The sequence below is a fragment of the Camellia sinensis genome, chromosome 2 (genome assembly GCF_055761805.1).
Source record: "Camellia sinensis isolate YWXY chromosome 2, ASM5576180v1, whole genome shotgun sequence".
NCBI lineage: Eukaryota > Viridiplantae > Streptophyta > Magnoliopsida > Ericales > Theaceae > Camellia > Camellia sinensis.
In genome coordinates this window covers 27,743,513-27,860,383 of record NC_138962.1, presented here as the reverse complement: position 1 = coordinate 27,860,383, position 116,871 = coordinate 27,743,513, and the positions used below count along the sequence as shown (strand labels likewise).

The following is a 116,871-nucleotide window of genomic DNA, read 5'->3' as shown; positions in this document are numbered from 1 at the left end:
AATTTATATCTTTCTAGCTAGACAAATTGGGAAAATAAAATTTTGACACCATTTTAAAAAAAAAAAATGAAGACAAAAAAAAAAATTTAAAAATGTTATTTTTGTAATTAGATGTCAAACCAAGCATCCAATATTTTGTCATGTCACTATAAGCAAAGTTACAGATTGTAAATGTCTAAAATTCTTATGAAAAAATGGTAGACACCCTAAAACACTTTTTAAATTTTCTCACAATAACGTGGTTAGAGGTTAGATTTTAATTGATTGATTTTTAAGCAAATTACTAACCAAACAATTTGTTATTAAGGATAAATTTAAAAGTCATGTTTTAAGATGCTATGTATTTTTCATATATTAAAAAAGAATGTTATAGAGATTAATAAAAGAAAAAAAATATATTTGATTTTTTAACCTTCTTTTACTTGCACTAACTAATCATAAAACTAAACATAACTCTTTCACATAATAAATATAGACTTACCTTATGTGAAAAAATTATATTCAATTTTGTGATCTGCTTTTATGTTCCTTGACTTTTTATTTTTTATTTATAGAAGTTCTTTTAATTTTAATTATATTATTTTAGTAAGTTCTTTTTAAAATTTTAAATTTATTTCTATATGCTATATTTACTAATAAAGAAATTATAAAATTTGTTAGTTTACATAGTATTATTCAATGAGAAAACGTTGGAAATGATAATAGTCCCGTCCCATGAAATTGGCTATCTTTATCTAGTATTATTTTGTTATAATTAAACATAAATTATCTCACTCAATTATTATTGCATTTTGATTATTCTAAAACATTTGACTCCGGGTCACCATTTTCTCATTATTGAAACTATAGTGAATAATTTTAAGTCATTTGGTGTGCTTGAAATGGTGTGCAAATTAGGACCATGAAGGCCTTAATTATCATTATTAAGTCAAAGTCTATTATTATTTAAGATAAAGTATAAAAAACTGTCTCATACCAGACAACAAACTTATCCAAGTTCGGGTAAGAGTATACATTTCATTATCATATACCTCAAAAGTCTTTCTTTGTCAAAATACACAGAGAAACCAACGACCACCTACCTAAAAACATTGCTTCTTTTTTATCTTGGTTCCATTTATAGCAAGGGTTCTCTGTCATAACAACTTTATGTAATAAATAACATAATTTAATAGTCTAAAATTTAAAACTGAAACAAATAATAACAATTCTTCAATTTTAAATCTGGATCGTTAAATTACTATAACAAGATTATGGTAAAGAAAATATGGTAGAAGTTCTTGATTCTCCAAATTATAGATTATTGAACCCTGTTAAATTTGGCAAGTTATAATGTTGCTAAACCTAATGTTAAATTTGGCATAAGGTTTGACAATTGTCAAAAATTATCAAGAGCTAAAACTACCCCTCTCATGAAGGAGCTCACAAATCATTTTTATTTATGATTGTGTAACAAAAAAAAAAAAAAAAAACACATTTTTTCGTATCCAAAATTTTTGAAAACAAAAATGATAGAAACACACATTAATGTGTACTAATTTGGCGTTATTTTTTTTAATTCCATTTTTTGAAAACAAAAACAACACAACAAACAAGTTTTCCTTTCAAGTTTAAAAAGAAAAACACCCAAAAATTACACCATCTAGGCTTCTCCTGCTTGAGGAGGGCATATTACCCACAAAACAGAAGGAAAATACAAGGACAATGCTTAAATGATAAAAACATTTCACACTATTCTCATCCCATCAAATCAAAATCATACTAATATAGTTCACACTTTCAATATTGTATATCAGCAAAACTATAAACAGAAAAAATAAAGTAATAAATACAAAAACACTCCAATTATAATTGTATGCCTCCTATGAATCTAAAGTATACCCTCATTTTCTTTAATCATTCCGCTATCATTCATAGAGGAAGTCTTTGAGGAAATATGAATTTATAGCTCATAGGAATCGATGGGCAGTCATCATTCTCTATAATTTTCTTGGGGATGGCATTGGAGAAGTTGGAGGCTTTAAATCTTCATACCTGTTCATCGAAATAAAAAGAAAGACAAGAAGACGGTAAGCTCATATCGATTTATGTTTCCTTGGTGAAACGCGTCATTGGAATAACGCAATCATTATTAACCCTTCTACACGAAATGAAGAATAGAGGAAAAAGAAATGCAAGCCAAGAACTACAAATGACTTACATGGAAAAAGGTGAAAGCGGCCTTGGTTTTGGTCCAGCAGGATGTTGTTCATTTGGGAGGGCTTGAGCTGTGTTGTTCACCAACACCGTGGCCATTTGAGACCCACCATTCGAGGAAGATGGTGGCAAGAGTGACCCGGTTGGTGCATTAGGAGACGGTGATGTAGGAGGCCTTAAGTTATCATATCTGAGAACAAAAAAAGTGTGCAAAGGCTTAGGGAAGCAATGAATTGAAAAGGGAAGTATCGAACTGACAGTATGCTGCTGTATTCTGCAAACTAGTTAAGTGAATGCTAGACAAAAAACCAAGCATAACCACTTAAAACTTAAAAGATAAAACATTCAGAATAAAGGCAAAGAAATTGAAAAGGTATTAGCAAAAAACATAAAGGTATATTATGAATATGAACCGATGAAGAAACATGATAAAGAAAATAATGCAATATAAGATATCACAAGGAGAAGATTAGAAGTGCCACATCTATGCCCCGACACAGAGAAGCCTCTAAATAATATTAAGTAGCAATACTAGCAGTATTACAATGTGCACAGGGGACTTCTAAATTTTAATGTTAGATTTTACATATGAAGTTTTACTCCCAAGAACTAAGGTGAAAAAATCCAATCTACTGATTGTAATCTTATCGATGATATGTATAGTGCCATTTAGGCAGAAGACATACTTGTCAAAAATTAAGATGAACCATTTTCGCCAGTTTTGCTTAGCAGAAAAGCATGTTCACAATGCAGAGTAGCATACAAAGTCACAAGGCTTTAAACTTGCCAAGATTTAGAAAAATACAGAAACTGGTTTCAATTCATTACTAGATTTTTTAAACATGAGAATTTATCATATGATAGTAGTAATTGCCGCAGATGTAGCACAGCAATAAATAGTCCGGCTAGCAAGAAGTGTCCTACGGTGATGATCAACAGAAAAATTAAAGTGCCGACCAACCCATCATAATAAACTTACGCATGGTAGGGTGATTGATGAGAATTGAATTCTTGGGGAGGATCTGTTGAATATAGAAATTAGAGTATATAGAATCTTTTTATTTTTAGTATTATGTATATAATCTGTGATTGTGTCAATCACTGATTTAGTATTGTTTCCTTATTTATATCATTTCCTAAATTGTATGATGAATCTATTATATATGCATGGCTTCTACCTCATTCATGGAAAAAGTCAAATAATTCTTTTCATTCTTTTTGGTATTAGAGTCAGGTCAAGTACCTGGTAATTTTGCTTCACCAGTGGGCGACAGCCTTGCCTTGGCCGCCCGCCAAACCTCAACCCATTCCACTGCCATATTTTCTTTCAGTATCATTTCATGATGGTCTCTTCCTCTATCCACTAGTTTATTCATATTCCAAATATCTCTATCATATTTTTTTTTTAACTTGCAATCTATTTTTTTGTGTGTTTCTGTTCCACTTTGTCTTTCCCTCTATTTTAACCTCAAATAGGTTTCTATCTTCAAACCTATTTGAGTTTGAGGGGGGTATTATACCTATATCATGGTAAGCATAGTGATATACCACGTAAACCACCTAAGCCGCCCCCTTTGCGCACAACCCAAGTCGCCCCCTTGGCACACTCTCTAATAAGCCGTCCCTTGGCGCACTCAGTCATCTGTTGCCATCATCGCTCAGCACCACGTCATAAGTTATGTGTGTGCCACGCTTGTTGGTTCAACATCCAGTCTCTACAACAGTTCGACATGACCCCTTAAACTGTTTCAACAATGATTCCGGTCAGTTCCTACAACTGTCCGACATGACCCCTTAAACTGTCCCGACATTGATTCCGATCAGTTCCTACAACGGTTCGGCATGACTCCGTAAACTGTTCCGATATTGATTCCAGTCAATTCCTACAATGGTCCGGCATGACCTCGTAAACTGTTCTGACATTGATTTCGGTCAATTCCTACAACAGTTTGTGTTAAAATCCACCTACTCTCCACCTACTTCACCCACTTAAACCTACTCCACTAAACCTAACCCACTACACCACTACCACCTCACCTACTCCACTAAACCTAACCCACTACACCACTACCACCTCACCTACTCCACTAAACCTAACCCACTACACCACTACCACCTCCACTTCACCTACTCCTTACCTACTACACACTCACCCTCTTCTATATATAGGAATCATGAATCATTGTAATAGATATCAATATAAATCAATCAATAATACAATTCTCTATTTCTCTTTATACATTAAATTTCTACATGGTATCAGAGCAAGGTTAAGCACTTAGTATTTTTCGTTTCACCGGCGGGCGGCAACCTCGCCTTGGCCGCCCGCCGGACCTCAACCTATTCCGCTTATTTTCTATACATACCTTCCCATCACTGCCTAAATCCTCTCTCTTGAGGCCAATGTGAATTCCTCTTCTTCATAATCTGCACTAACTGTGGCATCTTTTCCTGGGGCAAACTCTGCAACCCAACACTCAATCTATGCTTCTCCTCCATGCTCATTTGCCTCTTGTTAGGATCCTTCGCCTTCGGCTGTGGTTTGGGCTTCGCCACAGCCTTGAGCTTCACTGCAGCTTTCAGCTTCACGGCAGCCTTCGGTTTCACAGCAGCTTTTGGCTTCGCAGCTGGCTTGGCCTTTGCCGCTGGCTTGGGCTTCACAGCGGCTTTAGCTTTTGGCGCAGCAGCTTTTGTCTTAGCCGGAGCCTTCTTTTCCTTTTTCGCTTTTACAGCCTTCGGCTTTGCAGCAGCCTTCGGCTTTGCTTCCCTCTGGTGGCTCCCCAGGTTCCACCTGAGCTGCATGATTCATTTATAGCTGCAATTGATAAGGGAAGTATTAGAACAATGCCCAATAGAAGTATGCCAGCTGCTCCTTACCCTACTCCTGGAGCACTATTAATAGGTGATGCTTTCAACATGCGTCATCCTTTAACTGGTGGAGGAATGACTGGAGCCCTGTATAAGGTGTTTTGTGCATCTCCTGATCAAGCAAGGAAGGAAATGCGTGAAGCATGTTTTGATTATTTGAGCCTTGGAGGTGTGTGTTCAACAGGACCAGTGGCTTTACTCTCTGGTCTAAATCCTAGCCCATTGAGCTTGATACTCCATTTCTTTGCTATAGCCATATATGGTGTTGGCCGTCTCTTGCTACTATTTCCTTCCCCTAAGCGCCTGTGGATAGCAGCTAGATTATTTTTGGGTGCATCGGCTATCATTTTTCCCCTCTTTCTCTCACATGGGCTTGTCCCCTCTCTCTCCTCCGTTTGATTTCAAAATCCATTATTTTTATTTATTTTCTCCAAACCACTTTCCTTATTTCCCCCATCTTTCATTTTGATTTCAAATATATTTTTATTATTTCTTTCTTTATTTTTCTTTCACATTATTTTTTAATCTTTTTCAAATTTCATTCATACCATATAGCTTTGCACACCAAACCATCTTTTATTTATCTCAGGGATCAACCCCGATCACAATTTTAACAAAAAAAAAAAAAAAAAAAAAAACCACAACAACACAAACCACAACACCACAAGATTTGTTTTCTTTTCTGCAGACGGCCACCCACCGACCTCACTTTTTCGCCTATTCCGCCGGTCTTTTCTTCTTGCCTCCGTCCTGGGCGGCCCTTGACGGTGTTGCCTCCGTGTTTCCCACTCCACTGGGCACAATCACTCCACCCTGCTCCTCCACTACAGCATATGGCGGACCTCCAAATCGGAACATAACGGTGGCCTTCCGCTTCAGCTCCTTGTTTTCTGCCTTTAGCACACTTATCTCTGCTCGCGCATCCTTATACATGCGTTGGAGCAGAGCCAGCTGGGAGTTTAACTGTTGCACCTCATTTGTCCTGCTCTGCAGCCGGTGCGACAAGTTTGTGACCGCAGTCATGGTTTCCACACATGACTTCAGAGTATACTGATTGGCCTCAATATCAGTTTGCACCGCCATTTTTTGCTCCACCGACCGCATCGGAAAGTTCAACGGAGCAAACACAGAGGTGTTTGGTTGAGGTTCACTGGCCACCGCACCAGTTCCCTCTCTTGTTGACTCATTGAGGTCAGGAAAGAGAGTGAGTAGACCACGGGATGAAGAGGCCATATTCTGGGTAGCTGAACGGGAAGAAGAGGCCATGTTTTTTAGGTTGCTGAGTGTTTCCGAGAAGGGTTGGATACAGAGTATTTACAGATTGTTTCAGAATAACAAGTTCAGAGGTTTCAGTCTGGTTTGGTTTCCTCCGCCTCCGCATTGGTTTATATTGACACAGACGACGCGGCCGACACGCCGCTCTGTCGCTCACGTGCCTCGCCGCGTCTCCGGCTCACCTTTTGATGGCTCGACGCTTTCTGTCGGGCACGACTTTTGATGAAGTGGGCGCGCCTTTTGAGGGCGCAACTTTTGATGGCACGCCTTTTTATGGATTGGGCACGCCTTTTGATGGCACGCCTTTTTATGGATTGGGCACGCCTTTTGATGGCACGCCTTTTGAAAGATTGGGCACACCTTTTGAGGGTGCGACTTTTTAAGGGTCCGACAAGACTCTGTAAACTGTCCCGACATTGATTCCGGTTAGCTTTATGGGTCCGACAAGACTCTGTAAACTGTCCCGACATTAATTTCGGTTAGTTCCTTTATGGGTCCGACAAGACTCTGTAAACTGTCCCGACATTGATTCCGGTTAGTTTCTACAAGGGTCCAGCAAGACTCTGTAAACTGTCACAACAACTGTCACCACATTGTCTGCTACAACGGTCCGACATGACCCCATAAACTGTCTTCTACATCGGTCTGACACCGCCATCCAGTGTCCTCTACACCGTTATGACACCACCATACAGTGTCCTCTACAACGTTATGACACCCCCATACAGTGTCCTCTACAACGTTATGACACCCCCATACAGTGTCTCCTATCCTCTTTTATTTTTATATATTTTCTTGTTTTGTTACTCTCTCCAAACTCAAGTTGGTTAGTTCCTATCCCCCTTGAGTTTGCGGGGGCTGTTAAAATCCACCTACTCTCCACCTACTTCACCCACTTAAACCTACTCCACTAAACCTAACCCACTACACCACTACCACCTCACCTACTCCACTAAACCTAACCCACTACACCACTACCACCTCACCTACTCCACTAAACCTAACCCACTACACCACTACCACCTCCACTTCACCTACTCCTTACCTACTACACACTCACCCTCTTCTATATATAGGAATCATGAATCATTGTAATAGATATCAATATAAATCAATCAATAATACAATTCTCTATTTCTCTTTATACATTAAATTTCTACAGTTTGGCATGACCCCTTTACACTGTCCCGACATTGATTCCGGTCAGTTTCTTCTAGGGCAGTTCAGTCTCTGTTTTTTTCCCTTTTTAGGGTGTGGTGCTGATGTATTAAGCACTTTTTTGGCCTTTTTTATCTAGTGGACTACCAGATTTGTTCAGTAACATTTATTTGGACTAGCCGTTAGGTTTTTTTCAATTTTTTCCAGTCATCCATTGGCAAGCTGCAACTATTAGATATCTTCACAATAGCTTGAGGGGGAGTGTTGAATATAGAAATTAAAGTACATAGAATCTTTTTATTTTTAGTATTATATATATAATCTGTGATTGTGTCAATCACTGATTTAGTATTGTTTTCTTATTTATATTATTTCCTTATTTATATCGTTTCCTAAATTATATGATAAATCTATTATATATACATGACTTCTACCTCATTCATGAGAAAAGCCAAATAATTCTTTTCATTCTTTTGAATCCCCCTCAGCGGCACTGCTTTTTGGGATCTTTGCAACATCATTGCCACTAGTAACCTGTGATACAACTTTAGCTGGTGTTGAAGCACTTAAAGTTATATCTTTAGGACCACTTGGGGTTGGACTTGGAGAGGTAGGTGGCTTCCAATCCTCGTAACTGTCGATATCATGAAATCAGTAGTTAACAAGCTGCTCTCCTTTTATAAGTTTGAAAGGCGGAAAGAATTATCATACACTGGGTGAGGAGAAAGAAATTGTTGTCTGTAGTTCTACTGCAGCTGATTTCAACTCAATGACATTGGCTGTCATTGCTAGCTTTAGCTCTAATGATGGACATAACAATGCATCAATGTAATTAACATTTCTCCAACCATTAGATGGGTTAGGGGTTGGGGATGCAAGTGGTTTTAAATCCTTGTAAATATAATAATGATGGCGATTATGATAATGACAACACAGGAGAGTTGATGATCCCCAGAGACCGAATTATCTTTGACTTTTACATGAATTTGAGTGCATTGTGTATTGGATAGTTCTTGCAGTATTTATATAAGTTTGTGTAAAACACTTGATCAAGCTAATGCATCAGAATATTCATAAACATGTCAAATTTCTACTTTTATCAGGTGACCAATGATCTGTTTGCAGCAGACTACTGAATTGTAGAATATCTATCATACAATGGAATGATTTTATACTGTGGGTGTTAAAACCCCAGTGTTGAAAACAGAAAACAAATAAATAACCAATAAAGTGATTAAGGTTAATGAAGGTAACACAAGGAAAATTAACATACTTTGCATAAGGTGACAGAGGAGTTTTTTTCTTCACTTCTGTCTGGACATTTTCCTTTTCAGTTACAGTGCTTGGGGATTCTGAAATGTTAATTTGTGTAGATGAAGGGGCAATCTTCAATGCTGATGAAATTCCCTCTACATGGCTTGCTTGAGTAGCACCGGCAGAAGTGCTGGGGGTTGGAGTAGGAGATGTAGGTGGTTTCAAATCCTCATAGCTTTGGAAAGGGAGGGAACAAGAAAAAGAACAAAAGAATAAAAGCACGAGTTAATTTTGTCACCATATGTATATATTTTTAATTACAGACTTCTTTTTTTTTTTTTTTGATATTCAATATTTTTAATTACAGACATAACAGACAAAGATGGCTCACACAATATAAGGAGAAAGAGGACTTGCTGCCACTGCTTTTTCTATGGCAGGTTCTTTCTCAACAGGAGCGCTCAGCGGAGGCTCAGATACAACACTCTTAGGAGATTGAGGCCCACCTGCAGTATCTGATTCCTGATAGTACCCCAAAAGAAATTGTAAGTTCTCTGGAAATTAGTTTCATCAAATCATAGTCTGAATGTGAGCTGTATAGCAAAGTGAAAGGAGAATTTAAAGAAGCCTTTACAATTCTCCAAAATCAAAAACTACAGCTCTTAATGCCTCAAAAGCTTAATGCAATTCTTGTGTCCTAAAAACCATGTTTTCACACAACTGTTGAATTGGGACTGGAGACTTTGTTTAGATGAATTGAGCTACATATTTTTTCAAAGTTCTAAATTACTGATAATCGATTGCATTTTCAAATTTGTTGTGATACCATGTAAGATTCTGAATAAACTTTTTGTATTCAATTGTATAGTAATTCTAGGCCTAATCCTAAATAGGAAACCAGAATAAGCCTAAAAATAAAATATTCACACAATCTAAAACAATTTAAAATATTCACACAAATATATATATATATATACTAATATTCTCACAATGTGATAGCTTAATACCATATCAAGACAGGCAAACACACTATTAGCTAGAGATGAACCTTGGTTAGGTAAGACAGTACTTCCTCTCATCAAAGGAAGACACAAATAAAGAAGATAGCAGTACTACTTCCAAATTATATGGCCTTTCTATTATAAAGGTAGTGATTTCCTTTTAGGTTTCAGATTTTCACTTAAAACAGTACAAAACTGGATAGTGGCCCATTGACTAGAAAGTTGAATTAGTATGCACTTTCAAAGGAACGATACATGCCGAGAGCAGAATTAGGATTAACCTTTGTATGAAGTATGCTATATTTTTTCTCATGTATACATAAACTAGAATGATTACATGTAGAAAATCAATATGCAATTTTAAAGGAATAATAGATGTTGAATTAGGATTTGCCCTATATAGCATATACTATTTTTTCCATAAACAAACTTGGATGAGTACTTCGGCAGTTCAGCCTCTCAACTTCTCAGACTCAATTTTGTAAAAAATAATTACTTGGACGGTTGGCTTTATGTCTTTTTGGCAGGAAATGAAAGAAAATTACCTTCAGTGGCTTAATCTCAACACGTTGAGATGGAATCTTCACAAGGAGCTCTCCCACAGGAGTCAATGGTGCAGTTGTTTCTGCAATAACTTCGACCACCTTACAATATGAAATGCTACGCTTTTTTGCCATAAATGCCATGAGTTCTGCCACCTGTCAGTTATCAACAAAAAGTCACTTTTGTTGCTGACTGGCCCAAGTCTATTCAACATGTAAGATAGAAAAGTTTGGTTTGATTTTCAATAATAATGATTAACTATATTGCAGATATCGAATTGAATATATATACCTTCTGAGTTACTCATCAAATAAATTGTAACCCATTCTGATTATGTTCAAATCTAATTGGATACTAAATCTTGTTGGTTGGACATACCAGATAAGTACATGTATAACCACTCATAATTTCGTTGCTTTCAATTCTACCCGCTTATAGATTGTTAGAATTTACCTACACCTACCACCACCTACTACCACACCTACTACACCTACCACCAATTTACCCTCACCTACTCCTCACCTACTACCCAAACTCTCTCCTATATAATGAGCCACTCTGATTTGTAATAGAACATATCAATACATCAATCAGATATCAATCAATAATACATATATTTTTCATGGTATCAGAGCAAGGTTAAAGATCTTGGTGTTCCTCGCCTTCCGGCGGGCGGCAACCTTGCCTTGACCGCCCGCCGGATCTCAACCAATTCAAACCTCTCTCTTCCTCTGTGTCTCTGGCAGATCAGTTGAATTCTTTAAAATCACCACCTTCTGAGTTCAACAAATATTCCATTAATGGCTGCTTCCGAACCTATTATGAGGCTTCTCTTCATCTTCTCTATCCTCTTCATCCTCCTCACACCTTCTCATTCAATTCCTCTGCACAATCTGTATCTTAAAAGGCAAGCTCCAATCTCTTGTCTGAATACCTGGAAGCCCTTGCTACTTCAACACCGGAGTGATGGCACAGGTTCAAGTTCAGCCTCAAGCTGTGAATGCTGCTGGAAACCAGTTCGTGACGACTCGCCCCGGAATCATGAGACACCGGCCTCAACCATGGTGAACCCATGACTGAGGATTAGTGGAGAGGGACGCCGGTGATGGAGTCCTGTCAGACTGCCGGTCGTCTACGGCGTCAGTTTTCTTGTGCCTCGCTGGGCTTTTCAGTCGACGCCACTGGTGGTGCAGAAAACCAAGTGGGTGATTTTGGACTTCGGCTGGCCCCACTCTTTGATGGCCTTGGTTGCAGCCACTTTGCCTAGTTTTGGTACTTCAACAACCACCATGTCTTGGCTAGCATCTAGTGAAGTTGGGCAGAGTCCCCGTCCCGATCGGCATCACCATCACGGGTCCCTCGGCCCTCTGTGCCCTCCTCACTTCCTCCACTGTCACCATCTTCGCCGGAGAAAGAAATTCACAGGGGGCGAAGAGACACCGTGTGCGGTGGTGGTGGTGGTTATGAGGTGGTGGGTCAGAGACCACAAAGCTACAGAGGAGGCAGAGTAGAAGATAAGTATTGTCTGAGAGAGCTTGTTGAGTTGGTAATCAGCTGCAAATTTGTCTTCTATCACGTGGGGTGACGATGAGATTTGTGAATTAATTGAAGTGGTTTGAGCTGGAATGCATATCTTCAGAAAAGGAATGTGTCGGCAAACTCCACCATCCACAATATATTATCATCACCATTTCCTAACCCACATGGATTTGTTCCTATCTTTTCTTACAACCCATCATTCATCTCACTAGAGTATATAGAATATATATATATATAGATATATATTAAAAAAAAACAAAAAAAAAAAAAAAAAAAAAACCAAACCGATCTTTCTCAAATCACTCTTCCAAAAATATTGTCTTTTATCTATTTTATTTTATTTTATTTTATTTTTCTTTTTCTTATTCTACAACACAACACCACCAATATCACACCACAAACATTCCACTTTCCTTATTTCTCTCATTTTTTGTTTTGATTTCAACTTTATTCTTATTATTTCTTTCTTTATTTTTCTTTCACATTATTTTTACTTTTTTTCACATTCCATTCCTACCATATAACTTTGCACACCAAACCATATTTTATTCATCTCAGGGATCAACCCCGATCACATTTTTATAAAAAAAATAAAAAAAAATAAAAAAAAATAAAAAAAAAAAAAACAAAAACAAAAACAAAAAAAAAAACAAAATACAAACAAACAACCACATTCACAGGTGGGATTTTTCTTCTCTACTCTGCCGCCGGTCTCTTCTTCTTGCCTCCGTCCTGGGTGGTCCTTGACGGTGTTGCCTCCGTGCTTCCTAGACTACCAAGCAAGTTGCCTCCCCCCTGCTCCTCCACTGCAGCATATGGCGGACCTCCAAATCGCTACATCACGGTGGCCTTCCGCTTTAGCTCCTTATTTTCTGCTTTCAGCACACTTATCTCTGCTCGCGCATCCTTATACATGCGTTGGAGCAGAGCCAGCTGGGAGGTTAACTGCTGCACCTCATTTGTCCTACTCTGCAGCCGGTTCGACAAGTTTGTGACCGCCGTCATGCTTTCCACGCATGCCTTCAAAGTATACTGGTTGGCCTCCACATCTGACTGCACTGCCATTCTTTGCTCCACCGACCGCATCGGAAAGTTCAACGGAGCAAACTCCGGGGCGCTTGGTTGAGTTTCCAGTGCCACCGCACCAGTTCTCTCTCTCGTTGACTCGTTGAGGTCGGGAAAGAGGGTGAGCAGCCCGCGGGAAGACGATGAAGCCATTTTCTAGGCACCAGAGTGTTACACAGTATCTCTCTCAGAATTCTCTCTCAGAAAACAGAGTGTTACAGAATCTCTCTCAGAAATCTCTCTCAGAATATCTCTTGCAGGTTTTTTGCCTCAGCCTCAGCCTCAGCCTCTGTCTTATAGCCGAGGCAGCCACGCGCATCGCGCGCCTCTTACCACCAGCCGACAAACGGGCACGCAAGCCAAGGCGCCCACGTGCCTCGCCATCATGTCCGGCACACCTTTTGATGAATTGGGCACGCCTTTTGATGGCACGCCTTTTGACAAAATTGGGTACACCTTTTGAGGGTGCCACTTTTACAAGGGTCCGACAAGACTCTGTAAACTGTCCCGACATAGATTCCGGTTAGTTTCTACAAGGGTCCGACAAGACTCTGTAAACTGTCCCGACATTGATTCCGGTTAGTTTCTACAAGGGTCCGACAAGACTCTGTAAACTGTCCCGACATTGATTCCGGTTAGTTTCTACAAGGGTCCAGCAAGACTCCGTAAACTGTCACAACAACTGTCACCACATTGTCTGCTACAACGGTCCGACATGACCCCATAAACTGTCTTCTACAACGGTCCGACATGACCCCATAAACTGTCTTCTACAGCGGTCTGACACCGCCATCCAGTGTCCTCTACACCATTATGACACCACCATACAGTGTCCTCTACAACGTTATGACACCACCATCCAGTGTCTTCACCAATGGTCTGACACGACCATACAGTGTCACCTATCCTCTTTTATTTTTATGTATTTTCTTGTTTTGTTACTTTCTCCAAACTCAAGTTGGTTAGTTTCTATCCTCCTTGAGTTTGCGGGGGGCTGTTAGAATTTACCTACACCTACCACCACCTACTACCACACCTACTACACCTACCACCAATTTACCCTCACCTACTCCTCACCTACTACCCAAACTCTCTCCTATATAATGAGCCACTCTGATTTGTAATAGAACATATCAATACATCAATCAGATATCAATCAATAATACATATATTTTTCATAGATCAAGGTGAATCCATGTGAAATTTCCTCAGGTATGATCAATGCTTGAGTAGCGTTTACAGTTCAGCTCAACCAACTATTCATATGATCTAGGTTGGTGTTGCTTCCTTTTATTGCCAACCCCCAAGAAAACAGTTCTTTTGTATTTTCAAGCATTCCTTCTTTCTTTCTTTTTCTTTTACTATTGTAAGGCCCCTAAGCAGACCGTGGTGACAGTATGAATAGAGAAACAAATAAGGCATCAAGTGCCCTTGCTACATAGAAAAGGGGGCATAAAGAACCACCCCTATGTTACCAGAAAACGCTAATATTCTAGCGAATTACGTATTGGTACGCACGTTCCAAAACATGGTACACTTTCGTTCCAAAATAGTAAATTTAGTGATCTGCAATGATCCCCAATTTTTTCCCAATATATTTCCTTAAATGTTATCTTAAGAGGAAAAAAATCAAATATATGAACTAAAATCTATGGTGAGTTAAGTTTTGACAAGACAAAAAATCAAAAATGGGTCATAATTTTCATAGAAATGATTTGTTACATGAAAGAAGAAGAAAAAAAATTATTAGATACTTAATTGTCAAAAGAAAATTACTCTAGACGTACCTTAAATTTTTAAGTGTAATATATAAAAGTCTACTCCTATCATGCCACATTTTATAACATGTGGCGTACCACATTCCCATTCCCATTCTGTGTACCGGAATGATCCACATTCTAGGTAACATAAAACCACCCAAGCCAAATTACAAGAGTAACAGTAAGGTCTTGACATATTCTACAAACAGAAGTTTACTGGAAGAAAACCTGAAGATTTGATACTTGACCACCAAACAAGGTATCTTCCTCTGAAACGGTGACATTATGAGTTTCTTTGTAAGCATCAGTAGGTCGCTCCATGCCTCCAGGTCTCACTATCTGCAACATAACATGATAAAAATAAGTGACAGCCTTTAAGTTCACATATATCCAAAAACAATCATGTTTGTTACTTCTCTGCAGCAAAATCTACGAGAACTCACAGTGTAAGGGAGACCACTAGCTAGCAGTGCTTCTTCTGCCTTCCTTTTCCAAATCAGAACTCCCCAAAACAAACTTCAGCAGCAGAAGCAAAGGATAAGCATCTCATTTTGTTAGAAGATAACTGATTTGTATAGTCAAACATAAAATTGCGTAGCAAATCAAAACTTCTTGACTCACTTCAAAATCGCTGCAGGAAATCCAACCTTGTTTGTCCCCAAAGATGTAAGCAAAATGAAGTGGTTAACTTTTGCTACAGTTGCTGCACATTTAAAAATAATCACTCGAGTTCTAGCATGTTGTGCCTAAAGAGAACAAACTTGCTTGATTCAAAATTGAGAAAATTCCATGTCTTCAGATAAAATCATTCAACAATTTATGCCCTGTCCCATCTCCATCAATTAAAAACTACTAAAAAAATGAATATAGCCAGAATTGAGGAAGGTAGTGAAGATGATAATGATGATTATAAGGATAGATCAAGCCTGATGAATTCAGCATTTCAGAATTGCTACAAGCATGAACCAAGCCCTAGCAAGAGCTAAGATCATGAGCTGGTGCTCCTGACAGTCTAGCTACAATCTCGTATTTAGATAAAATTGCCAAGAAAACAAACTTTCAACTTCTTCACTTTGTATCGTGCAGAAGCTCCTTAACTTCTTGGGACAATGGATCAGGGAAAAAAATCGATAATTGTTGAAATAGTTTTTTTTTTTTTTTTCAGTTTCCCTCAAGGAAACATGAAGTCATGGTGTGTCGTCAATTATCATGGCCAATAAAGTCAGCTGATGCTAAACTGAAAATGATTTAGCAAATATCTCAAATTAAAAGCCTTCTTTACCTGCATCAATAAGATTTTTTGTAGCCTGATAGTCAATTCGATATGGTCCAGTGATATCGAAAACCTCCTTCTCACTGGCTCCAATGCAACATATAACAACTGATGCATTGCCTAATGCTGGCCCAATCTGATCCCGTTTCTCCAAGTCACACTTTACAATTGCAAGCTTCTCTATAGCTGGGCTAAACACCAAAGAAATCCTGTTATTTGCTACAGGAGTAAAACATAAAATATAATTTGTTTATCCAAATAGTTCATTTTTATACTGGATATAAAGATTCACAATAACATAAAACCTAGGAAGAAAGATGCTTTGAAAGCTTTTCTTTCTTACGTTTAGTTCCTTCACTTGCAACTTCATCACCAAGCTTCATCTGCTGAACACTCTGTAGATAAACATGGTGTTTAGTTCATCAAGAATTTCATTAAAAAATAAAAGAAAAGAAAAAAAAATAAATTGGTGTGACCACAAACCAAACTCCATACTTGCAAAAGAGATTCTGCCCTTTGAGCACTTCGGACACCTGCTCTAACTTTGAATCCCAATTTCAAAAGCTCCCTGAAAAACCAACTTCTCAGCAAATTTTTAGGGAAAACTACAAGACCTGTTAATAATTTGACTTGGTAAAACTAGAAATAGAATGTAACCTTACAGTCCGTGACCCAACTTTACCAGTAGCACCAGCAACAAATACAAGATTGTCATCTTTTGAATTGGCATCCTTTGTAATTGCTTCAACTGCCTCTGAGCTAAACATTGTGGAGCCTTACAGATATCACAGATATGAATTACATACAAGAACAGAAAATATAGCATGATTGTCATTTCTTAGCTACAATGAGAGAGAGACAGAGACAGAGAGGGGGGAGGAATAAGGGATTCCTCTTTCATTCTTAGCTTACTAAGCTTAGGCTTCCCTCACAACTCGTGGTCTGGCGGCCCTACACCTTGAAACTTTTGGACTCTCCAACTCACACACGTCCACAAGAAGTAGAAACAGAATTAAAAGTTAACTCACACACGTCCACAACCAGTAGAAACATAATTAGAAGTTAGCTAATAAACCTGGTTATATAAGACCAACACTGTATAGTAATGACATACGCCTTAACTGCTGATTCATTGAATGGTCCATTTCAAATATGTTTTGGAAACAATTTTTTCACAAGTTATAAAAAAAAAAATTCTCCAAGTGTCAACCAAAGTTTCTGAGACATGTACCTTCAAAATTTGTTCTAGTTTTTGAGAAAATAATAAGTTTAACATGCAAGTAATGGTACCCAGTTTCTTAACTTTCTTCCCAATTATGGAATGCAATGCACTTTATATTTCTTCTACCTATCTTGATCAAAATCATCAGTGAAATACGAATAGAGTCGCGAAAGCCAAGAATCTATCAAGGTATACTTTTGCTCTACGTTCGTTTCTCTTCAAATTCATTTCCATAGCTCTCCCAAATTCATAAATTGTAAAAAAAAAAAAAAGAGGTATTATAACTCCAAAAGATACAAAGATTTCACAACAATGATGCTGACCCTTGAACAGCCCTGACTTGAACTTGGATATGTGCTAAATCAAAAAGCTTTGCGCTTTGGCAAAATTGCTAAAACAACAGTCTACTAGTTTAATTCCTGGGAAATTTTGAGGGGAAAAAACGATGTATTGTCCTTGTGATGTCGCTTTGGTCCACAAAAGTTAAAATAAGTACTAATTAGACCAAGTTGATTTTAGTTTTATTGGATTCTAAACAACAAAAAATAAAATCACTTCATGTTCCAACGCTTTCTCATCAACCAAACAGGAAGAAATTTCAAGAGATTTCACACATTACATTGGAAAATAGACAGCATTGTAGATTACCTGAAGCTTGAACTCTGAATCCAACAAGTTTGAGATTCGAGGCATCTCCGAACCTCTTGTAATTGGGAAACTTGATCGCTTGACCACTCGCAAACGGTTTGTCTCTCAAACCAGTTAGGGTTAGAGAGGAGGGTATGCCTGTGATGCTGGGTGATTGTAGAGAGCGAAGCACCATTGCCGTGGAGTTTGGAGAGAGAGAGAGAGAGAGAGAGAAAGGGAGAGAGAGAGAGAGTTCAATCTTGTGGTAGTTTACAGTTTAGCGCGCCTCCACTCCGTGTAGATATGATGGACCCCGCAAAACAAAGGTTCCATGGTGAGACTGGCTACACATTTTATTTATTTATTTAGGTGTCGTTTCTAATGTTGGCTAATTTGATTTTTTGGCTAGGTGTTATTGATTTAAAAGTTAAAAAATTATTAAAAAATTAAAATATTAATAATTTATACTAAAAAGTTAAATATTTATTTTTTATATTTTTTTATAAAAAATTAAAAAATCATTCTAAATATGTTAATTTTTTTACATTATATTTTAGTTTAAAAATCAAAAAATTAATAAAATATCATATTTTCAAACGAGCCCTTAATCACAAAATGACAAAATAAGTTAAAAAAATAATAAAACAAAATGTCACGTATAAATCATAATCATTTTATTTTTTTTCAAAAAATTAAAAAAGTCATAAAAACTAATCCAAACAAATTTTTTGCGGAAGCTAAAATAGTTTAAAAAACTAAAAAACTAACCTAACTTCCCAATCGAAGCGTACCATACATGGTCTTTAATAAATACATAAAAATTAATTTAAAATAAATAGTACAAATATTAAATATATTATAATAATTTTGAATCAAATAATTTTATCATTTTTATCAAGAATACAATTCTGGTTTTAATTATTACTATTATTATTGTTTGCATTATTGGTGTTATAGATTGGCCATATTCAACTTCTCTTATCTGGTCAAATTTTCATTCAATTTAGCTATCTTCACATTTGTTATCCTAAATACCTTTTTATAAAAACATTATATTTGATTATAAATCTTGTTCTTAATATTAAAATCAACACATTTAAGCCTTATTTGGAAATGATGTATGTAGACACCCCATTTTTGACCGACCTTAAGACTCAGACGTCACCGATTGAGCGCTTGGTGATGTTGCATATTGTGCTTGTTCAGAAATTTCAGAGTTGCGGCCGTGAGCCCTGCCTCCGGACTTCCGAACCCTCTTCTGTACCTTGCCTCGGTTTGCGAACCAGACTCGGTTTTCTTTGTTTCTTTTCCTGAGGGGAGGGAGAGGTCCCGTAGACCATCTCTCAATGTTTGTAGGCTACATTTGGTGGCCGTAGGCCATTTTGCCCATTTCGGAGTACGGTTCTCGGTTTTCGGGACCGCAGGCCGTGTGCCTCGGTTCGGGACCGCTTAACCATCTCCTATTGCTCTGATTTTTGGTATACATCTTATTTAATCCCTTTTGAGGGACACTGGGGCCTGAGAAACCCACTTCGTGGCCGAACACCACTTTCGGTGTTTAACAGCCCATTTTCGGGACCCCGAACTGCGTGTTTTGGTCCCCGAGCATTCGTTTTGCAACGGTTTTCGTTCATTTTTGGCAGGTACCTCTGTTTTATCACTGGAGAGGTCACTGAAGGGTGGGAGGCCAGCAATTGTTGCAGCAACCAGTTATCTCTCCTCCGGAGCCTCCCGGCGCCCGTTTTTCCAACTTCCGGGCTAATGTTGAACACCCTAGGGTTAGTGTTGCCAACTTTGAACCACATATCTGTGATCTACACACATGGGAGGCCCCTAAAAGTTGGTGGCCGGCCATTAAGGTTACCTGACCCTTTTGACCCCTTTCTTCCAGGCTAATGTTGAACCCATTGGACCCTTTTTCTTGAACTTTGAACCACATATCTGTGATCTACACACATGGGAGGCCCCTAAAAGTTCATGGCCGGCCAGTAATTCAACTTGACCCTTTTGAACCCCTCTTTCCGAGCCAATGTTGAACCCCTTGGACCCACTTTCTTGGAATTTTAACCACATGGTTGTGTTGTACACACATAGGAGTACCTCCCCAGTTGCTGGCCGGCCAGAAAATATGATTGAACCTTTTGACCCCTAGCCGGCCGGCTAGGGGGTGTGGCCGGCCGGCCACCTGCAACAAAAGTGATAGGCCGGCCGTGTTCCTTGCACTGTGCACTTTACAGCTGTGGGGCAATATCCCCCAGACAAGATATTTATCCGGGGGATATTTTGTGGGGGAATTTTGCTCTCATTTTCCCCCACCTTTACACCCCCTTTTGAACCCTTATAACCAGCTGGTGGCCTCCTTTGTTGGGGTTGGAAAAACTCTTCTTCAAGCTCCCATATAGAACTCCATCTCCATAGCTCTCATTTCTTGAAAAACCCTAAGTCCCCTAACCATCATTCCTTCTACACCACCAAGCTCTACCACCACCACCTCATTTCCAGCAACAAGGGAGGTTTCTCAAAGGCAAAAGAAGCTGCAAATCCATCCAAGAAGCAACAAAAGCTTGAGTCTTCAAGGGTAAGTAATACTTTTACCCTTTTGACCCTTTTTCTTGATCTATTTCTAAGCCCCACTTGCTTTTTGTTTCAAGCTCCGGCCCTAACTTAAAAGGGCCCTATTTTGAGCTCATCTTCACTTTTCATTAAGGGCTCAACCCTGTTTGAGCCCTCCATAATACACTTGCTTCATTGATCCTCTTATGTGTCATGATTTTGCATGCTATTTTTGGCCCATGAGAAATTTATTTTCGAGCATGTTGTAAACTGACATTAGGCTTATTTTGAGCCCCTCTTCAACATTGGAGAAGGGCTCAACATTGTTTGGTACCTCCATGTGTCACTTGTAGTTATATCCCTTATTTGGCCCCATTTTTGCATAAATTGGCAGCCCCCTTTGCTTCTGTTTTTGGACCTTGGTCCGAACTGAAAGTGGCCTTATTTTTGCCTATAATTCATGTTTCATTAACACTTTTTTTCTGTTTGGTGATTATTTTGTATACTTCATGTTATAGCACCTTTTGAGCCTTGTTTTGCATCACATTTTTAGCATATTTGTATACTGATTTTGAGGCTGCCATATACTGTAAATATTCATATTTTTGGTCCCTCTTCAGTGTTGTAGAAGGAAATTTTTCAGTTTGGGTTTTTCTTGTATCACTTGCTTCATTACCCTTCTTTTGGCCCCTATTCTTGCATGCTATTTTTGCCATACCTATGCTTGCTGTTTGGCCATGTTTATAACTGTGAAAGTGCATCTTTTGGGACTGTCTAGCTTCTGTATTTGCATTGCATGTCCATATTGTGCATGTTTAGCATAGCTATAGGCCATTTCGGGTGCCTAAATTCGCATTTCGGGACATTTCCTTGCATTTCATGTCATTTCGCTTCATTTCGGGACTGTTTTCCCCCATATTTTAATGCTGAAATTCCACTAGTATGCTTGCATATCATTTTTGCCATGTTGCATCATATTTTGTCATCGCCTCGGTTTGCGTGCCCGTGTGCACGCATTTCGAGGCACTTCATTTTTATCCGTCGGCATCCTATGTGAGTGTGGCTGAGGCTCACTCATGTTGGTATAAGCCCATTTGTCATTTCCATGTCATTTCATCATATTTTGTCATCGCCTCAGTTTGCGTGCCCGTGTGCACGCATTTCGAGGCACTTCATTTTTATCCGCCGGCATCCTATGTGAGTGTGGCTGAGGCTCACTCATGTTGGTATAAGCCCATTTGTCATTTCCATGTCATTTCATCATATTTTATCATTGCCTCGGTTTGCGTGCCCGTGTGCACGCATTTCGAGGCACTTCATTTTTATCCGCCGGCATCCTATGTGAGTGTGGCTGAGGCTCACTCATGTTGGTATAAGCCCATTTGTCATTTCCATGTCATTTCATCATATTTTATCATTGCCTCGGTTTGCGTGCCCGTGTGCACGCATTTCGAGGCACTTCATTTTCATCCGCCGGCATCCTATGTGAGTGTGGCTGAGGCTCACTCATGTTGGTATAAGCCCATTTGTCATTTTCATGTCATTTCATCATATTTTATCATTGCCTCGGTTTGCGTGGCCGTGTGCACGTATTTCGAGGCACTTCATTTTCATCCGCCGGCATCCTATGTGAGTGTGGCTGAGGCTCACTCATGTTGGTATAAGCCCATTTGTCATTTCCATGTCATTTCATCATATTTTGTCATCGCCTCGGTTTGCGTGCTCGTGTGCACGCATTTCGAGGCACTTCATTTTCATCCGCCGGCATCCTATGTGAGTGTGGCTGAGGCTCACTCATGTTGGTATAAGCCCATTTGTCATTTCCATGTCATTTCATCATATTTTATCATTGCCTCGGTTTGCGTGCCCGTGTGCAAGCATTTCGAGGCACTTCATTTTTATCCGCCGACATCCTATGTGAGTGTGGCTGAGGCTCACTCATGTTGGTATAAGCCCATTTGTCATTTCCATGTCATTTCATCATATTTTATCATTGCCTCAGTTTGCGTGCCCGTGTGCACGCATTTCGAGGCACTTCATTTTTATCCGCCGGCATCCTATGTGAGTGTAGCTGAGGCTCACTCATGTTGGTATAAGCCCATTTGTCATTTCCATGTCATTTCATCATATCATATCATCGCCTCGGTTTGCGTGCCCGCGTGCACGTATCGGTTTGCGTGCCTGTGTGCACGTATTTCGAGACACATATCATCGCCTCGATTTACGTGCCCGTGTGCACGCATTTCGAGACACATGTCATCGCCTCGGTTTGTGTGCCTGCGTGCACGCATTTGGAGACATGTCATTTTCTCGGTTTGCGTGCCTGTGTGCACGCATTTCGAGACACCTCATTTTCATAGCATTTCGCCATTGTCTCGGTTTGCGTGCCTGTGTGCACGCATTTCGAGGCACCTCATTTTCATAGCATTGTGTATGTTAGGATCGCATATTAGTTGCATTTCATGCATATCATGCATATTGCATCGTGTCCGGAATAGGAGTTAGCCCGGGCACGGGAAACGAGGTACATTTCGTACTCCGAGTGACGGAATGTGTCTCAATTCCCCAGTCACCGACACTCCGGATTATCCATGATGGAGTTAGGTTTTAGTTGTAGTTTCATGTGCATTCATCCTATATTGAGTTGTGCATTTCGACTCCTCGGCCATCATGCCTCGGTATGCGTGATTGGTGGCACGAGGATCGAGACATGCATATATCTGTGCAAATACATTGCTATGCCCCTTTCCTGCTCTCTGTTGCAGCAAAACGAAGAATCGGCAACCTTTTGGGGCTTGGCACGCATTTCAAGAACAGGTGTAAACAGAGGCTAATTGGGGCATTCCGGTGGATTTCCGCGCAAGACAATCCGGACATGCATCATCCATCAGAAGCAAGGCAGTCCCTGGCTTGCACGCCAGCTTTATTTGCTTTCTTAGTTAATTCATTAATTAATTAGAAATTTGTACATTATTTGGACTGTAATATTCTTTTATTCGGGATTGTAATATTTGGACTGTATTATTTATTCAGACCCTCTCTGCGAGGGCATAATTGTAATAAGTGTGCGTGAGTGTGATGTATGTCTTCCAACCCCACGTCTTTCTTCCCTTTTATTTACCTGCTTATGATGGTTAGATTAGGGCATATTTCAATTAGCATACAGTATGACAGCATGTTTGCATCATTCATCTGTTTTGCATGCACCGGGCTCGGCGCATCATGCTAACTGCATTGTATTTTCAAATTCCAAATTGAATACATGTTAGTTGTAGCATTCCATATGCCATCTTAGGATAGCCGAGCCTGCTATAGTTGCATTTTGCATGTGTTGCATTAGGCATTTCTGTATAATTAGGATCATGCATGATTTCTAATGAGGTTTCTATTTTGGCTCGGAGTACTCGGTAAGCTTTATGCTTTAGCATCCTTGCATGAGTGTGAGTGACTGCTATGAATAGCATGCTTACCATGAGGCTATGTGCTTATGTGCTTATGTGATATAACTGCCTGAATGCCTGTGGGTGAAGGTTGGGTTATCTGAATTGGAATAAATCATCAAATGTTTCAAGCCTACCTGCGGGTAGCAAACCATTTTCAAAAACAAGCATGAAATGTTTTGTTCCAATTTGGGCGACCCGGTCTATACTTATATGCTGTGAGCATCACATAGTAACCTAGGCTAATAACCGGAATAAGAACTCACAATGTTTTCAAAAATTGATATCATGGTTAGTAGAGGCCGGTCTATGACCGGGCGAGCGGGGGTGCTCACGAAGTGACCTTCCCCAATCGTACCCAAGTTCCCGAGCCGAGGCAACTTTGGTGATGACGGACACGTGGCCTTTTGGCACCGAGTCAGGGTTTCCTAAATTTCCCAAAATAAAATATTTAGGTGGCGACTCTGTATCTGGCAAAGCAGTCCATGTTTGGCACTACTTTTTCAAAAATCAGTTTCTCAAAACGATTTGCCGGATTTGGACTCTTTGGTTCAGATTAGGAACCGTGACATTCAAGAGTCCGAGCTGTAGTGACCCCAAAATGAACAGAACGGGAGCTTAACCCTCCCGGGGCGTTCGGGGGACGTCTACAATGTATTTAATTAAAAAGTCAAAGAGTCACTATAAAAAGTCAATCACTTTGCTTGGTTTGAGTTTTTTGAAAACAATTTTTAGAAAATTTTACTTTTTTTATTTTTCGTATTTTTCTGTTTTCACTAATATTTGTGAAAAAATATTTAAAAAATTTATTAAATACCAAAAATACAAAATATATATATATATAAAAATTCAGTACATTTTTTGCGTTTTTATGTATTTATTAATTTTTTAAAATATTTTTTCGTAAATATTTTACTATTTAAATACATCTAAGTAAGGTGCATCCAAAAAAAATTAAAATTTTAAAAATATTCACTAAAAACAAAAAAAAAATATGAAAAACAAAAATTCAATTTCCAAAAAACTAAACTCAAAAAACTAAAACCAAACACACTTAATATTATTATTTTTTTTACATATTTTTTCATAATAAAACTAAAAAGTCACTAAAAAAAATGGAAAATTGGTCTAGGGTCCCTCTCCCACTTTTCGTAAGGGAAGAGATCCACAAAATTATTTTTTGATGTCTAAGGTCCTCCCATCTATCACAGAGAAATTCAGCCCCCTTCCTTTTGTCTACTCTCACTCGTCACCACGATCAAACACGCACAGAGAGAGAGAGAGCCATGTCGCCAGAAGATGTGTCGGTGGAGAGGCTTAGGGAGGTTCTCGCGGAGCTTGATCGACGGAGAGAAGCTCCACGGCACAATCACAGTCACCGACGGACAAAGTTCTCAATCCATCTACAACCGAGATTGGGAAAATTTGCAAGGAATTGAATGTTCAGCTACACACAGATGCTACGCAGGTTTTGGGGAAGATTGCAATCTCTCTCTCTCTCTTTCTATATATATATATATCTTCATCCTCAATCTCCATCTTCCTCTATTAACTGGTTCATTCCATATCTTGTATAGTTCTTCATCAAGCTCAATTACTATATTTCCCATTTTGAAGAACTTTACCAGCAAATGCTTGCAAAGGCTTTATATTCATGATGTTTATCTGAAATATATATTTATGAATTAAAAAGGTTGACTGAAATATATATTCATGATTAGGAAATTTCAGATAAAAAGCAACGAAAAGTGCAGTGTATTGAATCAACTCCTACATCTACTCAATCTATTACATAGAACTTGGCCTGAACAATCTCTCATTAAATCATGAGAGAGAGAGAGAGAGAGCCAACCCATTTTCTTTGTAGAGAATTTCTGTCCAGAGAAATTCTCTGAGATTTTGGCCACTGTGTAAATTTTCTCTGAGAAATTCTCTAGGAGGTTTCTCTGGACAGAAAATTCTCTGGTCATATTTGCCACTTACCAAAGTTCTCTGGTGGTATGAAGCTTTTAAAAAATTACATAATTTAAAACACTTTTTGTCTATTGAATTGGTGGCTTGCTGTTGTTTTTTCTGGTTTTCTATGTACTAATGTCATGTATATTTGCTATAGGCAAGGGTGAGTGCTAGTGTTGTGGTCTATGCTCAACTTTCAAAGCTTGATGGGGTTCTGGGAAGGTTCCATGCCTTACATTGCTTGGAAATGTTTAGGGTGGCAAAATGGTTTTTCCACTGGTGTGTATTAATGTGTTTCATGAAATTTCATATTGAATGTTCTGAGCTATGATATTGTTGCAGAAGATGTGTCGGTGGAAGCATATGGAAGGGAGAGAAATTTGAAATTTCTCTGGAGAGTCCATGAAAGGCCAAGGAGGCCAGAGAAATTTTAAATTTCTCTGGAGAGGTAATTTTGTGGGAAGGCCAGTGAAGTCAGAGAAATTTTCAAATTTCTCTGGAGTGTTGAGTCCAGGAGGGCAGAGAAATTTACAGTGGGAGGTTTAGGGAAGGTCAGCTGAGGCTTGAAAACGTTTCTGGAAAGTACTTGGCAGACTGCAACGAAGCTTCAACATCCAAATTGGGATCCAACTGTACCGAAGCTGCAAGGTTGTGGTCTGTCTTGGAGCTCATGCCCCAAGAATTGCTCAAATTTCTCTGGATTCAACCCAGAGAAATTTGAATTTTCTTTGGATTCAACCCAGAGAAAATTCAAATTTCTCTGGGTTCATTTTGACCGGTTTCTTTTGAGGCGAGCAAGGGGGTCCAACTCTAAATTGCCTCTTGTTGATCCAACTCTACCGAAGCTGCAAGGTTGTTGTCTATTATACATATAAAAATTAGGCTAGAGTGGCAATTTTTCTGATTACTCTCTCTCTTATGCTGTTGCTTGGTTTATCTAACATGAAATTTTTGGTTTTTCAGGTGATGTTGAAGCTTCTTTGAGTTGGTGTCCCAGTGTTTTTTGAATTCATTGATCTTCTTTTCAATTGTTTGGGCTTGATTTTCTTGGCTGGTTTTGTTTTTTAATTTCTTCTTCATTCATCCGTGAATTAATAGTTGTAAATGCTACCGACACCGCCAATCTATAAATATAACTATCCTTTCTTGTTGCAGTACACAAAACATAAAGGTCAGAACGTTGAGTTCACAGGTTTCATTGAGTTTTCACAGGTTTGATGGTGTCTAAGATGAAAATATTGCACTGAAGAGAGGAAGAGAATTTCTCTGGATTGAATTTTCTCTGGTTGAATTTTCTCTGGATTGAATTTTCTCTGGTTGAATTTTCTCTGGATCGAAATTTCTCTATATTGATGTTGAGGGACCTTAGACATCATGAAAATAGTTGATGTCCTTTATACTATAAAATCATAATATCAAGGATCTTAAAAAAAATACCCCTAAAAAAAATTAATTCCCAAACCAACTCTATTTCTTTCTTTCCATATTTTCTCATTTGCTATATAAGAAAAGATATTAAAAATCAAGAATACATATGTGATTTTGACTTTGTTGGATATTAAAATCCAAGTTACACTAAAGTCAATCTTGTGATTTAACCATAATATTTCTATTTAAACGTGCTATGATTTAAAAATAAAAAATGAATCTATTTATATATATATATATATATATATATTTGAATTGGGCATATCATTAAACCCGCAATTAGAATTTAATAATGAAATGTATTTATTTTTAACAAGTTATGCATAATTTTATAAATTAAATTTTTAATAATTTTTAAGATGACCACATTTAATATCATATTTAAGTATTATATGATGTGACTTTTATATAACACTAATTACGTAGTTGATGGGTTTCATATGGTAGATATGTGTCACAGCAACCACGATAGTATTATTAAAATTTTATCTGCGACTATTTTTCTTTTTAAATATGTATAATTAAAATTTCGTTTTAAATATTTTATTTAAAATTTTTCAAATTCAGATGTGATTTGACTGTCTTATTCAAAAAAATATATATATGGTTTGACTGAAATATGACTAAGATTTTATTTTAAACTTTTTATGGCAAAGTTTTAAAAATTTTAACAAAGCTGCTACAGGACTCGAAATTTTTCAGCTCGAATTTGTCCCGAATCTAAAACGACGTCGTTTTGGATTATCTTACCGGTAAGAGAATTTTAATATATCTTACCGGTAAGAAAATTTTATTACATGTTACTGGTAAGAGAACCCAAAACGACGTCGTTTTGGGTTTCGAGCCAATTTCGAGCCCAGTGATTTTGAGCCCTCAAACAATTTTAAAATTTTAAATTAGATAGGGTTATATATACCAATAGTTTTGTAACGAAAAAATTGGCCTAAGGTCCCTCCTCTACTTTTGATAGGAGGAGAGGACCAAAATAATATGTTTTGATGGCTAAAATCCTTCAAATTTATTTTAGGTTGTAAAGTACCTAAATTACCCTTATTTTATAACATAAATTTGTTTGAATATTATATTGTTGACATCACGGTGAGATTTTGAAAATCGAATTCGCAGTGGAGATTTTGTCGGAGATTGCAATGGAGTTGACGAAAAATTTGTTTGAATATTATATTGTTGACTTCACGGTGGAGATTTCGTTGGAGATTTCAGTGGAGTTGACGAGAAAGATTGCTACGATCGTGTAGATTTCGTCGGAGATTTAGTGGTGTTACAATGTGTTGATCGCGTAGATTTTCAGTGGAGTTGAATCAGGTTTGTTTTCGATGGAGATTCCACATGCATTTTGATTTTTGTTTTGAATTTTTGTTTAGAGAGAGGCCAGCTTGATAGAGTTGATTTTTATTTTTGGAATTAATTTTTTATTCTCTATTTTTTTTTATCAATTTCAATGAGTGTTGACAATGTGTTGATCGCGTAGGTTTTTGAGTGGAGTTTAATCAGGTTTGTTTTCGATTTAGATTCTACATGGATGTTGATTTTTGTTTTGAATTTTTGTTTAGAGAGAGGGCAGCTTGATAGAGTTGATTTTTATTTTTGGAAATAATTTTTCATTCTTTGTTTTTTGATCAATTTCAAAGAGTATTGACAGTGTACTTGATTTTGATGTTTAGAGTTCATTTTTCGTGCTCTGTTTTTTATCAACATGCTGATCAATGATATGTTTTGTTCTATGTTTTTTCAAACCAGAGAAATTTCATTTTCTGCACTTTTGTTGGTATAGTCCAGAGAAAATTGTAAGTTTGTTATTATAATCCAACGAAAATCACAGAGAAAATTATAAGTGCATATGGACATATTATGAGAAATTTCTAATGCAGATAGAATCTGAGAAAGTAAATGTAAGTTCATAAATTTCTCTGGACTTTTATTTGTAGTTCAGAGAAAATTATAAGTTTGTTACTCACTGTGAGTTTGTAGTTCAGAGAAAATTATATGTTTGTAGAAGATGAATAGAAGTTTTTGTTTTTCTAAGGAAAAGTTATTTTTTGTGTTTTTTCTTTCAGTTTAGATGGATAATGCAGTGTTTTTTGTTATCTTGAAGGTGTATATAAGTTTGTAAATTTCTCTGGATTTTTCGATGAGTGCAATATTGCAGAATGACGCATAGAAAATTGTTAGCTTGTAGTGAGGTGAAAATCACATAGAAGCCTATAATTTCATAACAGATATTCTGTGTGATTTTTTTCTATGATTTTGTTTAATAGTTAGTAGTGAATTTCTCTGTGATTCTCTCTGGATTCATTAAATTTCTGTGATTTTGTTTTTTGTCATATTAAAGGTGAATATAAGTTTGTAGATGTCTTTGGACTTTTATTTTAAGTCCAGAGAAAATTATAATTTTTAGAAATTTCTCTGGACTTTTATGTTGTTCTTGTGAAGTGTTTTTATGTTAAACAAATTATTTTTTTTATTTTTTCTTTCAGTTTCAATGGACAGTGCAGTGTTGTTGCTATGCAAATATAGAAATGATACTATTGTCATTAATGTTTCATGCGAATTGAATTTTGAGGAATTGGTTGGCATTTTGTGTAAAACATGGGAGAATTTGAAACCTGAGACTATGTGTATTTCATATTCTATTGTTGGCCATCCGAATTGTATGGTTCAAAATAATATTGATTTTTTGAATATGTTGAGGGTTGTTTGTGTACACAGTGTTGATATAGTTGATGTTTCAGTTACTAGATGTAGTACTTTTGATAAAGATGATGAAGTGGGGTCTAATTGGGTAGATGTTGTGGATGGTGAGTGTGATAGGCTGGTGGATATTGAAAGGAATTCACTCTTTAAGTTTTGTTCTCACCAAGAAAATGTATTATTGTCAACTGGTTGGCGGAATAATATTACGAGTGTTGGACAAAAATTTGAGGGTGGTCTGGTTGAGTTCCGTACTTTTTTTATGCAAGTATGCTATTGAGGTTGGTTTTCAGTTTACGTATGTTAAAAATGACAAGCTGAGGGTTACGGCAGAATGTGTATATAAGGAATCAAGGGGATGTATGTGGCGTGTACATGCTTCAGCTGAAAAAACAAATGGGTTCTTCTACATAAGGACTTTAAACAATGAACATACGTGTGGTGTGGCGGTTCGTACGAGTAAACATGCTAGGATGACTTCCAGCTTAGTTTCTAGGCTGATACTTGAAGAGGTAAATGCAAAACCTTTAACTCGTCTAGTGGATGTTGTCAAAGAAATGAAAGACAAGTATGGGGTCTCAATCAGTTATAACTGTGGTTGGTTGGGTGTTGAAAAAGCAAAATGTAGTACATATGGGGATTTTTGTTTGTCATTTGATCAATTACGGTGGTATTTTGATGAGGCATTGAAGAACAATCCAGGTAGTCGTTTTGAGTTAGATTTTGAAGATAACAAGCGTTTCAAAAGAGTGTTTGTGGCTTTTCATGCATGCATTGCTGGTTTCAAATATTGTCGGTCATTGCTTTTTCTTGATGGAGCATTTTTGAAAAGACGATACAAAGGAGTTATGCTTGCTGCAACGGGAAAATATGGGAATAAAGGTAATTGTAAATATATCTAATTTTATCTAAGTATGTGAATTTTCTATACATGTAGGAATTGAGTGAATGTGATTTTTCTCTAACACTTTGAATTTTCTCTGGTTTTGGTTACTGTGTGGATTTTCTATGGTTGTGGCCACTGTTAGAATTTTCACTAGATTTTGGTCAGTGTGTGAATTTTTTCTGGATGTTGTCATTTTGTGAATTGTATCTGTAGGTGGTCACTGGGTGAATTTTCTCTGAATATTATGATTGTGTGAATTTTCTCTGTAGTTGGTCACTAAGTCAATTTTCTCTACATGTTGCCAATGTGTGAATTTTCTCTAGAGTTAGGCACTAAGTGAATTTTCTCTGGATGTTGGCAGTGTCAAACTTCTATGGTTGTTTATTGTTCTATTTTTCTCTGCATGTGTATATCTAATATGCTTGTTCCTATTTGTTTTGTAGGTTTTTTTCCTGTAGCTTTTGCTGTTGTTGATGCTAAGAATAAAGACAATTGGTGTTGATTTCTTGAACATTTATGTGGAGTATTGGGATCAGAAAGGGTGATAAGTTTCATATCAGATCGACATTGTGGTATTATGGAGGAAATTGCTAGGCTTTTTCCTAACTGCTTTCATGGATTTTGTCTTAAACATCTAAAGAGAAATTTAAGGGATAAGTTGTCATGTGGAAACACAAATTTGGTTAAGAAGACGATTGTGTCCAAGTTTTCAGAATGTGCATATGCTCCAACAAAGGCATCATTTCATTTCAAGTTAAATGAATTAAAAAGTGAGGGAGGAGACATTGTGAGTGTTTTTTTGAGAAGTTTACCATATGAAAATTGGAGTGATGCATATTTTGTGGGGAAACGTTATAGTGAGATGTATTCAACTGTTGCTGAGTCATTCAATTCATGGATACGAGAAGCTCGGCACTTGCCAATAACAAATTTGGTGGACATGATACGGTTACAAATCATGATTATGAGGTCTGATAGGAGGCTGCTCTCTAGTAAATAGAATAAAGTTCTGTGTCCTCGTATGGATAGTGTGTTGGAGAAGTCTTTTTTGGATGGGAGGACATGGAATGTGAGTTTATCATCTAATAATGTCTTTGAAGTGCATTGTTTTCCTTCGGTTATGGTTGATCTTTGGTTGAGAACTTGTTCATTTCGAAAATGGGAAATAAATGGGTATCCATGTCAACATGCTGTTGCTGTAATTTTTAGGAGTGGAAAGAATTTGAATTCATTTGTTGAACCATTTTTTCATGCTAATATGTATCGTCAAGCATACTCGTTTTCGATTGGCCTAGTTTCCAACTGTTGAAAAACCTGTGTGTAGCATTGAAGATGCTATGATTTTACCTCCATTGAGCAAGAGACCAGCTAGGAGGCCAAAGAAGAACAAAATTGCCTCTACTGGAGAGTTTAAAAGGGTGATTAAGTGTAGTCGTTGTGAGAGTATTGGTCACCATAATAAGATAACATGCAAGGAACCTTTGTTAAATAGTTGAGGATTATACATTTTATTGATTGAATAATACATTTGATGATTACTTTGTGTATTTTGTTTTATGAAATGTATTTTTTAGACAGTGTATATAATAATATCAATCAAATTCATCCACAAAAATTTTCCAATGTCAGTTAAAGTGTGCATTGTGTTTGTTGATATATACTATAGGCAGTGGGTTTGTAATACTTGTCAAATTCATCCAGAGAAATTTTCTTATGGCAGAGAAAATTATGTGTATTATGTTTTGAAACTTCAAATTCATCCACATAAATTTGACAATGGCAGAGAAAAGTACTGTGTGGATTGTGTTTTTTGAATTTGATAATTGTTTTGTACTAACATAGTGCATTAGAGATTGAATGATCATCTAGGCACCTTCTTTGGCGAGATATGAGTTAAATTTCTCTGTGAATTTCTGGTAACTTCATATCAGTCATTTCAAGAAATGTGCACACCAGACAGAGCATACAAAAAATTATTGTACAACCAAGAAACAAAATTAAGCACTTTTGAAATTTCTCTGAGTTGAGAATTTCTCTGGACCAGGGAAGAATTTCTCTGGACTCACTTCAACTCAGAAATTTTTGTCAAAGCCAGAGAAATTTTCCTCACCAACTCGGAGAAATTCCTCCTCTCCAAATCACTCGACCTAGAGAAATTCATAACTCAGAAATTATAACGACCCAGAACCGTATACGATGATTACCAGTAATTAATTATGTGTTAGTATGATTTAATTGAAGATTATCTGTTGAACTTAGAAAATACCTGTTGAGATTACGACTTCGGGACTGAAATTGATGACTGTAATGGGTTCAGAAAACGAAATTGAGCACGCCTATGTGATACCGGGAATTTTTAGAGCCATTTGGGAAAATAAATTGAGAACTGAATTTCGTCTGATTCGTTAGGCCATGTTTGGCTCAAAGTTTGGCACAATTGTTTATAAATGATATGTAGATAAGTATAAGGGCCTTTATTGACTCTTTGACTCAAAAACAAAAGAGAAGAAAAAAATCTGGAAAGGAGAGAGGGAGAGAATTCGTGAGAAAGGGGAAGAAGAGGAGGAAAGAGAGAGTCAAGCTAAATCTTCTACAATTAAGTGATTAAGGTAAGGATTCCTCTCTAATTTCCTGAAATAAGGTTGATACATCAATGATCTCGTGTTAAATAAGAGGATTGAAAGGGGAAATATGTTTAATTTGAGCATGCATGGCATGAATAGATGATTTATGGTTATATTTGTCATATTTTGAGGAAGAACCTCCATGGATTTAAGAATGAAGCTTTTATGCTCAAGTTTACGATTCTCTATTTTACTCCAAGATTTGATCTTCTATTGTTCCATATGGGTTTTGATTTGAAGTTTTGATGTTGATTTAAAATGGGTTTTAAATGTTTTGGGTCTTAGATTTCATAAATGTGGAAAATGATTTTGTAAAGAGAAGAATGAAGCTTGGAAGAAGAACCAGAAATTCGGATTTTGCTCTGTACGCTCGAGCGGAGGGAAGCCCGCTCGAGCGGTGAAAACAGCCTCCCAGCAGTTTTGGGACTTTTTACAGTACACTCGAGCGGCCAAAGTGGCGCTCGAGCGGGAAGGCCTTTTTCAAGAAAATTTTGGGGAAGTTGCAGACTTGATTTTAGCATGTTAATTGCATCATTTATCATCTTATGAACATGAAATGAGTATGAATCAAAGTAAAGAAAGATTAGAATGAACATGAAATGAAGTAAAGGAAAGAATGAAGTGCATGAATTACAGGATTTAATGATAATGTGTATTGAGAAATGTGTGATATGTTGATATTTGCAGGTCAAGATTTGAAAACCGTGCATTCGGTTTCGGAAACCCTCTGTGAGTAACATTTCTGTAAAGATATGTTATTATGAACTATGTTATTATGAACTATGTTTTAAATGTATTACGTTATGCTATGCTTTGATATGAGAATGTTTTCCGTGAATGAATGTCCTGATTTGCGAATCTAGTATGGCATCCATAGATAGTTGGGTCATGGGGGCGGGAACATGCAGGCCCATGCGTCATGAGTCATGGGGAACGGCATGGAAGGACAAGCCCATGACTAGTTACGAGATCTCGTAGACTGTTGACTGATAGACTGTTATGAAGGTTTTGTGGAGTATGCCATTACGTATGTTCTTATGATGACTGATGACTGATATATGTTTATGATTGATTTATTGTGGATTTATGAAAATGTCGGACTTCGTTCACTAACCTCTTTACTGTTATGTTACTTGCTGAGCTCTAGCTCATTGTTTGTAATTATGTATTATAGGTGAGCATTCTGGAAGTCAAGCCTAGGCGGGTTCTCGAGCCGAGCCGCTGTTTTGAAGCCTAACAAGTGTTTTGTGTGCTCCGAGCCGGGGCTAGGCTTGGAAGGCCGTTTTGTGAGCTTTGTCTTGTTGTATCTGTGGCTTTTGCCTATGTGTTGTATATGATCTTTTATTGTATGTGATGTAATGTAGTGGGTAAATTAACATTTTTGGCATGTAATGTGTGTTCATATAAATGCACAGCTCTTTGGACTATTAGTGGTTATTGTTTTCGCTTCCGCGAGCCCTTTTATTTATGTTTTGTATAGCAAGGCTTGTGGTAATCTAGGATTACTGGTCGGTCTCGTTGCCAAACTTCTAGGGGCGAGTTTGGGGCGTGACAGAAATTTCATTTTCTGTCACCATTCGAATCCGTCAATTTCATCCAGAGAAATTTCCACTATCAGAGAAAACTATCTGGGCATTGTGTTTTGAAATTTGAAATTCATCCAGTGAAATTTTTTAATGGCAGATAAAATTACTGTGCACTTTGTGTTTTGTTGAGTTTGATGATTGTTTTGTACCAACACAAAATATTACAGATTACATGATCATATAGGCATCCCCTTGGGACGATACAAGTTAAATTTCTCTGTGAATTTCTGGTAGTTCATACTAGAGAAATTTCTGCAGACAATTTTCTCTGTGTGGATTGTGTTGACAATCACAATAAAAATATATATATATATTTAACCATCGATAGGTATGAAATTTACATTGGTCGAAATAAAAAAAAATGAATTTTGCATTAGTCAATAAAGGATATATACATATATGTCAAGGATCATCATTCCTTCAATGTATCAACAAAAAACTAAATGGTTAATACTGTATGGATATATACATATATGTCAGACAATTTTCTCTGTGTGGATATGTACATTGTCTTCCTTTCACTAGTTTCACTATTACATTTGTGGTTCTTCTGGAGGTATTTTAATTGGTTCAGTCCATGACCGGCCAACTTCGGTCACAAATCTCTCCGTAAGTTCTGCCCTTATCAACCTTATCTCTTGTATGGACAATTTGGAGCTGATAGGTTCATGCTTGCTATATTGTTTCATTATATAGCAGACAAAGAGGCCACAATCTAGATTGCATACAAATTATAGGTATGGTTAGTTTTAAGAAACATGCAAATCAGATTATCTTATTTATAGATGTATGAAACTTACGAATCACTTTCTTGTTGTGGAGCATTGTTGACATACTCAAAGTCGTAACTTGTGTTTTGTGAGTTTATTAATTTGAAAGAGGGTTGTGATTGAGCGTCTCTTTCAAGGCAAACTTTCAAAAAATTCTCCACGTAATCTTGCTGTAAAAAAAAAAATTAAATAACAAAGAAATTTATGGACAAATCAATGGGATTCTATGAAAATTATCATCACATAAAGATTATGATGGATCAGAGAAATTTGCACTCGTTACCAATTGTTTTGCATCTTTGACATTTTGTCTTCTGCATCATCTCTTCTTGGCCTCAGTGAGTTGTAGAACCTCTATAAATTGTCTTGTTTGTCCAGGACAAGCAAGGCCCAGTGATTTCCATGTGTGGACTTCTCATTACCTCCAGTATTTATTGGGAAATGGAGGAACTACAAGTTCCTCCATACTGTTTCAATATGCTTGTCAAATAAGGACATTCGAAAAGATTGATTTTCTGTCATCTTGATGAAATTATGTGTTCAGAGAAAATCAGAAAATGGTTTTGTTATGACTAGTGACACAACTGGCTTCAAGAAGTATCTTAAGAAGAGAAAGTAGTAAGTAAATTCCAGAGAAAATCAAATAAAATAGTAGTAACATACTAAGCTCAAGGATGTGAAAAAAAATGAGATTGGTCGTTGTCTTTTTCTCATTTGGTCAGCCAAAAGGATCTCTCTATAGCCATCAATGACCTGAAAAATATGATTTATAATTGTAATATTGGTTTATAAAGGCTAATGGAACATTGCAGAGAAATTTTGATGAAAAGGAAAGACTTACATTGTTGGCAATTTCTTTTTGCTTTATTAGGTTTCCAATGTCTTCAAAGGTAATGAGATTCAACTCACTTGTCCAAATTAAAGCCCTACAAGATGACAAAGAAGGGATTTAATTGTTGTTAATGCAATATAGGTTTGTAATTTGTTGTTTGTTATCTTCTGTTTTGTTTGTTGTACTTACTCAAGTCCAGACACATTTTATATGTGCTGCAAGATGTCTTTTACATGATCTTTTATCAATCTTAAAATCGGAAGAGTTTGTGGAAAGACCCAAGATTTTCTGATGTTTATAGGTTGAGGCAAGACGTATGCATCAGCATCAAGCACTTCTTTGTCCGTCGGGCTTTGCTCAGCTTGCTTTGCAGCTTGTATTGAAGTTCTAGTCATTTTCGCAACTATGGGATATTGGAATTCTGGATCGTGCTGCTTTTTCTTCCTTTCTTTTGCCTTTAAATTTTTTATCATTGACGTCGGATCTTTTTTCACTGTAGGCGGTGAAAATATTTGTAAAAGTGAAATTTTTCTGAAGTAACAGATGATATTTCAATATGTAAATTTATTTGATTCAATATTTTCCAGTTACCATAGACTTTTGTCTTTTGTTTTAGTTGTTCTTTGTGTGCCATTTGTTCTTGTTGGGTTGTTGGTTGTTGTTCCACTTGCATTCCAGCTATACACAGTGAAAATCAAACAAGCCCCAAAAATGGAATAAGAAAATATACAGAGAAAATGAAATGAGCAGTAGAAATATAACTAATGTGTTTAGAGAAATATAACTTCCAGAGAAAATTACCAATGACAGAGAAAATTATAATAAATAGAAATTTCTCTGAGTTATGTTGACACAAGGACATAACTTTTTGTGGCTCAAGATTTTTACTGACGTTGTGGTTGAAGTTGTGTTGGTGTTCGGTATGGTTGTGTTGCTAGTTGGGCGGATAGTTCTTGAACTTGTTCATGCAATTTAGCATTTTCAGTTTCAAGCTCCGAATTTGAACACCTCAACTGTTGAATTGTTTTTGTATCGTCTGCTTTTTCAACCTCCAACATCCTTAGTTTCATTTGGATTATGCTTTCTTTTTCTTGAAGTTCTGAGTTAAGTGAAGTCAGGATTCTTATTGCAATATCCTTTTCAATAAGTAATTTAATCTAATTTCTCTCTTCTTCTTTTTTAGATTGAGAAAGTGCCTTCAGTCTTTGACGTAGGTCAGCAATTTGGGCATCTTTTGATTCCTCAAATTCTTGAGGCTGATGCATTGTTGAGCCACAAATGCTATAACGTTGTTAGTCCATCGGCTCATTATGTTCTTCTTCATCACTTTCCTCTTTGTTTTCTTCTTGCTGTTCATCTTCTTATTCATCTTCTTGTTCACTGTCTTCTTCTTTTTATTCATTTTGTTCTTTGTCTTCTACTTCTATTTCTTTACTTTCTTCTCTGGTTTGTTCTTCTCCACTGCTTGCTTGATGTTCTTGTCCATTGCTGGCTTCGTATTCTTTTATGTTGCTTTCTGCTTCTTCATTCCCTCCATCTTCAGATGGATCTTGTAATGTCTCCTTGAATTTGACAATTGCCTTTTCTGATTCTTTCTTCGTCTTTTTACCAAGACAGAACTCCTCTGATGGGTTTTTGACTAGCAGCTTGTTATCTATCTGTAACAGGAGACTCTTTTATTAGAGAAATGTTACAAAATTCACTGAGAGAAAAAATTCAAATAAGGAAAATAAAATTCATCTAAATGATACTAATGGGAAACAAACTTCAGAGAAAATTGTATGGGCCAGAGAAAATTAGAGACAAGGAGTTAATTTTATGAGGCAGAGAAAATTATGAAACAAGCAACATAACTTAGATATCAGAGAAAATCAATCAAGGCATATATGTTAATGTTTGACTATAATTGTGTCAGAGAAATTTAGATTCCAGAAAAAATTCATTAGAAGGGTAGAAATAAACAGTGTTTATCAAAGATGCAAGGCACATAAGTTATGGGCAGAGAAAATTACACACAAGGAGATAAAATTTTATGGGCCAGAGAAAATTATGAAACAACCAACATAATTCAGATATTAGAGAAAATCAATCAGGGCATATAAGTTAATGTGTTACAATTGTGGTCAGAAAAATTTGGATGGCAGAGAAAATTGATTACAATGGCAGAAATAGACCAGTGGTAACCAACGAAAAAAACATAAATTGATAGTTCAGAGAAAATTGATCTTAATCAATCAATGCACAAGGCAGGAAACAAAGCAGTGGTCAGAGAAATTTTAGAATTTCATTGAGATTTCAGTAGCAATAGGCATCTAACCTGTCGAGGTGCAAGAGAGTGGACTGGTGTCTTCTGCAGTTGTTTCGTCAAGGTTTGCAGGTTCTACTTGGCACATCTTGGGAAGTCAGTTGTGTTACTGTTTTTCGAGTCAATGATAGTTGCATGTTCACAAAGCCAATACTGTGATGAAAATTAAAGTAAATAAAATTTTCTAAACGCACAAATTTGTAAGTATGATAACTGCAAATTTGAATGGATATTATACCTACCAGCAATGCAATGACACACCCCGTAACTTTTTCTGGAGTTTTGTGCAATGCCATGATAGAATCAATCAATGTTGATGTGATTGCTTCTGGCCAATCATACTGTTTCATTAATTCAAGAGGTTCCACATACTTTATGAAAACCCAACCTATTGAATTCCCACTTGTTGCAAAAAATAGGGTGAGACACAAGTACAATGTAACAATGATTGCTACATCTTTGAAGTCAGTTGGTTGCTTGCCTTTCATTGCTTTGACCAAGGCATTTTTAAGAACAGGACCAATAAGCCTTGTGTCCTTTTAGAATCTTCTCCTGAGGAATGCAGATTTTGGTTTTTTAGAGTATCTTAATGACATGGCTCCTTTACCTCCTTCCAAACCAAAAATCAAGGTCATGTCATTTGTTGTAAAGGTCAGGTTCTTCTTACCAACTGTGAATACTTTTGTTTTTTCATTGTAACATTGGATTATGGCAACTACATCATCATCGGATTTCCTAGATTTCTTTGGATCCATCCTTCCAGTGGTTAGAGCTTTGATCAAATACCAGAATGGGGTCTTTTGAAGCTCTAGAAGTTGTTTTGAATTGAATTTAAGTGTTTGAAAAAAGGAGACGACAGATGAGAGGTTGGATCAGAATTGAATGCTGTAGTGAGCTCTCTTTCTGTGGAGTTTAACATGTTTTTTCCCCCTTGAACTTGAGTCTTTTGAAGTTGGGGTACTCATCTGGATGCTAGTTGCTTCATTACCTTGGACTTGTGTGTTTTGGTGAGGAGTTTGTGGTGTTTTGCTGTTGGTTTTTTATCTTAGATCATAAGAAGACTGAGAGAGTTGTTTTTTCTTGCTTGGTGTTTCTAGTGTTTTGCTGTTGGTTTGTGATCTTAGCCCATAAAAAGACTGAGAGGGTTTCTGTTTTTTGCTTGGTGTTTCCAGTGTTTCACAGCTTTTACGTTTTGCCATTTCTAGACAATGATTAAAACATAAAGATGTCAACATTAAATCCCAGAGAAAATTGAACATGCCAGAGAAAATTGGACATGTCAGAGAAAATTACAGATAAGGCAGAAAATTACAGAAAAGAGAAAATTGGAAATGCCAGAGAAAATTACATATGAGGGAAAATTACAGAAAATTGGACATGCCAGAGAAAATTGGACATTAAAAATTAAATGTCAGAGAAAATTAACACAGCATCATAAACATGGGAGAGAAATTTTCAATAATTGTTAAAATTACATATAGAAGTAAACATACCAGAGAAAATGAATGATAGAAAAAAGTAAACATGGTAAGCAAAAGAAAATTTCTATTCCACAATTAGCAAGACAAAATAAACAAAGTAATGTAAATATGCCACTGAAAATTACACCACATTGAAACCAAGAATTGAACAAAATAAACATACCAGAGAAAAATATACATTCCGGAGAAAATTACACATTCTTGAGGAAGTTTCCATTCTAGAGAAAATTTCAATTCATAATATTAAAATGCCAGAGAAATTTACATACACAACCGGAGAAAATTAACCATGACAGAGACACACAAGGGAGGAAAGTGGTGTGATGTAGTCAGAGAAAATTATAAATACCAGAGAAACTTAGACAGACAAGAGAGTAATAGACATTCCAGAGAAAAATACATATTTTAGAGAAATTTACAAAGCAGAGAAATTCATAGACAAAATCACAGAAACATGTTCAAGAATAAGATCAAAATACAGAGAAATAACTTTTTCTAAAAATACACATATCAGAGAAAATTCAAAGAAGAAACATTCATTCCAGTCCATAATATTAAAATTTCAGAGAAAATTACAAATGATAGAGACATACAAGGGAAGAAAGTGATGTGATGTGGTCAGAGAAAATTATAAATATCAGAGAAACTTAGACAGAGGCAAGAGAGTAATAGACATTCCAGAGAAAGATAGACATTCCAAAGAAAGATAGACATTCCAATTAAAAATACATATTACAGAGAAATTTACAGAGCAGGGAAATTTATAGACAAAATTACAGAAACATGTTCAAGAATAAGATAAAAACACAGAAAATTATTTTTTTGAAAATAAACATGCCAGAGAAAATTGAAAGAAGAAACATACATCAAGCAAAAATCAGAGAAATTCAAATACCAGAGAAATTTACAGACAAAATCACACAGACATGTTCAAGAATAAGTTCAAAACACACAGAAATAATTTTTTCCAAATTCAGGTAACTTTTTATTACGAAATTGAAACTCTAATTTATGGAAGGTTAATATAAAATGCTATTAACTGTGTTTCTAGAGAAAATCTAGTTGTATTGTAGAAAAACTGACCAGAGTTAGGATGAAACTTGAATGACGAGATGATATGGCCTGAGATGAAGATGCGACGTGACGAAGATTGATTGAGATGACGATGAGCAGTGAAAACAAAGCTTTAACGAAGGTCAGAGAAATTTGTGAGGAAGGAATGAGAATGATTTTTGCAGAAGATAACGAAACTCTAATGTTGATGGTGAAGATGATGTTGAAACCCTAATTCTGTTGTTCTCCTGTTCGTGAAGATGCTGGATGTTTGGAATGGAACTCAGACGTCGGAATGAGTTTCGTTTCTGTGTTGATTTTGGCAAGGGTATTTTGGTCCACAAAATAATTAAAAACACGCGCCAAGTTGTTCAGGGACCTGATGCATCACTATTTTTTTTGGTGTCCTTTATCCTCTAAATTATTATTATTATGGACCTTAAAAAAAATTACCCTTTTGTAACATGTATATTTCTTAATTTTTGCAAAAGTAGAAATTTCGAGAAATATTAAAATTTTAATTTCAATCTCCTATTGTCTCGTAGATGAAAAATGCTTTGTGGGATAAATCATATATATATATATATATATATATAAAAGTAGTGTTTATTTTTTTTTTTTTAAAAAAAAAAACTCTCACATACATGGCACATCTCTTTTCTTTTCTTCTCCTTCTTTTTCTTTTTTTTTTTTAATTTTATTTTAAAGTGTCATGTAATATACCCTTATACCTAATTATTTCTAAAATCTAATATCTAAAATACTTCTATAAATAAAACTTAATAGAATTATATGTACTAGAAAATACTTTAAGAATTAAGTTTCTTTTATTTTTTACACTTTTATTCAAGTATTCAATTTTTATATTAAAATTAAATATATTTTAAATTTTTTTGTCTACCTTATTTATATTGTATTATTAATTTATGTTAAATTTTCCATCTAACATGAAAATATTTATATTTAATTTTAACTTTATATACCTATATATAGATAATTATATGCAATATGTATAAATAGTTTAAAAAAGATATTAAAGAAAAAAATCAATACTCAACATAATTAATCTATCCTATCTAAAAATAAATTAAAAACATAATTAATCTATCAATTTTTTTTTTTTAATTCAACCACAACATACTTATATTTAATTTTTTAAAATAAATTTTGTGTAACTTACATGTCTACATATTTTTATTTCCAAATAGAAAAATTAAATAATTATAATCACTTTTAATTTTGTGTTACTAATTTTCTTTCAAATTTAACTTTATTAATATTATTTTGTAATATATACATCGTAATGTATTTCTAAAAATAATTTATATATAGACATATATAAATAATTTAACTTAATTTTATAAAATATTGTTTTAAAAAAAATTAATTCGTGCATCGCACAGGTGAACTACTAGTTGTTTAGATGATAATTTTCACATGATATAATAAATTTTGTATAAGACGTGGATAGATATTTTCGTTATTATACTAACTAATTTTTTAAAATTATATCTTAGTCAAGCTATCTTTATTGACTAAATCTAATGTAGATACAAATTTTAAAATATAAATAATTTAATTTAATTTTATAACATATTGTTTAAAAAAAATTAATTCGTGCATCGCACAGGTGAACTGCTGGTTTAATTATAATAATGCAATTTTTTTTTTTTAATTGAAGATATCTTTGTGTTCAGATGATAATTTTCACATGACATAGTAAATTTTGTCTAAGACATGGATAGATATTTTCAGTATTATGCTAACTAATTTTTTAAAATTATATCTTAATCAAGCTGTCTTTACTGACCAAATTTAATGTAGATACGAATTTTAAAATTAAAATTATTTTTTAAAAGATCATGAGTTAAGAAAATTGTAAAATATTATTATAATGATAAATGGCTCAATAATGATTTTTTTTTTTTAAATTTGAAAAGTTAAAATATTTGGCTTAACTACTATACATGTATAAAATGTTTTAAAAGAGTCAAGATAAAATATCAATTATAATACTACTATATTGATCAAATTAACAATGTTTTAAATGAATAAATATTAAATGTCAAATATATTACCATATTGATTAAATTTTCAATAATTTCATGACATGTATATTTTTGTGTTTTTAAAATTGATACAAAGATACAACATTTTTGCTTATGTAATAGTATAGGTTTTAGATAAATCAAGGAAAGTTTAGTCTAACATCTCTCCCAAACTTTTAGTAATGTGAGAGATCCACAATATTTATTTGAAAAAATATTGAGGGACCCCAATTACTATGAAAATATTGTATGTCCTTTATTTTATAAAATCTTAATAGCAGGGACTTTAAATTTTTTTTTCCATAAATCAATACTTAAAAATTTGTAATTAGTATTTTGGACATCTGTTAATTTTTCCTTTTTGAATTTTATGAGAGAGAATAGATTTGGATAAATTAGGAAGGAAATTATTTTATCTTTCCTTCTGAAAAATAGAAATTTGGAATCATTACTAGTTTTATAATTATTGGTTTAATGGGTTAATCAATAGTATTTTTAAATAAAAAATTCACAAATCTAATTAGAAGTGTTTTGGGAACTTTTTAAAAAGTCAGTTTTTTTGTTTCTTAGCTTTTTTATACAAAAAAGTCACAAAAAAGTCAACTTTTTTAACACAAAAAACCAAAAAGTCAATTTTTTTAACACAAAAAATTAAAAAATCAATTTTTTACCAACTTTCTAAAAGCCCACGTAGTACAAATATATAGATGGATAGATACATAAAGACATAGTTTTGGAAGAAAATTTTAAAAATTTACTATACTTGATAGATAAAGATTAATGTATGAAATATGGATTATTAATTTATTAATTTTGTAATAAATACATTTTATATTTGATGACAAATGTATAATTTAGAAATAAAAAAAAAAATTACTCTAATTGATGTGCAAAGATTAGTATTTTTTTTAATAATAAGATTAGTGTCTGATATATGAAATATTTATTAATTTTGTAATACATCAATTTTTTATTTTACAATGTAACCGTATTATCTATTTTTGAACCTAGATTGATCGAACAATAATAAGATTCAACACTTGAGTTAAATTTGTTTGGCCATTACTTAAAAAATTAATATTAGTAGATGTGCATATAAATAAACCAACCAGAGCATCTAGTTTTAAAAAAATAGATTTTATTAATATGTGTCTTTAGAACAAATGTTAAAATATTTTGTTGAGGGAAAATTAGTCTAGGGTCCCTCCCCCACTTTTCGTAATGGAAGAGATCTACAAAATTATTTTTTGATGTCTAAAGTCCCTAAACATATATCAGAGAAATTTGACTATCACCATCCCTAACGCTAGTAAACTACAGAAAACAAGACTTTGTGCTTGTTGTATGGGTTCTATCACCACTTCCCTAATATATATATATATGTCTATTACCTTAGGGTTTCAATCACAGATCTATTATCTTCCTCATTCTCTCTGGTCTTCAACTGCTCCGAATCATGTTGATGTTCTATAATACTGTTTCGATTCTTGAAGAACTCTTCCTGAGAAGCCCTGAGATTCTCATAAGCAACACATAGGCACTTGTGAGAAGCATAACCAGCCTTGACGTTTTTTTCTCCCAAGCTCTCTCCGCCATTTTCTGCTTCTCCGTCGTCTCCGGCAACATCTCTCTTCACTGCCTACCTGTCTCCTTCAACCAAGCCATTGGCTCCACCACTCCTTTCTTCACTGCCATCTTCGCTTTCCTCATCACTTTCAAGAAAGAGTCCCCCCAGGTATTTCAATTCACAAATTGATCAAATCAGAATTTTATAGTTCCAGAGAAAATTCAAAATTTCTCTGGGTTCAACTCTCTGGCTTGAACTGAAATTTCTCTGGGTTGATCCAGAGAAATTCTGTGGTTTGGATTGACCAAACAAATATGTATGGTCACTGAGATATGTATATAAATTCTTTTTGGCATAAATTCCAACTAAGAATGGAAAAGTAAAGGCAAAACACAAACTCTACAACCTCAAATTTGAAATTTCTGCACCCTAGAGTTTGATCTCAAATATCATAAACTAAACAAATAAATAACAAAAGGAAAAAATAAAACTTCTTTCAAGTTGTTCCAATACGGGGTCAAAAAAGATTAGTGCATTGCGTGCTGAATTTTCTCTGGGTTGAAACCAGATAAATTCTCTGGTTTTTAAATTGAATTTTCTCGGGGTTGGTCTAGAGAAATTCTTTGGTTTTTAAACTGAATTTTCCTGATTCAAGAATTTTAGTATTATGGAGATCCAGGTAGATTTCGGCAAATCATTACAAATCTCATGGTAATTCAATCAAGGTAAGTATGCATCAGCTTCTCAAATTTCAGTCCAACAACCTAGAGAAAATTCAGACCAACTAAACCAGAGAAATTCTTTGGACCAACCCAGAGAAAGTCCAGAGAAAATTCAGTCTAAACCAAAGAATTTCTCTGGACCATGTAAACAAACCCATGGTGGCAACGCTACAAATTCAAACAAGTGAAGAAATTATGACAATATTGAGGAATTTTCTCTGGACTAATTTTCTCTGGACCAATTTTCTCTAGATCAACTTGAGAGACTTTAGACATTATAAAAATATTGAGTGTCCTTTATGCTGTAAAGTCTTAATACCAAGGACCTGAAAAAAAAATTCCCCTTTTGTTTATTTATATCTTATGCATAAAAGTAAACTAGCCTACCACCCGTGCTATGCACATGATAATCTTATATATTTATATTTGTTTTAAATTTTTTTTAATATATAAATTATGTTTTTTAAGATTTTTTATAAAAATAATTTAACAATCTTATCACTAATCATAGTGTATAGGGGAAGTTGAAACGGATACTGTAGTAACTATACACAGATTGTATTTATAATTATTTGTTTGAGGGGATTTTAAATGCTAATAAGGGAATTTTGACCAAATCAATAAATACAGGTATATAGAAAGACATGCGGATTAAAAGAAGTTAATAAATGCTGATGAGGAGATTTTGACCAAATCAATAAATGCTGAGTCTTTTTTAAAAAAAAATTAAAAAATTAAAAAATTCAGATTGAGATATTGGAGCTCCCATAGGCCTTGCGGTTAAAAATTTTCTTTTGCTTAATATATAGTATAGATGTAACAAATAATGTGTAATACTTTTAAGTTTCATTATCACATGTCTTAAAAATATAAATTAACAAGACCCCAAAAAAAATAACTACAATTATCATAGCCAAATGGACGTTGAGCCACCAAGAAGTTTTTAATCCAGCCAACTTCAATAACCCAAATTCAATCATCTTGTTTGGTTTATAAAATTGAGTTAACTTTTCAAAAAATTAAATTTTTTACTTTTCATATTTTTAAATTTTTAATATTTTATTTTATATTTTTAAATGCATTTAACCTAAATATACTTAAAAAATATAATATTTATGAAAAAAAAATAAAAAATTAATTAAATACAAAAAATATAAAAATATATAAAAATTTAGTACATTTTTGTATTTTTGTGTATTTATTAAAATTTTAAAATATTTTTCACAAATATTTTATTTTTTAGATATATTTAAATTATATATTTAGAAAATAAATTAAAAGAATTCACCAAATTTTTTTTAAAAAAAACTTCAAAATAAAAATATTAATTTTAAAAAATCAATCAAAACTAAAATTAAAATCAAATAAGATGATAATGGATGAGGGGTCACTGCTGTGCGTGAAACATAGCAGTGACTGTGGTGCCTCTATTTGAAATGTATTATGGTCTTATTTTTATGATCCAAACCGTCCATTTCGTAGGGTTTGTTGAGTACTTCATGCCTACCAAAAATTATATTAATCGGATATTAACAATTATATGATCGACAACCAAAAAATAAATAATAAGTTTTATTTTGAGAAATAACATAAATAATATGCAATTCAATCATATAGTTTTGGATATCCGATTAATATGATTTTTGGTAGGCATGAAGTACTCAACAAATCTTACAAAATGAACGATTTGAATCATAAAAATAAGGCCATAATACACCTCAAATGGAGGCACCATAGTCCTTATCCGATAATAGTTTGGTCAATTAAAGACTCATTCTCCTAAGCCAAGTCCAAACCCAAACCCAAACCCAAACCCATACCCATACCCATACCCATACCCATACCCATGCGGTTCGTGCTTCACAGCATCAAAACGGCGATCGATCCTCACACACAAAACGCCAACCTCATATAATTCCAGAGAACAGTGAGAAACACAACACACACACACCCTAAAAATTAATTAAAAATAAATAATTAACAAAAAAAAAACATGAATCACGAGCTTCGATTCGACAGCTCGATAAATAAAACACAAAACGCGCACCATACATGTACATAACACTACTCTCTCTTCTCCCCAACTAACGTTCGCACTCTCCCCAAATCCATGGCGATTTCTCTGCAACTCTGTCGTTTCACCACTCGCACCGACATCTCGTTGCCGGGGCTCAGAGTCTTCCCCTGCCGGAAACCTCTCTCCGTCCGATGCTCCGCCGGCGAGTCTCCGTCGCCGTCGGTGGCTGTCGATGAGGATTTCGATGCGAAGGTGTTCCGGAAGAACTTGACGAGGAGCAAGAATTATAATCGGAGAGGGTTTGGACACAAAGAAGAGACTCTTGAGCTCATGAATCGCGAGTATACTAGTAAGTTTTGTGGATTTACTGTGCTCGAGATTTTCCGAGAAAAAAGGAGGAAAAGAGAAGAAAAGAAAAGAAAATTGAATTCTTTGTGCTTTTTGTTTTTTGATAATTTTTTTTTTTTTTGGAGTGGACGTTTCTCTTTTTTCTATCGTTTTCACGATGAAAGTTGAGTTTTTTTCATAATCTTTCGCCTCTTTTTGATTTCCGACGTGTCTCTGCAGTTAAGTTGAGCGTAAAATTGGGAATTTGAGCAGCAGTAAGTTCTATGGATTTGCTGGTTCCCGAGAAAAAGGAGGAAAAGAAAAGAAAATTCTTTGTGCTGTTTGTATTTTAATCATTGTTTATCGAGTTGACTTTTATTTTTATTTTTATTTTTGTAATGAAAGTTGAAATTCTTTCAAAATCTTTCACTTCTTTTCGATTTGCGAAGTGTCTCTTTAGTTAAGAATTTTACTTCATCTGTTTGGTTCCCGAGAAAACTGAGAACAGAACAGAAAAGAAAAGAAGTATATGTTCTAGATTTTCTACTCTTGAGGTCCTGAAGTATCTAGGAATAACTCAATTTGGCTAGGAAGTTTCCTTTTTTATTTTCCAAATTTTTAGAATTTGATTTTATTGATGTAACTATGGAATAATATAATTTATGAGAGCATTAAATTCGGAATTTTACTTCATCTGTTTGGTTCCCGAGAAAACAGATAAGAGAAAAGAAAAGAAGTTTATGCTCTAGATTTTCTACTCTTGAGCTCCTGAAGTGTATAGGGTTAGCTCAGTTTAGCTCAAAAATTTCCCTTTTTTCTTTTACAATTTTTTAGAATTTGATTTTATTGATGATACTAAGGAATAATATAATTGAATTAGTATCAGAACTGTGATTGATTTCTGAGCTTGTTAATTTGTTGGAAAATTTCAGGTGACATCATAAAGACTTTGAAGGATAATGGAAATGAATATACATGGGGAAACATTACTGTGAAACTTGCAGAATCTTATGGCTTTTGCTGGGGTGTTGAGAGGGCAGTCCAAATTGCTTATGAGGCGAGAAAACAGTTTCCTCAGGAGAAGATTTGGATAACCAATGAAATTATTCACAATCCAACTGTCAACAAGGTCTATATGTCTTTCTATCCAAATTTCATAAGATGGGGATATAGAAGTTTTTATGGTCACTTAGATTTGCTAATACTTGTTTGCCATGCAAGTAAATTTGACCTCCTACACTAGGGTAATTCATGTTAATCGTTTCCTTTGCATTGGTACTTAAAATTTAGGGATTTGACAATTGGTACAATCCTTTGTTAAACCTCACATGAACATGAAGTGCATAAATAATGTGAGTGAGAGTATCCACATGAGGGCAATGCTAGGGGATGAGGGAGACCAAAATTGACTTGGGTTAAGATAGCGAGAAAAGACATGTTAGTATGTGGTTTCTCTGAAATGTGGTCCTTAATTGAGCAGAACAGCGAAACAAGATTCATGTAGTTTGGACAAGGCCTTGTTGAGTTGAGTTGAGGTGGAAGGGAGTTTGAATCAATATGTAACATGAATAGTCTAGATCATGTTTTGATTTGAATTTTTAAATATTTTGGTGATGCTTTTGTTTGATTTCTCTATCTAAACCTACCTACAGCACAATCGATGCTTACAAACTTGACTGCATGGCCTGTGAAATTGGTTGACTTGATTGAAGTTTTGCTAAAATTGTTTTCTTTAGAAGGGCAGTTAAACAAGTCCACTCTTTGTGGTATTTAGTGTTTTCCTTCTTATTTATTAAACACCCATTGCAGCTAGTAAATTATTTGATTTGTTGTATCAGAGGTTGGAAGAGATGGATGTTCAAAATATCCCTATCAAGGATGGGAAGAAACAATTTGATGTTGTTGATAAGGATCATGTCGTGGTTCTGCCTGCTTTTGGAGCCGCAGTGGATGAGATGTTGGTTTTGAATGACAAAAATGTACAAATTGTTGATACCACTTGCCCATGGGTATCTAAGGTATCTTTTCCAGTGACTGAGCTGTTGCTGATGTTTCTTTGTCTGCAGCTCTTTAATTATATGTCCTGTATCCTTCAACATTTGAGATTCGACATTTTTGTAATTTTTGTGAAGGTTTGGAATACTGTTGAAAAGCACAAAAAGGGAGAGTATACTTCAATTATTCATGGTAAATATTCTCATGAGGAGACTGTAGCAACTGCATCTTTTGCAGGAAAGTATATCATTGTGAAGAACATGGCAGAGGTATTTTTATCGTGGCTGCTATTCTCTGTAGAAACTTTCCCTTAATTTTTAATGTTTTGTAATTTTCTGTACTTTAAGCAACATGTATATTGTAATCAAGAATTAAGCCTGGCCTTTATGACAAAATTTTAATTATATGAATTTCTCAACTTAATCCAGGCAATGTATGTTTGTGATTACATTCTTGGGGGTGAGCTTGATGGATCTAGCTCAACCAAAGAGGCATTTTTGGAGGTGAAGTTTCGATTGCTTGTTGTTCTTTATTTTTTAAAAATGTGGCCGAGTTTCATGCAAATATTTTTGGTTTACCACAGAAATTCAAATTTGCGGTTTCTAAGGGGTTTGATCCAGACAGTGACTTGGTTAAAGTTGGTATTGCAAATCAAACTACAATGCTTAAGGGTGAAACCGAAGAGATTGGTTAGTTACATTTTTACCTATCATAATCTATCATATTTACCAACAAATTGCAAGTTGTGGATTCTAAGTTTTTTTTCCTGTTTCACAGGGAAATTAGCAGAGAGGACTATGATGCGTAAATTTGGAGTGGAAAACCTCAACGAGCACTTCATAAGTTTCAATACAATCTGTGATGCAACTCAAGTATTTTCTCTCCTCCAATCTATTGGTTTTGTCATTTTCAGGATAATGATTTGTTTATGGTCTATTATTGTAGAGCATTGTACAATGTGTTGGGGTGTTTTGTTTTTATTCATTCATTTATGCTTATGCATTTTGCCTTGTCTGTCTTTCTTTCTTTCCCCTGTTCATGTATTGATATTGAAACTTGGCTTACGTGGTGTGTTTGTTTTCAAAATTTTTGAAAATAAACAAGAAAATGAATGAAAACATGAGCCAAACTTGCACCAAGTATTTATATTTTGTGTTTTTGGCCTTCATGAAGCTTCTTCTAATTAATCCTTCTCCATTTCAGGAGCGACAAGATGCCATGTATAAGCTGGTGGAGGAACAGCTGGATCTTATGTTAGTTGTCGGGGGATGGAACTCAAGTAACACTTCTCACCTTCAAGAGATTTCAGAGGAGCGTGGAATTCCATCTTATTGGATTGATAGTGAGCAGAGAATTGGTCCCGGAAACAAAATAAGTCACAAGTTGATGGTAGGTGCATGCTAATAATTCCAATGTTGCAACCTATCATTTGTTTCCAAAATCTAATTCTTGTTCATTTATGTTCAAATTGTCTTATTGTTAACAGCACGGTGAGCTGGTTGAGAAGGAGAACTTTCTACCAGAGGGTCCAATCACAATAGGGGTAACATCCGGTGCCTCTACTCCTGATAAGGTAATTGTATTTATTGTGATTTATCGTTCCACTACTATCAATGTTTTGCAAACCAATAGAAACACTTTCATTGCTAGAGTGAGAATTTCATGCCATGAGCTTAAAATTAGTCATAATTTTGTGCCTAAATGGTTTTGACTAGGTTGTGGAAGATGTTCTTATCAAGGTGTTCGACATTAAACGTGAAGAAGCCCTGCAACTGGCATAGGTTTAGGTCTGATGTTAATAGGTGAGACAATAATGCTGTGTTTTATTTTCACAGAATTATAAGGGAAGTGTAGTGTATGTACACTCTGAATATCAATGATATATCTTTGTATGTATAAAGATCATGGTTTTTACATCTGCATTGTTTTTGGTTTTCTAGTTGAGTTCCTAAGCCCGTTTGGTGTAACTGTTAAAACAAATTATAAATTATACCTTAATAGATTATCGATTATGACTTTAATCAGAAGTTATTAATCTGTTTGGTGTAGCTATTGAATTATAGATTTAAGTTGCTGAATAGTGTTTGTTAAATAAGCTGTGAAGTAGTTTTTTCAATTAATTTTTATTTTTTGTTATTCACTACTTGTCTACATTTATCATAAAAAATAATAATAATATTCTATAGTTCATTTGGGTCTTTTTCTATTTTTAAAAAAATAAAAAATAAAAAAATCTAAGAGTATAACCATAAATTAACATGTCCACAACAGAAACTGATAATCAAAAGTAAGGGGTGAGCAGTTTCTCAGAATTAGTTTTTTTGAGAAACAAGAGAGCACATGTTTGACACTTAGGTTTAGAACCTTGCTTTTGATTTGAAGAATTTTCTTTTTTGGGGTATATTTCTTTGAATGAAGAGTGGAACATGTTGAGTACATACGTGCACGGTGCAAACCAATTGATACCCACAGTTACTGTCAAAAAAGCATGACATGAACCAACTATTCCTATCCCAGATCCAATCGAATTTTAAAATCATTCATCAAAACATTCATACTGTCAAACGTTCGACTTGCTCTCCGAAACAACCCCTCTTTTATGACACTCATTTTTTTGTGTGAATTTTTTTCCTTCTTTCCTTTTTCATTATCAATCCAAATGGACATTAATTAGGCCCAATCATTAAATTTCATTCAATAGAATTGGTTGCTTTTATTTTGCTCCGAATCTTGTATGAACTAGAAAGTTTAGAGATTGAAGGTTGACCTAGGGGATGAGATGCTTTTCGACTGAACTTGATGACTTGGATCGAGTTTGACCGCAACACAATGCACCTTTCTCTAAATTATTATTTTATTTTTTTTGAATTTCACCCACATTTTCCATCTTACACTTCATCTTAGGTGGTAATATGCTCTAAATGAAGGGTTTCTGTATTTGGAAAAAAAACAAACAATAAAGAAAAGAGGGCGAAGCTTTATTAAAAAATGGACAATACTAAACAAAAATATGAAGGGTTGATAAAGTAAGTAAACAAATCCAAAAAAAAAAAACCCTCAGAATGACATAGAAAAATAGAAGTTTTCCACATCTTCCTCTCATGCATTATTCAAGCACTACTGGTTTATATTTCACAAATCCGTTGCGTTGAACAAGTTGAAGTTCGTTGAAGCTCAGTTGGACCACCCCATGTTCTAACACGCTGCTCAGCTTGCAGATCCTGCATTATTAAGTGATTTGATTAAATTTCGCAACAAATGATTGGAGACAAAGCGCATTCTTGCAGGTTGTGAGCATTGGAAGTGTTTGAAAGGTTACTGTATTGTTCCACACACTTGAAAATGAAGAAAAAAGTAGATTACCCTATATAGCATTAGAAACAATGCTCTGTTTCATGACCAACACTATAAAAGTTTGAGACTGAGATGTCTTGATTTTTATCTCTTTGTTCCAGTTTGTTCGAATTATGATGAACAATAAGATAACCGTTTGAAGCAAGCCACCAACCAACATCCTCAGTGCAAAGGGCATCTGGGCAGGGATGTTGTTTGGTGGCTTGCTTCAAACAATTATCTTATAGTAGCTCCCTATGTCTATAAAGGCAACCAGAAACTGCCAGCCTGCACCTACTGCAATCCCTGCAATTTCAAGAAGACGATATCAAAATCACGGTTGTTGCAGCTCATATGTTGTGAGAAATTCTCATTGCAATAGTTTGCACAGTTTACTGTAGTTTGAATGATGTGAACTTTTGATTCAAAGGCAAAAACAATTTCCCAATGACTTTCCCATATCAAGAGAGTGCTATGAGAGACAACTACAGCAATTGCTGGATTCTGCAAAGCTCCCACCATGAGGATCACTGCGGTGTAATACCATAGCTCCAAGCTGTCACCACAAATAATATTTGCATAAACGGGATGAATTTTAAAAGTATTTCTTTGTGAATTATAAAATCTGAGTGCATGTACCAACCATAACATTACAGGAGGCAAGTAAGAGCTTCAAGAAACCTGTCAACGACCTGAAGGCCAATAAGGAAAAACCAGTCCACGCATCGGGAAAAATCCAGAAATCACATACACTATCTGAGCCAAGACAAGAATCCACCATGAAATGTTCCCAGTTATGGCAGCGCCAAGAAGATTGTTTCTAAGATTTGTCATCAGAACCCAATTCAACAACACATGAATTCCCAAAGCTACTATTGAAACTGCAGTCATGACCCAAACTTTGCTTCGAGATTGGATTGGATAGGAAAGTTGAGGGCGTATGCAATTGAAGAATTACCCATCTACAGTAGTTCCCGGCAAGGACAGAGATGTCTTTGTTTTGATGAAGGAGCTTTAGCAATAGTGATGAGAAGACATAGATCAGTGTCAGAAACAAAGCGGTGATGATGCTTATGATCCATGATCTCTGCAAGTAGATTCCTAGCATGTTGAGCTGCCCTTCTTATCCCTAGCTATTACAGAAGAATTAGCCAAATCGAATAGAGTCAGTTCAGGTTCATTCAGTTTTGTTCAGGTGAATTTAAAGTTATGTGGGTGCAACTTTCTGTTGGAAATGGTAGAAAAATTCTGGGTAAAATCAGAATTTTTTTTCAAGTTTGGTCTATTTTTAGGTAGGCCTCGAGTGTCGATTTACTTGGGTCAAAATGGTAACGCGTTCTATGCCGCGTTGTGATTCACATGGTATATTTGGTTGCTTAAAACCATTACCGAGTGAATGAGAAATTGAAGCCAAAGTGTGCTCCATGGAAATGGAGTTTTGGTAGAAATTCCTTAAGGTTGTAAATTGGCTTGTCCCACATTGATTTGGTGGGAAGTTTTGAAAGGGTTTATAAGGCTTGGGTTAGATACTTGGGGTGTGCCCCAAGGGGTACCCAAGTGTTTTAGAGAGAGAGGTTATGGGCAAAATGGGCTAGACCCATTGGACTCAAAAAATCACCACACACGCGCGCACTCTGTTGTCCGTCTGATCGGACGGGTTGGGCTTCTAATCTTTTTGGGCAAAAAACATTTGAATTTAATTTTATTTTTTGGTAAAATAAAATCCAGAATTCAAATTAAACTGTTTTGGATTTATTGTTCATCCAAACAGGGCCCTTCCCGGTTTCAAACAGAATTAAACTGGTTTGGATTTATTGCTCATCCAAGCAGAGCCCTTCCCGTTTTTATCTGTTTGAATTATTAACCCAACAGATTCAAATCTGTTTAAATTTGAAACTAACAGGTTTCATACCTGTTCAATTCAAAACCAAGAGCCACCTTTACATCTATAAATAGACTAGCCTCCCATTTGGATTTCACTCCAATTTTCATACTCCATTCTCTGCTTTAAATCTCTGCATTTTGCTGCATCTTATTTCTGAAAGAATGAGTGTAAACACTTTGTGTGTTCGACGAACGATTAAATTGTAGTGCTGCTTTTATTTGTTGATAAGATCATTTTATCCTGGGAGATAGACGTCCAAATTCTAAAAGCACCGTGGAGAGGACGAATCTGTCTTAAGGACACAGTGTTAAACACTGGACTTGATCAGAAAAGTTATTCAAATAAATTAACCAAGTAAGTTATTTAATTTTATTCTGTTTTTTATTTTTTTATTTAATCAGATTTTATTTTTGTTTTTGTAACAAAATAAAATCTGTGATTTTATTTATTTATTTTTATTTCGAGTTTGATTTTTGTAATCAAACAAATTCTCTCATTTTCTTTATTTCTTTATATTCTTGTTGTTGTTTTGTACACAACAGAATTTAATCTTTTTAAATACAGTGAAGATTGTCCAACACTTTCAAGCATGTAACTCTAAATCAAATAGGGTGGTTTTGGGAAGAAAGAGTCCTGAAGCAAGTGGACAGGTGGCTGAGCTTGATCTGGAGACGGAAAAATTAACAGAAAATGTCGGGATGAATCAAAGAAGATGTGGCAGATAGCTGCACCGGCTATGCTGACTGCAGTCACTCAATTCTCTATGGGGTTTGTCACCGCGGCATTGGTGGGCCATTTGAGTGAATAGGGTGGTTTTGGGAAGAAAGAGTCCTGAAGCAAGTAGACAGGTGGCTAAGCTTGATCTGGAGACGGAAAAATTAACAGAAAATGTTGGGATGAATCAAAGAAGATGTGGCAGATAGCTGCACCTGCTATTCTGACTGCAGTCACTCAATTCTCTATCGGGTTTGTCACCGCAGCATTGGCTCTATCGGGTTTGTCACCACGGCATTGGTAGGCCATTTGAGTGATGTTAAGCTTGCAGCCGTCTCAGTTGTCAAAATATAATTGAATGGTGTCATGTTAAGTATTGATCAAATTAGTGTTTGATTTATTGTGTGTGAAAACTAAAAGCTAATTAATAATTGTGTGTTGTGCGCTTTGATCACTAGGATGATAAATATGTCATGTACATGAAAGTGTCAGACAAAATTAATTAAACACCAATCTTACATTAACATGGTGAATGGTTTGATTAAACGGCAATCTTACAAAATTAATATATTTATAATGAACGGTTTGAATTAGCATGGTGAGAGAATAATAGAGTTCACAAAACTCAATAGCAACCTTAAGCTGATATGCTCATCTAATTTCTTATTTGGAAAATTTAAAAAAAAAAGAAAATTAAAATCAAGAAACACAAAAATTAATTGAAAAACCAAATATACCTTTTTTTTCATATTAAGTGGGTCTCATTTGGTTTCACACCTATGTAAAAAAGATTTCTTTACCAGTAGAAAAAAACTAAAAAATAAAATATTCATATGCTAAAACTATTTGGTATCTTTCATCAATCATTACACCTAAATAAAAAGCTTACATTAATCATAAATGTATTTGTGATATTTTTTTTTAAAACATCAATATAAATATGATGAATCACATAATCTAAATTAATCACACTAACCAATATAAATATGATGAATTACATTATCTACATCAATCACATTACGGGAAAAAAAAAAAAGGCTCTAAAAAGAGATTAAAAAAATAGTTTTTTTAATTTTTTTTTAATAACATAATCCAAAAAAAAAAAAAAAAGAGTAATTAAAACACATACTTATCAAAGCTAACCATAAGGGGGACTGTAATTATCTTCTATTCTAAGCTTATGTCTATGTACCAAAATGTCATTAAATTATGTTTCAAGATTTTATGTAATGAGTAATATCTTTAGGCAGAAAATACTTTTTGAAATTTATTTTTTGGCACTTGTTTCGACAAAAAACTAAGATCAATAAAAAATATTACTTGGATAGAAATCAATTTTTTATTTCAAAATGTGAAATACTTTCTAAATTAAAATCTGACTAATATGACTACACTACCACCGACTCCACCTCTGCTGCCACTTTTGGAAAAAAATAATTTTATTGAAGGATTTGGCATTTTGAAAACAAAAATATTCAAAAAAAAAAAAAAAAAAAAAATGAAACAACAACAACAACAACAACAACAACAAAATTTGATGACTAAACCACAAGAAGCAAAAAAAGATGATATTGTGAGAATATGTGTTCTCCTAGGATTAGGAATAAGTGTCTTATATCTATTAGACTTCTATATATCTCAGTGATGTATTCATGTAGGATTAGGAATTAGTGGTACTCTATATAAATGATGTATGCATTCTTTGTTCAATCAATTCAATCTAATATACAGTTTTGTTTAGAAAACTTACATGGTATCAGAGCTAGGTTCAAAACCCTAGCCCTCTTTGGTTCGACTGGTTTGTCACCATTGGAGTCGCGACTTTTCTCTCTCCAGACTCGCGAGGGTTCGAAACCCTAGCCCTCTCTGGTTCGTCTTGCGAAGGCCTCTCTCTTCCTCGCGATCTCTGTCTGAATCGATTCGCAGTCATCTACTTCGGCTCTCTAGTTAATTTGGTTCGTCTGCCTCTGTGCTTCGCGAGCTCCGTCTGAAGATCGATCTTAGCTTTAGTGTTCGTTTTCCTTTGTGCTTCGCGATCTCTGTTTGAGATCTTCGCGAGCTCCGTCTGAAGATCGATCTCAGCTTCAGTCTCTCTCTCTCTCTCTCTCTGCGCTTCGCGATCTCTGTGATCTCTGTGCTTCAACTTGGCTATTTCTATTTAAGACCCTATTTCAGGAATATTGCACTCAAGCCCTATATTTGTCTGTTTATCACAAACTTTGTTTTATTACAATGTCGGATACTAAAATCCAAGCCATCAAATGTAAACTAACTGGTGGAAATTATGCCTATTGGGCCAGTGTCATGAAGAATTTTCTTCTTGGTCAAAAAAAATGGGACTATGTTTCTGGTTTTGCTCCTCGTCCATCGGACCCGAAGGTAGAAGGGTATTTGTCTTCCTGTGACACTTGTTTTATTACAATGTCGGATACTAAAATCCAAGCCATCAAATGTAAACTAACTGGTGGAAATTATGCCTATTGGGCCAGTGTCATGAAGAATTTTCTTCTTGGTCAAAAAAAATGGGACTATGTTTCTGGTTTTGCTCCTCGTCCATCGGACCCGAAGGTAGAAGGGTATTTGTCTTCCTGTGACACTTGGGATTGTGATAATGCCCAAGTTCTAACATGGTTTCATAATTCTATGGATGACTGTATTGGAATGATGTTTTCCAAGTGCAGTACTACCAAAGAAGTGTGGGATTATTTACTCGGTGTTTATCAGCAGTCCAACTTTGCCAAACGGTATGAGTTGGAAACAACTATTCAGAGTGCTCGTCAGCAGAATCAAACTATTCAAGACTTTTATATTGAGATGACAGGTCTCTGGGATCAGCTGGCTCTTATGGAACCACCTAGTCTCAAGATACTAGACGCTTATATTGAGTTTCGGGAAGAAGGTCGTTTAGTCCAGTTCTTAACAACTCTCTTCCCTCAGTATGAGACTATTCGAGGTGGCATCCTTCACCGATCTCCTCTTCCCTCTGTGGATGTTATTGTTCGTGAACTCCTCTCCGAGGAAACCCGTCTTAAGACAGCCAGTCAGACTTTGCCTCCTTCTGTGTTCTTGGCTCCTGCCAAGCCGCCCTTGTTATCGACCCCTCCTCCTCATTAGCTTCAGGCCACTGCGAAACCCAAGAGAGGACCATTAGGGCCAGATGAGTGTGCTTTCTACCATCAGAGGGGTCATTGGAAGAACAACTGTCCCAAGAAGGGATGTCAGCCTGCTCTATCTTCTTAGACACAGTTCCGCTGTCCTACATTGGTTACTTTCCGACCTCCTACTGCTTATACTGCTTCTACTCCGGCTCCCGATCCTGACATGGCTTCCTTGAGTGCTCAGGTTGCACAACTTTAACATATCCTGTCCACTACTCAGCCATCGCCATCTGCCTCTGCTCTTACCTCCCTTCATTCAGATTTGCTTGGGTCCTCTTCAAGTATCCCTTCTTCTGTCTGGCTTTTTGATTCTGGTGCCTCTCATCATATGACTCCTCACTTTTCCTTACTTCAAAACTGTATTCCCCCACCCGTTCCTATTACTATTAATACTGTTAATAGGTCTGGTATGTCTGTTTTGTCTATTGGGTCTGTCTTACCATCCGCCATGTCTGCTGTTACTATTCTGTAAAATAATAAATTGAGATGTATATTATTATTGATGTTTTGATTGATATATTCTCTGTTGTTAGAATCGTACGATTCGCGATTCGAATCGTACGATTCGGTTCGATACACATAGAAATCGATTCGAACAGGTACATGGAATCGGAAATGGTGCAGAATCGCATCTGAATCGATCGATTCACGATACGAATCGAAGAATCGCTGAATCGCACGATTCGTTGCTGTCGCGGGTCGACCCAGTTTTTCGGACCCGAATGGAAAAAAATCAATTTTTGGGCCAATTTTTTTGCTTTTTCTGGGCACAAGATGGGTCGCCTGGTCTTCTAAGACCAAACGACAGTCCACCCAAGGTAACCCATGAACCCTTTTTACTTCCAACAGACAAAACCCTAAAAAGACTCACCTCTCTGTTCGACGCAGAGCTGCTTTGTCCCTCTTCGCAGTGTTTGGTGGTCCCTTGCTGTTGGAATCTGCTTCGTGGCCCTTTGTATGGTCTTCGTGGCCCTCGACGCAGAGCTTCGTGGTCCCTTGCTGCTGTTTGGTCATCTCTCCTTGCTCCTGCAATTTCGTTTGAGGTAGTACACTACCAGACAAACTTCAAGGAATATAAAATACTATATATTACTTTAGACTCCTCCTTTTCCATTACTTTATTGCCCATTATCCATTACTTTATTATTGTCTATTGTGTGGACTGTAGAAGCATTGAAGAATCTGCTTTGTGGGTGTGGAACATTACTGCTGTGTGGGTGGAACATTACTGCTGTGTGGGTTGAACATTAAAAAAATATTTTATTTTTTTTAATGGATAAAAAAAATATGAAAAGCAAAAAAAAAAGTGGAAAACAAGATCCAACATGGGACCATTGTACCCGTATTAAAGATGATAATAGAATGTATTTGAGATGTAATTATTGTGGAAAAGATTATTGGGGTGGAGTGATTCGAATGAAAAATCATTTAGCCGGAACTCATAATAATGTTGGTGCTTGTAGTCAAGTTTCTGAAGATGTTATGAATATGTTTTTACAACTCTTAAGTGGAAAAAAACAAGACAACATTATAGACGTTGATTGTTTTGAAGAAAAAAATATTGAGGGAAAAAGTAAAGGGGGAACTATGGATGTGTATGTCACAAAGGGGAGGGCAAAACAACAAACTTTGAATCAAATGATAAAGCAAAGGGAGCCCGTGATTAAAGATATTTGTAGAGTTATTTATGGGCATGCATTGGCTTTTAATTTAGTGAAAAGCCCTTTGTTTAAGAAGATGTTGAAGTCGGTTGGTGAGTATGGTGTGGGATTGAAACCACCAAGTTATCATGAAGTGAGAGTTTCTTTTTTGAAAAAAGAGGTTGATAATGTGAATGCAAGTTTAGAAGCGTATAGAAAAGAATGGAAGAAGACGGGTTGCACTATAATGTCCGATGGATGGACCGATGGAAAATCTCGCTCTCTTACTAATTTCCTTGTTAATAGTCCAAGTGGAACGGTGTTTATTAAATCAATGGACACCTCCGGTGTAATTAAAAATTCTATGAAATTGTTTGAGATGCTTGATGACATTGTGAATGAAATTGGTGAAGAAAATGTGGTTCAAGTGGTAACCGATAGTGCATCGGCGTATGTGGGTGCCGGTAGATTATTGGAAGAGAAGAGGACTAAATTGTTTTGGTCCCCATGTGCGGCACATTGCCTTGACTTAATGTTGAGTGACATAGGTGAGTTGACGGTTTTCAAAGATACAATAATTAAAGCCAAGGAAATCGCTGTGTACATTTATAGGCATGCTTGGGTGCTTGATTTGTTCAGAAAATTTACAAAGAATAGAGAGTTGACAAGACCCGCGGTTACTAGATTTGCCACCGCCTTCCTTACTTTAAAAAGTTTCCAAGATAGAAAGCTCCAACTTAGAGCTATGTTTGCATCGGAAGAGTGGGCTAGAAGTAGCTATTCTACATCTGTTAATGCAAAAAAGGCACAAGGAACAATCTTGGGAGATGCTAGATTTTGGAAAGCAATCAAGTATTGCTTGAAGTGTGTGCTCCCTTTGGTGAAAATTTTGAGGCTTGTGGATGGTGATGCAAAGCCGGCAATGGGATTTATTTATGAAGCTATGGATAGAGCGAAGGAAGAAATTGCTTCAAACTTGAACCATGTGAGAGGTAGATATAAGCGCATTTGGGAAATTATTGATACTAGATGGGATTTACAACTCCATAGGCCTTTGCATGCGGCGGCATATTACCTTAATCCAATGTAAGTTTTTTTCTATTTTGGTCAACTTATTTGTGTTGTGTTGTGTTGTGTGACTTATATACAAAATGTAATGGAATTTATTTATGAATTTATCTTTCTTTCTAGGTTTCATTATCAAGAAAACTTCAATGCGGATACGGAGGTGAAAATTGGTTTATTTAAAACCATTGAGAGGATGTATCCGGATATAGAGGATAGAGTGAAGGTTGATGAGCAATTAGAAAAGTTCAAGAAGGCCGAGGGTATGTTTGGTATGAGCATGGCCATCTTGACAAGGGAAAAGAAACAACCCGGTAAAATTTTTTAATATTATGAAATTATATATTCACATTTTCACAACAATTATGTTGGCAATGGCATGCATTATTCTCTAACATCTCTTTATCATTTAATTACAGCTCTATGGTGGGAAAGTTACGGAGAAGAGTGCAAAGAGCTTCAAAAGTTAGCTATTAGAGTGCTAAGTCTTACTTGTAGTGCCACCGGGTGTGAGAGAAATTGGAGCACTTTTGATCATGTGCACTCGAAGAAAAGAAACCGGTTGGAGCAACAACGGTTGAATGCTTTGGTTTTTGTGAAGTATAACATTCAACTTGAGTTGAGGCAAATTAAGAGACAAGAAAGGGGTGAGACTTATGATCCTATTTATTTATCGGATATGGAATCCGATGATGAATGGATTACCGAGAAAGAAGATCCATGTCTACCCGAAGATCATTCATGGATGGACATCCAAGAGTGTTTCGAAGATGATGAAGGAGCAACTAGCAAAAAGAGAAAAAGAGGTATAATTGTATATTTTAATTTTTAAATAAGTTAATTTCAAAGATTTAGTTTCTATATTTTCACATTTACTTGCTCATTCATAACCTTATTTAATTTTATTAATGTAGGACCAAGAAATTTAAATGCCATCGATAGAGGAAAAAGAAAAGTATTTGAAGATGATGATGAAGTTGAATTGATTGAAGGTGGGGAAGAGGAAGAGGAAGAGGAAGAAGAGTTTGATGAAGTGACTATGGTAGATGATGATGAAGATGATGAAGATGATATTGACCTTGGAGATGATGAAGATTGAAATGAAGAAATGAAGACTTCTTGGAATTTTTAACTTTGTCTAATCTAACTTTTGTTTTGTATGGTCTCTTTTTGACACAAGTTACTTTACAAGTATAGATTAGAGTTTTGAAAAGTTTAGAACTTGTTAAGTTGTGAACCTTATTCATGATGAATGTGAATTGCCACACATATATGTTGTGATGTGAATTTACATAAATTATATCATAAATACATAAATATAATATAGGATCATAGATCACGGTGGGGCTCGGACCCACATCTCTTGCCATAGAAGCGTCTTACCTATTTAGACCACGTGATCATCATGTAAAATAACATTTTTATTACTTTTAAATCTAAATATTTCATATTTATAATATTTAAGTGTATAAATATGTTTTTTTTATGTAATTTAGAAAACGTAAGTGAATCTTTACGATTCACGATTCGATTCGATTCGCGATTCGGTACATGGCCATTTCGATTCACGGTTCGAATCCCGATTTGACAACTATGGATATATTACAACTCCTATATATAGAAGAGAAGATGGTAGTAGGTGTAGGTGGTAGTGGAGGTGGTAGGTGGAGTGGGTTATGGTAAATTCTAACAGCCCCCCGCAAACTCAAGGAGGATAGGAACTAACCAACTTGAGTTTGAAGAGAGTTACAAAACAAGAAGATACATAAAAATAAAAGAAGATAGGAGACACTGTATGGTCGTGTCAGACCATTGGTGAAGACACTGGATGGTGGTGTCATAACGTTGTAGAGGACACTGTATGGGGGTGTCATAACCATGTAGAGGACACTGTATGGTGGTGTCATAACGGTGTAGAGGACACTGGATGGCGGTGTCAGACCGATGTAGGAGACAGTTTATGGGGTCATGTCGGACCGTTGAAAAAGCTAACTGGAATCAACTGTCGGGACAGTTTATAGGGTCATGTCGGACCGTTGCAAAAGCTAACCGGAATCAAATGTCGGGACAGTTTATGGGGTCATGTCGGACCGTTGTAAAAGTGGCACCCTCAAAAGGTGTGCCCAATCTGTTAAAAGGCGTGCCATCAAAAGGCGTGTCCACTTTATCAAAAGATGTGCCATGAAAAGGCGTGCCAGTTTGTCGGGCGTCAAGAGGCGCGCGATGCGCGTGGCTGCCTCGGCTATTTAACCAAGACAGAGCCTGAGGCCGAGGCAGAAGCAAAAAAACTGCGAAATCCTCTGTAAAACTCTTCGTTGTGCTGAGAGAGAGAGGCTGTAACACTGTTGTGCTGAGAGAGAGAGTCTGTAACACTCTGTTGCGAGAGAAAATGGCTTCGTCGTCCCGTGGTCTGCTGACTCTCTTTCCTGACCTCAACGAGTCAACAAGAGAGATAACGGGTGCGGTGGCCAGTGAACCTCAACCAAACACTGCCGGTTTTGCGCCGTTGAACTTTCCGATGCGGTCGGTGGAGCAAAAAATGACAGTGCAAACGGATGTGGAGGCTAATCAGTATACGTTGAAGTCATGTGTGGAAACCATGACTGCGGTGACAAACTTGTCGAACCGGCTGCAGAGTAGGGCAAATGAGGTGCAGCAGTTAAACTCCCAGCTGGCTCTGCTCCAACGCATGTATAAGGATGCGCGAGCACAGATAAGCGTGCTAAGGGCAGAAAACAAGGAGCTGAAGCGGAAGGCCACCGTGATGTTCCGATTTGGAGGTCCTCCATATGCTGCAGTGGAGGAGTATGGGGGAGTGAACGTGCTCAGCGGCGTGGAAAACACGGAGGCAACACTGTCAAGGCCCGCTCAGGACGGAGGCAAGAAGAAGAGACCGGCGGCAGAGTAGAGATAAAAAAAATCCCACTGTGGGTGTGGTTGTTTTGTTTGTGTGTTGGTTTTTGTTTTTGTTTTTGTTTTTTTTTTTTTTTGTTTTTTTTGTTTTTGATGTAAAAATGGTGAACGGGGTGAGCCCCGACATGAATAAAAGATGGTTGTTGTGCAAATTGAAAAAGGGTTGTGGTTTTTTTTTTTTTTTGTTGTTGTTGTTGTTGTTGTTGTTGTTTGTTTTTGTTAAAGAGGGGGAACACGCCCAAAAAAAAAAAAAATAATAATGATAATGGTTTGGGGTTTGAGTAAGATATTATAATAAAAAGAAATATATATATATATACATATGGGGCAGTGGTGACGAAAGTGGGGTGTGGTGATTGTTCTTGAGTGGAGAGAAAATAATAAAAGAAAGAAAAGGAAAGTGGGGTGTGGTGACTAAATGGTCGGCAGGTGATAATATTTGATAATGATTATGAAAAATAAAATATAAAAGAAAAAGGAAAGTGGGGTACAACATGATGATGTTGGGTCCATGGAATGGAGAGAGATTCGAAAAATGTGAGGTCGGAGGGTTTACTCTGGTCTTCAGTGCTCCCCATTGATTTTGATTTTGAGAGAGAGAGAGAGAGTTTTGCGAAAGATCGAGAGTAGTGAGGTGCTTACAGTTGGAGATGGAAAAAATTGTAGTTGATTAATTAGAAGAAAATATATTTCTACACCGAATCAGGTGAACAAGTTTAGAAGTTTCGTTTGATCTCCAAAACTACCACTTTCATGTAAAGTCGTCGTCCCAGATTCCTCCGAATTCATCGACGGCGTCCCAGGTCTCAGCTTTTCCGGCGAACTCCAAAAATTCAGTACTCTTCCGACAACTGCTTCCGATGATGATGGCGTCAAGCTGAGCCCGAGGTTCTCTAATTCGTCGCCGATACGGCGGCGCTTGGGCGCCGCTTTTGATCGTGAGTCAGGGTTCGGATCTTGATGGTGATAAAGTTTAAACATGTCTGAACAGGTGACTTCAGCCTCGGAAGCCTCGTCGAGGTCCGGCGGAGTCAGGACGGTGCCGCCGAGAAACTCCGGGATCGGCCGCAACGCGCCGCCGCGGAGGACGGTCTGGACCGCAGCCTGGCAGAGGTGCCAGTTTCCGGTCCAGAGAAGCCCGACCGCTCCGTTAACCGGGTTCACGGTCCGGCCACACGCTTCGAACAAGAGCGATTGAAACAGAGAGGGACGTTGATTTGGGGGGACGGAGGAGATGAAGGACATGAGGCCGGCGCGACCGAAGAACTTGGCGACGAAGACGGTGGCGTGGCCTTGAGATTCAAGGGAGTCGATCCACTGAAGGCATGGTCGGAGGATACAGTTTTCGCTACAACCCTTTCGAAGAACTCGACATCCATTGCAACTCATGATTACAAGCTCAACATATCAGATTCAAGCTATAAACGAGGAAATGAATTTGGTAGCCAGACGTAGAAACTGGAGAGAGAGAGATTTGTGTGTATGTATCGAGTGATGGCAATGGTGGTGTGTTTCAGTGAGGTGCCGAGAGGGAGAGGGAGAGGGAGGTTTGAATTGGTTGAGATCCGACGGGCGGTCAAGGCAAGGTTGCCGCCCGCCGGAAGGCGAAGAACACCAAGATCTTTAACCTTGCTCTGATACCATGTAAAATAATAAATTGAGATGTATATTATTATTGATGTTTTGATTGATATATTACAACTCCTATATATAGAAGAGAAGATGGTAGTAGGTGTAGGTGGTAGTGGAGGTGGTAGGTGGAGTGGGTTATGGTAAATTCTAACATATTCCTTCTGTTCTTTACGTCCCTCAGTCATCTGTTAGTTTATTATCTATCAGTCAACCTGATGCATCTGGTTTTGATGTTATCTTTTCCTCTTCTATTTGTTGTGTACAGGATCGGGTGTCCAAGAAGCAGATTGGGATCGGCCGTAGAGTTGGAGATCTCTATGTGGTTGAAAGCTTGCATCTCCCTTTATCTACCTCTCCAGCTGCACTTTATTCGTTTCAATTAGATTCTTAGTCGAGTCAGTTTTACTTATGGCATTCTCGTCTCGGTCATTTGTCTGTTGACCGCTTACGGTCTTTAGCTCAGTCAGGATTGTTGGGTAAAGTTTTTCCTAGTCAAATTGATGAATGTCGGGGGTGTAAACTTGCCAAAATGTCAGCTTTACCTTTTAATAAAAGTACATCTATTTCTGTTTCTTCTTTTTCTCTTGTGTATACTGATGTTTGGGGACCCTCTCCTGTTCTTACTAAAGGGGGTTCAATATACTATGTGTCTTTTGTTGATGATTGCACCCATTACACGTGGGTTTATCTTATGACTCATAAGTCTGACTTCTACCAGATATATCGTACTTTCCAATCTATGGTCACTACATAGTTTGGATCTACTATTAAAGTGTTGCGGTCTGACTTGGGTGGGGAATACTTTAAAACTGAATTCTGTTAATATTTGGCCAACTTGGGTACCATTCACCAAACTTCTTGTACTGATACACCTGCCCAAAATGGCCGAGCTGAGCGTAAACACCGTCATCTTCTTGAGACAGCTAGGTCTCTTCTTTTCTGCCTCCGTTTTGGGGTGAGGCAATTCTTACTGCTGCTTTTCTTCTCAACCGTATGCCTACCCCTTTTCTTTCTGGTCGGTCTCCTTATGAGGCTTTATTTTCTCAACTTCCTAATTACTCTCTCCTTCGTGTGTTTGGGTCTGCGTGTTTTGTCCTTTTACCCCGTAAAGATAGGACTAAACTTAGTGCCCGGTCTGTCCTATGTGTTTTTTTGGGATATAGTCTCACTCAGAAAGGTTATCGCTGTTATGACCCTGTTTCTCGTCGCCTTTATGTCTCCCGTCATGTTGTCTTTCTCAAACGTCTATCTTACTTTCAGTTTCCTCCTCTCACCACCCTAGTTTCCAAAGAGGATTTGGTTCATATTGATCCATTTCCTTCTGAGGTCCCATCTGATGAGTACATCTCCACAGTTCCTCCTGAGCTTATTCCATCTTCTCCTCCTACTTCACCTCTAACTACTTCTCCTCCTTCTTTGTCTTCTCCTCCTTCTTCTCCTCCATTGTTAGTTTATTCTCGACGCAAGGCTCATTCTCTACTAGATGTCTCTACTCCTACTGTTGATCCTCCTGCTTCTGACGACTCTGATCCTACTACACACCGATATCCTCCTCGAGCGCGTCATCCTTCAAAAAGGTTGGGTTGGTCTAGTACTTGTTTTTTTGCTTCCTATCGTACTTTTTTGTCTGCTATTCACTCTTTGTAGAACCTCAGTCTTACAAGGAGGCCTGTCAGGATTCTCATTGGGTTCAAGCTATGGAGGATGAGTTGTTTGCTCTACACAAAACTAGTACTTGGGAGTTGGTTCCTTTACCTGCTAGTAAGAATCTGGTTGGTTGCAAATCGGTCTACAAAGTCAAGACTCATTCTGATGGTTCTCTTGAGCGCTACAAAGCTCGTCTGGTGGCCAAAGGTTTCTCCCAGGAGTGTGGTATTGATTATGATGAGACATTTGCTCCTGTTGCCAAGATGACTACTGTCCGTACTTTTATTTCTGTCGCTGCTGTTCGTTCTTGGCTTCTTTATTAGATGGATGTTAAGAATGCTTTTCTTAATGGCCATCTCACTAAGGAGGTTTACATGTGTCCTCTCCCTGGTCTTCACCATTCCTCTGGCCAAGTCTGTCGTCTTCGGCGTGCTCTATATGGTCTGAAGCAGTTTCCTCGTGCTTGGTATGATCGCTTTCAGACTGTTGTTACCGAGCTTGGGTTTCATTCTTCTGCTTTCGACTCTGCTTTATTTCTAAGACATACCTCGGCTGGTTTTGTTGCTCTCTTACTATATGTAGATGATATGATCATCACCGGCTCTGACTCTTCTTCTATCTCTGAGGTCAAGCAGCATCTCTTTCGCACCTTCGAAATGAAGGATCTGGGACCATTGCAGAATTTTCTTGGCATTGAAGTGGCTTCTTCTCCCAAGGGTTACTTTCTATCGCAGACTAAGTATGCTAACGAGGTTATCCATCGTGCCAGACTTACTGACACTAAGCTGTCTAATACCCCCATTGAGCTTAATGTAAAGCTCAACACTACTGATGGGGTTCCTTTAGATGATCCTACGTGATATCGCGAGCGTGTAGGTTGCTTAGTTTATCTGACAGTTACTCGCCCTGATCTTGTCTATGCTATCCACGTGATTAGTCAGTTTGTTTCTGCCCATCGCTCTACACATTGAGCTGCTTTGCTTCGGATTCTTCGCTATCTTCGCAGTACTATCTTTCAGGGCTTGCCATTCTCTTCTACTTCTTCCTTAGACTTGGTGGCTTATGCTGATGCTGATTGGACTGGTGATGTTAATGATCGTAAATCTACTTCTGGTTTCTGTATGTTTCTTAGTGATTCCCTAATTTCTTGGAAAAGCAAGAAACAAACTATTGTTGCCCGTTCTACTGCTAAAGCTGAGTATCGTGCTATGGCTCATGCTACTGCTGAAATTGTCTGGCTTCGTAATCTCTTATTTGAGTTGGGCGTCCCTCAATCTTCCCCGACCTCTCTCTATTGTGACAACCGAAGTGCTATTCAAATTGCTCATAACACTGTGTTCCATGAACGGACAAAGCATATTAAGCTTGATTGTCACTTCGTCCGTTAGCATCTACAGTCTGGCCTTATCTCGCTTCCTTTTGTCTCTTCGGCTCTGCAACTTGCTGACTTCTTCACTAAGACTCACACCACTGCTCGGTTTCGTTTTTTTCTTGACAAACTCTCAGTGTTTTCTGCTAAAACACCTTGAGTTTGAGCGGGGGTGTGAGAATATGTGTTCTCCTAGGATTAGGAATAAGTGTCCTATATCTATTAGACTTTTATATATCTCAGTGATGTATTCATGTAGGATTAGGAATTAATGGTACTCTATATAAATGATGTATGTATTCTTTGTTCAATCAATTCAATCTAATATACAGTTTTGTTTAGAGAACTTACAGATATATAACCTAATATGTACTGTCTACATAATTTACACACAAAAATAATAACTGTAGTTCAAAATACAAATATTACAAATTTATTTGTTTTTTGGTTTGAGGACAGGGTTATACAATTTTCAAAATAAGGCATTGTTGCTACAAGGCAACAGACCACCAGAATTGATTCTGTTCTGCTCTTTCCATCTCTCAAACCATGTCAAATTGTGACCTCTGGTGACTTACTACTTCTTTGAGTATGCTTCCTCTACAATTGCAATATACGAGTTCATGGAGAAACTAGAATAGAAAAAGAAAGTAAAAGAGAGAAAATATGAAATTTCATGGTTCACAATGCACTTGAAATACAACTACTATGCTTTTGAAAAAAAGGTGGAGGTGGACAAGTTTGTGTTTAGAAGGGGTTTGTATAGACCAAATAGTATACTAACCCATTAAAATAATTAATCAATTAAAATTTCCAATTCAATATTCACCAACCATAGGCTCACCACACAATATCACAACAAAATTCCAAGTTTGTGTTTGGTATCTTCCTCTGAAAGGGTAATATTATGAGTTTCTTTGCAAGCGTCAGTAAGTCGCTCCATACCTCTAGGTCTCACTTCTAGTAATTGTATTTAATGTGATTTCTTTTTTTGCTGCTACCAATATTTTGTAAACCAATAGAAACACTTTCATTTCTAATTTTGTTTCAATTATATCATCTGCTAGAGTAAGAATTTCATGCCATGAGCTTAAAATTAGTCATGATTTTGTTCCTAAATGGTTTTGATTAGGTTGTGGAAGATGTTCTCTTATCAAAGGTGTTCAACATTAAAAGCAAAGAAGCCCTGGCTTAGGTTTAGGTTTGCTGTTAATACGTGAAACAATAATGTTGTATTTTATTTCCACAAAGCATAAATAGGGAAGTGTTGTGTACCTACACTTTGAATGTCAATAATATATCTTTGTATGTGTAAAGATCATGGTTATTATGTCTGCATTGTTTTTGTTTTTCTAGTTGAGTTCCTAACATGGTTGGCTGATCAGTAAATACTTGAGAAACAAGAGAGTGCCTATTTGACACTTACGTTTAGAACACAGAATCTTGCTTCCAATTTGAAGATTTTTATTTTTTTGAATGAAGAGGATAGTGTTCAAAGTTGGAACATGTTGAGTACATAGTATTTATCAAAACATCCACACCACAAGAGTTGACTTATAGTTATTAAATTATATAGTCTCAGTTTGACTCTCTCTCTCTCCCTATAACCAAACCCTCTTCTATGACTATTTTTTTGTGCTTGAATTCTTTTCTGTTTTTTTCTTTTTCATTATCAATCCAAATGGACAAATTGACTAGGCCCAATCATTACTTTTATTCAATAGCATTGGTTACTTGTATTTTTTTCTTTGAATCTTGTATGAACTAAAAAGTTTAAAGATCAAAGGATTGGCCTAGTAGATAAGATGCTTTTCGACTGAACTTGATGAATTTTTTTTTTTTTGTTTGAATTTCATCTATATTTTCAATCTTACGCTTCAAATTAGGTGGTAATATGCTCTAATTATAACCTGCAAATGGAGGATTTCTGTATTTGGAAAAAGAAAAAGAACAATAAACAATAAAGAAAAGAGGGGCGAAGCTTTATTAAAAAATGGGCAATACTAAACAAAAATATGAAGCGTTGATAAAATAAGTAAACAAATTATTAAAAAAAAAAAAATTTAAAAAAAACCTCAATAGAAAAAGAAGTCTTCCACCTCTTCCTCTCATGCGTTATTCAAGCACAATTGGTTTATATTTCACCAATCCGTTGTGTTGAACATGTCGAAGTTCGTTGAAGCTCAGTTGGACCGCCCCATGTTCTAACACGCTGCCCAGCTTGCAAAGCCTGCATTATTAGGCCGTTTGGTTAAATTTTGGAACAAATTATTGAAGACAAAGCGCATTTTACAGGTTGTGAGCATTAAAAGAGTTTGAAAGGTTACTGTATTGTTCCACACAAAAACACTTGAAAATGAAGAAAATAAAAGGAGATTACCCTATATAGCATTAGTAACAATGCTCTGTTTCATAATAATCACTTCAAAAGCTTTGAGAATAAGATGTCTTGAGTTTTACCTCTTTGTTCCAGTTTGTTCGAATTACAATGAACAATAAGACAACTGTTTGAAGCAAGCCACCAACCAACATCCCTACCCAGATGCCCTTTGCACTGAGCTTAAACACATAACCAAGCAAGGCACCGATTGGAAGGCCGACTACGTAGTAGCACCCTGTGTTGATAAAGGCAACCAGAAACTGCCAGCCTGCACCTACTGCGACCCCTGCAATTTCAAGAAAACGATATCCAAATCATGATTGTTGCAAGCTCATTTGTCGCGAGAAAATCTAAATGCATCAGTTGCACAGTTGGATGTAGTTTGAATGATTTGTGAATTTTTGATTCAAAGGCAAAAGCAATTTCCCAATCACTTTCCCATGTCAAGAGAGAGCTATGAGAGATAGCTGTTCGGTTTTGTTTTCACCATCTGTTTTCTAAAAAATACTAAAAACTAGTTTGGTGAAAATAAGCACCAAAAAGAAGTTTTTGAATTTTCAAAAACTACTTTTCCACAAAAAAGGAGAAAACCTTTGGGTTTTCAATGTTTTCAAAAACAAAATCAATGAGAAGTTTGAAGACACCATTATTTTCACCTCATTTTCATTTTTGTACAAAAAATATGAAAGTACTTTTGTTTTCTCTTTTTTGGTTTTTCATGTTTTCAAAAACAAAATCAACAAGAAGTTTGAAAACATATAACATCATTTTATTTTTGTGCGGAAAATATGAAAATGACGACAGCTTTCGTTTTCTTTGTGTTGATTTTTCATGTTTTCGAAAACAAAATTGATGACAAGTTTGAAAATAGCCATTGTTTTCACATCATTTTCATTTTAGTGCGAAAGTTGTTTTCGAGAATTCAAAAACAACTTTTTGGTGTTTATGGAAAAAGTTGGTTGTTTTAAAAAAATTTACACAAAAACATTTTGCCAAGCTATTTTACAAATCTTAGCTTCAAATGATGGTATACAAAATGAAGTGATTGTTCATTCTCTTATAGTTATATTTAACGCTAACCTTGGAAACAGTAAAGATTAAGCTTTCAATAATGAAGCAATGATGCGAGTTAACGAGTGATCTACAAGGAGAGCTCAAGAGAATATACCATGAAGAACTGGTTGGATGCTATTGAGGAAGATAGTTGCTGCCAAAAAATACCCTAACTTGGATGTCTTCCCCAAAACAAGAGGCTTTGTTGTGAATAGTTTGGGAAAATCGTTTTTGGTCACCAGAATCACCACTGTAAACAGAACTCCAAATGTTGCAGATGTCAAAACAGTCACCACTATTGAGAATTTTGCAGCTTTTGGACGTCCTGCTCCTAGTTCGTTGGACACTCGCACGCTGCAAGAAAGGTCAGAATATGTTCGAAGTTAGAACACAAAGGGAAAAAAATTTAACAGAACACTAGACATCAAATTTTCGAGTTTTTTTGTTTTAGAGTGCATGTCCTCTTCCATCTCATTGCAAATGATTCCAGAAATATCATGAATGTATATGATTCTTGAATTAATCAAACGATCTTCATTCTTGAATTTTTTTTCCAACCCATTTAATCTAAAATCTTGTTTTGTTTCGCTGAATTCACCTTACACTAGTTAAATTTTACAGAAATGTGTCATTATGGTTCCGGACACGGACGCTATTGGTTAAGAGAACGGCTAACCTCACAGCTGCGTTGAAACCGAGGGCAATCATCAAAGTCCACAATTGTAAGTTCATGCTGCGAAATTTAAAGAAGTTAGAGAAAGATTAAAATTAATGTAGAGCATGCTTCAATGGGATAATGAAACAAGACGGCTTAAAATGAAAATAATGGAAATAACTAGATGTCGTAAGATGCTTCTAGAGCGACAGCGAACGGGTAAATAAAAAACTAACCAAATTGAGATGGCATCTACAGCAATTGCTGGATTCTGCAAGCCTCCCACCATGAGAATCACTGCGGTGTAATACCATAGTTCCAAGCTGTCACCAACAAATAGTATTTGTATAAACCCGATAAATATTAAAAGTAGGTTCTCTGTGAATTATAAAATCTGAGTGCCATGTACCAACCATAACATTACAGCAGAGGCAAGCGAGAGCTTCAAGAAACCTGTCAATGACCTGAAGGCCAATAAAGAAAAGCCAGTCCACGCATCGGGAAAATATCCAGAAACCACATAAACTATCTGAGCGAAGACAAGAATCCACCATGAAATGTTCCCAGCTATGGCAGCGCCAAGCAGGCCATTCCCAAGCTTTGTTATGAGAACCCAATTCAACAACACATGAATTCCCAAAGATAATATTGAGAATACAGTCATGACCCAAACTTTGCTTTGAGATTGGAGAAATTTCTGTATAGGAAAGTTGAGGGCATATGCAAACAACTGAGGAATTACCCATCTGCAGTACTTCCCGGCAAGGTCAGAGATGTTTTTGTCTTGACGAAGGAGCTTTAGTAATGGCGATGAGAAGACATAGAACGGTGCTAGAAACAAAGCAGTGACGATGGTTATGATCCATGATCTCTGCAAGTAGATTCCTAGCATGTTGAACTGCCCTGCACCAACTGCTTGGCCACAAAGTGTTTCAAGGGCACTTCCCATCCCTAGCTACTACAGAAGAATTAGTCAAATCAAATAGAGTAAGTTCAGATTCATTCAGCTTTGTTCAGGTGAATTTAGAGTTATGTGGATGCAACTTTCAAGCATGTAACTCTAAATCAAATAGGGTGGTTTTGGCTGCTGGTGTTAGTGAGCCAGAGCGTGGTTTAGCCAACGTGATTGACTTCGTGCATGCCAAAGTCAGTATTTTATCTGGTTTTGGCCACTAGACTTCTATTCCATGTTGCCCAAGGCTTGGATTCGGAGTTAGCATTACAAATACTCCTTTGTAACTTTATTATAGAAGATCATTGTTCCTTCATTTTATGTGATTGAGATATACACATTAGTGAGAAATGATAGAGAGAGTCAATGGGTACGTCTCATTTGCTTTTGAGAGAGTGATTTTCAAAAAAAAATTTGGAGAGAGAGTTTAGGTAGCGTTTGGTAGAGTTTTAAGATTATGATTTGAGAATAGAGTTGTATTTTGAGTTTGTGAGTTTTGGAATTATGATTTGAGTGTGAAAAATTTGTTTGGTTAAGAATTTTAAATTGAGTTTGAATTGAGTGAGGTGACAAATGATATTTGATACAAAAACTTATAACTCATAACAAAAAACACAACTCAAAATTCTATTCAAAGCTCATAAAAAGTTTTAAAAAAATTTCACAAATATTTTTTTTTGTAATATAAAAATAACAGGTGTAAAAAAAAAAAAAAAAAAAAAAAGTGAGTGTGAAAAAGTTTAATCAATTACACGCTAAACAAAAGTGAATGTAAAAATTTTAAAGTGTTTTCAAAACTCTAAACAAAAGCAGATGTAAAATTAATTTTTAAAAATGCTAAACAATCACCACACTTTAGTGAGTGTGAAATTATATTTTGAAAGGTACACCAAACGAAGATTTTTTTTTGATTTGTTTGGTTTTATATTTTGAAAGTAGTTTTGGAGTTTGAGATGATTTGATATTTTGTTGAAATTGAGTAGATGTGTGTAAGAGAAAAAGTGAATGAGAAAAAGAGAGAACAGAGAAAAAGTGATTAATTGATGTGTAAGAGAGAGAGTGATTTTGGAATTTTTTTGAAAAAAACCACAAACCAAACAAAATTTTGAAATTTGTTTTCAAAAATAACTCTCCAAAAGCAAACCTAACAAGCCCAATGACTCTGGATGTAGCACGTAAATTTTTTGTGGTTCCTTTGTGTGTGTTTGATCTTCTCTGTTCTAGATCATTGTTTGTGTGTGCGTGATTGCTCGGTTCCCAAAGATTGTTTAATCAATTTTGTTTACATGCCATTATTTATCATACTAGTGATCAAAGCACACAAGACACAATACCAATTAGATTTTAGTTCTCACCTACAATAAATCAAACACTACATATGCAAGAATTTAATCAATACTTACCATGACACCATAGACAAATCCTTCAATTACATTTTGAACAATTGAGACTGCTGCAAGCTCAACATCACCCAAATGGCCTACGAATGCCGCCGTGACAAACCCGATAGAGAATTGGGTGACTGCAGTCAGCATAGCAGGTGCTGCTATCTGCCACATCTTCTTTGATTCATCCCAACATTTTTCTGTTATTTTTTCCCCCTCCAGATCAAGCTCAGCCACCTGTCTCCTTGCTTCGGGGCTCTTTTCTTCCATCAAAGCAAAACTTCAAAAACCCACAATGTAAAACAACTTATGTTATCATTTCTCTCTCTTTCAGAACATATATGTGTATGATATATAAATATAGTGGCAGTCAAAGAGAATCCAATTAAATAGAGGTTTGGTTTCAAAACCTGACAAATTTGCAGGTATTACCTGAGGAAATTGTGGGCTTGTCTGTCCACCTACTTCAAATATATATATATATATATATTTTTTTTTTTATGGATTCTGCTATGATCACCTACTATGGGGTTAATTTTTCTATACAACGCGAATCAATGATCAATAAGTGAATTAAATACAGAGACGGTATGTTTGGTTTGTGTTTGAGAGATGTGTTTTAGAGATAAAAAGTACGAAAAGTTGTTTGGTTTGGTTTTTTTCAAAAGATGTTTTGGAAAATTATTTTGAGAGAGAGTTTTGGAAAAAGTGATTGATTTGATGTGTGTGTGAGAGAGATTTGTTTGGAAAACTTGTTTGGTTTACAAGTTTTGAGAAATTTTTTTTAGAAAATTTGTTTGGTTTAATTACTTTTAAAAACTTATTTGTAAAGAAAATTTCCCAAATTTTTTTCAGAAATACAAACCAAACGAACCCTTTATTTCTGGGTCTTAATTTGGCTGTTACTTTTTGGCTTTATTCATCAATCTTGCTTGTTATATGGCAAAACAAAAGGAAAACAATAAAGAGCAGAGTTTGGTGGAATGCTCTATTCTGACTTTGCGTACTCCACCAACTAATTTTGTTGACAATATCCAATAGAAAATACATATTAAGGCGCTTATCTAGCCAATTTTCTTATGGTGCTGACCTTGGGACTTGAGGGGGTAGGAAAAGCTTCCTCAATTGGAACAAATATTGAGCTTAATGTGGTGTCAACAGCCAAGAAAATATTGCAAATGATACTAAACCTTCGTTTGCCATGCAACACTTTTGGTCTAAAAGTTAAAAAATTATTTAAAAAAAAAAAAAACTTATAATTTATATTAAAAAGTCAAATATTTTTTTTTTCTTTCTACTTTTTGCACATCTTTTCGTAAAAAATAAAAAATTATTTTTAACATATTAATTATTTTTTACCTCATATTTTAGTCAAAAATTAAAAAGTTACTAAAAATTAAACTCTGTGTGCATTGATCATCTAAGTCAGAATATAATCATTGCATGGTCTGAATTCTCATGTCATGGCATACGTAATGTAACAAACTAACAAAATTTACCAACCTCTACCAGTTGAGTTGTCTTTATCACATTGTTCTAACAAGTCTCATTTCAAATACTAATTTCATCACTGCATGTTACAGTTATGTATCATTTTACAATAAGAATATGCCATACGTTCAGTGTCATGCGTTTGTTTCAAATCAGACCCTTTGGGACGTAGGATTTACAAAGACTTGGGAGGGGGAGTCAAAAAGGGTGGGTCTTAGGTAAACCTGAAATGTATGGAGAATTTTTTTTTTATCCTGCCAACCCAGAATAGTAGAGGCAACTTTTTGTTCATATCTCTACAAGCCAAGAAAATTTCCATTATTTTGAAGATAGAAAATTAAGCAGTAAAATGCTCGCCATATAGACATTGAAACGGCTTTGGATCTCTTCCAATTGCACCTTTCCAGTAAAAAACAAAAAGAAAAAAAAAGTCTCTCCTCTGAATGTGTCAAAGATCTAGGTTCTTGATGTGAAGAACCAACAAGAATTGAACCTGGATAATCTCCATCTATAAAAAAAGAAATAGAAAAGAACAATTTTTTGCATATTCATCAGCAGCTTTAGGAGTGTAAGCACAGTATTCTCAAGCTACAATTGCAGTGCCAGCTTTTCTGAATGGTAACGTAGAATGAAACATAACTCTGTTGCAACAATTTATTCCTATAGTAAAAGAATTGTGGAGGCTTAGTCCCCCTATTTTCTTTCATCTTTAATTTTCACTGATCAACGCCATTCCCACTCTTTCATTTTGGGGCAGCGGCGAGGAACCATATGATCGGATACGCTCTTCAGCTTGCCTTGCCTGCATCAGATAGATATACCACACATTATTCTGTTAAAAGTAACATAGGTGATTTACTTTTGAAATAGGAGTGATAATGCAATAAATGTCTATAAAAAACTTCAAATAAAATTTCTCTGGATAATTAGATGTGACTTGTGAGTAATCCTGATAGAATTGGTGTAATGATTTGATTGAATTGAGATCCGAACTGGTCATGTATAATTCAAATATTACACCCTTTTCAATTAGGTCCTGTTCCCATACCCAATCTAGTCATAATGTGATTGTCAATAAATCCTAATACACTGACCTCTTTACGCCAATTAGTTCGGAAAACATTCAGCAATAAAATAACTGTTTGAAGCAGACAACCAGCTAGCATCCCCGACCAAATCCCTTCAATGCCAAGCTTGAATTTGTAACCAAGCAAGGCACCAAAAGGAAGGCCGAAGACATAGTAGCACCCAATGTTTATCAATGCGACTGAAAACTGCCAGCCTGCACCTACAGCTACCCCTGCAATTATACAGGAGATCTTGACGTCATGGCATTGATGGAAATGACAGAAAACCTCTATTTATTAGTAGTAATTAAACTTTGTAAAAAACAAAATAAAAGTGCTACCGTGAAGAACAGGTTGGATACTGTTGAGGAGAATGGTTGCAGCCAAAAAATAACCCAGCTTTGATGTCTCTCTTATAACCTCATGTTTTCCTGTGAACATTTTGGGAAAATAGCTCTTAGCTGCAAGAATTGCTGCTGTGAACAGAATCCCAAAAAAGGTTGATGTGACAACAGACACGGCAACTGAGAATTTGGCAGCTGTTGGACATCCTGCTCCAAGTTCATTCGAAACTCGAACACTGAAAGGAAGTTGAGAAAACTGAAAACACATTGGGAAATGCTTAACAAATGAAAGCTATTCATTTATTTTGTTTTATGTAACCAAACATTGAGGAACTCTATGCTTACTTTAGCCCATGAAAATTGCAGGGATTTTTTAATTGGAAACTCTTGCATTAGAACCATTTTTCGTAAGGCAAGTTTTTAACTTGTTTTGTGGCATATAATCTGATAATTTGATTGTAACTAATAAATTTAGCATATATGCTGAATTATTAAAAAATATTTAGAATATAAAAATAAAATCATGAGAATTATACTGCTCAACAAATCATCCCACTCTAGAATAATTGGAAAAGAGAAATCTCTTACCTGACTGCAGCATTGAAACCCAGTGTAATCATCAGGGTCCAGAGTTGCAAGTTCATGCTGTCATATTACCGCAAAAGCAAACGCAAAGAGAAGATCAGAATAAGGTCTAAGATCCATCAAGGGCAAGATTACTCACAAGTCACTGAAATTTAGTAACGTTTCAGGGAAGAATTCGAAGCCCGCCTGTAATTGCTTGGATAATAGAAAAATAACAAATAACTAACCAGATTGAGATGGCATCTATTGCAATTTCAGGATTCTTTAACCAGCCCACCATAAGGATCACCAGAGTGTAATACCATAGCTCCAAGCTGCAAAACACTACGATTGTTATATTTATGGTAAAATCTCAAAACAGGTTCATATCACATTTGAAATCTGAGGGCTTACCATAACAGTACAGCTGAGACAAGCGAAAGCTTTATGAAACTAGCCCAAGATTTAAATGCCAACGAAGAAAAGCCAGTCCAAGATTCAGGGAAAAAACCAGAAACCACATAGACCATCTGGGCCAGAACTACTAGCCACCAAGAGATGTTCCCAGCTATGGCAGCACCAAGAAGGCCATACCTGAGCTTTGTCACGAGCACCCAACTCAACAGAACATGAAATGCCAAGGCTACAATGGAAATTATGGTCATTACCCAGATTTTGCTTTGAGCTTGGAGGAATTTTTGTATCGGAAAGTTGAGGGCATAAGCAAACAATTGAGGGATCACCCATATAGCATACTTCCCTGATAGTTCTGAAATTCTTTTACTTTGATGAAGCAGCTTTAGCAAAGGTGATGTGAAGACATAAACAGGTGTCAGTAACAAAGCTGTGATTATAGTGATAATGAATGATCTTTGCATGTAGATTCCAAGCATGTTGAATTGTCTAGCACCAACGGCTTGACCGCATAGTGTCTCAAGAGCACTTCCCATTCCTAGCTAAGTACAACAAATTTACAAGAAAACCAAAGACTCAGTCCATGTTAAGGTATGGTGTTAGGATGCTAAATCAAAACAGAGATGCATTAACCCCAAGAAATTAGTTGAGTGCCAAGTTGAGTCATGATAAGAGTTCAAATCCTGTGAAGTGTTTGATTCCCTTGGTGTCCTTCAGGGCTTGTGCCCTGTAATTAATACCCGGTATATGTGGGACAGGAAGAGCATGTATCCACGACAAGTCGGGACAAAGTCCCAGATACCCTTGTTACCCAAAAAATAAAAAATAAAAAATAAAAAAAAGAGTGATGCATTATTCAAAACAGTGGACTTGCAAGATGCTAAAATGGAATTATTACACAGGCTATAGAAATTATTGTAGTACAAGAACATTACATACATGGCATTGGACTACCTTACCATAATTCCATAAACAAAGCCTTCAATGACATTCTGAACAACAGAGACTGCAGCAAGTTCAAGCCCTCCCAAATGACCAACAAAGGCAACTGTGACAAACCCAATAGAGAACTGAGCCACTGATGTTAGTATGGCAGGCCCTGCTATCTCCCACATTTTCGTTGATTCATTCCAGCTTCTCTCACCTATCTTTTGCCTGCGCATAAGATCAGCCATCTGTCTTTATACTCCCAACTGCCTTCGGTCCATTTTCCGAGAACAATTTTGCGTATTCTTCTCTCTCACAATGTACTGTTACATGTCCCCCCCTCTCCCCCAAGTTTTACAAACAGCGTTATCATGTCTTCAAGAATTCCAATTTCCCATGTTATCTCACAAAACAAAAAACTTGAAGGTTGTTGCTTCTTATACTGGACATGGAGTTCAAGCATATATTTTTACATATATGGCAAATGGCAAATGGCAAATGGCAAGATCATGTTTGATGAAAGGCATTTTTTATTTGATTTCATGCTCCCAACTCAGCCGACTTATTCTCTAAGAACCATGCAACAAATAGAAGTCAATTCTGCATACCCCCACCAACTTCTATTTCCAGCACAGGTTGGCTGCACCCAACTGCAAGCTGGTGAAGGTTAGTATTTAGAAATCCAGATATTGCTAAGACGGCCCCCATCAGAAGTCAACTTGCCCTTTTTGAATTCTTAATAAATCCCAACATACTGCAAATCATGACTTGTTCGTCATGATTTGCAAGTCATGACTTGCATGTTAATGCACATTCTATCCGCTATAAACAGATCAGTCATGGCTCTTAACATTCAATGCAAGACGGGACTTGCAAAATCTGATCTTTCCTCCATCAGTGAACCAATTTCATTTCCTCCAAGTCGCACACAAAAAAATATTTCCTCTAAATTTTGTTGACCAAATATCTGAGCCACTAATAAACCAAAATGGAGAAGTGACAACCGTGTACAAGAATGTCACAATGTTCTAACTCAAGCCACAGAACACTTACATTCAGTAAACATAAAGTGTACTTGGTTAAAAGCCAACTACAAAAAGTATGAAAACCAATGAAATTGATATATCAACACATAGTATGCCAATTGACACAACAGTAAACCAATGTAATCCTACAAGACACCAAAAAGATGTTTGCCTTTGGAAACCATTACATCCGATGAAATTTGGGTAATATTTAATTGCAATTATGCATCATTCTTCGACAGATAAAGAATACAAAGGAGGGGGTGGATAAAACATACAAACTTACAAGCTAATTATTATTTATTTCCCAGGGAAATATATAACAATTAAGCTCTAACAGCACTTAGTAAAAAAAAAAAATACACATTCTGAGCACAATCAGATGTTTACTGAAATAACAGATACAGGTGCATTACTATTATTCCCATATGCCTATTTTCCACCTTTCAAAATAAAATCCCTATGCCGAAAGAAGGTAGAATATTGTGGCAACACCAACAAAGAAGAACCACATCTTCATAAATGAATCTCTCTGCTGTCCTTGATTTGAATGATGATGGTGATGATGATGAAATCCATGAGCATGACCCCCATGAAATGAACCAGGAAACATATAGGGAAATCCAGTGGGGGGAGCATATGCATTAGCATAATTAAATCCATGCACCTGAAGGTTTAAAGACGGAATCAAACCACCAAAAGCAGCAGACAAGGTGAAATTCCCAACCCTTGCAGCCCCCCTAGGCATAAAACCTCCCAAAATTCCATCCTGTTCTTGACGGAAATAGTTTGCATCTGGAGCAGGAGGAGGAGCTGTTTCGGGCCTCTGGCCTGCAGGGCGATGAGGAATGTCCTCTCCAGGAATTGATCTGAATCTCGGGTCTGAACTTGTTTTGCCCCTTCCATATATTGGAACCAACTTCTCTTCCTCTATAAGGGCCTTACAAACCGGGCACTCGTGAGAATGTGAGTGTATATGCAGCCACCTATAAAGACAGGGCCAACAGTACAGGTGGCCACAGAGAGTCACTATTGGGTCTTCAGCTAATTCAAAGCATATATTACATTCAAAATCACCCATTTCATTGCTAGTATTGCCTGAACACGAAGGGCCAGTTGATTGGCCAAAACCACTATTCATACCCAAACCCTAAAACCTGAAGCACCTGACATATTCACATGAAATTACAAATCAATCATCAACTACAAAAATTCGATTTTGATCCACTAGAAATAAAACAAAGGCAACAATAATGAATAAATTAGCCTCCGATATATCATCAATTGCCCAAAACCCACTATTACAAATCATCAATTGTCCAAAACTTTAAGCACCTGATATATTCACATAAAATTACAAATCAATCACCAACTACAAAAATTCAATTTTGATGCACTATAACCAAAACAAAAGGCACCAAAAATGAATAAACTAGCCTCCAATAGACCATCAATTGTCCCAAAACCCAAAATTTTTATGGTTATGGAAATGATAAATACGACGATACGATCATACTAAAATTTGAACCAAAATCTCAAAACATTCGTTTGCTAAATACAAGCAAAAAATGAAACCTTGAATACTTCACAACAAAGAATGGATCATAAGTCGGTGACTCAACAAGACCCAAATACAAAATTTCGTTTAATTTTCTTTGCTCAGTTTCTCAGCAACCAAAAGGGGTCGATTTGATTGAAAACATGAGAAAGATCGATCAATTGCAATAAATAAATAAATAAAAGAATTCGATTGGGTTGTTGTGTCGTTGAGATGCATCCACTTCAATTACAAATTAGGTTTTCTATCCCACTAACAAATACAAATAGGTCTACCACGAATTCATACATACAAATTATATATAAATATATATATATATATATAGAGAGAGAGAGAGAGAGAGAGAGAGAGAGAGAGAGAAGTGACCTGCGCTGTAAAATTGGGAAGATCTGTGGTGGTGATGATGATGAGAATGGCCTGGGAAGAGAGAGAGAGGGAGAGACTTTATTGGGTGTTAAAGCACGCGTTTTTATTTTATTTTATTTTTTTCATGTGAATTTCGAGTATTTAAAGGAATAATTTAATTTAAAAATTGTTTAACAGTTACAAGATTCTTTGGGTCCGTATAGTTTAGTTTTAAAGGAAAAATTATTATTGGAGCGTAGAATTATATTTTAAATTTTAAATTTTTAAATAATAATTTGAAAAAAAAAATTATCTAGTTATGAGTTTTGAAAATAATTATTTATTTATTTTTTTATTGATGTATAGAATGTAAGAGAATACGAGAGGAGAAATGAGAGAAAAAAATGATTGATTGATTGAATAATAATTATAAAAAAAAAGGGAAGAATTTTGAAAGTAATTTTGAGTTGTAATTTAAAAATATGTTTGATTAACATATTTCATTTAAATCATGATTTAAAAACAGAGTTGAATTTTGAAAAATAAATCAAACACTACCTTTATTTTATTTTATTTTTAGAATATTATTTAAAATTAGAAAGTACCGTGAAAATAAGTTAAAAGTGTTAAAATGCATATTAATTTATTAAATAAAAATATATATATTGAATTTAGTGAGAAGTATTTTGTCTTCTCTAATTCTTTTTTCTTTTCTTTTTTTTGATTTTATAGACACTTGTTAACAAGTCATTTTTATTATAATTATACATTTTGTTAAACTATGTTAAGCAAACTTTAAAATAATTATATATTTTTTATTACACTAAAGATGTACAACACTTTTAAATATATGTCCTAAAAGCACACTTTAACAAAATCCTATAATTAGATACTATGATTGTTTGGAAAGTTGTGCAAATTTCAAATTAAAAAAAATTGATGCCAGATGTTAAAAAATTAATTATTATAAGTTGAAATAAAAGAAACGTATTTTAATAGGATAAAGTCATATAATTTAATTTTAAAATTCATAAGTAAACAATCAAATCTTAATTTGAATTTTTTTTATTAAATAATTAATGTGACATTCATACATTTTAAATTCATATAAATACAAACGAATCTTTAATATATATTTTATGAATATTATTGAACACGGCAAAAACTTCAAGATCTGTTATGCATGACTGCTTTTGAATCCAACTAAAGACTTTCTAAAATTTACTTAGTATTTTATAGCCATCCGATTGGAAATTTCAAGCCACTTGTCGTGCAATTGAATTATTCTTTCCATTCATCCATGTCTATTTATTTATAATTATTCTGATATAATACTGTTTAGGTAAAACGTGAACTTGATTATTTCATTTCAAATCAAGATCTTCACTATTTTAATTAATAATTTAAAAACTGTCACTGTTAAATTATTTAGAATAAATTTTTTATATACAAATTCTATTTATAAATTATTTTCTTTACTTAAAATTAAAAACTTTAGAATATTGTCGTTTTTCTTCAGAGACTGATTCTAGAGAGATGATAAAAGATTAAATTTTTTTGATGCATACACAACACAAAACCAAGATTGGTCATGCTCATACACAGGTCAGTAAGTGTGCTGATCTCCCATCAATATATGAGACGATCATATATCAGCTGATATTATAATGCAATAAATACTATTGGCTAATATATCAATAAATAACAATATCATAAGATCAAAATCTAGTTAGTACCTAACGGGCAATATGATACGTAACACCCGATATTGACAACACTGCCTATACCTGACCTAACCATGGTGTTCACAACAATAAGAAAAGCTTCAAAGGTTGGTCAGTGTCCTTTGAGAGGCTTGCCTAGTTGTCTCTCACATCTTTGCTTTGCACCAAAGAAAATCTATCTACCAACATAATAGAATAAACTCAAGATATGGTACGACACATCTAAATTTGGGGTGATTTGAAAAATTAGTTAAAAGCTTATTTGTTGACTTTTTTTTATCTTTTTGTGTCTAAAAAATATGAGAGGTGGTGTGATCCAAAATGAGTTAAAAACTAAAAGTTAACTTTTAACTGGATTGCCAAATTGCCCCTTTATACCATATAGAGTATACAAAAAAGAAAGACATGACTTTGCTTCACACAAAGTTCTGGTATCGGTATCAAAGCAGCTTGGTATATAGCCTATTCATTCAATATTGTTTTTTTTTCTTTTTTTTTTGTTGTTCCCATACTGTTTTTGGATATTACTTTTAGAAAACAACACTTTCCAGAAAATATTTAAAAAGCTATTTTCAAACTTTCAAAACTGTTTTAAAACAAACAACAATGGTTGGTGGCCCGAAAATGTGGCTCGAAACACTCAAAACGACGTCGTTTTAGGTGTAAAATGACGTCATTTTGCCATTTTCGAGCCCCATATTTTCGGACCACCAAACATTAATCTAAAACAAAAATGCAAACAAGGAATGTGGTCTATTTTTTAATAAACTTTCAGTCCCGCTACATCCCCTAATTGAGGCTCCCCAATTCCACTCCCAATTTGAAGCAGTCCCACACTCCTCTCTCTCATCTTTAACCATCCTAATTCCACATGTGGAATTGGGGGAGCAAAATTAGGGAGATAAATCATTTTTCTAAATTTTTTTCCCAAAAAAAACACAAAGCAAAAACAGAGAAAACAATACCAAAACATAAAAATCACAAGAAGGGCCTTCAAACAGGCAAAAGGGCAGTCCTAAATTGACAAGTGTTATTCCCATATAAATGTAATATGGTGTAGTTTGTGCATATCACTCGGAAAAATAACAATTTCAGAGAATTCCCATCAGTATACAAATTGCTTTCTATCAACACAAGCAAGGTAGTCAGCAAAAATTCCTGCTACTTTAAACCACAAATTCATTGTTTCTTAAAATCACAAGAATATTTGAATTTTTTTTTCTAAAAATAGGAAAGAAAAAAAAAAAACCTGAATGTTGATTTCACAGCACAGAATTTCCACAATCAGGTGGTTGTGTTCCTTGTATACATCTAGACTGCACCTTGCTTGGTTATCAGCTCCCTACGGCACCATGTCCTGATGAATTCTGCTTGGTACCTGATCTCTCTCCTTTTGTAATCCAAAGAAATTGAAAAACACGTTATTTCTTCTTTTCAATAATGCTTTATATCTGAACTACCTGGAGAGGGATAATGGGGATGGCTCAAACAAAATGATCAGTTACCAGGGATGAACAAAGTCAGCTCTGCTTTATTATCAATTCAATGTCAGCTCCAACTTCTGCAATCTTGGTGTCTTTAAAAGCTTTTGCTGTTTTGGCAATGTTCTCAACATCAAAGTCCACTGCTATTTTTCGGACCAGGCCCTCAAGCATCTGTACATAGAGAACACATCAATGACATTGTTTACTAAAATAGTGAATTTGATATATATATATATAAAAACCCTCATATTGAATTAAACAACTGCCACTCCGATCAAACTAGCAGGACAATCAAATCATGTTCCAGACAATAGCTAAAAAATAATAAATCCAGCTTAAAAAATCCACACAAAGGTCATTTTGGAATTCATTTTCAGTTCTCTCTCTCTCTCTCTCTCTCTCTCTCTCTCTCTCTCTCTTCGGAAATAAGGAAAACAAACAGAACATTGAAACAGAATCCTTTTCAAATGGGTTCCACATTCCAGTGAGCTTCAGTTTTACACGAAAACAGTGTAAAATAGTTTCCAGAAAATCAGTTGTTTTGAAAGAAAATTTTCTTTGAACAAAGTGTGGAGAAACAATCTTGAAAAATACATATATTTAAAAAATAAAAATTAAGGACCTATGACTAAGATGGCCTGACCATGTGCAACAAAGAACACCCATCTCCTATAGAAATAGAAAGGAATGTAAGAGGACATTCTTATGAGAACAATTCTTTTGCACATAAATTCACAGAAATGACAAATGAACATGCGTATGAGACAGTTCAACAAAAAAAATAAAAAATGCATATGAGAAATCTAACAGATGACCAAAACTTATTCTCTTATGCTATGTTTGGATCATGGATTCAAAAAAGGAAAGAGAAGGCTAGAGAAATGGGGAAAAAAATTAGCTTATATTTCATTCACATTGCTCTTATCTTTTCTTTTCCCTTTCCATATCCCTACCTAAATCCATTATCCCACCCTTAAGTGGCAATTACTATGGTAGCATAACAAAAAATCAGTAATTAAAAGATACCAGCGATCCAATGGCAACTAAAGCACGGAATTTTGGGTCAACTTCAAGGTTTTCCTCTTCAGCAATCTGTCCAAAAAAGATATATATACATATATCATAAACTTTATGAACAATAAATTCAATCATTCCAATTTTTGAAAACTTCAATTGAAAGTGAATAAAACCCACCACAACAACTTGGTTGACTGGGCGTGATACTGCCTAATGCTTTCATTTAAAATTTTAATTTAACAACTGCATGAAAGTAAAGACCTACCTCAAGAGCTGCTGACAGAACTTGGGATTGGCCTTCTTGGTCCTTATTTTCAATCAACAGCACAGCATAACTGTAATGCCCACAAATGACAGCTCAAGAATCAAAGGCGGGAAAAGGAAACATGTCTCCAACTACTAAAGAAAAACTGAAGTATATGCCAAATTTGACCAAGCACAAGGGTAGATTACAATAACCTCCCTTGAGATTTGGAAGAAAATGTGGAGCCCCACAAATTTGAAATAATTACAATGAATTCCCTTAAAAAAAAATTAATTCAAATAAAAGTTTGCCCCATTTTCATAGTAATTCGTTAGTCGTATGGATGAGAAAATGATGTTCTCTCTTTTATGCTTAAATGTATATTTCTTGAATTATCCTTTGACCAATTTTTGAATTTTGTAGTCTTTCCAGAGTTACTTATATAGGGCTTTTGTCTTTCTTATAGGTTGAACGCGCCTTTTCCATTTGGTTTTGTATATGGGCGGCACCTCCTCGGTGCCTTTTTTATGAATGAAATACATATGTACTTATCCACAATATATATATATATATATATGTATATATAAGATACTTGTGAAGTACAAATTTCTCAATCTATAGCTAATCATAGATAAACGAAGGAAACTTTTAATTGAACATATGCGTAGAGTGCAGAGGGTAGAGCAATATCTATCATATGATCTGAGCATGCAACTGGCATTCATCACAACAGTTAAAACAGGCACTCAATCTAAGTTCAGAGTCAAAACTTTGTTTTCACTAACAAAAATGTCCTCCCAAGTCAAAGGTGGTGATGGCAATGACTAACCAGTTAGGAGACCACTTACTCCCAAGTCACAGCTAATTTGTCTAACCAGTTCGGAGACCACTTACTTGAGGATCAAAGTAGCATAAGACACTTGCACATTCTTATTTGAAGATGAACAACAACTTGAAAATGCATCAAGAATCTACAAGATCAGTAAACAATAAATATAAAAAATCAGCACATATTAAATACATACGATAGAAAAACTAGTATAAATGAATAAGAAAATCCAGGGACAAAATGTGCTCTATAAGATCAATAAAAATAAAAAATAAAAGCACATTTAGAAAGAAATGCAATAATAATAAAAAAAAACTAGTATAAAAGCATACAAGAGTTCAGAGGCTGAAAGTGCTTAATACAACTACCTTTGAGGTACAAAAAAAAAAAAAAGAAGAGAAAAAAGGTAGATTGCATAATGAAACTGGTAACTAAGTTGATATCAGAAGTTAATTCCAAACACAAAGCAAATATTGGAAAGAACAGCAAGAAAAGCAAAAAAATCTAGTGATCATCATTCGAGTGAAAGACTCCATGCTACATGGCCTAGGATATGAATCACAGGTGCATGTGCCTGGATATCAACTGTCAGAACTACAAGAACCCAAAGATAAATGGAAAAACCATAGTGTCAGAAAATGGGCATGGTTGCATAAACAGATAACAACACAGTTATTGAAAGGGTCAATTAGGAAAAGATCTCCAATATTCTGAAGATAATAATGATCTATAAGATATATGACACAAGTACTGCAGTTTAACTGCCAAGTCTGCATAACACGAGAGGCTCATAAAATTATGCTCTATTTTTTCCCTGGAAAATTTTCTCAATCACTGACCTGGAGACCCGTTCCCTCAAAAGTTTACCTAGTGTGAATGGACTTGTTAGACAAATTATATCCACTAATCCATTCAATCATCAACAAAAATGGCTACCTATACTTTCTGCAATTTGTCATAGTACAATCTTGTATTTTCTTTTTTTTTTTTTAAAAAAAACATGCACCAACACAAATGGCTACAACCAGACTAGGCCACTGGTTGGCAGAAAAAAAGGCACCCGGATTGAGTTTCCAAGGAACACCCCATAATCCAGATATATTAATGGAATCAATACTTTGAATGACAAAGGTTCACTCTTCTCAAGAAATAAGAATCTCTAATGTTGACCCACAAACCAATTCAGATAAGTTTCTATGTTGCAGTGCCAAACATGCTAACCTCACTACGATGCTTTAGCAACCACTGATAGTAGCATGAAGTCTTGAAGAGGTTAGTCACAGCACGAGTGCTGGTCAAAAGATTTGCTGGAAGTGCAGGACTTGTAGTAACATTCTTAACCATCTCCATTAGCACATCTGCTTAGAGAAAAGTCTTTGGTAAATGCCAAACTTGAAAAAAAAAAAAAAACATACCACAGGTAAAAAGGCATCCACCACCCTATTCCAAATGCATTGCAAAAGTGTAAGCATATGTTAAGGGCATGTTCTTCAACCCAACCAGCTTAAGGCCCAGTTCTGGAATCATCTGGCCTGATCAAGCTCCAGCTTAAATTCCATCAGAATCAAGATTGAACAATTACAGGATAGTTGCATATATACGAATTGACAAAAATGGCATGTTGGAGTCCTTACATGAGCAGGTCCATTACAACCATTGTCATAAACAAAAGTGAAATACAAAGTACATTTCTAAATCAGATACCATTTTTATCATCAACATGCTTGAGTAGTCTAGTAGCCCCGTCTGGGTGCAGAATGATCATCCTCAAGATATCAATAACTGCACATACAGAATATAAGAAATCAACCCCATGGGTGAAATTAAATCTTCAGCCTACTAAACAATAAGAAAGAATATAAGAATCAATTGTATTCCAATCACTAGCTTATGAGAACAGAATGAGTGCTTAATTAGTTCATTTATCACAAATCTTAAGCACAATTTTCTACAAATAAATGATAATTGGATTTCAACCAATTTGTATCTACAAAACCAAGTGATCTGGATAATTTAGTGGCTATGAAAGGACTCAGAAACAGAATAAATTATTTAAAATTCAGAAACAACAGGAACTTCTTATTTAAAAATCAAGAAAAAATTGTGCTATGAGCGTTCTTGGTTGGAGCTCCTCCTGGGTGAATGGCTGGATTTGGTTTAATCTTTTCTTCATTGTTTTCCCTCTTCTGATGCATAGCAGGGACAACACCCAAGAAACTAAATCCTAACCAAGGTCAAGCAACACCCGGCAAGTCTACTATTAGAAAGGGTGAAACTGAAGCCATAGTCTGCTGCAATGCACAGAGGCCCATGGGGAACCAACCACCTCTCTGACTAGCTAGTCTGCGCACAAATCACCAACCTCCAAATTCAGAGCAGCCTGAGATTTGGATTCAAAGCTGACCTTTGCAATCGCACATCTGATACTATTAACAAACTCCATGTTCCCATTTAAGTCAACTGTGTGCACCTTCTATGCAAGGATTTCCCGAAGAGGATGCAAACCCAGATAGAGTACTCCATAATATTGCCACCTCTGATTTAATAAACTTCTACAATTTGCAGTGACCCATTCATAACACCCAAGTAACTGAAACATTTAGTTTGGTCTACAAGGCTTCTCAAAAGCCAGAGGTGATTAGTAACCTACAACTGTCTTCATCACTGAATCCCTAACTCAACTCAAAAAACCTTTATCCCAACTACTTAGAACATTGCATCCCTAACACAATGAAACTGAGGACTATCACAGGCAGATAAAAAAAAATGAACCACACACTAAAAGCATTTAAAGTTATGCAAGCTCACCTGGAAACATCATTGCTAGTGGCCAGGATTTTAACAATTTCAGCAACAAAATGATGTCAACGTCTGAAAATCTACTGCTGTGATAATGTGATGTGTCCTTCAGAATTTTAACAATAGCATCCAATCTTGAAACCTCAAGCTCAGTCAGCGACAAACTTTTTTTGTCCTTCAGAAGATTTTCAACAGATCCGTCACTTAAGAAACTAAAAAATGAGTGTTCCAAACCAAACATTTTTAATATAGTAAATACAATAATAATAATAAAGAGTCAGTCACCAAAAAAAACCATTAGTCTAATTGAAGTTTAGATTAAAAAGGATTCAGATTAAGCAAATCTAGTGACAATAATAAACATGGGAATTCAGAACACTGCAGAAGAAGAGAAGCAATCACCATGGGATTAGTAAGCAAGGAGGGAATCAACACATGATGGTCCCAAAAAGGGGGAAGGGGCGGGAAGAACTAAATAGAAGTGAACCAACAAAAAGGCAAAAATATCAAAAACATATTAGTACTTGAAGGGGAAATAAACCCACCAGGTCAGACTGCAGAGCATTGTTGAACTCTGAAATCTTTTTGAGAATCCCATCAAACTGAGCCACATCAAAGACAAGCATTCCTTTCTGGAAGCAAGAATAAAGGGCGTAGCAACTTTAGGATCAGAGGGAAGTGGGTTGCAGAATACTAGGAATACCTTTTTATATGCTGATATAAAAGTTAACATGATTTGTTCATGATTTTCCCCTTTTCTTTTTGGCCTCAAACAAAATGCCCCAATTTACATAGCCATGCAATTTCAAAGAGTGCATTTGAATTTGAAACAATCTGACAGGATATGAAAAAGGCATGTATTAGGAATAAAAAATAAAACCTAAAGGTGCATACCTTGGGAATATGCTTGAAAGTAGGTTTTGCTGAGGTAGCTGTTATTTTAAGCAAAATGTCAACAATATTAGAGTAAGCTGCGGTCTCGTATGGGAAATCATGTAGAAAGTTGAACAAGATGAGAAGCTGTAATCAACATGGAAACTATGACGAAGTAGTACTTTTCTTCTCAAAAAGGGGGAAAACATACCGTGCATGTTGGATGGTCCTCCTGGTACGTATGCACTAGCTGAAATGTGACAACAAAAAGCATTTGTTACATGAAAATGAAGCAATTTGGGAACCTTGTCAGACAACTCCAATGGCCATAAAGCATCGAATATGACATGATACTTACAACCAGTATAAGGATCACGAAATGATGAATCAAGAGCGAAATCTCTTTGTCCTGTATTTTGGAGTATGAACTCCACAATTTGTTGACGATAGGAAAGAGGAAGATTCTCCTTTAAAAGCCACTTATCAGCAGTATCATATGGATTATCTGGAAGTAGCTCACCAATTATTCAATCACTTTGGGGTTAACAATACATACATAATTTGTTTAAAGTAAAAGTAAAATGACTAGGACGTCAAGCATAAAATAAGATATTCAGAACATCTTACAAGAGCACATATTATATGCAAAAAGATAACTGCTTCCATATGTGGGTAAGCTACTTCCTATGTACGACCATCAACACTAAAAAATTGAGAGAGTTGGAAGGCCACAACCAAATGGACATAAATAAAATAGGATTATGGTAAACATGTTATGCCATATAAATCACAGTTCCTATTACAAAATCAGTTAAAACATAGCTACTCTCTCCAAATTCATTTAGTTACACTCACACCTCCAACTCCAATCCCCACCTTTCCTGTTGCTCCTTCAACACATTGCTTTTCCACCTCTTCATCACCACACCTTATTGCCTCTGCCACTAAACTGCTTCACCCTTGAGAGACTTCCCAACATTAAGACAGCAACCCTCCCCACCAAACCGTAACTCTCTATCTCAAACCCAACTCATTGCACCTTTCCATTGATCTACATGAATTATGTCTGGATGCTTTTCATCAAATCAATCGAGATCCATTAAACCTCAAACCCATTTCACAACCCCTCTCTATTTCTCAGCATTCTGTCACTAAGTTTGACCATGATATATAAATCTACATAAAGGTCATGTTCAAGTACTAGTTGTATCAATGCAGGCTGGTGAAGTTGTGGACTGGAGCCTGAACCTTGGTATTATTTGCAAGGTGGGGCCCTCAGGCTTGAACCAGCATTTCAGACTGAAGTGAACAACCCAATCTTCTAACATTTTTTTCCTGGGAATTAATCTTTTAACACTACACCAAGTAATGGCTCCTTAGATATGGATTCATGCACAGTTCTATAAAGTTACCAGAACATGTTCCAACAAAGACAAAACAATCAGCATCCACCAAGTAAATTAGGAAATAAATGACACAATAGCTTTAGCCTTTACATTATACCTCTGATGCATAACAAAAACCTAAGAAGCATTAACTTACCTGATCGATTATAGGGCAATTTACGAGTAGGCTCGCCATCTCCAATATCAACATCGAATACTGAGGAAAAAGCATCAAAATTGTCATGACAAAAATGAGAAGAAAAAAAGATGCATGCATGAAAGGGCAAATCAGATTAAAAGCCTAACCGTAATCATATTCGACCCCATCAAGAACAGGACGCTTCATGCTATCATCAGGTCCATCAACGACTTCACCAATCTAAATTAAACGAGTAATACTGGGTATAAACATTTCTACATTAAAAGGAAAGGCCACAAACAATAAATTGGGAACAGAATCAGATCATATGTAAAGAACTAAGTGACTTAGCCACATTAAAACTAGATATCTAAGCCAACTAGGCAAATACCAGTGTAAAATCTCAAATAGACATTAATAACAGAAAATGACATACCAAAAAATAATCCCACAAAATGCATATACAACCAAGGAACAAACAGAACTCAAGTTTAGTTGATGAAGATATTGGGGGTGTTTGTTTCAGCTTTTCAGAGCCAACTTATGGCTTTTAGCTTTGAAAAAATTATTTTGGATTGTTTGGTTAAACTTATTTCAAACAGCTTTTGATTCTAACAGCTTATTTTAACTCAAAAAAGCTGATTCTGAGAAGCTGCTCACCCCTTGCTTCTGATTATCAGCTTCTGCTGTGGACATGTTAATTTATGGTTACACTCTTAAATTTTTTTATTTTTTATTTTTTTAAAAATAGAAAAAGACTCAAATGGACTATAGATTATTATTATTATTTTTTATGAGAAATGTAGACAAACAAAAAATAAAAATTAATTGAAAAAGCTATTTCATAGCTTATTTAACAAACACTACTCAGCAACTTAAATCTATAATCCAACAGCTACACCAAACAGATTAACAACTTCTGATTAAAGTCATAATCTATAATCTGTTAAGCTATAATCTATAAGCTGTTTTAACAGTTACGCCAAACGGAGCCATTGAATTAGGACATTAGTAAACTCATACAAGTGCAAGATCTCTGTGCGAGCGTAAATTAAACTTTTAAATAGTATCCAGTGAAATAGTTTCAAAGTACATCTATCTGATGCTATGAAGCATGGGTACTTCGAAAAACATGTCGTACCCGTACCGGGTACTTACCGGCATATGGTACCGCGTATGGTACTCTGCATATGTATCAGGTACACGAAACACGTATCCAAATTATTTCTTCTTATTTTTGACGTACCGAGACGTACTTAGTATACACTCAAGCCGTACCGTACCATACCTCAGTTGAAACAATATTTTCTTCTACTACAGAGATAAAACTCCGTTTACTAGACTTCTTTTTTATTTTTAGTTTTATGCTTGGCATGATTTTAAAATTAAATTGTGGTTTGTAAGTTATTTAATATATTGACATTTAATTTTGATTTATATTTTTACTTTTGACATTAATAAATGTTAATTATAGGTTGGATCTTAACAAATTAAACCATTTAATTAATTTTTGCATTACTTTAAATTAAAAATAAATATTTTTTTACAAGCATACCAAGCCGTACCCATACTCTACTTTTTTTTAGATTTTACCGTATTGACGTACCCGTATCGTACCAGTACTCGTACTCATGTTTCATAGATCTGATGAGATTGCATAACCTCACACTAGAAAGGTACATCCAGTATGGTTTCGTGTAATCTTACACCAGAATACTACTTCAAAGAGCATTTGACTTCCTGTTTAGGTCAGGAGCCCCTGCGGATAGATGAGATTGCATAACCTCACACTAGAAAAGTACATCCAGCATGGTTTCACGTAATCTTACACCAGAATACTACTTCAAAGAGCATTTGACTTCCTGTTTAGGTCAGGAGGCTCTGCTTTCTTCCCAAGAAGAAAAGCGCGAGAGCGGGAAGTATCACTTCATTTTCCTTTCATGTTTCAGAAAACAAAAATATAGTTCAAATGAAACATCAAGAGAGAACAATGGTCTTACTAAGTGACCTAGTCAAGAAAAAGAATGGAGAGTCTAGATCCCTCACAATTCCTTCCCTCTCATGCACATCAAAACTAATCAACAAGTATATGTTTTCAAAAAAAACTTTGCTAGCATTAGTTTCACTTTTGTTACAAGGCATATCTATATAACTAGAGAAAAGAAAAAGAAAAACTTTCAAAAACTCTTATTCATGGCCTTTTAAAGGCATATAATTCCAATTATGCAGTTCCCAAGTGATCTCACAACACTTACTCTCATTAGTTATGTACTTCCTCAAAATTCTAAATTCCAACTTCTTTTGTAAGTCGGATTTTTTTTTTTGGTCAGCCTCTGGTAAGTCTATGATTGCACATCACCAAATGTCCAAATCATCGCTTGTCCCTTTCCTTTCTAAAATCTTTCTAGCCACAAACCAAAACATGTCCTTTGCAACGGAACTATATGAGGGCTAGTGTTAGACAAAAAGAATTTTGAGGGTGTTAACCATTTCTTGAAAAGTTCAATCATTTGGCCTGTCCACAAATAAATGCACTAGTGGATGACAAAATCAGCATTCGTAACTGAGCTCTATAAGGCTAGATCATAATATGAAATAATAAGGAAAGAAAAGTAAATGGAAATGTTATTTTTACTATACTTTTACACTACAGCACAGTAACCGCATTCCCAAGGGAAAACTTCGAAGGACTTGGGATATATACTATACTTTCTCTCTCAACTGTCACTCTCTGGTCACAGGGACTGCCTCACCCCTCACCAGTTCGTTTCCCAGAACTCCCCCATCACCTGGCATGTTATACCCACTTCCCTCATCAACGATATGATCCTTGTCTACACCAAGCCAAATGAAAGCTAGGTTGATTCATTTTACAGCCCTGGGCATGAACAACTTGTTACTAATATTGCCAAACATGGCACATCATACTCATTACACACACAAATCAACGGCGATGGATCAAAAATTAGCCATTCAATGGAGAAGGACCAATGGCAACTACATTAGTTGCTACTAGAAGCCACTCATTATATTGCACATAATGCATCAGCAGGCTCAAATTTTCCTGCTAATTACATGGTCAAATAAGTATAATACCACAAACCCAAGGCAGAAAAAAAGGTCAGAAATACTGCAAAAGGAGATTAAAAAAAACAGTAATAAATCAGGCAGGTTTAAAAACAATAACTTCAGCCTTAATACCCATCCATTACAATATATCAACACCTCATTCATCACATCACAATCCGGTCATTTTCATCTAAACTGGGTGTAAAAAATGTCCCATCAAAACACTGCATGTGACCTTTATAGAGCAGCAAAAGATTATTTCAAAGCCCAAATATTAAAAAAAAATAATACAACAATGCATAAAAAAGTTTAAACAATTGGTGGAGAAGGCGTAAAAAAATTAACCATGAGACGAAGGGCTGAAAAGATAATAAAATGAAGGAAATACCTTATCCCACTGCTGCTCCTTCATATTCCATGAATATGCTACACCATTGTCCCCTTCTCTTACAACCTTTGTCTGGCCATCTCTTGTTCCTGATCAACAGACCATCAAAATTTATTATTATTTATATGTAAAACAGCTTTTCTACAACCTCTTTGACCACCAAACATCCTCAAATTATGGGAACGGTTAGCATCTGTCAAATTATATGTTCTGTGTTTCATCAACTGTTTTCTATTGACATACGAGTAATAACAAATCAATATAAATACAACGCAAATTTGATACAAAATTTACAAATACAGTTCAAATCAAAGAAACTAGTCTTCCTCCACACAAAATATATGTCCACCCAACTACTGTGGCATCATCTATCAAACATCAGAATGTTCTTAGACAACAGAACTGTTATAAAATTAATGAAATGTTTCTTGCTATGCACATAAGTAGGATCGAACCTGGAACCTGCAAAGCCTCTAGCCCTGGTAATTCTTCCAATTTCAATCCTCCAACCCTCTTCCTAGTACAAACAACAGGATACAACACATATATTAGTCAAAGCTTACAAGTTATAGAGGCCCTGCCATCGAACTGTTTTCGTGGTTTACTAGCAATAAAAACGCTATATACCACATCACTCAGACTATAGAGTAACTCAAAAACCATAACACAATGAACATCCAGGTATTAAAAAAATGAATTTGAAAGAAAGAAAAAATAAAGATAACCCGAAATATAAGGTAACTACTACCCAAGGATGATGATTTAGTTTTCAATAAGTGTTTAATGGCAACATGCATAGAGCCTATGTTACAACAGATAATTAGTTTGACGCTCTTTATATAAGCAATTGATCAATGTTCTACCTGCTACACTTGTAATAAGAAAGTTGAGAAGCAAAGGATTCAAGCTCGGACGAGTTAGCAATCTTATCCTGATGTATTGTCCAAATACGCACAACACCATCAGAACATGCAGTCACAATATCACCATTCTCCAAGAATTTGACATCCCAAACACAACCAGGATGCTCTATACTTTGGACACAAACTCCATCTGCAACACAAAACCATTTCTCAGGTAAAAAAACAACATTCAATTAATAAATCTGAAGATTTAAAATGAGAAAAGAAAAACATAACACTAATACTAGTAACCAGTGATTATTTCAAACACAGTTTTCGTTTTCGAAGTATTACTATATTAAAAGATGAAAGGAGCTGCTCACTTCAAATAAATTTGTGGTTATAAACTTAATTCTCGTAACCAGCGATCAATATAATAATAAAAAACATAGTTTCAGGTACTCCATCTACTGCAGAAGAAGTGTACAACTATAATACAAAAATGAGGGAACTGCTACCTCCTTATGAGTCTTATTCTTCACCAAAAAATTGCTTTTCATTCTATCCGAACCTTTTGAAGGAATAACTATATAACAGCTACCTCAAATTTGCCCGCCATTATGTCATCATCTTTTGACTTCTTTACAATTATAACATGAGCTCATTCTACACACACACACACATATGTTATGTGGTCAGTCTACCTTTAACCCTTCACTTGCTACAACACCTGCTATGCCCTGTGTACTTTAAACTCCAATTATAACCTTAAGCCTAATTTCATTTACCCTCAGGCTAATTCCTAATTGTAGTAATCTCATGCCCACATACACACACATCTATTACATATATTAATATATACATATAGATACACTAGTCTGCACACCACATGCCCTTGGTACCTACTTATGCACGTAGATGTTACTTCTTCATGAAACTGGCAAATCTAAAGAAGTTTATATTTGTCAATTCTCTTCAAGTTTATAAAATATGCCAAATAAGAAGTTGCATTTGTGTCCAACAAAAAACTAAAAAAATTAGGTATGTCACGCAAAAAGCTTGTGATAAGTCAAATAAATTAGAATTTTTTAGTACTCCTTGTCACTTCACAATAAATAATAGCATCAGCAGCGAAAAAAATAGACACATGAATCGATAGGCCACCCCTATTCTGAACTATGAATTCATTTATAAACCTTCTCCAAGCATCCTTGCGCATCCCTATAATACAAAGGAAAGGAAAGAGGGGATTCCCTAGTCACAAGGCCTTAGAGCACGCAAAAGGACCTTTTGGAACTCCATTCTCTAAAATAGAAAAGTTGACAGAAGACACAAGATCACGTCCAACTTTTCCATCAGCCATTGCCCATCTCCTGCACTGCAGGACAAAGAAAGTCCCAGCAAATGTGATCATAAGATTTTTCTATGTCCAACTCATAAGAAAAGCCCCACTCTCCGACTTTCAGTCTCAAGTCCACCACCTAATTGGCCACTAACACAGCCTCTAGAATATGCCTTCTTTCCACAAAAGCATTCTGACCTTTTAAAATCACCCAAGCAAAAGTGGACAAAAATTTCAGGACAGTGTAGACTGACTAGTAGTGACAATTTTGTTGCATAGTGAAAATATGTTCCTAATTTTCACTGTTTTAGTAATAGAAAATAATAATAGTGCATTACCTAATAAGATAAAAGGATCATAATTTTCACATTACTCCTCTTTTTGTTTTCCACCTCGCTTGAGAGTTTAAGAATAATGCCAATGCCAAAATGGGAATGTAACTCTTTCACCTTCTCACTTTCCACTTGGCCATTAACATCAACTCAATAGGTGAAATGCAATTGCCTAATATTACTCATGATTAAATAACAATAGTAATAGTGCCATTGTTATACACAAATATAATTCGTTCATCACTTCATCCTAACTTGATCGATATGTCAAACAAATAAACCCAATCAAAAAGTACAATGTCTCTGAAGGTGAAGTCTGAAACCCTAGCAACCGAGGAAGATAGAAAACGAGAGAGGTTTATCACTACATACTAACTTGAAATGACAGTAATACAGTTTCCTAGTACTACCACTGGTTTAATGCTAATTAATTGACAATAAACAATGCCACTATTACCCCTCATACATAGAAACATCTCCATGCATAAATTCTCAGACATCATTTCTCTTGAACAAAATTTCTTCTATCCTAGAAGCCTTTTAAAATATATCAAATCCAAGCCAATAATCATGAACAATCAATTTTAGATAGCAAAGCTGAATTGATGATGACTGTGACGAGCAGTGCAGGTTTCTCAAAGTCAAAATACATATTACAGATTGATATAGTATTGGTGTTTATGGGGAACAGGAAACCAAGCCAAGTTAAAAGAACCTCCCAAAATGTTAATGAACCACAGTAAGCCTGCACCCACCAAAAATTAGGTCTGCATGCTAATTAAAAAGCAAAACATTAGTTGAAAATTTCAGCTATTTTACATACCGAACAAACACTTGCCAAGGGAAAATAAATTACCAACCAAACAAGAACTGCAAATAGCAATATGAGGCACACAGACTTTCCAAGTAGAACTAGAAGAATTTTGATAAAGCATATATAAATCCCAAAGAGAAAAACCTTTCCATATCTTCACAAAACGATCCTCACTGCCACTGACAACAAGCCCAGAAACATGTGAATCGACAGAATAGACAATAGAAGTGTGACCAACCATCTCCATTAAAACTTGACCAGTAAGTGCCCATAACCTGATGGAACTGTCAAAATAAAACCAAACCCCAAAATTAAAGATAAGTTGGAACGTGAAAACCAAGTAAAAATAACACTGAACACTAAATCAAGGAATAGGGGAAGAGCATTGCAAAGTGTACAAATTACTCAAGTCTATAAACGAAAAAGCATGCAAAATTGAACATGCTTATGTTTTATGATATCAGAATTGATTAGAACACCATGACGGGGAAGCAGTAGTTAAATCACCATAAAAGACCCTGTGTAACTAGTTCCTATCTTACGATCACGCAAGCATCAAAAAATAAATCATTAATCATCCACTCAACAGTCAAGAAGTTAGTTGCAAGTCATCCTAAAGCTAAGCATTGGCTATTAAAATTTACATTATAAGGCAGATTTACAGTAAAAATTCTAATGCATAATTTCCATAGGAAGCATAAGTACATTCCTTCGTATCCGCCTGTTTCAAGAAAAATTAAATCCAGATCATTGATCAGTAGATTATCATACATTGATGCTTGACAAATTCCAAAAGGAAGGTAAAGTGTCAGAGGTCAACCTCCCTCCAAACAAATGAAATGTAGAGCACAGGGAACAACTAAAGGTCACTTCACATAAATAGCCACCAAAAACTATTAAGATGTAGTAAGAAGATCATAGCTTGACATCCTGCAATAGAGCAGCCCTTCAATGGATTCAAATTCACTGTGAAAGCCCATTTCATCGCCTAATTTTCTTTGAACTTCCATTCCCCTTGTTTACTTGTAATGGTCATCATTTAACACAAACTGATAGTCATAGAGTCCACCACCACCAAGTTCAGTAAATGATAATGATATACTTTTTATGAAATTAATTTTTACATCGGCAATTAAACCCACTAAGACTGGCACTTGATGCAAACTCACATCAAAAGCATACCCCACACAGAGAGCAAGCAATGAATTGTATAGACCACCAAAAGAAATGGAACAACATATTTACCCATCATGAGATGCTGAGAGAATTCCCAAATCAGGCATCACAGCCAAGCTTCTAACAGTGTCTGCACAGTTGTCAAAAGCACATGGCTATTCATTAAAAGATCATATATTACTTCAAAAAAGCAAAATAAGATAGACACCTGCATATTATGCAATACCAGATGCAGGCCAAGGCAAAGGAATAGTAGATGATGTAGCACATTTCTAAAGATACACAAAACATTTCTAATTTTATAGAGTCGAGTGGAGAAGAAAGATTCATGCAGCCGACCCCATTTTATGGGACTTCAGGCTTGGTTTAGTTTGGTTTGAAGAAGAAGAAGACATTCACATTTGCTAGTAAAGAAACATTTCTAACTTCTCACACATATGAGAGATACAAATAAAATGCATGAGAGATATAAAATGTTATAAATTCCATATTTTTCCTATTTAATTTGAAGTACATTTGTAAATAATTTATAACATTTTATCTACGAAAATTATATAATATGTAACATACATAAATATGTAAGATGTGTCCCCATACTCATGCTCAATTTTTGGATACATATCCCAACATTCTAAGATTTGGGTTTAGGAAGTCTGACACTTAAGCACTGCAGCCGATAATCATACACAAGTCCATGTAACATAGCACAGGTCCATGTAACATAGCACAAGGCCATGTCACAACCTGCTCGAAGCCTTATGGTTCTCTAACTTGGTGGCTAGAACCAAGGTTTAGCCGAAGGGCAAATCTTTCCACAAGATTGCACCTTAATTAGTCTAAGAGAGGGAGAGAGATGCCCAATGGACCAAGCTCCAACTTGGCGCGTAACCCACATTTGGATGGCATGTTTCATGCTCTACACACCTCTATACTCAACATCCACCACCACCATTATGCACATCTCCACGTAGCTAATGTTTATGTTGCTACAAGCCTTGATTTCCTAATAATTAAAGGTCTCCTCCACCTTTGTGGTATTAATAATAAAGATCTCGTTTCGTAACAAATAAAATCTATAAGTATGATCCATCTAAAACAACACAAATAAACCAAAGTAAAATAAGAGATAAAAACTCAGGTTTAAGAACCCCAAAAAAAATAAAATAAAATAAAATAAGTAACATCATATTCAAACTTGTGGTAGTAATTGAACTTAGAGACAATATTCATTTTGAAAATATTTTGCCACTTCCATTTTATAGGAAGCTTGAATATTATGAAAATGATTTCTCATCTAATCACTACAATTACTAAGGTAAAGATAAGAATGCAAGATAAATCAAAAATTAAAATGTGTCAAAATTATCAAAAAGCAATAGTCATGTAGAAAGAGGAGGGGCAAAAGTAAACCTGTATGCCCAACAAAAGTATGCACACATGTCCTTCCTTTCCAAAGCTTTAGAGTTGTGTCACTTGAACCTAAATTACCATAAAACACAGTCAATAAAATCGAATTATACCTAAAGCAATTTGATGGTTGAGATAATGATTAAGAAAGAAAATTAGGAACTTGAAGGCTAGATAAGAAGAAAGAGCATATGAGAAGAAGAGGAATATGCTTTCACAGTCACACCACCAAATTGCCGTGCCTCATAGTATTTGAATTAACTATACCTGTAACAAGCTCGCCTGAAACTAACTTTATAACAGCTTGAATGGCTGCCTTATGAGCCTCCCAAGACTCAATGGGTTGACCTTTTCTCCACCGTCTTAATGTACTACAATGATAAAGCCACCAATGATTAAAAAAAAAAAATCATTCATTTTCTCAAAGAGGCAAATTGGCCAACAAGATCAAGAATTAAACAAATAAATGCAAAATAGTAATAAGAAGCGTGGAAGTTTGCACGTGCAATAGTCAACAATGAGCAACCTATGGTCAATCCACTATTAATTCATAATTTTAGGAGACCAAGAAATTTATTACGTTTCAAAAAATTTATGAAGTTTCTCTACAATTTCCATAAATGGAAAATACTGCCACCTATACACCAGACTTGTAATAGTTTTTGGCATAAATGTATGACATGCACACATATTTCCAGCAATGATGGATGGGGCTTGTAGGGTCCAATCTAATCTATAAAAATTTGCTTCCAATCTCCTTTAAGTAACATTCCTATCCAAAAAATTATTTATTTTACAGTAAGTATGAATCGTATTAATTGGTGCCAAGGAGGCGGCACCCCTATACATCAAAAAAACAAAAATGGGGTAAATACAAAATTACAAACAATATACCCTTCACAAGCTACCCACTTCAATAGCATATCTCCACAGCCACTTCCTAAGAAGGGCCAGATTAACACTCTAAAGAGTCTAATGCCCAAGCATCCTTCCTTCATTGGCCTACATACCCTATTCTCAATTCACGAGATTGATGCTTAAACTACTCACCAAGACTACTCCATAAGAAATTCCTTTGTAAATTTTTCAATCTCTTCACTATATAAGCATGAATAACATGGATTGACAAAAAGTACATAGGAAGACCCAATAAAGTGCTTTTTATAGAGTGAGCTTGCCTTGTTTTGACAGATACTGTCCTTTCCACCTAGTCAATCTCCTCTCAAGACAATCTACTGCATTGTTCCCCACCAAAATAGCCTTATGAAGGGACCCTAGAGAGAGCTATTCAAAAATTTATTAATTATTATGGAGAAAAATAAATTCTAAATGGTATAACATCATCCTAAATACACTATATAATTGTCCCCTAAAAAGCATGGACACGGATATGGAAACAAGACACAATTTTTTACCTATTTCTATTACACACTCGCACGTATTTCTAATATTTCATTCATTGAATTTTCTTTTCAAATTTACAACACAACCCCAATTGTGTCCAAGGAGTGTTTCTGCATTGGACACACATTGTTCTAGCTGTATCCTTCATGTGTAAGCAAAATTTAAAACGAAAATTAGAAACACAACATGGCTTGTCCTATGCATATCTATATGTGTCCACAGCATATTTGTGTCCAATACATGTCGGACAGAGAAACAAGAAGCACACTAGCATGCCCCTCATGCTACTTGTTATCTTCTCCAAAAAGCTTTTATTAAGCTCCCAAGTGAACCCCATAATTACGATTGCAATTATTACAAGAAACCAAACAAACAAGCAATGCATGTGCCACATTATGGTTGAATTTGACAAATTGAAAGACATTCGAGTTCCATAGCAACATGTGAATTTTAGGGCTTGAAATGTGGTGGTGGGGGGGGGGGGGGGGGGGGGGGGGGCGGGGGGAGGTGTTGGGGAAGGGAAATTTAAAGACTCATGAAAAATTTGTCCACTTCGTAAGGTAATTATAATTCACAAGTAACATCATAAAGAATTATATCACCGCAATACACGATCATCCAATCAACTGATGACGACACAATTTGAAACTCGAGTGTGCCACATTATGGTTAAATTTGACAATTTGAAAGATACCCGAGTTTCAAAGCAGTGTGTAGATGTTAGGGCTTGAAATATGAAACAAATACAAAATTTAAAGATTCATGCCAAACTTGCCCACTTAGTAAGGTAATTATAATTCACAAGCACCATCATGAAGAATTATATCACTGCAATCCGCGATTATAAACAACTCGAAACTCACCAATCCATAGATGCCGACACAATGTCGGAGCCATCCAACGCAATGCCAGTGACCTGCAATTGATGAGCCTTCAAAGTCTGCGCTGCCTCACCGGTTCTCAAGTCCCAAACCAAAACAAGAGTGTCCCTTCCACCAGACACAATCCCACCTTCTGGAAACTCCTCATTCGGTGGAACCCAAGCCAGTGGTCCCACAAAACTAGTATGCCCCAAAAGTAACTTCGAGGTGGTGAAGTTTCCATTCGATGGATCTAATGACCAAAACCTAACTGTTCTGTCTCTCGACGAAGTAGCAATCCCAACACTCCCACAAACGCATATACCACGAACCTATCAACGATCATCAAAGTAAAGACTTGTATTTTTAGGTAAATTGACATTGATGAACAAAAATACCAAATGAATTAAGCAAGAGCGAGAGAGGTGAGAGATTTACGTCATCTTCGTGACCTCGAAGTTCACGGCTCAAGCGATACTCTGTGAAGTCGATATCCATGGAGAGAGAGAGAGCGAGAGAGAGAGTAGATAGGAGAGAGACAGGGTTTTAAGAGAGAGACAGAGAGAGAGAGAGTAGTGAAGTGGCCGGAGGAGAGAGGTTTGGGTGCGTTTTTGTCATCGGCGAGAAAGCAGCGATGGTATCGCTTGGTCTCCAAGTTGTTCACGCAAAGGACCCCACTTGACCCACTTATAAATTGGGTTCTCCTAAAGTCCACAACCCGGAATCACCTGGCCCATTATATTAGGCTCGGCCCAAGTCTAATCTACTGATGGACCGAATGAGTAGCGATACTGATGGACCGAATGAGTAGCGATACAAATATGCTTAAGTCTCGTTTGGGAACATGCTTTTTTTAGTAATTTTTTTATTTTTTTGACTTTTTAACTAAAATATGATATAAAAATAAATTAATATGTTTGTGATAATTTTTTGACTTTTTACGAAAAGATATGCAAAAAATAAAAAGAAAAAAGAATTTTTGACTTTTTAATATGAGTTGTTGGTTTTTTAGTTTTTTTAATAACTTTTTTTGCTAAAAAGGACACTTACCAAAGGAGACCTTGGAGATCCCAAAAGTTTATTTTGAAACTTTGGTAGAATTTTTTGAATCTTTAATATTACTCTTTTTCAAATTTCAAAAAAAGAATATAGAGAGGAATTTTGTTTGGTTTGCTTTTTTTTAAAATAAGTTTTTATTTGGTTTTAGTTAATTTTTTTAATCTAAAAACAACTATTCTATATGCTTTTAAAATAACGAATATATGGAAAAATGTTTAAAATATAATAAAATTCGAACAAAACCTATTTGTGTGTTTAGACGAGTTTGTTTTTGTTTTTTAGTTAATTTTTTTCATATTTTAATTAGTTGAAAATTTTGTCCAAAATATAAATTTTTTTAAAAAAAATTCAATAAAGATAAATAATTTTTTAAAAAAAATAGGTTTTGAAAAATCAAACCAAACGTAATAACTTATTCACCATTATGTCTTGTTTATTGAACTTATTTATTTATAAGTCTTAAATAAAAAAAAAAATTTAAGGTTGCGTTTGGTTGTGTTTTGTAATTATGATTTGAGAGTATGAGTTGTATTTTAAGTTTGTGGGGTTTGGAATTATGATTTGAGTGTAGAAAATTTGTTTGGTAAAGAGTTTTGAAAATAGTTTTGAAAAGAGTTTTGATTTGAGTGGGGAATTGTTGATGTGACATTTGATATTTGACACAAAAATTTACAACTCATAACTAAACATACAACTCAAAATTATTTTAAAGCACATAAAAAATTTAGAAAATGTTTTTTTCGATTATATAAAAATTAACATACAAATTGCAAAAAAAAAAAAAAAATCACTATTCTGGTCAACCGGCCGGACGTCAAGCAAAATTTTCAAAAAAAAAATCCTGAAAACAGCGGCTGAGACAGAGCGCTCTGCAGAGTTTTCGAAAGGTGATTACAAAACACCTACCAAACATCATACGTGAGTGATGCTGCTGAATCATGATTTCAAAACATAACCAAACACAGCTAAAATATTTTTCCTTCATTTTCATAATGACATTTTTTTAAACTTATTAGATGTGTTTGTGGAGGCTTTTCCCAAACTAAGCCTCTTTTGCCTCCTATTTTCCAAACTACGCCTAGTTTTGACGGATTTCTCAAACTAAGCTAAAGCGCTATTACAAATCGCGCTTTAACTGTTTGGAGGCCAAAATTTGATGAATAGTGAAGGTGCTATTGTGAATCGCGATTTTAATTAAGAAAACGCTGTTCCAAATAGCGATTTTAACCTCAATTTTTTTCCCCGTATAAAACGCTATTCCAAATAACGCTTTATTTGCGGATTGGTTTTGTAAAGAAAACGCTATTACAAATAGCGAGTTTACTTGTGAAGAAAATGCTATTTAGAATAGCGTTTACACTGTTAAACTGCAATTGAGAACGCTTTCAGTGTTCATTTCGTTCTTGGTAAACAGATTATTATTTAATATTTTGTTTTTTTTCCTGTTGTCATTGTTTTGGTGATAATGTGATTTATAAAATTTTATTGGCTTTAAAGCCATTGTCATGTTAAAATTTGTTTTTTTTTTTTTTTGGTTTAAAAGGTGTAATTTAGAAATTTTACATAATATGAGAAAAACCTCTTTTCATATATTTATTTTACATAATATTTTTCATATATATAATTTTAAAATCATATTTATTTAGATATTATTAAGCCAATCATGTTCATTTACAAAAGTCATGGTTTCACTGTTCACCATTGTAAGCATGGATTGAAACCACACTTTCACTGTTCATTTAAATTAGATTTAATTTTTTTTTGTAAATATTTTTTTTTTGTTGTCATTGTTTCGGTGATAATGTAATTCATAAATTTTGTTTGGCTTTACTGAAGCTGTTCTCATGTTAAATTTTTTATTTTTTCTTTTGTCTTTGTGTTTGTTTTGGGTTAGAAAGTGATAATGTAATTAATATTTTTTTTTTTGATTTACTAAAGTCGTTTTTCATGTAAATTTTTTTTTTCTTTTGTCTTTGTTTTGAGTTAAAAGGTATTATTCAGAAAATTATTTTGGCTTTACGAAAGCCGTTTTCATTTAAATATACATATATATATTTATCCTTTTGTCTTTGTTTTGGGTTAGAAGGTGAGAATGTAATTCAGAAAACCAGTTTAGTAAAACCGTTTTGTACCCGTTTTCATTAAAAAAAATTATTTTTTTGTTTCGTCTTTGTTATGAGTTAGAAGGTGATATGCATGCTCTGCAGTCCGAAGCACACCTACACACTATGCAGCTCGACGAGCAACGACGAAGGGTGAGACGCGAAGACCACCGCGGAGTAGGCCAAGAAGACGAAGGCCACAACGAGAGCTCCTAAAATAAATTTTGTCAACATTTTTGTAATAAATCTTAGTACATAATATACGAAGTCACTAATTTACTAAATACTCATACAAGCATGAAAACAACATAACTGAAGTTGCAAATGTAATAGTTTTCAGTTACATAGGTAGCACAGACATAATTCTCCTACAAAAATACATTCTGGGCACCATGAACTGAACACACATTACATATATCCTGGACATCCTGAACTGAACACACAATACATAAACATAACAGTTAGACAGACAAACACCTAATTCATGACCTAATATTGCATATTAATAGCCGCAACATTTGACAGACACAATACATAAACATAAACATAAACATAAACATAACATAACAGTTATACTTAGTCTAACGCAGACATTACATATTAATGTATGACCTAATATTGCCGAAGTGTAGACATTAACACCTAATTCGCGCTTAAATCGGCAGGTGGTTCAGAGTCTGAATAATCTGAAAGCTCAGCGTCAGAGACAAGCTCAGGATCCTCCATAATACCGTTGATAGCCGCAACATTTGGTTCTGTTCTATTCTTTTGGGCATCCTTTTTAACTATATATAGCTGCATATCGTGGGCTAACCTACGGCGCATTTGAGAAATCTCACGTTGTAGTCTTTCACATAGTCGATCAACATTATCAGGATCTTCTTTTTGGATCTCAACAGAACGTGCTTTTGGCACCTTCAGTCGATTTTCCCGGCATAATCTTTCCATTTGCACTCGCTCTATAAATAGTGCGGGCCACTTCAGAAGTCTAGCGTTTGCTAAACCATATCCTGTTTGATTATCTGATGGATCCTCCACCAAACCACATGGATCTCGATAGTATTTGGGCATGACAAAATGTCACTTCCCAAACCTATCATGATAAGCACAAGAGGCATCTAACAAAGGAAATGGCGTTTCATCTTCAGCATTGCCACTTCCCCTTCCCCCTCGTCGTCGTGAACTGTCACCCCTTTGCAAGTTCCTACCACCTCTGCGATTCTCACTCCCTCCCATGAACCATGTAGCCATGCTAATTTTTTTAAACTAATAAATGATAATTTCGTAAAGCGAAATAAGTTGTAAGGTTGTGTCTTCACCTTTAGTCGTTTATAAAGTTGGTTATGAACGGCTTTAGAAAGATGCCTCTGCATCACAATCCCACATATATGAACAAGGTATGAGTGTCACTAGACTAAAAAAACAGAGAAAAGCAAATACTGTGTACGAAGTCACGTGACTTGACAATCCATCTGCATATACGGACAAAATAAAGGCATGCTGACTGTAAGGTAAATCAGTGAATTCACTGTTGCCATGTAACTTTCTGAATTGAGAATCCCACATATATCAGTAACAGATGAGTTGTCACTGTAATAAAAAAATCGAGCAGAAAATCGAGAAAACCAAAGCATGTGCACCAAGTCACATGACTTTACAATCCATCTACATATACGGACAAAATAAGGGCATGCTGACTGTAAGGTAAATTAGTGAATTCACTGTTACCATGTGAGTTTCTGAATTGAGAATCCCACATATATCAATAAGAGATGAGTTGTCACTATAATTAAAAAATCGAGCAAAAAATCAACTTGACCAAAGCTTGTGCACCAAGTCACATGACTTGACAATCCATCTGCATATACGGACAAAATAAGGGCATGCTCACTGTAAGGTAAATCAGTGAATTCACTGTTGCCATGTGACTTTCTGAATTGAGAATCCCACATATATTAATAAGAGATGAGTTGTCACTGTAATTAAAAAATCGAGCAAAAAATCAACTTGACCAAAGCCTGTGCACCAAGTCTCATGACTTGACAATCCATCTGCATATACGGACAAAATAAGGACATGCTCACTGTAAGGTAAATCAGTGAATTCACTATTGCCATGTGACTTTTTGAATTGAGAATCCCACATATATCAATAAGAGATGAGTTGTCACTGTGTATCAAATAATCGAGCAAAATATCGAGAAAACCAAAGCCTGTGCACCAGGTCACATGAGAGCTGAGTGGGAATTTCGCAAAACTCGAGCAAACGTTCTCGTCGAGTTATGTCGTGAAGTTAATATTAAATTTCCTCGCCGGTTAGCCATGCGTATGCCAACTGACACTCCACAGTTGTTGCAAAGGGCATTGTATCGTATCTGCGACGAAGTTAATCGCATGACCCAACGTTTGCAAAGGTCCTCACTAATGAAGACCGCAAATGAGCGTGCCGAAGATGGGTTAATGGATGATGCACACCAGTACTACACGTGGAGCATGGATGTTATGTATGAATCTGATATTGAGATGTCAGATGATGATGATAATGAATGAAATTGTTTGGATGAATGACCAAACCATTTATGTTGTAATGAATTTGTAATGCTTATCCACGACTTATCAATGAAGGGAGATATTTCAATTGTTTTTAGGCTTGAACAAACATATTTTTTATTTTATGTTTTTATGGGTTGTTTAAACATTTTGTTCAAACCAAACGCGTTTGTAATTTATGTTTTTTTAAAAATAAACAAAAATCAGTTTTTAATTTTTTTGTAAACATAAACCAAAAACGTAAACGTTACTAAATGCTACCTTATTTATTTTTATTTTAGGGTTTAGGATTTATAATTTAATTCTTCAAATTTATTTAAACTTTAATTTTATAAATGGTTGTCTCAATTTGTAAAATTGAGGAAAAATCGTAAATTATTATAAATAATGCACAGACTACGGATAATGAGAGAGAGGTAGAGATGTGAAAGAGATTTGTGTGATTCATCAATATAAGTAAGAATAAAAAATTGTGAAATTATAATTGCGAATAAATAAGTATGACACATTTACATCAGCTGTACAAGTTTGATTTACAAAAACTATAACAATTACCAAAAAAAAAAAAAAACTATACAGTCCATATCATAATTGTTAATGCCCTAACCTGTCCCCAGTCCCACAACCCCGACCGTGGACCTCCCTCCTTGGTCTCCTGCAGTAGACTCTCTAAATATCTGGCACTCCCTCCCCTGCATGTGGCCCTCCACTAACTGCCTGTGGCGCCTGTGAGTGTGACCTCCCTCTCCCGCATCTGCTGCCCCTGATCCTGTCTGCTCCTGCAGATCGGATACTGCTGTGAGCTGTGAAACTCCCTCATCTGGTGCAACTTTGTCACGATCTGCAGCTGGACCTTGACCTCTGCCTCTGCCCGCACCCCGACCTCGGCTGCGACGTCCCCCACGACCATAACCTCGGTCTCTCCCTCGCGCTCTGGGGGGGCTCAATATCAGCCTTATCGTCAACGTGGGAGATGTCAGTGAGAACTGCATCATGTGTACTCATGGGCTCGATCGAAGTAGTCCCTAGAAAAGCAGGTGGTAACTGGGTGGGTGGGATAACAACATCATGCATGAACCGGGGCGCGGTCGAAGTACTCCCCAGAAAAGCAGGTGGTAACTGAGTGGGTGGAGTAACATCATGCATGAACCGGGGCGGTGTCCAATCAGGGTCAAGGTCAAGGTCAGCATGCTGGGTAAGATGTACGTGTGGGGAATCTGGAGAAATGTATGGGGTATCATGCGGTGGGGTGACTGAAGTCCAATGACCTGCTGTGGCTGGCACTGAAGTGGGAGGCACTAACGTGGATGGGACTGATGTGTCTAGAGCAGTTGCTGCACTGTGTACACCGTAGTCCCCAAAATGCAGACGATCTACCCGATGGGCATGCTGGATCCCCTTGTACAATAACTCTCGGATCTTTGCAAGGGCCTGCAGACCAAGCTGTCCATCACGTCTAAAAAGGGCGTCCTCTGCCAAGTGATATGACCTCCCAACTCGAACCACCTGAACAAAAAATCAGATATATTAGGCTATAGTTGACTGAAAATAATCAATTATGATATTAACAATTATCTGACACATACTATGATATTCACCAATGCCTCGAGAGAAGGCCCAACTCCCTGATATCCGACCTCAGACAGGTGGCTCGGATTACCGACAAGCAGGTGTGTATGTCGCCGATACCACAACATGTAAGGGTCGGGAGAGGAGAGGACCCCATCACTCCACTCAGCCTATACAATAGTGTCGCGACGGGCATCCCACAACTGTATGTATTACATAAAATGCACACTCCAGTCAGTGCTAGCTCAGCCACGTCTATCAGTCGCATGCAACCGCCACTCGGTGTCACACCGATCCGGCACGGACTGGACCCAACCAAACTGTCGGAGGACACGATCAGGGAGATGCCACTCAACCACGTCAAAACAAATGAGTGGCACTCTCGCCATCCATATCTCCTTACCTAGTCGGCAATAGTCTGGGAGCGTATTGAGGACCTCAGCATAAGGCTGCCAGATAAACTAAAATAACGACAAGTCTATTAAAAATCGCTCATGAACATATACACTCCATATGACAATTAAAATTTAGGTATTTAAATTTGATACCTCGCCGTCTATCATCCGGTCAAGCTGGTCTCTATACACGACGACTACGTGGGTCGATACGACCTCGTGGCCCATGTTAACCCTCCACTGGCTACCTCGAGGTCCGGCCGACAACTGTATGTCTCCCTGGCCGATGGGAACCTCACCAGGAGCAACCAGTTGCCGCCTAGACGGGGCAATGCGAATCAATCTCTCCCACGCCCAAATTTGCAATAGTTTGAACGCAATTACAATACTAATATATGCCATACAATATGAATTGACATGTAATAAAATTCTTACTAACCTGTAGCAAGACAAGGGGTCCTCCAATCTGATTCGCACCCACCTGAGCTGCTCGACATAGCATCCTATACAAGCATGCCAAAGCCGCAGCGCCCCAGCTGTACTGGCCGATCACGTCAATGTCTCTCAATAGTGGCAAGTACATCAGCTTGAGCAGGTTCTGTGACTTATCAGGGAGAAGTATCCCCCCAATAAGCCACAGAATATATGCTCGGGCATGCTGATGTACTAACTTATCTGGAGCATGATCTGGAAGATGGCCCTGACACTGCTCGGACAGCCACCTCACCCTCACTCTACCTGCTTGTAAGTCTGTAGGTGTAGGTGCTACTCCCAATAACTCAGCACATAGGGCTATCCACTGCTTCCTCGTCAATGATGGGTCAGGTCCAGTAACTGCTTGCCCACCAATCCGTAGACCGTATAGGACAGATACGTCCTGCAATGTGACGGTGGCCTCACCGGTCGGGAAATGAAATGTATGAGTCTCTGTGCGCCACCTCTCGATGAGAGTAGTAATGAGTGGGTGGTCCAGTCTGATATGGCCTATACGATATACACCATAGAATCCCACGCGTAGTAGACATTGCAAGACTCTATGGTCCAATGGATGCTTTCACAGGCCGGAATCTCCCCGCCGGCATGCCACCACGATGCGTGCTTGGTCCTGCATAACAGAATGAGTAGTTTAAATTATAGCATTATCACATAATATAAAACAAAATGCAGGGTATTTTCATTGTAAGTGTAAAGTCCAACAAACGTTATTGCATACCGGGTCCTCCCATATACTATCAGCCCGATGTGGATGACTCAAAAGTGGGACCTCATCAGGTAGCTGTGCCATGAAGCCTGTACAGTTGAAAAACAAATACATTTTTAAAAACTGTATTGGTGAGCATGTAATTTAACTATAACAATTAAACCCAAATTATTCTGTACATGACGACTTGAAAAAGTATCAAGTTTGTGTGGTCGATTATTTTAAAAGTATCAATTTGTGTGCCATTAACATGGAAGCAATCCACTAAAATCTAAATTTTGCATATTATGTGCCATTAAATATGATAATCAATTCAACAGAACTTATCGTTATCTATGCTGTTACTAATATAGAAATCTTTTACAAAATCATTTTACGGTCTCAGTTACATAAGCTTAATAATAACCAGTAACATGTGGATAGTTTTCGTACATAAATATTTGCGAAAAAATAGAATGAGAATTTATTTTCCAAACCTTTATTATTGATTTTGGCATATTTGACAAAACTTCATTATTGATTTTGTAATGTTTTTTTTTCCAATAAAGTATCAAATTTGTAAATTACATACATCTAATTCAGAAATTGTAAATGTACAAAATGCTTGCATCAGTCGAAATATTAAAATTTTCAAATGGTAGAAGAACTATGTGATTTTAACTAAAATTTTGTAATAGACATTTTCAATCAAGTAGAGAATAAAAAACATAGGCCTATGTGGTATAGTTAAATGTTTTTGCATTGTCATTTAGTTTAATTTATTTGTTTAGTATGTTAGTTGTAAGTTTTGTCAAGGAAATCAAATAATTACAATATATAAAGAATTACAAAATAGAAATGATCTATTACAAATAAAAAATGATCTATTTAAATGTACGACCCCGTTTACAAATAATGAATTACAAAAGAAAAGAAAATGATCTATTACAAATAAAGAATTAAAAAATGATCTATTACAATATGTAAGTATTACATAGTCTTCATCGACCAAGTCGCGCCGGACATGTTCGCCTGTCATGACTTGTCTGCTGGCACTCACTGCAACGAGTGGTCAAACGCCTATCTGATATGTCCATCTCATTCGGAATACGAGACATAGATGCACGACCCCGTTTTACTTCTCGCAGACGCAGTACATTAGGCATTAAGGTCCACTGCGGATCAGCCCAATAATCTTGACGCGGTATTGGATTGAATTTAGTTTTCCAAACCCTCATGTATACAGGAAACCTATATACTAGATCAACGTACTTGAATGAATTGTCACCGCATTCAAATCCGTCGTTGATGAGCACTCCCTGCTTTCCATAGAAGTTATTTCAGCTCCTTATTTCTGAACTTAGTGTTAAAGTTACTACAAACATGTCGAAGGCAGTGCCGATGATATCCAACAAATTGGAGCGAGGGATTCAGCCAATACCGCCTCACAGCAGCTAAAAAACTCTCAGCTCGATCAGATATCAAAGTCACTCCCTGTCGGTCCATGACAATATGTTCCTTGATATTTGAAATGAAGAACGACCAAGACTCCAAACTCTCCCTGTCGACAACAGCGAATGCAAGCGGTAATATTTTGCCATTGGTAGTGACAATCGTTGCTACAAGCAACACACCAATGTATTTCCCGTATAAGAATGTACCATCTATGGTTATAACAGGCCTACAATGTCTGAATCCATCGATGACGGGTTTGAAAGACCAGAAAATAAAGTGGAAGACGGGCATAATGGTTGTATTTCCGGTATATCTATGCTTCCATTGCACAATGGTGCCAGGATTAGATGTTTGTAATGCATACATGAATTTAGGCAACATCCTATATGATTCATCCCAATCCCCGAATACCATTCTAATTGCCTTTGCCCTTGCATGCCACGTCTTCTTGTATGATATACTATAGTTCATGGTCTTTTTTATATCTTCGATGACATTCTTAATGGGCATATCAGGTTCATTCTGCATACGACAATACCTATGAGTCAGATTATTTTTGTGTGAACACTTTAAACAAACAAATATGTATATAAATGTAAACATTTATTTTGTATACTCATCGCAACATTAACAATTATGAATTATATGAATTTCAATTTTTTAAATTTTATTCTTAATTAAACAAAATTACTTTTAAAACCCTAATTTCCTTTTAATTCTTCTTAACAAGCAAAAAAAAAAAAAAAAAAAACTCACAAGCATAATTTCAAAATTTCAATTTCTGATTTCAAATTTCAAAATATAGACATTTCATAATTTCAATTCAACAATTCACAAT

General features: G+C 35.9%; 7 protein-coding genes and 2 pseudogenes across 21 annotated transcripts; 2 read left to right on the top strand and 7 right to left on the bottom strand.

The window, feature by feature from the left end:
- Nucleotides 1-1,713: 1,713 nt before the first annotated feature.
- On the bottom strand, nt 1,714-18,131 carry TIC62 (NAD(P)-binding Rossmann-fold superfamily protein). 2 transcript variants are annotated; one of them, XM_028195327.2, is made up of 13 exons: nt 17,803-18,109; nt 16,590-16,707; nt 16,428-16,500; nt 16,276-16,327; nt 15,942-16,118; nt 15,281-15,362; nt 15,103-15,175; nt 14,888-14,998; nt 10,298-10,450; nt 9,143-9,273; nt 8,771-8,986; nt 2,201-2,386; nt 1,714-2,034 (listed from the first exon to the last, which is right to left on the bottom strand). In XM_028195327.2, exons 1-13 carry the CDS (start codon nt 17,975-17,977, stop codon nt 1,980-1,982), a joined length of 1,602 nt encoding a protein of 533 aa, XP_028051128.2. In that variant the 5' UTR covers nt 17,978-18,109; the 3' UTR covers nt 1,714-1,979. The 2 variants fall into 2 exon arrangements, with proteins under 2 accessions (XP_028051128.2, XP_028051138.2); XM_028195337.2 differs by lacking the exon at nt 2,201-2,386 and having other exon boundaries at nt 17,803-18,131.
- Nucleotides 18,132-47,619: 29,488 nt separating this feature from the next.
- Nucleotides 47,620-52,101, top strand: HDR (4-hydroxy-3-methylbut-2-enyl diphosphate reductase). Its single transcript, XM_028251259.2, has 10 exons — nt 47,620-48,107; nt 49,018-49,214; nt 49,924-50,103; nt 50,218-50,349; nt 50,509-50,583; nt 50,664-50,769; nt 50,858-50,952; nt 51,284-51,469; nt 51,567-51,653; nt 51,796-52,101. The coding sequence occupies exons 1-10, from the start codon at nt 47,852-47,854 to the stop codon at nt 51,859-51,861; spliced, it is 1,380 nt and encodes a 459-aa protein (XP_028107060.1). The 5' UTR covers nt 47,620-47,851; the 3' UTR covers nt 51,862-52,101.
- Nucleotides 52,102-53,037: 936 nt separating this feature from the next.
- Nucleotides 53,038-56,094, bottom strand: LOC114306091 (protein DETOXIFICATION 33 pseudogene; annotated as a pseudogene). Its single transcript, XR_003644555.2, has 4 exons — nt 56,043-56,094; nt 54,057-54,535; nt 53,444-53,969; nt 53,038-53,301 (listed from the first exon to the last, which is right to left on the bottom strand). The product of XR_003644555.2 is annotated as a protein DETOXIFICATION 33 pseudogene (transcript).
- LOC114267928 (protein DETOXIFICATION 33) lies at nt 54,411-76,449 on the bottom strand. 5 transcript variants are annotated; one of them, XM_082913985.1, is made up of 8 exons: nt 75,880-76,270; nt 73,938-74,479; nt 73,761-73,847; nt 73,546-73,602; nt 72,985-73,223; nt 71,897-72,102; nt 71,536-71,666; nt 54,411-54,546 (listed from the first exon to the last, which is right to left on the bottom strand). In XM_082913985.1, exons 1-7 carry the CDS (start codon nt 76,129-76,131, stop codon nt 71,571-71,573), a joined length of 1,479 nt encoding a protein of 492 aa, XP_082770111.1. In that variant the 5' UTR covers nt 76,132-76,270; the 3' UTR covers nt 54,411-54,546; nt 71,536-71,570. The 5 variants fall into 5 exon arrangements, 4 of the variants coding, with proteins under 4 accessions (XP_082770111.1, XP_028064822.1, XP_082770112.1 ...); XR_014360730.1 differs by having other exon boundaries at nt 54,421-54,546; nt 71,511-71,666; XM_028209021.2 differs by lacking the exon at nt 54,411-54,546 and adding an exon at nt 76,294-76,449 and having other exon boundaries at nt 71,398-71,666; nt 75,880-76,141.
- LOC114290512 (uncharacterized) lies at nt 59,692-63,162 on the top strand. 2 transcript variants are annotated; one of them, XM_082913972.1, is made up of 5 exons: nt 59,692-60,213; nt 60,339-61,896; nt 62,002-62,189; nt 62,295-62,681; nt 62,790-63,162. In XM_082913972.1, exons 2-5 carry the CDS (start codon nt 60,443-60,445, stop codon nt 62,972-62,974), a joined length of 2,214 nt encoding a protein of 737 aa, XP_082770098.1. In that variant the 5' UTR covers nt 59,692-60,213; nt 60,339-60,442; the 3' UTR covers nt 62,975-63,162. The 2 variants fall into 2 exon arrangements, with proteins under 2 accessions (XP_082770098.1, XP_082770097.1); XM_082913971.1 differs by having other exon boundaries at nt 59,692-61,896.
- LOC145819941 (LOB domain-containing protein 37 pseudogene) lies at nt 65,440-66,256 on the bottom strand (annotated as a pseudogene). The gene has a single exon (XR_014360731.1). The product of XR_014360731.1 is annotated as an LOB domain-containing protein 37 pseudogene (transcript).
- A 1,426-nt stretch (nt 76,450-77,875) lies between the features above and the next one.
- LOC114267929 (protein DETOXIFICATION 33) lies at nt 77,876-83,752 on the bottom strand. Of its 2 annotated transcripts, none has more exons than XM_028209024.2 (8): nt 83,618-83,752; nt 80,701-82,859; nt 79,742-80,283; nt 79,576-79,662; nt 79,352-79,408; nt 78,761-78,999; nt 78,447-78,652; nt 77,876-78,154 (listed from the first exon to the last, which is right to left on the bottom strand). In XM_028209024.2, the coding sequence occupies exons 2-8, from the start codon at nt 80,914-80,916 to the stop codon at nt 78,062-78,064; spliced, it is 1,440 nt and encodes a 479-aa protein (XP_028064825.2). In that variant the 5' UTR covers nt 80,917-82,859; nt 83,618-83,752; the 3' UTR covers nt 77,876-78,061. The 2 variants fall into 2 exon arrangements, with proteins under 2 accessions (XP_028064825.2, XP_028064826.2); XM_028209025.2 differs by having other exon boundaries at nt 79,742-80,279.
- LOC114267930 (uncharacterized) lies at nt 82,154-82,774 on the bottom strand. Its single transcript, XM_028209028.2, has one exon. The coding sequence runs from the start codon at nt 82,772-82,774 to the stop codon at nt 82,154-82,156; it is 621 nt and encodes a 206-aa protein (XP_028064829.2).
- Nucleotides 83,753-86,361: 2,609 nt separating the features above from the next.
- LOC114267932 (transducin family protein / WD-40 repeat family protein) lies at nt 86,362-106,489 on the bottom strand. Of its 6 annotated transcripts, none has more exons than XR_014360728.1 (23): nt 106,163-106,489; nt 105,728-106,056; nt 103,728-103,831; nt 103,464-103,532; nt 102,123-102,183; nt 101,022-101,161; nt 98,411-98,600; nt 98,003-98,064; nt 97,548-97,636; nt 94,258-94,330; nt 94,109-94,168; nt 92,925-93,071; nt 92,778-92,816; nt 92,588-92,664; nt 92,239-92,325; nt 91,703-91,868; nt 90,599-90,676; nt 90,116-90,426; nt 88,960-89,036; nt 88,087-88,156; nt 87,831-87,896; nt 86,826-86,975; nt 86,362-86,710 (listed from the first exon to the last, which is right to left on the bottom strand). XR_014360728.1 is itself a non-coding variant. In XM_082913979.1 (23 exons), the coding sequence occupies exons 1-22, from the start codon at nt 106,220-106,222 to the stop codon at nt 86,841-86,843; spliced, it is 2,319 nt and encodes a 772-aa protein (XP_082770105.1). In that variant the 5' UTR covers nt 106,223-106,489; the 3' UTR covers nt 86,362-86,710; nt 86,826-86,840. The 6 variants fall into 6 exon arrangements, 4 of the variants coding, with proteins under 4 accessions (XP_082770105.1, XP_082770108.1, XP_082770109.1 ...); XR_014360729.1 differs by having other exon boundaries at nt 92,588-92,625; XM_082913979.1 differs by having other exon boundaries at nt 90,116-90,255.
- Nucleotides 106,490-116,871: the final 10,382 nt, after the last annotated feature.

Bases quoted from the DNA above. Each gene is read 5' to 3' on its own strand.
- LOC114267932 (XM_082913979.1), bottom strand. From the start codon at position 106,222: ATGGATATCGACTTCACAGAGTATCGCTTGAGCCGTGAACTTCGAGGT. The intron at 106,057-106,162 runs GTAAATCTCTCA...GATCGTTGATAG, and splicing joins TTCGAGGTCACGAAGATGAC to GTTCGTGGTATATGCGTTTG. The intron at 90,256-90,598 runs GTATCTGATTTA...CTTTTCTCTAAG, and splicing joins GCATGTTGATGATAAAAATG to CAGATGTGCTAATGGAGATG.
- TIC62 (XM_028195327.2), bottom strand. From the start codon at position 17,977: ATGGTGCTTCGCTCTCTACAATCACCCAGCATCACAGGCATACCCTCC. The intron at 16,708-17,802 runs GTAATCTACAAT...GATATCTGTAAG, and splicing joins ATTCAGAGTTCAAGCTTCAG to GCTCCACAATGTTTAGCTCA. The intron at 2,387-8,770 runs GTATGTTAATTT...TTTTGTTCTCAG, and splicing joins CCTCTGTCACCTTATGCAAA to ATATGATAACTTAAGGCCTC.
- LOC114290512 (XM_082913972.1), top strand. From the start codon at position 60,443: ATGGATAAAAAAAATATGAAAAGCAAAAAAAAAAGTGGAAAACAAGAT. The intron at 62,190-62,294 runs GTAAAATTTTTT...ATTTAATTACAG, and splicing joins AAGGGAAAAGAAACAACCCG to CTCTATGGTGGGAAAGTTAC. The intron at 62,682-62,789 runs GTATAATTGTAT...TTATTAATGTAG, and splicing joins TAGCAAAAAGAGAAAAAGAG to GACCAAGAAATTTAAATGCC.
- LOC114267928 (XM_028209021.2), bottom strand. From the start codon at position 76,131: ATGGAAGAAAAGAGCCCCGAAGCAAGGAGACAGGTGGCTGAGCTTGAT. The intron at 74,480-75,879 runs GTAAGTATTGAT...CTTCTGTAGTAG, and splicing joins GATTTGTCTATGGTGTCATG to CTAGGGATGGGAAGTGCCCT. The intron at 73,848-73,937 runs GTTGGTACATGG...TGTTGGTGACAG, and splicing joins GCCTCTGCTGTAATGTTATG to CTTGGAACTATGGTATTACA.
- LOC114267929 (XM_028209024.2), bottom strand. From the start codon at position 80,916: ATGGCTGATCTTATGCGCAGGCAAAAGATAGGTGAGAGAAGCTGGAAT. The intron at 80,284-80,700 runs GTAAGGTAGTCC...TGTTGTACTTAG, and splicing joins GCTTTGTTTATGGAATTATG to CTAGGAATGGGAAGTGCTCT. The intron at 78,155-78,446 runs GTCAGTGTATTA...TATCTGATGCAG, and splicing joins GAACTAATTGGCGTAAAGAG to GCAAGGCAAGCTGAAGAGCG.
- HDR (XM_028251259.2), top strand. From the start codon at position 47,852: ATGGCGATTTCTCTGCAACTCTGTCGTTTCACCACTCGCACCGACATC. The intron at 50,104-50,217 runs GTATCTTTTCCA...ATTTTTGTGAAG, and splicing joins CTTGCCCATGGGTATCTAAG to GTTTGGAATACTGTTGAAAA. The intron at 51,470-51,566 runs GTAGGTGCATGC...TATTGTTAACAG, and splicing joins AAATAAGTCACAAGTTGATG to CACGGTGAGCTGGTTGAGAA.
- LOC114267930 (XM_028209028.2), bottom strand. From the start codon at position 82,774: ATGGGTGATTTTGAATGTAATATATGCTTTGAATTAGCTGAAGACCCA.